Source organism: Diceros bicornis, chromosome 39, assembly GCF_020826845.1.
Source record: "Diceros bicornis minor isolate mBicDic1 chromosome 39, mDicBic1.mat.cur, whole genome shotgun sequence".
NCBI classification, from domain to species: Eukaryota; Metazoa; Chordata; class Mammalia; order Perissodactyla; family Rhinocerotidae; genus Diceros; species Diceros bicornis.
The window spans coordinates 24571420-24715598 of record NC_080778.1 but is presented as its reverse complement, the minus strand read 5'-3'; the positions used below and the strand labels follow the sequence as shown (position 1 = coordinate 24715598).

At 38.2% G+C, this 144179-nt stretch overlaps 1 protein-coding gene across 1 annotated transcript; it reads left to right on the top strand.

Moving 5' to 3' along the window:
- The first annotated feature begins 26399 nt into the window (after positions 1-26399).
- Positions 26400-110086, top strand: EPM2A (EPM2A glucan phosphatase, laforin). Its single transcript, XM_058534227.1, has 4 exons — positions 26400-26691; positions 60583-60757; positions 100034-100275; positions 107703-110086. Exons 1-4 carry the CDS (start codon positions 26400-26402, stop codon positions 107978-107980), a joined length of 987 nt encoding a protein of 328 aa, XP_058390210.1. The 3' UTR covers positions 107981-110086.
- Positions 110087-144179: the final 34093 nt, after the last annotated feature.

The window sequence follows — 144179 nt, the reverse complement described above, 5'->3', positions numbered from 1 at the left end:
AAAGAGAAACATTTATGAGACAGACAAACCTTTTTCTTACTAATAGATTGCTTTTTATAGCATAACCTTGATGGGTCACTGAATACTTTCTCTGCTTTGCCAAAGCCTAAGATTTCCTCTTTGATTATTCTAGTTTGTGATGGACCAGAGCCTGAAGGGATCAGTGGGAAAGGAGTGTGTGTGTGAGTACCATTAAGTGAAAATATTTGAGAAGAAAAGAAGAGAGAAAAAAATTCCATTTTGCCACATATGTAACATAAAAATTTAAGTACCTTTAAAAATATCTTTCTATTTATCTATAGATACAGGTAAATATTGAGCATCAAAAAATTTTAAAACTTATAAAGCACAAATGTGATACATTTATGCTACAATCACATTGATAGCTCCTGACAATTGGCAGTTGCTAAGTAATTTTATTTTCTAAAACATATTCAGCTGCATGTCATTGGCCTATCTGCTTGTCTAAAATTGCCTCAGACATTGATTATAAATAACCATGGGTTTAATAATAATAAATCCAAAGCTTTTACCACTTATATATTTAAGTAAAAAGTCAATTTGTTCACAATTTATAGATTTGTACAATGAATAGTTCACCTATATCACTGGTCCTAGAATATTTTACTGGTACAACATTTTTTTTTTTATTCAATGGCTTTTGCTTTGATACCAAACTATCAAGGTGTTAAAAATTAAAAGATTGGTAACTATACTACCACATTTATTTAATGTCAAGTATGTTTATAATAATGCAAAAAGTGGTTATGTGGGTAGGAAGTCAAGATCAACCAGGAACAAAATTAGCCTTACCACCTTGAGTGGTGGGAATTAATATCTATTCGTTGTGCTATAAGGTAAGCAGGGCAAGTACTGTGCTACTGTCATTATCCCTGCTTTAAAGATGATGCAACTGAGTCCACACCACAGCAGATGAGAATTCTTTAGTACGAGGCCTCATGAGTAGGCAGTAGTCCCCAAAGTACTTCAAAGATGTTCCATCATCCTCTGGCTTTCATTTTTGCTATGAGGAATCAGCTGTCAGTCTAGTTATCTTTCCTTTGTAGACTACCTTCCTATGTTCTCTGCCTGCTTTGAAGATAAACTCTTTGTTTTCATTATGCTAGATCTAGGTATAGATTTCTTATTTGTCTTGTTTGGGATTCATCGTCACTCTTAAATCTGAAGATTCATATCTCTTAAGAAGGTATGCTGTAAATGGTATTAAAGAAATGTGAACAGTAAATAGAGGGAGACGTGATAAAGAGAGAGATTCAATTTGTTTGCTTGTTTTAAGATGAGAGAAATAGTAACATAAATGAATCGCTGCAGGAATGCCCTTGGTGGACGAGAGCAGGTGAGATTGTGCAGAGAAAGAGGAGTTAGCCTTAGACAGGACAGACCCGTACAATGAAAGAGAGAAGACAGAGTGTATGAATCCAGGTATGTCTTCTTGGGTACAGGGAGAGGTGAGAGGTTGGAGAAGTTCTTTTTTGATTATTTCTGTATTTTCAACAAAAATTTCTTCCAGTTGACTTCTTCATATGTTGCTATGTGAACCAATATGCGAGAGTAATATGTGTCAGAAATTTGTAGGGGGTTTAGAAAAGTGGTACTTGTCTAGAGCAGTGGTTCTTAATCAGGGGTGATATTACCCCCAAAGGGACATTTCGTAACATCTGGAGACATTTTGGTTGTCACAACTCCAAAAGTGCTGCCGGCATCTAGTGGGTAGAAGCCACAGATGCTGCTAAACATCTCACAATGCACAGGAAAATAAAGAATTATGTGGCCTAAAAAAACAATGGTGCTGAGGTTGAGAAACCTTGGTGCAGGGCAGTGGTGAGCAACCTTTGTCTGAATGGCTTGGAGGCCATTTGCTTTCTGTTGCATCTACTCAACTCTGCTGTTGTAGTGTGAAAGCAGCCATAGGTAATACACAAATGAGTGGACCTGCCTGCGTTCCAATAAACTTCATTTACAAAAACAAGTGGGTGACCCATCGATCAGTTTGCTCACCCCTGATCTAGAGGAGTCCTTGACTTTTTCTGCCAATACCTAAGAAATAAAAGGGGAGTTTGGACTAATCATAGGTGGTAACCATGATAAAACCTCTGCATTCCAGATGAATATTGGTGCTTTGATATGTAGGCTATGTACCTAGTTGGTGCTTAGCAAGTACTTTTAACCCAGACTTAAATCCTCCTGTCATTTTTTCCTCTGAGGTAATCTCCTTGTAGCCCCTGTTCCTATTCACAGCCTTGTGATTTGGGGCTGCTCATCTCTGCTCTTTCCTACAACTGGAGTGATCTCTCTCCTCCATCCCCAGGTTCATTAGTGCTCTTAAATACACACACACACACACACACACATACACACACACACACACACACAGAGCCAAACTACATTGAAAGGTCCATTATTTATTATCTACCTCATTACTCTTCTAATGGTTTATTTTTCTTCTAATATTATTAATCAGCACACGCACATACTAAACAGAGCAAGTTTTTGCCATTTTATTGAAAAAGACTCACTAATTCTCTTTAGGCGTTGTCAACCCCAAGTCTTATGATATTATAATTTATCCAAATCTTTAAGTCATCCAAAATCAAATCTTCACTGATCAGGCATTGAAATGATATTCCTTTTGCAGAACTATAAAATTAAAGTTACTTCATTACTTTAAAATTTTCAGAAATCAGGAAAAATGCTACTTATCTCTTTTTAAAATCATATAAGTTTCTGAGAACCCTGTTATTCTTGATTTTGAGACACTAAGCAGTATTGTTCAGAGTTTTCTTCTTATGTTATCTTTAGCTTAGCTAGCAATAAAAGAATCATATCTAGACAATGAGTAGGAAAGTTATCTTTTCATTTTTAATACTTTCCACTGAAGATGTGGTTTGTATTACATTTGGGAACTTATATGTAATTTGACTATTGAAAACTTTTTTCTTTATGCCATAGTAATTAATTTTGTATTTATTCTCAGTGAAGCTAAAGCTGATGATAAATACAGATCTTTAAAGTATGACCTTTTTTCTAATAAAGGATCACTTTTAATATATTGTGGAGGAAGATAGCTAATGTGGTTCAGGCATTTCAAAAGAATTTTCTAGGAGTTAAAACTAAGATAAATAAAAGAAGGTAGGCCAGAGGGTAAGAAGATTAGAGAAAAATGATGATTAACTTATGGAAATTAGATGGAAAGGATAAAATGGAAGAGAAAAAAATTCCCATACATGATAGGAAATGAAAAGAAGAACAATTGAAAAGAATAATTTTCAAAAATTCTATTTTCAATGCATCTTGAAAAGGTTAGGTTACACAGGAGCATTATTCCAGGGATTTCATGTTTTCTTCTTCAGAATAATATCAAACTCATGCAAGCTGAGCTAAAAATGTATCCACCAAAGTGAATTTTTGTCATAACAAAAATTAGATGGACTTGAGAAATAACCAGAAAAAATACCTTACCTTGGTTAATTTGAGGGTTAAATTCCTCCTACTCGATTATCTGTTATACTAATTAATACATATGTTTTCCTAGATGGACACATTTCCTAAATTGACACAATCATTTAAATTGACTTCCCAAGAATGTGAAACTCAATATTTATTTTAAAATAGTATTTTTTCTACTTCTTAGATTAAGTCAATTTCTTTAGTGTTTAAATATTAGTCATTAAAATATTTTTTAGTTTAGAATATATATATATATATGTATTTGCTGAGGAAGATTCACCCTGAGCTAACATCTGCGCCAATCTTCCTCTATTTTTTAGTATGTGGGTCACCAGCACAGCACGGCCGCTAACAGAGCAGTATAGGTCCGCGCCCGGGAATGGACCCCGGGCTGCTGACCTTAACCACTAGGCAACCAGGGCTGTGGTGATTAGAATTAGAAATATATTTCTGAGGAAGGTATAGCTTCTGTTTTTTAAAGTGGGCCCCCAAATCTCCACTTATATCATTTTGAATTGTTTTGATAACCTAATATCCTTAAGTCTCAGTACTATATTTGTGTTTCAATTATTTTAGTGTCATTTGAACTGTAGCATCTTTTCTTAAAAATTGAGGTGGCAAATAAAATCAAAGCGTAAGTCCTTTGGAGTCAAAAAGCCTTGTGTTCAAATATCGGCTCAGCCACTGGCTAAGTAGTAACAGAAAGAATTTACGTAACCACTTGAGTTTCAATACCTTAACCATCAAAATGGAATCATAATTTCTAGTTAAGAAAATTAAGGGGATTTTATTAGATAACGTAACCAAAGCTTAAAGCTCAGGGACTGCCCCAAGGTGGCTCCCATTAAATGGTCACTTCCATTATTATTACCAAACTACTTGAGAAAATCCAAGTATTTCTGAGGCAATTAGACTTTTTCCCAAACATTTTGCTTTTTTATTCAGATGTTTCCTTTATCTAAACAATGAGATGAATTATAGACCGTTCTATATAAACAAATACTAACCCTGTGAAATGTCTTTGCGCCTAAAATAGTTTTGTTTTTCATATTTCTGCTTGTAGAAAAAATGTCACACTTTCAATTTTCCAAGTACAAATTGTCAAAAAGGTCCTATGTAAAAAGAAGTGTTTTCTGAAGCCAGTAAATACAAGAGAAGTCAGTAAAATTTTCCCTAGTCCACCTTCTTTCCCATCGTTTCTTAGCAACCAGCTAATACTTTTGAAAAACCTCCTTTGAATACTAAATTACCATTGAGATTTTTGTCTATTGCTAACTCGAAGATCAAATATGCAGTCACAATTTCCCTAAAGGACACAGTTGAAACCTAGTTAACATTACCTCATTGCCACTGAGAGACCAATGTTTTGCCCTTCCTGCTTAGGAATATCGTTATGTGCTGTTACTTATGCATAATAAATTCATAATAAAGACTCTGGGATTGTAAATGGGAATGTGTCATGTAGCCAACCACCCTTCTTTAATACTTAATATGAGCCAGTCCCCAGAAGCATTCCCTGTTTGCTTTGAGAACACACACACAAAGTGTAAAATGAATAAGGTAATGGTACATTCTAGTTTGCTTGGGTTGGATCTAGGTTACATCTGTTGTAAATTAACACCGTTAATTATTTTAACACCTCTTTTCATTCTCAAAATTGACCTGCTTTGGGCAATAAATTACATAGTCACCCTAGATTTGAAAAATTTGGAAGCAGTGCAGAAAAGAGTAATGGAAATAATTAGAGGCATAAGAAACAGCCTCTGTGAAGAAATGACTAAAGGAATTGGGTTTATTTATTCACCAAAGAAGAGAGAAAACAGGGAGATTACATTCTTCAAGGAAAAAATATAAGAGGAGACACTCTAAGAGGAATCAAAAGCCTCTGCCTTCTTTCCCACCCAAGGCAGCATAGAATTAAAATTCTCACAATGGAGACATGCTGTGTAGAACGTAGAGGTTAGGAAGATGTGGTACACAGTGGATTGCACTCCCAGTAAAGATCATTGTTTTCTATTCTGAATATTCTTTAAAGAACAAATCGAATATGAACATACTATGTGGTTTAGCAATTCTACTTCTAGTTATATACCCCAGGGAAACTTGTGCAAATGTACATCAGGATGTACATACCAGGCTGTTAATAGCTTCACTGTTTGTAGTACGACCGTACTGAAAATAACTCATCTATCCATTAACATTTATAAAGTATGCATCCATTAAAGTATGGATACATTTAATGGATAAAGCATCCACTAAAATTTATAAAATATGGGATATTCAAACAGTGAAATGTGCTGTACGTAAACAAAAATAATTGAACAATAGTTTCCTGCCACATGTATGTATTTCAAAAACATAATGTTGAGAAAAAGATTTAAGTTACAAAAGAATACGTGTAGTATGGTTTCATTTATACAAAATTCAAAAAATAGGTGAAACTTTTAATCTTTTAGTATGAATGCCCCTAGAAACAGATCCTAAATCAAGGATTCAAGTTCAAGTTGAAACATAGGAAACTACTGCTACTCAATAATTTTTGACCTACAAAAATGGCAAATATTCAATCAAATAGTTTATTTGGGAAGGAAAGAAAAATAGCAGTAGAAGTGGGGAAACAGACAAGGAATAGAAGCAGGCAATATGGGGTGCATTTTCAAGCCAGTGACCGCTGTGGACGACCAGAGCTTAATCCCATTCGGGAAATTCAAAGGAGCCAGTGAAAAACACACACCAGAATTAACTTACATAGGACAAAGAATTTGAAATATTTATACACCATTTCCTGCTTATTTTTGTTGGAGAGCTGCTTCAGGGTTTGCAGAGACTTCACCCGCACTACTATCTCCTTGAATATCTCTAGCTTAATAAGATCAACTGGGACATGTGTTCCCAAAGGCACTGTCACTTGTACCACAGGCTGAAACTCCTACTGAGCCCTTTTTGTTCTGGGCTCAACTGCAACCGGTGATCTTCTCAGTTACCCAATGAATGGGTTGAGGCAATATTTGCAAATGTGGTACATCTTCTACAAAATCTAAAGATGCTTCCTAGCGTCTGTGCCCCTTTCTTAATTGTAGGAATTGCAAGGTGCAATCCTTTACTCCCAAGGGGATATGCTGGCATACTCCCAACCACTGAATCTTTAAACACTCTGTTGGTGTTGCAGGCCCCTGAATCTTTGAAGGGATTATTTCCAACCCTCTTGTGTGTGTTTGCCTTACTAAAGCATCCAGAGTATTGCAACTTCTTGATCCTCAGTTCCAATTATCATGCTATCAAAAATAGTGGTTTGGTGTGATGTTCTGAGAAATGCCCAGATGATTGTGGTTCCCTTGAACTGTATTGTGCTTGAGATCAAGAGAGTTATCATAGTCTTGGAAGACGGTGATGTAGTCCGCCATCATCCATCATCCATATGGTTTTTGCAAAGGCTAGATTGGTGAATTAAATGAAGATATGATGGAGACATGCCCCTGCATCCTTTAAAGTTTTGAGGGAGACACTAATCTCTGCCATTCTATCCAGGATGTGAGTCTGTCTTGCCTGAAGTGAAGGCATTCAAAGACATCCACCATTTTCTACCAACTTTTATACCATTATGATTTTACTCCATGTATTAATTAGGGTTCTCCAGAGGAACAGAGCCAAAAGGATATATATAGAGAGAAAGAAGAAGAGATGTATTGTAAGGAGTTGGCTCACACAGTTATGGAGGTTGAGAAGTCCCACAATCTACCATCTGCAAGCTGGAGGCCCAGGAAACCCAGTGGTGTGAAGGCCTGAGAACCAGGAGCACTGACAGCAGGATAAGATTTATGTCTCATCTCAAACAATCAGGTGGGAAGGAGAGAATTCCTCTTTCCTCTACTTTTTGTTCTACTCAGGCCCTCAATGGATTGGATGATGCCACCCACACTGGGGAGGGCAATCTACTTTACTGAGTCCACCGACTCAAACGCTAATCTCATTTGGAAACACCCTCACAGACACACCCAGAAATAATATTTAATCTGGGCACCCTGTGCATAGTCAAGTTGATACATAAAATTAACTATCACAAGTCAAGGAGCCAATTTAAGTTTGACCAGTTCTACCAGCTTCTAAGTACATCCATTCTGATTATATATTCAAGGACTAAGGAAATGACCGTGGATGACTTGATAGATCCATTGGACCCATTGTGAAATGGACATGGACCAGGACTCTAATTGTCAACTGACCTCCGAATGCCCCTTTTCTGACTGGCTGTCCATGACATTTCAGGTTTCTGATAGTTTCAAGTCAAATCCTGTATCTAACAGTCCTTAAAAGATATAGGTATTCTCCTTTCTCCAGTGTACCATTCCTCATGTATGTCTCTTTAGTGGAAGAATTTGGAAATCACTATGGAAGTGTTGGCTGTGGCATTGAAAAGTCCTTCCTTGAGGGGACATACTTTCCCTTCAATTAATGATATATTCACTTTCCTTCTGATATCAATGGGCTGCCACCTGGCATCTGCTCTTCCAGAATCTTATTTTTCCCATGACAATGGGAAGATCAGTCCATAGCAGTCTCTTCTACCATCAGCCCTGAGCTCAAAGAAGAGCTGCCGCAGAAATTCTCAGAAACTCCAGTGCCTCCCTCAGTAGTGCATTCCTTATTGCTTTAGTAAAAGGAGTATCCTCTTGGCCCTCCCAAAGAACGTGGTCAGCTGGTGGCTTCTCTGACCCTATATTCTAAATATATTCTAGCTTGCTCACCCCATCCCTTTGATACATTTCTCAGTACTCTGCCAAGGCAATTTCAACATCTCACATCATTCAATATAGGCCACCTTTTCCCCCGAATCTGAAGGAGCCATTCCAACAATGTGTTAGGACTGACTTCAGGTCTCCTTGTTGAGATGTTGAGTCATGGGAAAGTGCCTTCAAATTAATAAGCCAATACCTTATCCAGCTTACATTCCACCCCCTATTTTCAGGCATGTCCTCTCAGTTCCTGCTTCTACATATTAGCCAGCCCTGCAGTACATCTGGTAAATAGTTTGTTTCCTCTCACAGAAGACTAGTTCATCTCCAATCAGACTGCATTGAGGCACAGCCGAATTGCTGTGCAGGCCATGGACAGATTTTAAAGATATGGATATGCTCCTTTCTCCCACGTATTACTTGGGTAAATGGCTATATATCCCTTCGGTGGAAGGATTGGGTAAGGAATCATGATTTTCTGTTGTGGTGATTGAAGACTGTCTTCTGCTGACCTGCTCTTGGTCTTATAAGTGATATAAGTCAAGCAGTATCCTTGTTGGATGCCTATCAGTCTCACCTGTAATCACACCATGGCCTATTAGCCATCACCACAGATCCCTGTGAGAATGGGGCTCTTGGGTACCATTCTGGCTTTGCTATTCATATGTTGATCTTCCTCAAGTGAGGCCTTTGCATGACCTCCTTCTCCAATTTGGCAAGAGATCTTATCGGACCAGGTTAGGTCATGTGCCCATCTCATCGATCACGGGTCAATAAACTGCAGCCCGCACCTATTTTTGTAACAAAACTTTATTGAAACACACCATGCTCATTCTCTTCCATGTTGCCCATGGCTGCATTTGTGCTACAAAGGCTGAGTTGAGTTCTTGTGACAGAAACCATGCAGCCCACAAAGCCTAAAATATTTACTCTCTGGCCCTTTACAGAAAGTTTGCTAACCCCTGCCTTGGATCAACCACTTGGCGAATTGACATAGTCTTTCATATGGTTGCGGCTTCATTTCAACCGTGTGCTTGGTTGTTACTACGTGTGTTAAGTTTGCCCTCCAAAATATCTTCAAAAAGATGACAGCATGATCCAGTCTTGGATCTGAAAACTTCTTGTGTGCAAGAAAGGCAAGGCATCAACAAAGTGTCAGTTTATACTACTGAAGCAAATGTTTATCATTGGTGAAAAGACCACAATTCCATATTTTTTTGCAAAGCGATATCCATGTGCTTTGTGGGACCTGAGAAAGACTGCCGCAAGCAGATGAGGCAGAGTTGTTTTGTTACTAAGATACAGGCAAAAGGCTTGTTTATCACAAGCCGAGTGATGCAAGTAAAGGCAAGAGAAAGTGCCACTGCTCTCAGGATAACTACACAAGGTCTAAAACAGTGGCAGGCTATTGTGAACAATTGTCACTAAGGTATCAGACCTCAGATTTTCAGAAACTATCTACTGCTTTTAAGAAGGGGTGTGGATTCAACTGAGAGGAAAAATTACAACTGTAAGTTTAGTCAGAAATGAAAGTCCAAGCATCAAATCTTGTAGACTGGATGTCAGTGGCTTGTAAAGACATCTCAGAGACAACAGCGAGCACTTAAGAGATGGTGCATTGCCAGTGTTCTTGGTAGCCCAGAAGATGTCATTGTGTGGAAACAGGATTTTGATGACTGAGTCATCAATCCAAAAATTGATTCAGGTAGGTAAAATTCTGAATGTCAAATTGTAAGAATTTCTTTACCAATTTTGTTCTCATATTTTTCCTTTTTATTTCAAGGATACATAATACATAGTAACAAAAAACATGTCTAAAGTCTAAAAGAAGTGGTTCAAAAAGTATAAAATGTCTGAGTGATAAGAAATTATCGTGCCATAGTTTAATTGGTAGGGTTTTTCTTTCTTAGTGATACGTAAAATAATGGCACATTTTGTGACCAACAGCATCTTAGATTTCAGGAAATATGGTAATTTTAGCTAGTTTTTCAACTTACTAAAATCAATATTTATCAAATGGAGAAAATATCTGGCAGGGAAATGTTTCATTTTCAGTTTGTAAGAGGACTTCAGTAACAGAAAAGAATTAAGATACAAATCTTAGGAGACCTATGTCTAGAACAATCTAGTATACATTGAAATATTTATTTATGATCTAAAGTTATATAAATATGAAACAAATAATATGCTAACAAATTAAATCTTTAATAATGCATGCTAATTGGTTTGGGTTGCTAATTTTCGAGAAAAATGAATGTGAAGTAAGAAGAATGGTTAATGATATGTGTCTATAGGGTAGAGGCAAATTGATTGTAAAATAACCATATAAATATGAATATTAATTGTTTGGCATTATTGTTAACGTAGTGGTTGAATGGTGCCCCCTCAAAATTCATGTCTACCCAGGAATTCAGAATGTGAAGTTATTTGGAAATAGGTCTTTGCAGATGTAATTAGTCAAGTTAAAATGAGGTCATAGTGGCCTAAGGTGGGCTCTAAATCCAGTGACTGGTGTCTTTATATGAAGAGGATAAGGGACTCAGAGACACATGAAAAGAAGAAGGTAATGTGAAAAGATGGAGGCAGAGATTGGAGTGATGCAGGAATTATGGCCAAGGAATGCCAACGATTGCCAGGAGCTATCAGAAGCTATGGAGAGGCAAGGAAGAATTCCCCCCTAGAGCCTTCAGAGGGACCATGGCCCTGCTGACAATTGATTTTGGACTTCTAGCCTCCAGAACTATGAGAGAATAAATTTCTATTGTTTTAAGCCATCCAGTTTGGGTACTTAATTATGGAAACTAATACAATTAGTGTCATCAAAAGCATGTCTACTTGTGGCATTCTGCTGGATGCTCCATGGTTAGAATAGGCCATTTGAGACACCTGTGATTTATACTGTACTCTTTGTCATGGGATTCTTTGTGTTTATTCTGTTTGGTATTTGTTGAGCACCTCATATCTGTAAATTTCTGTCTTTCACGAAATTTGGAAAAGTTTTGACAATGTTTGTTTATGTACTATTTCTGCTCTGTTCTCTCTCTTCTCCTTTTGGGGGTCCAGTTACACATAAATTGGACCATAATTTGGTCATGTTCATGATCCCCCTTTTTTGAGCTTCCTTATACATAGCTCACCATGCATTATTTTTTTATTTCTTAAAATTTTGGGGCCGACCCCGTGGCTTAGCGGTTAAGTGAGCGCACTCTGCTACTGGCGGCCCGGGTTTAGATCCCAGGCTCGCACCGAAGCACAACTTCTCCAGCCATGCTGAGGCCACATCCCACATACAGCAACTAGAAAGATGTGCAACTATAACATACAACTATCTACTGGGGCTTGGGGGGAAAAAAAGGAAGAGGATTGGCAATAGATATTAGCTCAGAGCTGGTCTTCCTCAGCAAAAAGAGGAGGATTACCATGAATGTTAGGTCAGGGTTGATCTTCCTCACAAAAAAAAAAAAAAAAATTGAAATAATTTTAAACTTAGGGGAAAGTTGCAAGAATTGCTTAAAGAACTTCTGTATACTCTTTACCAAGTCCATAACCATCAACACTTTGCACGTTGGCTGTACAATTCTCTTCTTTCTCTTAATATCTTTCTGTTTCTGTCATTATGTGTACATAATATATATGCTATATTTATGATATTAAATGCATATATACATGTGTACATAGTATGTCTAATATATACATATATATTAATATATTCTATAAATATATGATTTACATATATTAGTATCACAAATGCATATTTTATGACATATATATCATATACAGATATATTTTATGAGTTGTGAAAAAACTACTTGAGAATAAGTGCAGATATAGTACTTCACTCTGAATATTTCAGTGTGCATTTCCTAAAAAGAAAAAGGGCATTCTCTTACATGACCATTGTGTAATCACCAAAATTTGGAAAATTAACATTGATACAGTACTATTATCTAAGCTGCAGTCCTCTTCCATTTTGCTCGTAGTCCCAATCTAGGATCATGAATTTCACTTAGTTGTCATGTCTTTTGTGTCTTCTTTAAGCTGAAAGAGGTTCTCAGCCTTCCTTTGTCTTTAGTGGTATTGACGTTTTTGAAAAGCATAGATTAGTTAATTATAGAAGGTCTCTCAATTTAGGTTTCTCTGATATTTCCTCATGAAAAAAATTCAGACTATGCATTTTGGTAGAAATACTACATAAAGTTCTCCTTACTTTATATCACATGACCCCGCCCCCCTCCCCAGGCCTTAGATGGTTATCTGTAGAATAGCTAATGTTCCCTGTGAAAGTGTGGAACGAGAACTCTGTTGATCAAGCATCATCTCATTGGATTACGACAGGTGAGCCAATCAGATGGTTATTGTGCAGAAATGTGATTTAGAGACATTCAAGAGAAAGTTAGGCATAGCAAAAACAACACAAGGAGAAAGAGGGAATAGGTGAGTCTTGCTAATGTCAGAACATCAGAGTGGAGATCAAAGGTTGCCAGCTTCTCAGCGGACAATGATTACAGTTGTTATTGAGACACCAGAACCACTTTCAGATCTAATGGAGCAACTATTATATTTTAAACAATGTTTTAGTTCTTTGTGAGGCCTGGCTATGTAGCTGTCTCTGTTTCTTGTGGAGCTCTCATTAGCTGAGATAACCTAATTGTATCTCTGCCTTCTACACTGATAATCAGTGAGTTAAACAGATGCTGGCTGTGACCTGTAGAATCTTATAACATAAAATAGCTATGTCAATTATAGATGGAAATAATAAAAAATACATATTAAAATGTACTCTTTTATTTTTTACTGAGATATAATTAACACAACATAAAATTCATAATTTTAAAGTGTACAATTCAGTAGTTTTTAATATATTCATTATGTTGTGCAACCATCACCAAAATCTAATTCTAGAACATTACCATCTCTCCAAAAAGAAATCCCATACATATTCATGACCAGTCTCAATTTCCTTCTTCCTCTATCTTCTGGCAGCCTCTAGTCAACTTTCTGTCTCTATGGATTTGCCTATTCTGGAAATTTCATATAAATTAATCACACAATATACGGCCTTTGTGTCTGGTTTCTGTCACTTAGCATAATATTTTCAAGGTTCATCCATGTTGTAGCATGTAGCATACTTTATTCCTTTTCATGGCTGAATAACATTTCATTGCATTATAATGCATACACCATGTTTTATTTATCCATTTATCATTGATTGACATTTGGGTTGTTTCACTTTGGGGCTATTATAAATATTTACAAGTTTAGGTGAGAATATTTGTTTTCAATTCTTTTGGGTATATACATAGGAGTGGAATTGCTGGGTCACTTGGTAATTTTACGTTCAATTTTTTGAGATATTTCCAAACTCTTTCCACAGCAGTGGCGTAATTTTATATTCCCACCAGCAACGTATGAGATTTCTAATTTATCTACACCCTCACCAACACTTATTATTGTCCATTTTTGAAAATTATAGCCATTCTAGTGGCTATGAAATGGTATCTAAATGTGGTTTTGATATGCATATTTCTAATGACTAATAATAATCAGCGTCTTTTCATGTGCTAATTGGCCATTTGTATATCTTTTTGGAAAAATGTCTATTCAGATCATGTGCCCATATCTTAATTGGGTTGTCTTTTTATTGTTGAATTTTAAGAGTCCTTTATATATTCTGAATACTAGACCCTTAAGAGATATATGATTGGCAAATATTTTCTCCCATTCTGTGGCTTGCCTTTTCGCTTTCTTGATGGTGTCCTTTTTAATTTTGATGAAGTCCAATTTACCTGTTTTTAGTTTTGTTGCTTGTGTTTTTGATGTCATATCTAAGAAACCATTCCCTAATCCAAGATCACGCAGATTTTCAGCCATTTTCTTTCTAAGAGTTTTATAGTTTTAGCTCTTACATTTAGATCTCTGATATATTTTGAGTTAATTTTTGTATACAATGTGAGGTAGGGGTCCAACTTCATTCTTTTGCATGTGAATATCCAGTTGTCCTGGTATCACTTGTTGAATGCACCAGTTGAAGCACCATTTCTCCATTGAATGATCTGGCACCCTTGTCAAAAATCAAGTGACCATAGATATATGGGTTGAATTCTGGACTCTCAATTCTATTCCATTGGTCTAGATGTCTATCCTTATGCCAGAACCACACTGTCGCAATTATTGTAGCTTTTTATTAAGTTTTGAAATTAAGAGGTGTGTATCCTCCTATTTGTTCTTTTTCAAGATTATTTTGGCTATTCTAGGTTCCTTGAATTTCCATATGAATTTTAGGATCAGCTTGCCCATTTCTGCGAAATAAGCAGTTGGAGATTTGATAGGGATTGCATTAAACCTGTCAATCACTTAGGGGAGTATTTACATCTTAATATTAAATCTTCCAATCCTTGAACATTAGGTGTCTTTCCATTTATATAATATTTCATTTCATTCAACAATGTTTTATAGTTTTGAGTGTATAAGTCTTGCACCTCTTTGGTTAATTTATTGTTAGTGTATAGAAATACAGTTGATTTTGTGTATTGATCTCATATCCTGCAAATTTGCTGAATTCGTTGATTAGCTCTAAACATTTTGTGATTGGAAAGATTTATTACTTTAAAGAAAAATTAGGACTGGTTTCCTAATTATCTTGTTTCACATTTTTGCCTCGTTATGGTTAAACACATTGAAGTAGTTCTGTGCTTTTTCCAAAGGAATGGAAAAAGAGAAGTCATTCCTTTCTCCTACACTCTTTGGACAGGAGCCAAATGGCTTCCTGTCAATCACCTCACCTCTCTTTCTCTCAAGTCACTCACAGGGCACTCAGAAACCACATAGAAGTGGTTTTTATTTATTATTATGATTCCTACCTTTATGTTTGTGCATATTTCACAAACATACTTACAAAAATATCTAATTCTATGTTCTCCCAAAAGTGTGAAACCAGCCAGAGTTTTAAAAGTATCAAATTGGTCAAAAGAGTTGGAGAAATTAATTTATATTTCTGAAAATTTATAGTCTACACCCATGTCAAATCAAGTAACTAAATGAAATCACTCAGGATAAAAGAAAACAAAAAGAAAGATCCAAAGTGGAAAGATGACCACTGGAAAAGAAACAGTGGTATTATAAAAATCTTATTGTGAATTTGCAGCTAAGTAGATTCTAGAGAAATGGAAGAAGATGTTCCAAAATTATAGAAAATTGTCTACATTTATATGTTCAACTCAAGAGGATAATCAAAACAAAACTTTTATACCAAAACTTCTCTTTTAAAAATGCAAACCTAGGAGCGTAATGTCTGTGAATTTTCAGTTGTAAATGAAATGAAAAAGTTGAATCTAAACTAATATGTGGAGTAAGTTTTATACTTTATCCTTAAGTTAATATGTATGCTCTACATATCTATCTATCTATCTAGCCAGTCATCTATCTACCTAACTATTTATTCATCTTTCTTTCTTTTTATCTCCAGTAAGTCTAAGGGTGGTTAGTAAATTTAATGCTTAAAAAAAAAAAAGATATATCTTGCCACTCTACATTTAGCCTTCCTCTGGTTACTTAAACATATGTTCAAGTCCTTTCTCCACTCCCTCCTTGAGAAAAGTAAATACCTTTCATCATGCATCTTGGTGAATCTGAAACTGCCTCCTACTGTTTTTGGTTCCTTGGTGTGGGTGACTGTATTACCATTCACAAACATTTGCTGCCCTTTTCTGAAAGACCCTTGTATTTTCCTGGATCATTGAATGGCAATCTTGGTCATGTAGCTTGCTTTGGCTAATGAAATATGAGTTGAGTTGCCTTCTATCACTTCAAAGCAAAATCTGTAAGAGCCATTTTTCTTTTTTCTTCTACAAAATTCCAGATAGAGGCTTCTACTTATCTAGGTTGCTCAGTGAGCGTGATGTATAGCAGAGAGAGAGTAAACCCAAAATGGACATGTGATGTTAGTGAGACATTAACTCTGGTGGTTATAAGTCATGGATATTTTGGGGACATATGGTACCAAAGCATAACCTAAGCCTGACTGATACAGTGAGTGTTCCAGCTTCCCCAAAAGGCTACTTGAAGGGAGCGTAGAGAAAGAGAATACAATGGGGCATGTTTTATAGGTTAGAAGTTGGAAGGAGGGATTCCTCTCAAGTCAAGGGATGTGTGCTAGCTGTCCCCTGGCTAGAGAGGTAAGGAACAGCATCAAGATCAATCCCCACTTACTAGTAAGTACTTGTGGGGGGAGGGCGTGGTCCACCTGGAAGGTAAAGTAACATATAATGAGGATGATACAGTTCCAACTACTGAGCACATGGAACATCGTTTGTATTTTATTGAAAAGTGACAAAGATGCTCTGCCTCTTTTGGATGGGTTAACTTGGAAAGAAGGTAGTGCAATAAATTCCTCTACTCTAAAATATTTTAAGTTTGCCCTTGAAGCTATCCCAAGACAATACAACTTTTTGGAATATCTTAAGGGGGAGAGTGAGGTTTAAAATGCTGATAATATTTGGAAACACTACCTTTCAAAGAGTAGTAAAAGGTATTCTGAAAAATCTCTAGAATGATATTGTTCACAAAACCAAAATATCGCTGACATTTATTTTCTTGAAGCAAATCACTTTTCTCAATCACGGATTGTGTATGTTCCAGTGGATGTGTCATTGACACTTGAGGTTCCTACACGATCCTTCAAGAAAAGGTGTGAGGATGAAGAGTGTGGAAACAAGGGGAAAACTGTGTTTCAATGTCAATCCTTCATGTTTCAGGAATCTAGATTTGTAGATGAAAACAAATAAATGAGAAACTTAAAAACTGGTTTTATAGGCCAGCCCCAGTGCCCTAGTGGTTAAGTTCAGCGTGCTCTGCTTCTGTGGCCCAGGTTCGGTTCCCAGTCGCGGAACCACCACACTCGTCTGTCAGTGGCCATGCTGTGGCAGCAGCTCACATTAAAAAAAAGGGGGGAAGATTGGCAACAGATGTTAGCTTAGGGCGAATTTTCCTGAGTGGAAAAAAAAAATTGTTTTATAAGAGCCTCAGTTTCCTCAGTTTTCCAGAGGCTGGAACATGGAGTTCCTTCTGGCTCTTGAAAATCTGCAAGTCCAAATACAATAGTTCTTTCTTTGAATTTTCTAACTCTGGGCAATGTGGTAAACTAACTACATTAAACTGACTGAATATTAAAGGCATTAATCTGGTGAAACAAATTATGTTTTCATTTATTCTACGGAGGAATTTCTAAATTGAATTATAGAATCAACTGCTACTCCATCTGGGATATACAAACTTAATTAAACCCCAGAATTTTATTTTTTCAGGTGAATTTAGTAGCCCTGCAGTGACTATGTCAGAGCTGGACATTTATTGAAAATTAAAGATTCTGGAAAATCAATCCTTTCCTCAAAGTGATAATAAATCACACTTTCTAAAAAGAATGTTACTGCATCCCAAAGACATTTACTTAAAAAAGCAATCTCATGTACCTAACCTAATCCTTCAAAAAGTCTGATAACTGAATGAGATTATTAAATGTATATCATCCTTCCCATGATTAATAGTGTTTGCCTGGTAAGCTTATGGGTGGTGCGCTCACATACTCACTGCTGAAGGTAATGAGCAAATAGATTATAACAATTTACAATGTGCTAATTTCTGCTGTTATGAAATAGCACTATTGAACTCATGTCTTCATAGTGAACTAAGGTGTCTGAAATGGTTCACCTCTTGATTTTAACAAATTTGATATTCTCTCTTGGACACTCAAGACATTTTCTTTTCTCTTTTATTTTCCATTTCTTCTTTATAGACCTATCGTAACATGCTTGTCTCTTTCTCCATTATTTTTATGATGAATTGTGATATGTTAAACATATAAGCTAAAGTGCCTAATTAGTGTGAAATGTAATTGAGTAAAGCAAAATGTGTGTTTGTTATATAATTATCTTAGAAAAGCAATTTCTGGGATCCTTATTCTTTGTTACTCTAGAATTACTTTACCTTAAACGTGGTTTGAGGTTTTCTGCCCCTCTGCTTTTGTGGATGCAGTTCCCTGACTTGGAATCCAGCATCCCTCTTTTCCATCTCTTTCCTGTTTACTGTCTATTCCAAGTTGCAAGTCCTTTGTGACCTCATATGATACTCAACACGTCCATGTCCTCAGTGCTTCAATCTTCTGACCTTCATGATGCCTGTCTCTAGCTGTCACTCATTGCTCTGTGACAAGTAATTTAGTATTGTTAAATCTAAAAAATCAATTTTTGTGCTGTAATTCAGCTTTTCATGTGTATTTCTCTCCAGCAACTACACCATAAATTCCATGAAAGCAAGGATCACATCTATTTGTTTGTGAGTTCCAAGTCCCCTAACCCAATGCTGCAGACTTCAAAAGTATTTGTATATTGATTGTCTGATGTGAAATAGTCGTCTTTTTTTGAAGGATTTGAAAAAATGAAAAGGTTATTCTTCCCATCCACCACTGCAAAGTCCAAGTCAGTACCTTAGTGTATGCTAAAGGGAGAAAATTCTCCTCTTCTGGATTCTTAGGAATCAGGTTTATGTGCATTTTCCTTTGAAAAGCAGAGGTTCAAAACTCAAAAGACTTAAAAGGGCCACACTTGTTGGTGTAATAGTTCACTTTCTTTTTTCTTTTTTTAATAATAGCTTTATTGAGATATAATTCATACACCATACAAGTCATCCATCAAAAATGTACAATTCAATGGTGTTTAATATATTCAGAGATTTGTGCAACCATCACCACAATCAATTTTAGAACATTTTTAACACTCCCTCCCCAAACCCCATACCTTTTACTAGTCACTCTCCATTTCCCCCATTCTACCTCTCCTCCAACCTGAGGTAACCCCTAATCTGCTTTCTGTCTTTGTAGATTTGCCTATTCTGGACATTTCAGATAAATGGAATCATACAATATATGGTCTTTTGTGACTGGCTTCTTTCACATAGCATAATGTTTTCAAGGTTCAGCCATGTTATTCCATATATCAGCACCTCATTCATTTTTATGGCCAAATAATATTCCATTGTATGGATATACCACATTTTGTTGATCCAGTTGATAGACATTTGGGTTGTTTCCAATCTGGGGCTATTATGAATAATGTTGCTATGAACATTCATGTACAAGTTTTTGTATGGATGTTTGTTCTCATTTCTCATGAAGGAGTGGAATTGTTGGGTCATATAATAACTCTATGTTTAACCTTTTGAGGAACTGTCAAATTGTTTTCCAAAGTGGCTACACCATTTTACATTCTCATCAGCAATAAATGAGGGTTCCAGGATCTCCACATCCTTGCTACTTTCTTTTTAATGCTACTATGAAAACTAACAAACAAAAACTCTTGGAGTGTAAGGATAAATGGCAACTTGGCCTCAATTTCAGGGAGATAGTTTGGGCACGGTGGAGACTGGAGTGTCAGAAGTTCAAGCCCATCCAAAGGTGGAGGCAGCCTCTACTCAGCTCCCGCCTATTGTGCCTTGAAGCTTGTGGCCCCTTCTTGCCAAATCTTCCTGTTTTTCAGGAGGAGACCAAAATTTGGATATTTTTGCGAAATTTTCCAATTTTTATATTTTGGCAACTAATTGAATAAAAGTTCATGCATGCCTGTCAGGTGTATTCTGCTGTTTTGTGTCCTTTGCTATAGAGAATATCAGTGGTTTCTCAGATCACAGACTAATGGTATGAAAGCCACTGGCATTACTTCCCTCAGAGGGAACAATAATTTCTGTTGTCACAATGACTCCATACAGCGGAACTCTCCCCCCGGCCCCATCCCTCTTTCCCCAGTGGGATGACTTTGTAAATTCTGGAAGCCCTTTTTAGAGTAGTGGCATAAAGAGTATAGCATCTCACTCCATTTGGTCACATTACCACCTGAAATTGAAGTGAAATGTGCTAAGTCAGGTTAAGAAAACTGTTCCCCTCATCATAGCCTTCTCTGGCCTCCTTTTAAGGAAGGAAGTGTTAGAATTTTTGTTTCCTGTTTCCCTCATCTCTCAGAGTTTCCTGAGCTGCAGAAGGGCTGTGGAGTTTCTGGTGAAGTTCCTGCAGAACTAAGTCTTAGCAGAGAGTGCAGAATCCCCCCCCATGGCAGACCCCAAAGGCAGACAATAGTGAATGTATATAAAGTCTAGGCTTCTGTTCTAAATCTAGTTAGATACATCTGTATTTGTCCAGGCTATTATATATAATCTGCTTACAGCTGTGATTTTGCTAAGGATCTGTCTCAATAAGTGAAAATATTAAGACACAGCCAAACTGTGTCTTAAGTGTTGTCATTGATTATTTTTACACTTTTGGAGTCCGTGCTTCAGCTTATATATGTCTTTTTGGGAATTGAGCAAGTTCCCCTCTGGGAGAAGGAAGTAGTGAAATGCCTCACCCCGGAGCGCTCGCAGGCCCTGTGGCTTTATATAGATATGCCCCGTGGCGCTAGGCTTAGCAAGGAGCAGGTATTTTACAGGAAGAAAAAGGCAACCAGAGCACAAGGCTTTGCAAGGGGAGTGTGGGCTGTTTCAGCCCCCACTGATTTTTTCAGCCCAGTGCTTCTGTGCAGTATATGAGTGCAACCAGGTGCTGAGTCCCTGGCTGGAGAAGCTACGGGGTCAGACATTCCTGGGTGCAATTCCTGGCTCTGTGATTTATTTGCTGTATGGCCCAAGGCAGATCAGTTAATGTTTCAAAAACTTGCACCCTTCTTCTGTATCATGGATATCATAACTATGTCGTGGAAATGTGGAGAGGATTAAATAAAATGAGGGATGTTAGACAGCCAGCACAGTGCCTAGCCCATGGTAGACAAGAGCTCAATACATGGGAAGTTTATTATTATTATACATTGTTTAAAAAAGTATCCAAAATGTAGAACTAAGGTGCGAGGTTGACTGCATGCCCTGCATGCTGGAGCAGCATCCACCAGGTCCATTCGAGAATTATTTCATTCTCTACAAGGTTATTCATGCCTTGGCTTATGTTACTATTTACTATTGATTAGGGCCCTACCCCCAAAGTTATATATTAAATCTTGTAGATGTTTATCCATTAAAGATGCAAGTAACTTCTGTGTGGTAGAAAGGATAAACCCAAAGGTTACAGTTTTACTGTCCAGTAGGGAATTAATCAATTTTGTATCTAACCTTGTAATTTTCTAGCAGTTTCTCAGTGTCTATCTACATTGTATCTTGAATTCTTTTTGAGCCATCTTTACCATCCTGCTGGTTCCCTCATTAAGTGACATGAGAGTCACTTTGGAAAATTATACTTTGACAATGTCTGTAGTGCATGCTTGGACAAGTATATGTCTTTGAATAATTGGCTGGTTCCACGAATTAAAAAATGAGTACACCTCCTCCTCCTAAACTTTTTCTGCATTTCTAGGGAACCCGAATTCCTAGTAAGAATTAGGGACTTGGGGCAAGCCCAGGGTCTTTACTCAGTTCCTGCTTTCTCTTTTCTTTCCTGTTGAAGGTCAGTGGGGTTTCACCTCAGGCTTCTTCTTGCCAGTTCCCACCAACCTTTACCTTCCTCTCTGGGATCCTCTTCTTTGTTCAGCTGATGGTGAAGTAAAGGAATGTTTTCAAACCAACCTTCTGCCTGCCCTCCTCTCCCCATTTCAGAAATAAGCACTTTAAACAGTTTCATGATTAAGATACTTTTAGTTTTAATGTAAACACATACAATGGTTAGGAAAAATAAGCAAAGGGTGATTTATAGAGTGTTCAAATTCTTAAACAGTACTTGTCAGGTTTGCCTCCTCTCTACCTCCCTCCTACGTCCTCCCCCACCTCAGTCTCCATTCTCTATTTAAGTATAAATGAGCCAGCTCTGCTTTCAGCTAATCTCTTTTCTTTTTCTCAAACTCTTTGAAAGTTCCCTTGGGAGTTTCAAATCATGCCTTCCAGCCACCACTCTTATTCGTAGGGGTTGACTTATCGAGCCCTCTACCCTCTTTGAGAAAGGTGTTAACTAGCCTGCCATTCAAGTTACCCCAGACCTAGAAGGATCTTTTTACATCTGAAGGAAGCTCTAAGCTGCTGTTTCTAACCCTGAGATCCAGCCACCTAGCTTGGCACTCTACTTCCCTAGGAAAAGTCAGTTGAGGTCATTGCCTAACAGGACCCAGGCTTGACTGACACTTCTCAGTTGAGAAGTGCGGGCAGGAGGTGTGGGTTTTCCAATGCTGACAGTAGGACCAGATACTCGAGGGAAGGGGCAAGTCAATGTCTTTTGAAAAGGCATTGCTTCACTGTCATTTTATACTTCATATTAAAATGTTAAAATTAATAAAAGTTAAATATTAAAATTAATATTTTATGATATAAATTACAGAGAGAAAAGCATGTTGGTGATGGTGATGGCTGTTGGTGATGCCCTGAGAATGTAGTACTTCTCTGTGGCAGGATGGGGTAGGAAGTTGAATTAATGGAATCTCCTGGAGATAGGCGATTTTTATATGTGTCAAAAAGGGACACGCATTTTTAAAATACTTGAGAAACATTGTGGGATTTTTGGACAAAGCCTTGATTTCACTCAAATCCTTCTATTGCTCTGGATTCTCAAAGGGATATCAAGTAAACTAAGCTACAATTTTCCAACCCAGAAAAAAGTCAGCTGCAATATGCAAAACTTTCGAAGCTGTATTTAAATTCTCTCTGGAAGGTTTTGTTTGTTTGCTTTTGTTTCTTAAGCTACAAAATTGGAAATAGTGTATGTGATACATTTAACTTTTAGATATATTCTGACAAGTAATAAATTAATACTTCTAATGGTCCCTGAACTATTTGGATGAAATATGGTTTGCATCAGTGAGCATGTGTGTACATACACAATATTATAAAGAAAGATTTATGATAACTCACTGACTAGTGAAAGATTGCTTCAGAAAACATAAATCACAAGTGGTCCAAGTAATAGCTTTCCCTGAGGGGGCTTTGAAAAAATTTACATTTGAATTGGATCCTGAAATGCTAAATTTGAATTTATCGCCCATTCTTCAAGAAATATTGCAGTTATACATAAGATAGCATTATAGAAATGAAATTCAATGACAACAAATTGGTTTGGCCTTTTAAAAATTACTCTCAGAATTATGTTACTCTACGCAGCTGAATCTTGCTCTAAATTCAGCTTATCCACACAGCATCAAGAATCTGACCTCAAATGGATTTCATAAACATGGCTTTTAATAAATACCATATTTCTTTGAAATGTAAAAAGAAATCTCACATGGAGAACTCAAGCAGGAAAAAAAACTGGGATAACACAGATTAATCGGTAAAATTCTTCACCTTGGCCTCTTAAATCTGTTTCCATTGCCAGCAAGACAGGCATACAAAGGCATAAAAATGACCATTTTCGAGACTTGAGGTCAAATCCACTCTAAACACTCTCTCTGCCTTTGTAGACTCTTTATAGACCATTCCACGTCTTTATAGAATCACTGATAACAGTTTAGACTACCACTTATGATTCATCTGTTCCATCATTCCTAAGAATGAAGTTAGTTACGGGAAATAATTACAGGAAGTTCATTTTTTAAGACCTAATGGAGGATAACTTACTTAAATATGCTGGGATTTAAATGTGTTCTGTAAATGATGTTCCTTATCAGAAATCAAATTATATGTCTATATCTATATCTATATTACATATAATATATCTTTAACTATAAGCTGAATGTGTGACTTTTAGCACTTGCTCTGTCCCTTTCTTGCTGTGTGCTGTTTACTGGACCTTTCTGCACCTGTTTCCTCACATAAAAAACAACCGATGCCTCAAAACCACAATGAGATACCACCTCATACCCATTAGGATGGCCACTATCAAAAATACCAGAAAATAACAGGTGTTGGTGAGGATGCAGAGAAATTGGAACACTTGTGCACTGTTGGTGGGAATGCAAAATGGTGCAGCCTCTGTGGAAAACAATATGATGGTTCTTCAAAAAAAAAAAAACAAAAAAATGGGGATAACAATAGTAGTTACCTCACAGGATGGGTGAGAGAATTAAATGAGATAATGTCAGTGTGAAAACCATATGCTTGGCACATCGTAAGGGCTCAATGGCTGTTATAATTTTCATGGTTAATAAATTCAAATGATTGAAAAAGTATGACTGAGGGTTTGAAATGTCTTTTAATCCACATTTTGGTCTTCTTCTTCTTTCCAATTGCATTTGTGTGTGTGTGTGTGTGTGTGTGTGTGAGAGAGAGAGGAAGTTTAGCCCTGAGCTAACATCCAACGCCAATCCTCCTCTTTTTTCCTGGGATAACATCTGTTGCCAATCCTCCTCTTTTTGCTGAGGAAGACTGGCCCTGGTCTGACATCTGTGCCCATGTTGCTCTATTTTATATGGGATGCCACCACAGCATGGCTTGACAAGTGGTGTGTACGTCCACACCCGGGATCCAAACCTGTGAACCCTGGCCGCCAAAGTGCAGTGCGTGAACTTGACCACTTCACCACCAGGCTGGCCCCTCCAATTGCATTTTATTGCTGCACAACCTAGCCATCATATTTATACTATATTTAAATCCATGCCATAGAATAAACTGTTACATATTTTGTTTAGGGGCTTAAAGGGGTACTTCTGTTAAAGTTACTCAACTTGTTTATGACGAGAGAAGAGGAAAGGAAATAACGTCTGTTGAACAAATATATATTGTTTTCTTTCTTTTTGGTTATTGTTTCATCTACAGAATGGGCAGTACCCACTTTGGAAGAGCTGGTGGGAATAATGCCATTTGGAAAGTACACAACATGGGCAGCATGGCAGAGCACAAAAAAGTTCTGAACTGTCAGCTCCCAGGGTCCTTGCATGGCCAAATGACTCTTAATTTCCTAAAATTAATCTAAAAATATTTTGTAACAGCAATTTGAATAAACTGACTCACATACCACTGTGATTGAATGTCTGCTTTGCTCCTGAATCAGCCTTGTTTGGCCAGCCTTGCTGTCTTCACATTTTTCTTTGTGTTTATCCCTAAGCTTAGCAACCAAGCAAACATTGAGTGGAATATCAATATTTAAAAGTAAAACGTAATATTAGTTTACTAATGGTTCCACAGAGAGACTCATTCTGTATGGTTTACATCTTTGTACTTCTGTTTTATGATATTCTGAACGCACAAAATTTTTGCTTTTTCCCCCTACTTGTGAATAGTGTCTTTAGTTCACATAAAAGTTTGCTATGTAAAGTATTGATGAATATACAAATGTAAGAATACGAGAACAATTTTATTAAAGAACCAGAAAGTCACAAATTTGTAAACACATTTGGTTATCTTACAGCAGGGACAAAAACTAAAATCCCCCCATGTAAATAGTTTTCTTTTGACCAAATAGCTATAAACCTGTGTTTCTTGACACAAAAGAATGTTTTAAATGGAAAAAAATCGTGCTTTTACTAAAAGCAAATTTTAAGCAAAGGTTTTATTTTATGCTATTTAAAAAATTATGTGTCATACCTTTATGATCATAGAATTAGTGTTTGTTTTGTTTTACCTTGGGAAGGACTTGAACCTATTTACTCCAAACCCATTTTACACATTCTAAAAATAAAATTTTTTTTTTTTTGAAAAAAGAAAGTGATCCTGTCTCATTTTAGGCATGGAAGTGGACTAAGCAAGGGAAAAGTGTTAAGTGTTTTTGCATCACCTCTGGGTTCTGAATGGCGCCTCTTCCATCCATCAGAGATGAGAGCTGGCACGGTTATTGGTTATTGGTTATGGTTATTTCAAGATTATTATTTTTACCCTCATTTTACAGATAAGAACCTGAGGCCCAGAGAGAGTAAGGGACCTGTTTAGGGTCCGGAGGCCCCCAGACACCGGTCCAGGATCTTTCCCCAACTTCACTATTCTGGAGGCTGCTTTCTGCCTGCCATACCCCTGTTTCTTTATGACCCTCCTAAAGATGATCTCGGGGCTTCCGGAAAGGCGACTGGGAGATCGCAGGGCTTGTGAGACGGTTTCCTCCCCTTCCCAGCCCCGTCCTCTCCCTCCTCGTCCCTTCGCCGCCCGCGGAGCCGCGGCGCAGGAGGAGCGGCGCGCGGTGGCCCCGCTGACCGCGATCGGCGGCCGCAGGCCGGGCCAGGCGGGGCCGCGTGATGCAGCCCCGACAGCGGCCGCGGCGCACGTGTCCCGCCGCCGCCCAGTCGCCGGGGACACGCGGGCCGGGAGCCCGGCGCCGCCATGCGCTTCCGCTTCGGGGTGGTGGTGCCGCCCGCCGCGGCCGGGCCGGCGCCCGAGCTGCTGCTGGTGGGCTCGCGGCCCGAGCTGGGGCGCTGGGAGCCGCGCGGGGCCGTGCGCCTGCGGCCCGCGGGGACGGCGGCGGGCGCGGGCGCGCGGGAGCCGGGCCTGTGGCTCGGGGAGGTGGAGCTGGCGCCCGCGGAGGCGGCGCGGGACGGCGCGGCGCCGGGCCGCGTGGACCCCTTCTGGTACAAGTTCCTCAAGAGGGCGCCCGGAGGAGAGCTCTGCTGGGAAGGTACGGCCGCGGCCTCGCCCGGGCCTGGGCCGCCCCTCCGCGCCCCCCGGCCTCCCTTCCCCGCCGGCGCGCCCCAGCCCCCGGCCGGTGCCCTAGCTCCCGGCTCGGTTCCCGGCCTTGGACCGCCGCCCTCCTTCCCACACCCCCGTCCCCGGTTAATTTCCGGCCCTGCCAGCGTCGCGGCCGGTTCCCTTCGTCCCCCGTCCCGCACGCCCGGCCCCGCTGTCCCCTCCGTGTCCCCTGCGCCCGCTCCCGCTCGGGGCGCGCGCCTCAGCTCTGCCCGAATGGTCTGTGCGCTCACTTCCTTGCTCTGGTTCACTAATAAATGACCCCACCGGGGAAGCGAGGCTTGTCGCTAATCCTGGACTGCAACGTGTTCTGTGTGTGTGTGTTTCCTTCTTAGGTTTGAGAGTGAACCAATCAAAAGAGTGTTTCTCTTTTTGGATTTCCCCCCCCCCCCAAATATATGACTGTTGAGATATGCCCTGATTTCTTAAAATGTAGAAACAGTACGTGCTGGTTGTGAAAAAAAAAAAAATCAAAGGAATGGCCGAGGTAAAAACTTAGTTTCCTCCAGACACCTTAAACCCACTGCCCACTGCCCAATATATTTGTCTGTCTGTCTATCTACCTATCTGCCTGTCTGTCTACCTGTCTGTCTATCTTTCCATCCCTCTATCATGCATCTGCTGTCTACCTATGTCACGCACAAATTGTACAGTATATTATTCTATATCTTGCTTTTTCTTGCTTAACAGTACCTTGCAGATACCTTTTAGTGTCACTCCCTATAGATATATTTCATTTTTTAAATGGCAACAAAATAATCTGCATCTACCAATGTGCATTTAGGTTGTTTTTCATTTTCTTGTGTTACAAAGAGTAAGAGCTTAATTGAAAGTCCATGTATAGAGTTATCTTTGAGCATTTGGGAGTGTTGCTGTAGGGTCGATTCTGAGAAGTGAAATTGTTAGGTCAAAGTGTAGCCGTATTCATTTCCATAAGGGCTGCCAGTTTATACCTTGGAAAGGTTATACCAGTGTACCCTCTCACCAGCGATGTGTGAATGTAGACAGCCCTTTCCTTAAATGAAATGTGCCAAGCAGAGGATTGGACTGTGTGCAACTCAATAGTTGTCTAAAGCTGATGAAATGAACATCTCTTTAGAAGTTTATTTGAAAAAAACGGGCCATTTAGTCCATCATGATGTGGAAACAAAGAATCTACAAAGAGCACAAGTATTCTGTAATATGTTTATATATTATCCTTGTTCCTCTTTTCTGTACCTCATTGGGTTTTATGGTCTGGTAGCATTTTTCCTCCTTTTGTGTTACCATGCCAGAATTGAAAGGTACCCTCAATCTGTTTATGCCCTTCTTTACAGGACACCACTACTATTAATAGTATTATAGAATATTTTTCATGATAAAATAATATCTGGTAATTTTAACAAAAATTAAAATGGTTAAAAACAAGAGTCTTCCCTTTCCCCAGTCCATCTCCTTTTCTATTCTTAGCTTTTCTGATATGCTTCCCAAAGTTCTGAATAATTTGCTTATATTTCTGTTTCTTAATGTACCAACTTTAACTTTTCTGTTGTCAGATTTTCTGAGTTAATGTATAAATTATATATAACATTTTTTGTTAAAATTAGACATTATCTACTGACAGCTGCTGTATACCCATAAAATTAACCATCATTACTTGCTATGAAATATGAGCAGTTTAACTGAAGTTCATTATCTCTCTCCTCCCCGCTGATTTTTTTGTGTGCGTGTGTGAAGAAGATCAGCCCTGAGCTAACATCCATGCTAATCCTCCTCTTTTTGCTGAGGAAGACCGGCTCTGAGCTAACATCTATTGCCAATCCTCCTTTTTTTTCCCCAAAGCCCCAGTAGATAGCTGTATGTCATAGCTGCACATCCTTCTAGTTGCTGTATGTGGGACGCTGCCTCAGCATGGCTGGAGAAGCGGTGCATCAGTGCGCTCTCCCGGGCCGCCAGTAGCGGAGCATGCGCACTTAAACACTAAGCCACGGGGCCAGCCCCTTCGCTGACTTTTATATTATTATTTTAAGTTATATATATTATATATATGTAATTGTTGACTTTTATTATATAGAAAGTTCTGTATTATAGTTCTATTATATGTGGAGTTACTCCTATATATAAGGGTAAGATGGGCCAGCCCAGTAGTGTAGTGGTTAAGTTTGTGCTCTCTGCTTTGGCAGCCCAGGGTTCGCAGGTTCAAATCCAGGTGCAGACCTACACACTGCTTTTTCTTTTTAATTGAACTCTTGTATTAGTTGCATGGTTTTGGAATCCATGTGTTCCTCTTTCTTGAATATCTTAATCATTTTGTTGGATTATATCCTCAAATAATTTTGAAGAAACAGTAAACGGGAGATAAAATATCTGAATTCTTAAATGCCTGAAAATGTCTTTTTGTCCTCGCACTCGATTGCTCATTTGGTAGAGTATTCTAGTCTCAGAATAATCTTCCCTTTGAAGGCTTCACCGCAGAACCTTCTAGCACCCATTGTAGTTCATAATTCTGGTGTCAAACTAAGCCCATTTCTTTGTAGACAGTCAGTTTTTTTTTTTTTTCCCCTCTGTTGAAGCTTTTCCTTACGTTATTTTACTGGGATGTAGCTGAGTCTTTTTTGTTCATATCACTTGACAATTTGTTGGCTCTTCAATTCCAGGAATTTTTTCTTTCAACCCAAGGAAATTTTCAATTATTTCTTTATTTTCTTCTCTCTGTTTTCTCTGTTCTTTCCTCTGAAATGTCTGTTAGCCATATATTGTACCTTATGCTTAGATGTGAGCATCTCTTAACTTTTCTTTGATATTTTCCCTCTTTTGTGTTTGGATAAATTTCCCTGACTCTGTTTCAGAGATCACTGTTTGTATTTTAATACTAGCATTCCATCATTTAGTCCTTACTCTGGAATTTTCTTTTTTGGCAATCATATTTTTAATCTCCCACATTTTTATGTTATTCTCTCATCTCTTTTTTTTTTCAGAGCTGCTTGTCCTTCTCTTATGGATACAATTTATACCTGAATCTTTCTGAGGACATTAAATAGAATTGATTAAAAGTTGTTTTTGTCTTGCATTAACTTTTTTCTCTGTAGTCTTTTTTTTTATGCTACAGGTTTTCCTCCAATATCTGGTAATCCCTGGATGACCATTCATTTTTATGAATAAAGGATACGTTGATTAGTATAGGCAGCTGTGCTGGTTTCCTGCTGAAGTTGCTCATGTTTATCCAAAATCTCCTCTAAATGGGTGGACACTCATGGGATGATACTGTGTAATTTGGCAGATTTTGTGGCAGGGAAAGTTTCCCCCCTTAGGGTATCTGGCTTGGGACCCAGCAGGCTCAGGTCCTGATCATTAGCAAGGTAAAAAACAAAAGTTACTATGGGGAGAGATATTTTAGTATATTTTATTCCTGAATGGTGTTGCCTTTTTCTTTTGCCTCCATGTCTGTTGGGTGGGTCCATAGACATCTCAAGATCTGTTTGCCTAGATCTCTAGCCCCTACATCCATACTAGGGCCCTTTCCATGTAAACCGTTCCTTGCTATGTTCACGTTGCGGACAGCGTGGAGTGGAAGGAGGCAGGTGGGAAACCTTGTCTTCAACTCTTCTCGAGGTTGGCATGTGTTTATCTGTAGGTCTCTTCTTCCATGTTGCTTTTTTAGAAGTCTTCCCTTAACTATGTAACTTCTTATTCTTTCTCATAGCAACTGTTTCTTCCTTCGTACCTCTAATTACAGTTTAACATCCCATTAGTTGTATTGGCTTGGACTCTTTGGTTGCAAGTAATAGAAACTGAGTGTAAACCAGCCTAAAATAAGAAATTATTATTAACTCATATAACCAAACTGAAAGAGGCCTGGGGTCCAGCCTCTCTCTCCTCCCTTGCTCTCTAGCTCTCTCTCTTCCCCTTGGGTTGGCGTTACTCAGGTATGGGCTTCATTCTCTCCAGCCAACGGATTCCACCAAGCTAGGCTTCCCCCCAGGGAGCTCCGGGCTTACATACTTAAAGCCAGAGAAGAAAAAAATATTCTTCCCTGTCAGCTCTAGTTAGAAAAATCTGGGGGAAGGACTGGAATTCACCTTGCTTCAACAGTCACTCTTGCCAAGGAGGTGGGAGTGCAACGATGAGCATTTCCAACAGCAAACCCTTCTCGGAGTAGGGGAGGGACACTTCCCGCAAAAAGTGTGTACTGTTTCCGGAGCAGTTTGGAATGCGATGGGCTGCAAGTTAGAAAACACAACAAGCAGTTGCTTCAACAAATAAGGGTTAATTTTTTCTGCTATGAAAAGTTCATAGGTAGGTGGTAGTGGTAAAGGTCCATAGTTCGTGGATGTCGGGTGACGGGTCATTGCATTTTCTTGGCTTTTCCCTCAAAGCAACAGCTGCCGCTCTAATCGTCACATCTGCATTCAGTAGAACAAGGGGGGAGGGAGGAGGGTGGAAGTGTCAGCCGTGGGTACCCCTTGTATCTAGAAAGCAATAACTTTGCTAGAATACTACCCTCGCCCCCCGACCCCACCACCACACACGTCTCTTCATATTTAAAATTGGACAGAACTGTTGTGCTGAACTACCTCTACTGCAGAAGAGGCTGGGAAAGCGCTTTGTTTAGCCCAGCACATTGCTGCCCAGAAGAAAATTAGGATTCTGATTACCAAGAATAGGAAGAATAGATTTTAGGTAGGCAATTAGCAATGTCTGCTACCTTTTAAACAAAAGCTATCAACCACAATATTTGTTCATTTGTTTAATATATGCCTTGCCGCCAGCCTGTGGGCTCTATGAGGGTAGGGACCATGTCTGTTTTGTTCAGTCTTTTATATCCTGCAATTGTAGTTGGCACATAGTAGCTGCTCAATAAATATTGGTTGACTGACTGGAGCACAGAACAGAAAGAGATGAATGTTTTCTTAAGTGTCCATCATATACTCATCACTTCTCAGGTGCTTTCAACTAAATTACCCTTTGTCCCCACCAACAGCACTGTGAGGGGGAAGATATTCATTTCCCTGTTATACAAATAACGAGATTGAAGATTTCTGAAGGGTCGAATTTGTTATTAATCCCATCTGTGAAATTTTCAGATATTGTATTTTTCTTCTCTGGAAGTTCCATTTAGTACTCTTTTGCATATTTTCGTTTTGTTCCTATTTAGTTTAGTGTTTTTTTTTTTTTTAATTCTTGACCACATTGAACATATAGCTAGAGTCCTTATCATTTAGTTCCCTTATATCTGTTATATTTGGGTCTGGTTTCTGTTGATTAATTTTTCTATTGGTTATGAATAATATTTCTCTGCTTTCATGCGTTTTTTTCCCCTAACATAACTGAGTTTGTGGATTTTATTTTTACATATATTGGATCATATTGCCTGTATTTAAAAAATAAACTATTTGGAATAATTTTAGATTTACAGAAAAGTTGCAAAGATAGTGTGGAGCGTTCCCATATACTCCACACCCAGTTTCTTCGATTGTTAACATTTCATATTAGTATAGTGTACTTGTCAAAATTAATTAACCAATGTTGATAAATTGTTATTAACTAGGGTCCATACTTCATTTAGAATTTACTTTCTTTTCTTTTTTGCTTAATATATCTCTGCTCTTCTAGGATCCTATCTACAAAATCAAATTACATTTAGTCATCGGGGCTGCGATGGTTTCTTGGACTTGCTTGTTTCTGAGATGACTTGGATAGTTTTGAGGAGTACTCATCAAGTATTTTGTAGAACTTTCCTCAACTGGGATTTTTTATGGTGTTTTTCTCACGATTAGACCTTTTGGGAAGAAGACCACACAGATACGGTGCCTTTCTTATCACATCATATCGAGGATACATATTATCAGCATGACTTACCACTTGTTGATATTGACCTGGGTCACCTGGCTGAGGTCATGTTTGTTAGTTGTCTCCCCTGTAAAGTTACTCAGTTTTCCCTCCCTTTCTATACTGTCAACTGAGAAAAAATTGCTACAGTTAAAACAGCAGATATTTATTTGGCAATTAGAACTGCAATTTGAGAGACACAGATTCAGGCAGAAACCCAAAAATGTGCTCTGAGGAAGACAAAGGAGGCAAGGGTTTGTGAAAGCAAGAAGAGATACATTATACAGGTTGTTTTGCAGAATGTGTGATTGGCTCTGGCAACAAGTTACTTCTTAGCCATGCATGCTTGGTTGCTAAGGCCATCTCTAAGACACAAAGTTCTTATCTATGGGAGTAAGGCATAGTTCTTCAAAGAAGGTCAAGATAACAACAGTGAAGCACAGTTCAAAGTTTATATTCCATCTGGGTAGACATGTGGTGTGTGTGCATAAGACCCATTTCCTTGATGGCCTCCCAGCTCCATTTTAGAAGCCTTGACTTCTGTTACTCTGTTTTGTTATCACTGTCTACCAGACTGTATCCTTTGGAAAGAATTCATTATATACAACCTACATTTTAGGAGGGGGGAGTTATGCTCCACCTTTTGGAAGGTGGGGTATCTACGTAAATTACTCGGAATTCATCTGCATGGGGGATTTGTCTCTTCTCCATTTATTTATTTATTCGATCACTTTTCTAATTTCAGTATGGCCAGCCATGGTGGTCTAGTGGTTAAGATTCCCAGGTTCATTTCCCAGTCAGGAAATCACACCACCTGTCTGTTGGTTGTCATACTGTGGCAGCTGTGTGTTCCTGTGATACTGAAAGCTATGCCACTGGGATTTCAAATACCAGCAGGGTCACCAATGGTGGACAGGTTTCAGCGGAGCTTCCAGACTAGGACAGACTAGGAAGAAGGACCTGGCCACCCACTTCTGAAAAAATTGGCCTTGAACACCCTATGAGTAGCAGTGGAGCATTGTCTGATAGAGCACCGGGAGGGGAGAGGATGTGCACAAAGACCGGGCAGGGTTCAGCTCTGCTGTGACAGGGTTGCTAGGAGTCGGGATCAACTGGATGGCACTAACAAAAACAAATGGATTCGTGGATATTTATTTTATACTGTGGGTTATAATCTCTTAGTATTTTATTTTTTTATTGAGGTACAATTGACATATAACGTTATATTAGTTTCACGTGTACAACGTAATGATTCAATATTTGTATATATTGCAAAGTGATCACTACAGTAACTCTAGTTAACATCCGTCACCATATATAGTTACTAATTTTTTTTTCTTGTGATGAGAACTTTTAAGATCTATTCTCTTAGCAACTTTCAAATATATAATACAGTATTAATAACTATGGTCACCATGCTGTACATTACATCCCCAGGACTTATTTATTTTGTAACTGGAAGTTTGTACATTTTAACCCCCTTCACCCATTTTGCCCACCCCCCTCCCCCCACCCCCCGCCTCTAGTGTTTTATTTATTTTCTTGCTCAGTTTGAGCCTTGGCCATTGAGAGCTGTTTCAGTGGCTCCAGGGTCTCTTTGAGATGTCCCCATCATAGTGTATGTGTCGTTTGTTTGTTTTGAGTGCTTCCTTACTTTCTGGCACTGCAAGGTGCTCCAGGCTCGTCTTTTGTATTTCCTGCCCTCACACTAAAATCAGCCATTTCTCCAAAGAGCTCTGGTTTGTTTTATTGTAGAATGTAATTAGAAACCAAGATCTGGGCACTGAGTATGCTCCTTGCATCTGAGATATTGTTGCTTGTAGGCCTTCTTAGCTGACAGAGCAAAGAAATATATGTGTATTTTAATTAATCTGTGTATATACACAGGGAACAGATACACCCTTTGTAATATAAAGTTCTATGGGTTTTGACAAATGCACAGTGTCATACATCCACCATTATAATATCATACAGAATAGTTTCACGTCCCTAAAAATACCCTTGTCTTTTGTCTAGCCAACCCTCCCCCATCCTCATACCTCTGGTAGCCGCTGATCTGTTTACCATCTCTATAGTTTTACTTTCTCCAGAATGTCATGTAATTAGACTCATACAGTGTGTAACCTCTTCCGACTGGCTTCTTTCGCTTAGTAATATGCATTCAAGATCTACCCATGCCTTTTTGTAGCTTGACAGATCATTTGTTTTTATTGCTGAATAATATTCCATTATATGCGTGCACCACATTTTGTTTATCCATTCTCCTGTCGAAGGACATTTTGGTTGCTTTCAGCTTTTGGTGATTATGAATAAAGCTGCTATAAACATTGAGGTGTAAGTTTTTATATAAACCTAAAGTTTTCAAATCAGTGAGTTAAGTACCTTGGAGTGAGTTTGCTGGATCATATGATAAGGCTATATTTAGCTTTGTAAGAAACTGCCAAACTGTCTTCCAGAGTGGCCATAGCGTTTTTCATTCCCCTAGCAATGAATGAAAGTTTCTGTTGCTCCACATTCTCATCAGCAATTATTTTTGTTTGTTTTTTGGCTTTTAACCATTCTAACAGATGTATAGTGATATCTCATTGTTTTAGTTTGCAATTCCCTAATAATAAATGATGTTGAGCATCTTTTCATATGCTTATTTGCCATCTGTCTGTATGTCTTCTTTAATTGGGTATCTGCTCAGATCTTTTCTCCATTTTTTGATTGTGTCGTTTGTTTTCTTATTGCTAACTTTTAAGAGTTCTTTGTATATTTTGGATCCAAGTTTTTAGGAAGTCTGTGATTTGCAGACATTTCCTCCCAGTCTGTGACTTGTCTTTTCATTCTCTTAACGATGTCTTTCATGATGTAAAATTTTTAATTTTAATACAGTGCAACTTACCATTTTTTTCTTTCGTGGATTGTGTTTTTGGGTTTGAAATAAAAAACTCATCCCCAAATCAAGGTCATCTAGATGTTCTCCTATGTTATCTTCTAGAAGTTTTATAGTTTTGCATTTTACGTGTAGATCTATAATCCATTTTTGTGTTAATTTTTATGTATGTTGTAAAGTTTGTGTCTGGGTTTTTTGTGTGTGTGTGTATTGGCTTCTAATTGTTCTAGAGCCATTTGTTGAAAACACTATCCTCTTTTTTTGTGTGTGAGGAAGATCAGCCCTGAGCTAACATCCGATGCCAATCTTCCTCTTTTTGCTGAGGAAGATTTGCCCTGGGATAACATCCGTGCCCATCTTCCTCTACTTTATATTGGCCACCACCACAGCACAGCTTGACAAGTGGTGCGTCTGTCTGCACCCGGGATCCGAACCTGCAGACCTTGGGCCACTGAAGCAGAGTGTGTGAACTTAACCATTATGCCACCAGGCTGGCCCCAATCCTTTCTTTTTTGAATTCCCATTATCAAAAATCAGTCGACTATATTGCGTGGGTCTATTTCTGGGCTCTCTCTTGGGTTCCATTGATCTATGTGTCTATTCTTTCACCAGCATCACACTGTGATGATTACAGTAGCTTTATACTAATCTTGAAACAGTGTAGTGTGAGTCCTCCAACTTTGTTCTTCTTCAGTATTGTGTTGGCTCTTCTTGGTCTTTTGCCTTTTCGTATACATTTTAGAGTCAATTTGTTAATATCTACAAAATAGTTTGCTTTGATTTTGATTGGGATTACATGGAATCTATAGATCAAGTTCAGAAGAATTAACATCTTAATAATATTGAGTCTTTAAATCTATGAACATGGAATATATCTCCATTTATTTGGTCTTCTTTGATTAGTGTTTTGTAATTCTCAACATACAGACCCTGTACATGTTTTGTTAGATTTATACATAAGTGTTTTTTTTTTTTGGATGCTATTTTAAATGGTATATTTCAAAACTTTTCACTTTTAAATTTCAGTTGTTTATTGCTGGCATATAGGAAAGAAATTTACTTTTACATCTGTTGGTTTTTGTTTGGCTGCTGGACATCGTAGTTTTACGTTGTTTCAAAGAGCTTGGGATTTTTTCTGGCAGGTAAATTATTTGTGGATTAGCTTATTCCTTTTGAGGTTTATCTCTATAAGGGCAGGTCTGTAGTAGCTTTTACTGTAGGGCTAGTGTAGCCGCACTACTAAACAATGACCCTTCTAGGTTCTCTACCGAATGCCCCATGTATTAAACAAGATCTCCTCACTCTGTCTGGTGGAAACTCAAATGTTTCCCAGTTCTGTGTGCACTCTGCCAATTCTTTGGCTTACAGTTTTCAGAAATTGTTCTTTTCCTGCCACTTGCTTTTTGTATGGCTCTGTCAATTCCACCTTATGCATCCACAGATTGACATGGAGCCAAAGAATCTAAAAGACCTTTATGCGGTTTTATGAGCCTCTTTCTCTGCATGGCTTGCTCATCTCTGGAATTCGGCCCCCAAATTCTAGTTACTTTGTTCTTCCCAAATTTAGATTTCTGTTGCTTCAATCAGTGAGGCCATTGGGTTCTATTTGGGATCCCATCCCTCTGTCATGGTTCAGAAATCCTCTACGGGCAGAAATCCGTGGCATTCATATTGTTTTCCTTGTTTGTTCTCCTTCTCTCAGAGATTATAGTCCTGTGCTGCCCTTATACGTATACACATATACAAAGAAGACCTAATTAAATGGAGATATACATATGTACATATGTATACAAATCAACATGCAACTTTATGTTTTTAAGATAATGTATTAGTTTGCTAGGGCTGCCTTAACAGAGTACCGCAGACTGGATGGTTTAAACAGCAGCAATTTATTGTGTCACAGTTCTGGAGGCTAGGAGTCCAAAATCAAAATGTCAGCAGGATTGGATCCTTCTGACGGCTGTGAGGGAAGGATCTGTTCCAGGCCTCTCTCCTTGGCTTGTAGATGGCCATCTTCTCCCTGTGCCTTCACATTGTCTTTTCTATATGTGTTTCTCTGTCCAAATTTCTACTTTTTATTAGAACATCAGTCATATTGGATTAGAACCCACCCCAATGACCTCATTTTAACTTTATTACCACAGTAAAGACACTCTTTCCAGATAAGGTCACATTCTGAAGAACTAGGGGTTAGGACTTCAACATATGAATTTTGGGGGACACAATTCAACCCATAACAGATGGTAAATCTTTTCCAATATTTATTTCATTCATCAAATTGTTCTTAACATCCTAAATTATTAAAGAAGGCCATCAGTTGTCTTTGGGTGGAAAAACTTGCCTTATAGCTACTTCACTGTTATTCCGTATGCTAGATAAAATGCATCTATATGGAAGGCAATGTGAAGGGACACCATAGTACAGTGGACAGAACAAGTGTTTGGAAAAGGATAAACCCAGATTAGACTCCAGATTCTGCCACAGACTTGTTCTATAACCTTACGTAAGTTACTTAACCCGTGAGTTTGTTTCTTCCTTTCTAAAAAGGGATGATTAACAACCACACTAGAGTTGTTGTGAGGACTAGTTTACAAAGTGTCTATAACAAAGTAGTAGCTATAACTTTAACATAGCCCATAGTTTATGGCAGCCTAATTACCCCGCCTTTCCGTTTTTACTAAGATGAAATTTGTTGATCTTAAAGACAGTATATGTTCATAGAGGCAGCAGTTTTGTGTAATATTGGACTGCTCCATGCACTGACCCCAAACTATACCAGTATTGCCGGTATGTTCTAGTCCATGCTGCAACCTCCCGATAATTACTTGCATTACCCATTTCTGCCTGTGCTTCTACTCTGATGCTGCTATGCCTTGGTGAAGACTGGGTGTGAGTGGAGGAAAGATGGACACATAGCGAAGAAGGGATATCATCCACATGCCAGCCAAATTTTATGAATGCAAGTGCACTCAATTTTAATTGGATAAACTTTGAGTAGAAGAAAGTTCTCCTAAATATGAGGTGAAAGTCTTTCAAGAACATAGCTATGCTTCCCACACTCAAAGGAACTCCAAAGAGATCATTACAAAGGGAATGTAAACAGAGGGACCTGGTAGAGAGTTCCATGAGAATAGCTTAAATGAGATGGTTATGAATGACAAGTATAAGGAAGACTTTGGGGAGTGACATATGACATGGTCAAGAAAGAAAGAAATATTTATTCAACGATAGTTTATTACTGTTGAATGAAAAATTCTACTAACTAAAAATTATGATAAATGAAATTTTACTGTTTCTTGCTTAGCTGAAATCATCCTAGAAAACCTGCATCCATGTTGAACCATAACATCATCAAATTAACCCTCCCTATTTTATGATGGAGAAAGTGTGGTCCAGAGAGATTAGTGGAAAACCTACATGCACACACTGCTAGCCCCTGGGAAACACTGGGACAGAAGGCAGGTGTCATGATTTAGCACTCTTACTTCCATACCACCTCACCTCTACAAGGCAGGGCTGAAAATTTGGTGAGTAAGCTTTAACGTTCTGTACACAAACTCTGAGCTCTGGGACTTCATGGATGAGAAGGAGTTCGTGGTGGCTGTGTAAGATCTGGGATATCTCTGCATTATCAGTGAGAAGGGAATTGATAGGGAAAAGAAGAAAAAATACAGAGTTGAGTTGAGATTATTTATTCTAAATGATCCTTTCTGTTAACATTCTCTTCATCCTTCTCCTCACTTCTTTTTCTTCCGAGCATTCATTTAGTATGTTGCTTCAGCCAAAAAGACCTGAAGTTTTGAGAACATCATCAAGAAGGATATTCAAATCAAAATAAAAAGCATTTTTTTCCCCTGCTCTTGGATCAAACCACAGTCTGCCACGTATCCAAAATGAGTTGTGCCAGACTAAAATAATACAGGAGTAGATGTTATTGCAGTTTCTCATTCTGTACCCTCCCCAGTACCTGATCCTCCATCATTTGCCAGAGAGTTAATGGGAGCTGAAATGAAAATGCTTGCTGCTTTTAGATGACTTGTTCATGTCCCCTTGAAGCAGAATGAGGTTCTAATTTTAGGGGACATTAAAGAAAATATTGTTGAATGTTCACAGAGTAGGGAGGGGGAAAAGCTATGGAACTTTTTTTTCCAAAAGGTGGTTGAGTAACTACAATCTTGAAAATGTTCCTTGGTGCTCCTATGAGACGAAATAATAAGCGGCATAAAGCATTCGTTTATTTAAGCCAGTATAACGCATTTTATGGTGTTTAATTTAGGGAAATAAAATGTACATGGTGGAGATTTTGTACTTCGTTAAATATGTTTCTTTGTGTGAAGATAATGCTCTTGAGTATTTGGGATGTGAGAGTGAGTGAGAAAAAGATTTATAAATTGGATGTGTTGAAAGCCAGAGAATGGATAGCTTAATGAGATGAGAGAAGTCTGAGGAGATTTCAACTTTCTGTGAAAGAGATGGGCTCAGCTGGCAGGTCAGGTCTGACCAGCTGGGTCTCCACGAGGTGTGAGAGATGGCTCTCTGTCTTGGTACCAGTGTGGTGCCAATGCTTCCATACCAGTAAGCTCATTAAAGTGTTTTATTATTCCAAGACCATCATCAATTTGAATTTCATTATCTGGAAAATTTTCTCAGTGTTCTGCTCTGATGGTGGGGTCCTGGGCTGTGTCCAGCTAACTCAGGTCTTTAGTACAACCCATATACACTGGAGTGAGAAGCTTAACATTTTCAGTTTTATGACCTTCATGTTGTTAAATGTTAACTCATAATGTCACATTAACATAGAGCTTTATCCTGAATTTTAGCTAATTAAACCATAGAGAATCAGAAGAATGGTGACTATGGAATCATTTTCTTTTTCAGTTTATTTGTAAAAGGCTCTATACTATTTCCATGAGCAAAGAGAATTTTTATCATCATTTGATCTGTTATTGCCAAAATTTCTGGACGTTATATTTGCCGATTTTATAAACCATTTGTACCTTTGGAAAAGTTAATATAACATTTACATTCATATCTTTTGCCATAAATTACCAGTTTGTTTCATTCTTCGTTGACTGAAATAGCTAAAAATCCATCTGTTTGATGAGCTTGACAATAGTTATCCAGAACAATTCCAGAACTAGAGTAATTTGGACTCCTATACACGGAAAACTGTATTTGGGGTTTACACTGTTATTTCCATGATCTTAGATTCAGAACTATTCTCAATATTATGTATTGAATTATGAGGTCATGCAAATTCTGAATGTTGTGGAAAAAGACATTGATTTAGAGTGTTGCTTTACCACTTCCCAGTTCACAATAATTATGGGGAAGAATTAAGTTAATACATATGAACATTCTTTGTAAACAGAAGTAATAAATATTTTGTATTAAAAATATTGACAATATTTTGTCATTGGCTTATTTATGTTTGTTATTTTTGGTGATATTTCACATTTTATTTACAATGAAGGAGTATCACATAAAAAAATTTATTAAAAACATACTTTACCCCTGAACTGAGTACACTTTTTTGCACAGACTTCAGTCTTTGCTTACTTAATCTATTTAGAAATTTGAATATGAAATTTTCACTTGATAATGTTGTCTTTTGATTGCAGTTGAAGAGGTTTTGCTATTTCTCAGAGAGATGTACTTAGAATTCATTAGTGAATCAATCTAATTAGGGGTGAATAATGTAGAGAGATATAATCCAAATCAAACTTAAAATAAAGGAACTCTTCTAGGTAGTCTGCTATTACAGAGGGGAAAAATGCCATGAAAATAAAAATATATTAATTTCATTAAACCTCAAATTTTAGTATTATTTAAAACCTTATTTTGGTATTAGCCATGGAGAGAGGATCTCTTTTACTTTTCCTCCCTCAATTAGGAAAAAAAAAAAATCCCTAACAAGTCAGGAATAGTATTTGATTTACTTATTCAGCTCATTTAACAAACAATTTTTTTTTTTTTTTTTTTGGTGAGGAGGATTGGCCCTGAGCTAACATCTGCTGCCAATCTTCATCTATTTTGTATGTGGGATGCCTCTATAGCATGGCTTGATGAGCAGTGCGTAGGTCTGTTCCTGGGATCTGAACCCATGAACCCCAGGCTGCCGAAGCAGAGCGTGTAAGTTTAATCACTATGCCACCAGGCTGGCCCCTTAACAAACAATTTTTTAAAATTATTTATGTATTTATTTATTTAATTTTTTTAAGTTGAGGTCTCATTGGTTTATAACATTGTATAAATTTCAGGTGTACCTCATTATATTTCAACTTCTGTATAGATAGCCTCATGTTCACCACCTAACGCAGTTTTGAGGCTCATTTATCCACCTGGAATTGTGATAGGTGCTCGGAAACAAAGATGAGAAATTCACAGCCCTGGAGTTTAAGAGACTTATATTCTAGCTGAGAAAAAAAAAAGGGCTTATGATTAAGTAAAGACTCGAACAGAAATCTGAAAATCGATAAGCAGTGTAGTGGAGCAAATTCACCCTGGTGGGAATTCAGGAAGGGGGGAAGTTGGGGAAGGCTTTATAGAGGGGATAGTATTAGAACTTGGTATTTAAAGAATAAGATCTGCCCTCATTTATTTTCTTTTGGTAATTATGGAAATAAAAACAACAAAATTATTTTTAAAAATCTGTCCGATGTGAATCCAAGAGGAATTGATGCTCTGATTTTATCCCCCCTGAGTGAGAATCATGGTTTTATTAAAGTGACAAGGAAAAAGCCAAAATCTGAGAGTTTAAAGGCACTTAAGCGTTTAAGCCTTTTGTGGTAGGGCTCCCTGGGAGTCCTGTGATGGGGTGGGGCCAGCTGTATGAAGGTCAGTTTTCAGTAGAGGAATCCTGAGGGAGATTGCAGTAGGGGCAGCTGGTGAGCAGGGTGGGCATGGGCACTGCAGGAGGCTGGGGGACATCCACTGTGGGGTAGTGAGTATGGGTGAGAGTAGAGAGCAGCACAACCTTACCTTGCTGCATTGCTCATTTTGGGCCATCTCAGTTGGCATCTTTTTTTTCAAATGTCGCTCAAGTAAGTCTCGTGAATTTTCTAGGTACACCAGTGACTCCCCAACCTGATTGAGCATTAGCATTACCTGGGGAGCTTTATAAACATACAGATTCTTGGGTCAATCACAGACTTAGAGTCTCCAAGGAAGTCCACGTTTTTTATGAGTTTTATTGAGATGTAATTCACACATTGTAAAATTCACCCCTTTAAAGCATACAATTCAGTGGTTTTTAGTATATTCACAAAGCTGTGTAACCATCGACACTAATTCTCCAACATTTTCACCACTCCCGAAAGAAACCCTGTACTTGTTACTAATCAGTCCCCATCCTCCCTCATCCACACTCTGGCAAACACCAACATTCTTTCTGTCCCTATGGATTTGCCCATTCTGGATATTTCATGTAAATGGAACTATACAATATGTGGCTCTTTGTAACTGACTTCTTTCACTTTAGCATCATGTTTTCAAGGCTTACACATGTTGTAGCATGTCTCAGTGCTTCATTCACTTTTATTGCTGAGTAATATTTCATTGTAGGATGTACCACATTTCATTTATTCGTTCATCAGTTGGTAGGCTTATGGGTTATTTTCGTTTTTTGACTAAGGCTGCTGTGAACATTTGTGCACAAGTTTTTGTGCAGACATATGTTTTCACTTCTTTTGGGTATATATCAGAAGTGGAATTGCTGAGTCGTATGGTAACTCCGTGGTCTAACTTTTGAGGAACTGCCAAACTCTTTTCCAAAGTGACTGCACCATTTTACATTGTCACCAACAGTGTATGAGAGTTTCAATTTCTTTACATCCTTGACGACACTTGTTATTGTCTGTATTTTTTATTTTAGCCATCCCAGGGGGTGGGAAGTGGTATCTCATTGTGGTTTTGATTGTGTTTCCCTAATGAATGATAATATTGAGCGTCTTTTCATGTGCTTATTGGCCATATGTCAATCACAAGGTACACATTGTGCATATCTTCTTGGAGAAATGTCTGTTCACCTCTTTTGCACATTTTTAATTGGGTTATTTGCCTTTCAGTTGTTGAGTGTAAGAGTCCATTTTTTAAAAACTCCACCTCAGGGGGCCGGCCCGGTGGTGTAGTGGTTAAGTTCATGAGCTCCGCTTCAGCGGCCCGGGGTTCACAGTTTCGGATCCGGGGTGCGCACCAATGCACCGCTTGTCAAGCCATGCTGTGGCAGCGTCCCATGTAAAGTAGAGGAAGATGGGCACGGATTTTAGCCTAGGGCCAATCTTCCTCAGCAAAAAGAGGATTGGCGTTGGATGTTAACTCAGGGCTAATCTTCCTAACAACAACAAAAAAGAGATCCTGCAGTTGAAATATTTCAGTTCTCCCCGCTCCCACAACCCCTTTTGATTTTCATCCTACTGCCTCTGCTATCGCTTTGTTCTTTGGCATTTCAATGGCCTTCTACATGATCTAACTCCTTTGTGTCCCTTTTCTATTCAGTCCTTCCTCCACACTGCTGCCAGAATTATCTTCCTCAAATACAGATTGGATAATGTCACACGTGTGGTTAAACACTTTGATGATTTCTTATTTCTTATAAAATAAGTCTAAACTTCTTAGTGTGACCTTTCAGGTTCCTCACAATCTGGCAATTATTGACTTTTGCCTGCACATCCCTGCCGCTTCCTGAAACCAATCTAAGTTTTAGCCACCTAGACTCTTATTTTCCCCCCGGCATTTCATGCACCTGTTTGTTAGCGCTGTCCCATTTTCTTGGATTTCTAAGACTATGGCAGACTTAGATCTGCAATGAATCATGCTACATTGTTCCCTTAGCTCTGGTGGAATAATAAAAACCAATCAGATGTAGCCTCTTCAAATAACTTATATTTGTTATACAATTCTTACATACAACGAATGATCATATAATGTAAAAAAATTATTGAATCTATCTAAACAGAGCCTTCTGACTAATGCACAGCGCTCACACATGCATATACACATTTCTTTGGATTAGGGATACTGGGATTAGTATCTTAATCTCTATGGCGTGTCTACCATGGTCCATTAATGGCACTGTAGATGAGATTGCGTTCTTTTTCTCTGGCAGCTGCCTAGGCCATCAGTGTTGATTGGATTCAGTATGAAGGCTTTCATTAGAGCTGCTAGTCAGAGACTTAACCTTCCAGCAGTAGGAGAGGGAAGGAGCAGTATGCGCCCCTCCAGCTGGAGCAAGTGTTACTGAGCTATGAAAATAGCATGCAGTTTAGTGAACTCACATTTTTTGGTCATTTATGTGATGAGTGCACATGGTGTCTCTGTTGTCCCCAGTGAACTGGTTGTGGATTTTATGTATATGTGATTTAGGCAACCCTAATGTGTTTATCTGAGATATAATTGGTATATATCTGGCTCTGATCCCCCCACCCACCTGGCTATAGTTGGTATATATGTCCATTAAGCAACCCTGCCATGTTGCTTCTGAGAAGATGTGGTATCCTTCACTGGACACAGGCAGCTTCCATGAGTTTGGACTGATGAACTGCTGTGTCCAGAACTGGGACTTAGAGTCATAATTTGTACTTCCAAACATTCTAAATACCTTTTCTCTGTCTACTTGGTTAATAGGTACTCATTTGTGTCTCACATATCTGAAGGCTAAATATTCCAAGTCCTCTAGCCTTCTCTGATAACCCTTTCTTTTAATATTTAAGTAAAATTGCTTGCATTACCACCCCACATACTGAGAGATCTGACGTCTTTCCTCTATGTTAGCCAGACCACCTTTCCTCGGCGTATTTGGAAATGTTGGGTTGTAGCAGACTATTGCTGTTTGTCAATATCCACATCTTCTCCCTGTGGGAGGATGATTCTTTTTTGCCCTGTTGAGGAAGTCTATCTTTGTGACGTGGCTCGCTTTTGAGGGAATGATGTGTGTCACTGCCTGTTGCTTTGCCTCACTCTTTTCTCTCTGCCAAGAGATTACTATTGATGTTCCAAGTCGTGATTGCTCTGTCTGATGGTCCCAGCATGAGGATGATGACAATGCGAAGAACAGCCTTTACTTAGCCAATCTACAGTGAACTCGAGCGTGGGAGAGAAGGCAACCTTTGTTCTTCTATGCTGCTGATAACTTGTGGTTGTCTGTGAACACAGCATGTCCTAGGATCTAAAACAGTGCCTGGCATTTGGCAGGTGTTCATTACATACTCGATGAATGAAGGAACTTGAGCAAGGCACTTTCCAGGTGTTTCGAACTGGAATATTCATACTCACTATCTTCCTGTCTTCAATGTGGTCCTGGGCTAGTGAGTTTGTAGCAGGATAGAGATACATCATTGTCTTAAAGCAGCGATTTTTCTAAAAAACATTTGAAGAAGAGAAAACCACATTATTTTATAATTAGAATAGACATGTGTATGATATGCAATAGAACACAAATCTTACAGGTATTTTTAATGGAAAAATACAAGCCTTCCAAGAATTTTCATAACAGTAGGGTAAAGCTTCAAGCTATGCCTTTAAGATCCCTTGGAAGTATTTGAGAAGCCTTGATAATCTCTGTGTCTCAGTTTTCCCCTCTATGAAATACAATGTGTTTAGACAGGAGTAGAGATGTCAAAGGCTCCTTAGGAGGGCTACATGATGTGAGCAGCCGTGGACCGGGAGCCAGCAGCCTTGGGCTCCAGTGTTTGCTTTGCTACCAAACAAGCATAGGATTCTGTCAAGTCATTTAATCTACTAGAACCTCAGGTTCAGGAAAAGATGTACTCACACGTCTGCTATCTGTCTCACTGGATTTTTTTAAAGGAAAAACATATTTGAAAGTAAAAATTATTAAGCTCTATTATTCCCACTGAAAAGTGATATCAAATTCTTGTGATCTTTTCAAATTTGAAGATTTTTGTTTATGTTATAATTCCACTAGGTGGCAGCATGTCACTTGTAGACTACCATGATTTTATAGTTGGTATATAATCTCATAGGAAAGAATTTAATCACCCTCTCATTCTCTCCCAACCTTATCTTTCCCCTTTCCTATCCTGTGCACTTCCTATTTCCCAAAAACAATTCTGAGAAATATCACTATTCATTTAAAAAAGACTAAATGACATAAGCATGAGGACAGTCTCCCTAAGACATCAATTTATCCAGAACTTCTGTCTCATTTGGGAAGAAGAGTTAGGTAGCTTGATTTTGCTCTGATGTGAGCAAATTACTTTGATGTAGGTAATTAAAATCAGTTAGAAATCACCTACAAAAGACTTGCCATTGGCTTTTTTGTGGCTGCTTTAACAATTATTTTTTTTCCATAAACTCTTGTGGACATTTTTGACTGATAATAATGCTGATGCTTGTTTAATTCTGTAAATCATGAGATTATAAAGTTGCTATGCTGAATCCTTTGATGGCTGTCAGATATCTGAGAAACACTTTGTCATGCCTCCATATCAGTTCACTTCATGTCAGAATTTCTTAGACAATTACTCCTACAAGATGAGTTAAATAAGAAAAGTGCATTTGTAAAGCTTGACTGACTTCTGTTGATGTTAAAGCTTCAATATAAGTGAAGACTTGGGTCTGTTAGAGTAGTCTTGTCCTGTAGCATGGAAAAAAATAAAAATTCTGTAGCAAATAGTGGATCGCTAATTTTCACTTGCAAGGAGACCATCAAGGCAATTTTTAAACTTCCATAATCACTACATTCTGTATGAGAAATTAGCTGCTTTGGAAAATTAGTCTGTTGAAAAGTTGTCTATAAAACTCGATGTTGATAGAGGAATCTTTTTTTTTGGCTGAGGAAGATTCGCCCTGAGCTAACATCTGTGCCGGTCTTCCTCGATTTTGTATGTGGGTCACCGCCACAGCACGGCTGCTGTCGAGCGCCGTAGGTCCCTGCCCGGGAACCGAACCCAGGCTGCCAAAGTGGAGCACGCCGAACTTAACCACTACGCCACAGGGCCGGCCCCAAGAAATCTTTATTTTTAAATGGCTGACATTTGATTGAAAATTTTAATTGCTTTGTGCCACATAATTCTTTGCTGTTTTCAGGGAGGAAAAAAAGAATACGTTAAAAAAAGATGGATGTTCTAAAGTTGAATGGATGTGTTAATGAAAATTTCATCCTTTTCTCTTATGGTCATAATTATGAACCACATTTCCTCTCTTCTAATATACAGAATAATGATAAGCTGTATGCACTGTGTGCATGAGCATTGAAAAAATTTTTTTGAGGAAGATCATCTATAGCTTTTCATTGATTCTCAAAGAGACTTATGACTCACATAAAGTAAAAAAAAAACCCTGATATTTCATCATCATTACGTATTTTTGAAGTACGTTTAAAAATTGCTTTAGAAGTTTTACCTTGTCAAATATCAATCCTCATTTGTACCAGGGGAAAAATAGAGGAACAGTGTTATCTTCGTTTCAGTAAAGGATTTTAGAAAAATCTCACAATTTCTTTGTTCACAAATTAGAAAGTGATGGTCTGGCTAATAGATTAGTTAGATGGATTCGTTGCAAGTTGAACAACTGAACCTAAAGTGTTCTAATTAATAAAACAGTAAGAACATGAGGGTGAGTGCAAATGGCATTGTACAAGTCACTTTATTCTAGGTCCCTTCCTGCTAAATCTTTTTATCAGTAATTTAGGAAGCATGCTTATCAAATTTGCTGATAAGAGAAAACTGGGAGAGAGAGTTGCTATTTTGTTCGAGAGAAGCAGTGTTCAAAATATTAAGTCCCAAAGATAGGAATAAACCAACAAGAGGAAATTAATAAAAGTCAAGGCTTGTATTCGCATTAATAAGTTATTTTATAAGAATAGAGAACTAGAGAAATTTGCCTTTAGAACAATTCAAAGTGAAAAGATTTGGGCATTTTAATTAGTTTTGGATTTAGGGAGAACTTAGCCATGGTTTGGGCAGAGATTGGTCAGAATTTGTAGAGGACGTGAGTTGCTGGAAAAATCAGTGGTCTTGTCTTTGGAACACATGTGCCCTTGTGGAGTTACTGTTATTATGGTGCTGTCTTGAAACATATAGGTCTGAACAAAGTTGTTGTTAAAACAATTTGAGTTCATTTTAGGGGTATTCCTGTTTTTCAAGTCAGTGTACAGTTTTGCAGACTAGAAAGACTGGGAGAGATGTAAGAGAAGAATAGTAGTTAAGAGTTGTTATTGAGTTGTTATGGAACACCAACTGTAGTAGATCCTGTGTAAATCCTTTAAATGGATTATCCAATTGAATTCCCTCACAACAACCCTGTGAGGTAGATAGTACTATGATCCTTTTTTCACAAATGAAAAAACGGAGGCACTGATTGCTTAAATGAGTTTCTCATTACTGTTTACAAGCGATAAATATAATAACTTGGAATGGAGTCCAAGTCTGGCTCTTGAGCCCGTGCCCTTAACTGCTATAATATACTGCCTCCCAGGAGAAGGGTAGTATGGAGCCAACAGAGGAGAGTTTCAGCAGAGAGTGGTCACTATCATTAAATGCTGCAGGCAGCTAAAGAAAGATGAAAAATGAGTGTGACAGGAGATGACTTCACTTAAAGTTTTTTCAGTGGGGTGTTGAGGGCAGATGCCAAATTGTAGTGCCCTGAAGAATGAATAGGGAAGTGAGGGTGTTTGGTGAGGATGGGGCTAGTTAGAGGAAAGAGAAGGTTATAGAGGTGATAGTGGAGCAGACCACACGGGAACTGGAAGAGGAGGGATTTGGGGAGGTGTAAGGCTAGGAATAGAAGGAGGAGATTTTGTGTTAGAGCAAAGAGGTTGGACAAGCCAAACACAATCAAGAACTAGACAAATAACCTGTACTCTCTCTCTCTTCTTTTGTGCGTGTGGCAATTTTCAAGTTTTTAAAGTACATTAAAATGCTTTTAGTTTCACTGGATTTATTTCAAAATAATTTATAGTTAAAAATTTAATGCATTGTGTACTTCTGAATTAAGTCAGGTAGAGACATGTGATACTTAAAGAAATGTAGTTTTTCTTCCAAAATGATTTGCTGGAGAAAGATGATGTGTTCAAACCCTTCACAGTCACCATCAGTGGCCTAGTCAGCATTTGTTTCTCCCCATTTCCCGGCTAACAGAGTCCTGATTTGTTTAGGTAGCGGTGAGATGAATCATTATGGCTGTAATCAGTCATGGTATCCTTACTCCCCTTGGCTAGCAGTTGGGTCTAAGGATGTCTCTGTCACCTAGTTCTGGCTAATGAGATGTAAGAAGTCTCAGGTGAGGCTCCCAGGAAAGCTTTCAGTTTTCTCAAGAAAAGGAACAAAAGCTAGGTAGTGGAGTGTCCAGACATGATGCCCAGAGGTCACCCTTTGAACATGAGGCGCCCAGCATGACAACAAAGTCAATGTGTGAAGGATGGCAAAGCAGACATTTAGAAAACCCTTGATATTGCACCAGTTCTGGGCTGCCTGGCTTGCACCTCTTGTTATGTGAGAGAGAGATTTGTATTTGTTGAAGTCACTGTTGCTTCAGATTTTCTGTTGCTTGCCATCAGACATCGTCCTAAGAGAAGCAAAATCCTTCTTCTGCTGTTTCTTATACATGTGTAGTTCATGACTATGGTAAATTTTAAGATAATCTCCCTAATTGACCCTCTTTTATTTTTATAGCTTATACTGTCTCATTAAAAGGGTTTAAAACAGTCTGGCTTATCAAACTCAGAAAGAATTTTGTCTTTAAAAGTTATATTTGACCACTCTATCCTCTATTTCAATTAGCTGTGCATTTCTAGTTTCCTTTCAGTAACGAGAGCAGTGCCCGTATGATGTTCACATCAGCTGTATCTCTATAAGATCAAAAAATACTTTTGCCCTGAAAGAAACTAAAGCATGAAGCTAGAGATGGTTTTCATATCAGAACTAGATCAGCTCAAGGGAATGTTTCATTAAACCATGTCGTCCACATTCTAGAAAATCTTAATTGAAGAGAGATTTCATGGCCAAACATTTACTTATTATGCAACTGCTAAAATGCGTGTCAGCTGGGCTAGTTGGGTTAGGATGGGATTAAATATAAAATAATCCTCAATGTTCTTCAGAGTTTCTGGGATGAATATGATTATTCTGTGTTCTTTGCATGTAAATGTTGGCCACTCTTGAGATATGGCCACTAGGGAAGGTATCGCCTTCTGCCTCAGCATTGTTTACTTAAAGTATGCAAAGATCGTGACATGGGAGCTTTTGTAGTGGGCTTCAAGGTATGACAAATGAAGTAGTGAAATCTGGTTGGAAGCTTTTGCTTGATATAGTGAGTTTAACACTAATATAGATGCTTTATCTGTTTTTATAGTGTGACTTAGATTTGTTTTCAGATGATGAAACACAATGAAATTTCTAGTCAATTCTGGGAGTGCTATGGAGAGAAAAATTGACCTGCCAATTTAACAACAACAAGTCTAGACACTACTATAAAAATTGTTTAATGACAGTCAGAAAATCAACGTTAAAAATTATTAGAGCAATTAAATAAAAATTTATTAAACACATGAATAAACATCTCTGCGTGTGACATAGAAAGTAAATGCAATAACCAGCAAATATATCCAATTATGCAGAGATGGAGCATTTTAATATGCTGATCTTCTTGTTTAATCTCTTGAGTCATGGCATAATTAGCTACCAAAAGATTTGATCGCTTCAAATCAGGTGGTCAAATCTTTTCGCTTCCCTCTAGATTATCATCGCGTTGAATGAATTATTAATAACTCAGTCTTGGTGCTTTGAGTCAAGCCTATTAAGAACAATCTAAGTTTCAGATTCTCTCTAAAAATTATGTAAAAAGAAGGGCCTTGTTATTGTGTTTAATTTTAAATGGAAGCATAATTGCCTGGTAATGCCATTGTTTGGGATGTATATCAAGAGAATCTTCAATCTTTGAGATGCTTCTCATTTTGAGAGTGTTTCTCATCATGAATCACTAATTAATACAAATCTTCTGATTAAAAAAAAATCTGACTTCTTAAATAATGGCTAGAGAAGTGGTAATTCTGTTCTCTGCTTTTTCAAGTCATGAAATCCAGTGGTTGTACAGTGCTTGCTTTAGAATTTGGTAAGTAATATGGACCCTCGATGCGTCCATATTATGTTATCACTCTACCCACTGAAATAAACAGATTTGTTCTTTGTATCTATTTCCTGCTTTGAATCATACTCATTCATACATTGTTGTGCCCTTGGTTAGGTATCTAAAACATACCCTGTTGTCACAGCTGAGACCCATCCCTCTTTCACAAACCCTTTCTCAGTAATTCTAGCTCACAGTGATACAACCATCACTGTTTTTCAGTCTTCTACATCCACGGACACATCACAAATCTATTAATTTTGTTTCCTAGTGAGCCAACTACTCCTTAAAATACATCTCAACATAGCATTCCAGTCGTCATATATTGAAAACAGCATCAGAGATGAAGCCTATTTGCAATCCTTGAATATTCTGTTTATGTATCTTATCATATAGTTCTAAAATTATTTTCATAATTTAGTTTAGTTTTGCTTCATTCACTAACTGCTTTGTGTAACCTTTGTCTAACCCACAATGGTCCATTCATTGTGGGAATCATGTTTTAAATTTCACTTGTTTACCTCTGTTTACTACAGCACTGGATACATAACAGGCTTTCAATAATATTTGGATATTAACTGGATTAAACTCTAGAATATTTCACATGAATGAGTGCATTAGTCTGCTCAGGCTGCTATAACAAAATACCATAGACTGGGTGGCTTAAATGACAGAAATTTATTTCCTCACTGTTATGGAGGCCAGAAGTCCCAGATCAGGGGGCCAACAGATTGGGTTTCTGGTGAGGACTGTTTTCCTGGCTTACAGATGGCTGCCTGCTCGCTATGTGCTCACACGGCCTTTTCTTTATGCCTGCATGGAGAGAGTGGTCTCTGGTATCCCTTGCCCTTCTTATAAGGGCATCAGTCCTATTGGATTAGGGCTCCACCTTTATGATCTCATTTAACCTTACTTATCTCTTTAAAGGTCCTTTCCCCAGAAACAGTCACATTGAGGGTTAGAACCTCAACACATACATTTGTGGGGAACATAATTTAGTACATAACAATGAGATATTAAATTATTAGTAAATCTTTTAAGAAAAGAACTATTGGATTTTGCTTTTCCCATGTTTTTTTCCTATTATAGTTCTTCAACCCAGTTTAATCTAAGCCTCCATTACACCCATATCTTTCTCTAATCCTGGAAGTTTTCTCTCCTAATATTTTCTGCTCTGTATGATTTGGCAGGTGTTAATGAAGTTTTTGCTTAAAATTCTTAGCTGGAACTGATCAAGGCTCTTCTGGGAATTTTACATAAAAGATCCCCTCTGGAGGCTTGGCAGAGAGTAAATCCAAGGCCAAGCTTATTAATCACTCCTGCTGTGCCCCTTGTCTGCACACCTCAAGCTCACCTTTGAGAGCACCAACACATCACACCTGCCTACTAAACAACTGTCTCAAGGACTTTTGTTGATTGTCTCATAGAATTTGAAGCATATGTGAATGGTCTTAAGTCTGATTCTTAATGAGAGCCAATGAGGCTAAAGGTTATGTACAAAGGTGTGAGCCCAATGACTTATAGTTCTGTCCTGTAATTGTCTTAGGCTGAGTGGTTCATTTTTTACTAAAAGGGGTGGACGAGTTTACATGTACAGATGTACAGAAAGGATGATGCTTATGTATCCCACAATTCAACTTACTATTTGCCATAAAAATAGCCATCATCAATAATAATCAGTTTCCTACCTTGAAAGACAATCGCACACACACACACCCCTACCTATGCATGCATGCATGCACATACACACGCACCCCCACCCACCCACACACCCCTGAGCCAAATGTTTGATTCATCACCATAATCACCCTGTCACATTTGATATTTTTTTTGCTGGTTCTCCAAACTCTAGCCTCCTTAACAAATAATATTTTCATATCTATTGTAGAAAAACCTTATCATCTCTAAATCTAATTCCTATTTACATCATGGCTAAGTGGGCCACTTATTTGTCTTTGTAGTCATCATTATTATGTTTAATCAAAACCTGCATAGCTCTTTCCTGAATTTGTTGGATTATTTCGTATTGGATTTTTTCCTAGGAGTTGTTTCAGCTTCAGCTCCAGGCATAGTACTCTTAACTATATAAAACACCTATTATTTTAATGTAATATTCTTATACAGGAACTGGGCTTTTGTCTACCTACCTACCAGAGTTAGTGTAGAACTTTCTTCATACCCCTAGGTAGTCATTGGTTTCCTAATTTTTATTAGCCAGATTTCATTATTTTTGCCGTTAACATAAAGTGTTATCTACTTACCTTTTGCATTTAAGATCTATGCAATCCTTTAATCAAATGAGATAAAAATCTTGTAAATAAAAATATTCTGTCACATTATTTATTATTTTCTTATTAGATCTCATTGTTTTCTTCCTTAACACTTTATTCTGCTGTGTGTGTGCAGATCCTGAAGCTTGTAAAGACTCTATCATTGCATAAGTTAGATTTTAACTGTGGTCTTCCTCCTTATGATACGTATATATAAAGATGGACTCAGTCCCTGTTCCTGTAGATTGGGGAGGATGGAGCCTGCTCTAAGATGCCTGTGTAGCGGGGAAGGTTTATATCCTCATGGCCATCATTGACTTTGCTTTCCTGCTTCTGCTCCGCTGAGTAGATGCAGCTTCGTGTGTCCCTGCTTATGGTGCCCTGTTCTATATCAGGTCAACGTAGGCAAGGAATTCCACTTTATAAATTTTCATTAGTGGACTAGCTTCTCTCTCTCCACACAAGAAATTTGTGTGTGAGTGTAGTAGGTTACATTGAAGTTTGGGGAGGAGGAGAAGAGAGGAATATTACAGAAGGACAGACAACCTCAAATTAAGTCTTAAAATGCTTGCCCTGACCTGCTCTTTGGTGGTCTCACGACCAGCGTGTTTTGATTATCCACTTCACCGTATGTAGTTTGCCAGCTGGATCTTGTCTTCTCTCATCTCCTTCTCCATCTCACTTTTCCTTCTCCTCCTTCATCTTCACATTCTATTTCCCCATCCTCTCCTTCCTTGATCACACCCAAGTCCTCTAGTCTGTGCTGCAGTTCAGCTATCTCCCATCACTACCTGCAAACTCAGCTATTTTCTACCACTGCATGTTGTAATTTATCAAAGTGCTCAATAGATCCACTCTCTCTAAGAGGCAGTTGGTTGAACAAAAAGATTTTCTGTGTTTTATTTTGTTTTGCTTTTGCCATTAAAACCTAATATCAAAATGCCAGAGAGTTGGTAATGATTACACCGTGTTTGTACAGCTTTATGCACCGATAGTGTCTGAGGTAGTAACAGACGGGGCATGAGACAGATCCAATTTGGGTGAATTACTAGCTAAACTTAAAGATTAATGTGTTAGGGTCAGAATTTATGTTCATGTGCTAGAAGTAAAAACTGCAAAGTAATTAAACTCCAAAGAGAGGAGATTCAAATAAAATAACATATGAATAATAATTAGAATTTTAATTTTAAGTAGACCACACTATCCAATAGATTTTGCTTGTCCAGTATAATTTCAAAACTTTTAAATTTATTTAAAAAAATTCATTTTAACCTGAACTTTCAAACTTATAGAACTATGTAAAATAATGCATTAGTTCTGATTTTTTTAAGTTCTGAGTTTTCTTACTTCTGTGGCTTTAATTGGAGTGCCAGAAAGCAGGCCTCTTACTCCTTCACATTTGTTCACTTCATTTTAACTTACCTCTCTTGCCTTGATGAACAAATAACGTGATGGCCAAATCTGCTCTAAGGAAATAGTGTTTACTGTTAATTAAACCAATCATTTTCCACTTTTCTGCCAATAGCCCAGATTAGTTTATTTCACCTTAGTGAGCTATTTGTATGTTTATTTATTTTATTTTATTTTATTTTTTTACTCTTTTTTTATTTTTATTTTTATTTTTTTTTAATTTTTTGTTTATTGCAGTAACATTGGTTTATAACATTGTAAAAGTTTCAGGTGTACATCATTGTACTTCTATTTCTGCATAGATTACATGATGTTCACCACCAAAATACTAATTACAACCCATCACCACAATGGAATACTACTCAGCCATAAGAAACGATGTTTATTTCTTTTAAATTAATGCTAATGAATAACTGGCAATGGCCAGCTCCAAGCTGGACAGATAATTCACTCCTACTTGCCTGCCCCGCCCCCTCCCAACGCCTGCTGCAAAGTTACACCTTTAACCTTGTTAACAACATATGCAACTGACTCTTTTATAAGGTAGATGAGATCTGGAAACGTTAACTAAACTTCTAAGCATAAATGATCACTGTGCTAGTAAACAATGTGTTATATACTATACTCTTAGGCCAGTCCTAAGTGAATTGGAGACCTAAAACTTTTCCAGTCTATTTGGGAAAAAAAACACACCAAGATTTAGTTTTTAATTAAACTTTTTATTTTGGGGTAATTGTATATTCACATGCAGTTGTAGGAAATAATACAGAAAGATCCTGTGTAACTTTTATGGTTTCCCTCGATGGTAACATTTTCATCACCACAACGATCTCCATGTTGCTTTTTTATAGCCATACCTGCTTTCCTCTCCCCCATAGTCCCCCAACCTCTGATCTGTTCTCTATCTCTATAAATTTTTTCATTTCAAGAATGTTATATAAATGGAATCATACAGTAAGTAACTTTTTGGGATTGGCATTTTTTCACTCAGCATAATTCTCTGGAGATTTACCTAGGTTGTTGCATGTATAAATAGGTCTTCCTTTTTATGGCTAAATCATGGTATGGCTGTACCACAGTTCATTAAACCGTTCACCCACTGAAGGACATCTGGGTTGCTTCTAGGTTTTGACTATAATGAACAAAGCTGCTATAACAATTCTTCTACAGGTATTTGTGCAAATAGAAGTTTAGTTTCTCTGGGATAAATGCCAGGAGTCAGTTGGGTTGTATGTATGTTGTATGGTACTTGCAAGTTTAATTTTTTTTTTAAGAAACTGCCAAACATTTTCCCAGAGTGATTGTACCGTTTCACATTCCCTTCAGCAGTGTAGGAGTGATCCTGTTTCTCTACATGACGTTCACCGATTTCCTTTCTGTTTAGGTATCTTCTGTTGGCCATTCTTTCGAGAAACCTACTGACATTAGAATTGCTGTTCTCCTAAATTGTTTTTCTCTGGCTACTTTTTTTTTGTCTTTAGTTTTCAGAGATTTAATTATGATGGTTGTGGCTTGGATTTCTTCATGTTTATCCTGTTTGTTTTCTTGAATCTGTAGGTTTAGGCTTATTGGCAAATTTGGAAAGTTTTCAGGCATTATTTCCTCAAGTATTTTTCAGCCACACTTTCTTCTCTCCTTCTAGGACTCCAATTATAAGAATATTAGATCTTTTGTTATAGTCCCACAGGTCCCTAAGGCTCTGTTCTTTTTTTCAGTTTCTTTTTTCTCTGTTGTTTAGACTGGGTCATTTCTATTGTTCCATCTTGCAGCTTGCTGATTCTTTCCTCTGTGCCCTCCATTCCACTCTTGAATCTATCCACTGAGGTTATTATTTCAACTGTTACATTTTTCAGTTCTAAAATTTCCATTTGGTTCTTCTTTACGTCTTCTATTCCTTTGCTGAGACTTTCTGATTTTTTCATTGGTTTCAAATAGATTCTGATGGGTTGTTGAAGCCTAAAATCTTTGTCAGATCATTCTAACATCTCTGTCATCTTGATGTTGGCATCTTTCAAGCATTTTTTTTTCACTCAGTTTGAGAATTGTGATTTTTGATATAATGAGTGACTTTCTATTGAAACCTGGACATTTTGGGAATATAATAAGACTCTGGATCTCATTCAAACCTTCTGGTTTAACTGGGTTCCTCTGACACTGCTCCAGCAGGAGGGTGGGAATGACACCTCATTATCCAGGTTTCCCACCCAGTCTCCACTGACAACTGAAGGGATTGGACTCCTGCTTACTACTGAGTGGGTGGGAGTTCCAGCTCTTTACTCCGCCTCCACTTCTAAAACTTGTGTGTTTAAAAATGAGTAATTAAAAAAACCAATTCTAGGAATGAAGAATTCTTAGAAAATTGATGTTCCAGAAATAATTTTTCTTGAACATTGTAATTTATGTATATTTGAGCTCCTCAGTAATTATATTCAATTAAGTTATAACATTTGAATTGTTGTAAGTCTATTGTACTGAACAGTGGGAGCCACAGATATTATTTTATTAAACTAAGAGGTAATACCTGCTCTTTGTAACAAATCCTATGAATTCAGAATAGTTTAGAGTAAAATAGTCCCCCCATCCCAAATCCGTTCTCCAGATGTAACTACTCTTAACAGTCAGACATGCATCCATACAGGTTTTAGTTTCTGTTCACACTTTCAGTCATGCTCCCCTACCTCAGTTACTCACTCCTACTTTTCCTCTCCAGCCTCTCTTTCTGCGCATCCTTTGTAATCTCATCCTTCTCTATCCAGCTATTAAATGTTGGGATGCTTTTAGACTTGGTTCTAGAAACTTTTCTTCTCAATCAATATTGTTTTTCTTTGTGACTCATCTGTATCCTTGTCTCAATTACTATTTACACTTAGATGACTCATACATTTATTTTTCTAGTTCAGATCCCTGGTCTGAGTGTCAAACCAATAATTCCAGCTCTCTCCTTGATGTCTCCTTTTGTATCTAAACAGCACTCCAAGCCCAGCATACCAAAACCAGACTGATGGTCTTCCCTTCCAACCTCTTCCAGAGTTCACATCTCGGTGAATGATGCCACTCTAGATTGAGTTATATTTGCCAGAAGCCTAGGCAAATAGAAAGAGAATTATTGATTCCCTTTCTCCTTCCCCTCCTGTATCCAGTTAATGACCAAGTCCTGTGGCTTTCCCCTCCTGAATCTGATCACTCCTTTCCATTTCTACTCCCAAGTTTTCATCAACTGCTACCTGGGCTAATGCAGTATTTTCTGAAATGGACTTTCTGCTTCTAATCTCGTTATGCTTGATTTAATTTTTTGTTCTGTAACCAGAGAGATATTTTCAACATAAAAATTTGGTCATGTCATGTGCCTGCTTAAACTATTTCAATTTTTTTTTCTTGTGAGGAAGATCAGCCCTGAGCTAACATCTATGCCAATCTTCCTCTTTTTGCTGAGGAAGACTGGCCCTGGGCTAACATCTGTGCCCATCTTCCTCCGCTTTCTACGGGATGCCGCCACAGCATGGCCTGACAAGCAGTGCCTCGGTGCACGCTCAGGATCCGAACCCAGGACGCCAGCAGTGGAGCACGCGCCCTTAACTGCTACACCACAGGGCTGTCCCCCAAAATATTTCAATTTTTTTATTGCTTTTATGGTAAATACCTAAATCCCTAACATACTTAGCACAGAGCCTGTTGTGTAGTGGGCGTATTCATGGAAGAATATTCATGGAAAAAATATTCATGGAAGAATGAATAGATAAATTTATATAGTTTACAGTATTTGCTATTAAAATAGTATTGCTACACATATGTATCTCTATGTATCTTTCTTTACTATTGTTATAGTTCTGTTGGATATATTTCTAGAAGAGGGATTGCTAGTGTGGTTTGATGTTCATCTGTTAAATATCAGGGTTAATGGAGCAGTTGGTGTCGTGCTTTATAGCCATCAAGAGAAAAAAGGAGTCTGACCTAGCAAGATCAGTCATGTTTTATTAAGGGAGCCATCCTGTACCTTCTATTTGATGGAAGGGATTTATATCCTAAAGAATCGCCCAATGACTTAAGGATGTTTTTTGAGATTTTATGCCAAATAACTTTAGGTAAAATATTTTATAAGACAGAGCAAAGAACAAATGAGTCAAGATTTCATATTCATGGCAAATGTGACTTATTCCTATTTTTATTTTGCTTATGTGTTTTTCTTATTAATGACCGTTAAATGGAAATTAACCAGGGGCCTGCCCAGTGGCGCAAGCGGTTAAGTGCACGCGCTCCGCTGCGGCGGCCCGGGGTTCGCCGGTTTGGATCCCGGGTGCTCACCGAGGCACCGCTTGGCAAGCCATGCTGTGGCGGCGTCCCATATAAAGTGGAGGAAGATGGGCACGGATGTTAGCCCAGGGCCAGTCTTCCTCAGCAAAAAAAGATGAGGATTGGCAGATGTTAGCACAGGGCTGATCTTCCTCACAAAAAAAAAAAAAAATAGAAATTAACCATTAAATTAGTTAAAGGATGATTTGAAATGGGGTGGTCACATAAGAAGGGCTAGTGAAAATAATATATGAGTTATAATTTTCATAGAAATAAAGGATCTGTTTACTAGTGTAGTTGATACTGGGCCGAATTGTGATGTAGGGAAATAGTGTTTTCAGAGACGTGTTCCTCTGTCTCTGCCTCTTTTGTTCCACTCTCTGGAAGGAGAATGGTGTGTCTTGGTGCTTGTGAAGTAGGCAGAAAACAGCATGAAGGTATCAGGTGCCTGAAAGGTGGGGACTAGGGGTCTCGGGGTTACTACTGCTCTGCACTTACTAATTCTGTCACCTTGGGCAAGCTGGTTAATCTCTGTGATAGTTTCCCCATCTGAAGATAATACTAACCACTGATTTACGTACAAACTAGATTGGATATGATCATTTGTTTTGTTCTTTATTAATGTATTTATTTTTTTAGATTTATTTATTGTGTGAGCTGATCATAAAAATACTTTATGACTGATTTTTCATGAATTCGCCTACCAGAAAGATAAAAGTATGTAATACAGGGATATTAATGGCTTTAAAATTCCTTTTCAGCAGCTAATCAGGCTGCAGAATGACTCGCAGTGGGTTCTTTGGACAGAGAAGTACTATGAAATTCTGAGAGTTAATACACTTTTGGAAATATCCATGTATTCAAAGGGAGCACAGAACTCTATGAAATTCATAAGTAGCTCTTTACAAATTTCTACTGTTTTCGCTCGCACTCTAGTCTATTTTTGTTCATACTGAAATGTGTAGATTAAGCAGCTTTACATTTATTTTCATCTTACTATTAATTTTGTATCAGCCACTTTGTGGCTGTTCAAGCAAAACATTGATTTAATTGCTCTGTTTGTCATTTCTCCTGCTTCCAGGCAATGGGCCTCACCACGACCGGTGCTGCACTTACAATGAAAACAACTTGGTGGATGGCGTTTATTGTCTTCCGATAGGACACTGGATCGAGGCCACTGGGCACACCGATGAGATGAAGCACACAACAGACTTCTATTTTAATATTGCAGGCCACCAAGCCATGCATTATTCAAGGTAAAAATAGTGCCATGTTTATAAGCCTAGAAGTAGGACGAGAGGCAGCATTAGGACAACGGAAGTATTTACTGTGTTCAAAACGGCAGTGTCTCCCTTTGGAGGGGTACACAAGCCTGCAGTACTCTGAGGAGATAAATTACAGTGATTCACTGTATGAGCTTTACTGGTTCTCAGTATCAAGGATTCCTCTTATAGAATTCTTTTATTAAATACCTACTCTGGCATCAACCCATTTTGACCTGATAGACTTTAACCAATCTTTGTGCTTACATAGTGGGTTAAGAATAAAGATTGGAATAAAATATCTTAGATTAGCATTTGTCTCTTTTATGCTTCTGACCAACAGTGAAACAAAAATTAGTGTCTCTTTATAAAATCTTATTCAGATAAACATATGTGAAAATCTAGACATAAAACTACGTTGGATGTGATCATTTACTCTATTATTTATTAATATATTTATGTATTTGTTTAATTATTATGCCAGCCTATGTGCCATAATAAAAATTCAAACACAGAAGAGGATGCTAAATGAAAAGTAAGATTCAGTACACTTTCCTTCATTCCTGCTCATCAGAAGTAATTGTTTTTAACCATTTTATAGTTAGTTTTTCTGGAGGTTAAATCCACGCCTTAAATAATCTGCATATACTTTATTTGTTAATATGCCAATTTAAAAATAGCTATTGATTCTCCTCTATGACGTTAGAGAAATTTTGCTCACTTATGCTTGTCTTTTCTCCCCACCCAATCCCTACCAGGCTCATTTAAAAAAAATTATTTTTCTGTTTAACTTCATAAAAATTCTATTTCTTGATCCATGAATTTTTGACAATGCCTCGATTTCCTACTATGTAAGACCAGAGATTTATTGCCCCTGTGTTTTCCTCCACACCTACTTCCACCTATTAACTCCTGTTTTTCATTACTTTTACATTTTCAAGGTTTATAGAATTTACATTTAATTTAGCAAATATAACTGTCTTTCATACTTTGGTGATTTAAAATTTAAAACCAATATCCAACATTTAAAATATTATATAAATATTATTTATTATAGAACCTGCAGTGTTTGTACCATAGATAAAGGAATGCATTCTCATATTCTTAAAAATTGTGTTGCTTTGAATGAGAGATGTAATTAATACAAACAGCGTTGTGAGGGGTAGGAGAGAGAGAGAATGCAACTTCATCATAGTCTTAGGGAATTAATATTCTCCTTGGACACACCTTTCTTTTAAACTTGTGCTGTGTTGGCCTTGCAGGTGGCTTGGATGCAGGGCATGAGGAATAGAGGAGTTAAGCATGATCCTTGATTTTTTGAGCAACTGGATTAATGGTGTTGCTGGTTACTGAGATGGGGAAGACTAGGAGATGAATGATTTGGAGTTGGGATGGAGATAAAAATTCTGTTTTAGACATATTACATTTGAAATGTATGTTAGATTGCAGAAAGGAAATCAATTTGATGTATGGAGTTTTGAGAAGAGGTTGGAAAGGGAGAGATAAAATTGGGGTTATCAAGATATACATGACATCCAAAGTGATGAACCATTACCGGCTTCTATACCTATGAGAGTGTTGGTGCAGGCTGTGTGCATGGGGGCAGATCATTTTTTCTGAGTAGAACAGAGGCAGACAGTCAGCCTGGGCACTTCTGCCACCTGACCTCGAATGAAAAGACTAGGAGGACCTGTGTGGGGCTCACCTCTCACTCTGAAAGCCTTTGCTCCCCAAGTAGATGTTTTAATTTTTAAAGGAGGCTTTTCTTAAGCTCCGTATATAGTGTCATAGCTGAATGTGGGATGAGTATGAATCATAGTTCATGTAGGCATAGTTCATGTGTACTCATAGTTCATTCATAGTGTGTGCAAGAAAGGTTACATTTTTAGATTTTCTTAAGCAACTTAGTTTTACATCTAAGCATCTATCCTACTGAATTCTCAGATAATTCAACCTGCTATTATCCTCCCCAGGTGTAAAAATATATACATATATAATATAAAATACAGAATATATAAGTAGTATATAGTATGTGATAAATATATATATTTACATCTGAGGTATAATGTATAATACACACAGACACACATACCTATATACATATATAAATGGGATGAAGTCTCAGACTCATCACAGTTTTGGACTTAATAGTATTCTTTGTTCCTCTATGTATGTATCTCTATAACAGAGATAACTGGGAACTTGGTAATAAATAAAAATTGTTTATGGTGGACCTGGTGCCATATCTTTGCTTTTAATGAGTGCCATCAAACTCCAGTATTTCTCACATTTCACAGTCTCACAGTCACCTACTTGAAAATCCATTGAGTGGTGTGATTTTTAAAAATAAAAATCCATTGGGTGTTATGATTTTTTTAAAATACCGATTCATAGACTCCACCAAGTCCTGGGAATCCTTTTTTTTTTTTTTTTCCAGCCTCTCTATATGATTCTCATGAACATAAAAGTTTGAGAACTTCTATGATTATTCCAATAAAGACAGTAGTTTAGAATTAAAAAAAGGAAGATTTTTATGTACCTTCAATCATGTCAAACTCCCTTTATAAATTCCAACCACAATTCACCCTCACTTGAAACCAGACAAGATAAAAATGTGAATTCAGTTTATAAGAAAAGAATTGAAAAGACATTCATATATTTCATTATTGAATTGAAAACATCTAATTGCTCTCTGCTTGCTCTATTCATCTGATTATGTATAATGCTAAATTACGTTGTGAATTTATCTTAGCTGCTGAAATAGATACACACAATAGGATATATGTTTGAGCATATGTAATGATAGAGATACTCAAACTCTCCCAATAATTCGTAATCACAAACTATGGGAATGGAATTATGCCTGGACTTTTTTCTATGGTTGCGATAAATCTTATCAGAATTGATTGTCAGTATCCTTCATAATGATAAGACTTTCAAGAATGCAAATATCTAACAATTAAATTTTATATAATGTGGCAAGTTCATTCATTCAGTATGATTTGGGTGGATTACTCTGCAGAGGCCCTGTGTTCAGTGCTGGACAATCAAAGATGGAGAGACAATGATCCTGCTCTCAGGAACTCGTGTTCTTGTGGAAGCACATAAATGGCTGCGATGTAGTGAGATAATTGCTATAATGAAGTTGTAAATGCAGTGTAATGAGGGACAGGAGGAGACATCTTTAGTTCAAGGAAATCTTTATGAGGACAACTTGAACAGAAATGTGAAGGATTTTTTTTTTTCCAGGAAGACATTTGGGAGAGGGAATTCAAGGTATGGAGAATACAAGTACAAATGTATGGAGATGTGATAGCAATATTAAGCTGACCAAATAATTTGGTCCAATCAGGATAATTTTGAGAGTAAATGGAGGTCCTTTTAATAATTAGCCTGCACAACAGGTATAAAATAGGACTGTTCAGGGCACACTAGAACATAGGGCAACATAGAGAACATGTCAGGTAGAAGAGAACATTCTGGTACCTCTCAATATTCAGACCAAGAGAGATAAGCTGATAAATACTCTGCCCCAATAGAGGGACTAAGGATATCCTTTTATAGAAATTCACACCCATTACGTGGTGTGACCATGTTTAGGGGGTTTATGTGGTACATTTTAGTTTTAAATTTTAGCCAAGATATACATACATATGTTTAATGAGTCTAGTAGATCTACAAGTTTTATTATGAAAAGAAGTATGCCTGCTCCCTCTACCCCGACATTTCCCCCAATTTGGTCTTTCCACAGGCAACCACTTTCACACCTTTAAGCTGATTATTTGCTAATTCCCTTCAGGTAAATGATAAATAATATGATTATATTGCTACTTCTTGGTTTTAGTTTTAGGTATTATCTATTGATTTCACACCAAGAAATATGAAGACTTAGCTCTTTTTTCTTCCTCTCCCCCGACAAATCTCAGTGACATCTCTTCTATTGTTCAATCCTCCCAGTATAGTTATACTATAATTTTGATAAGGTCAGTATTCCACATGTTTCTTCATATGCCTGTGTAAATGCTATTTCACATCCCTAACTGTTCACAAATGTCTAAATCTCCTTTGAAGAATGTGTGGCTTTCAGGGTTGCTCTTAAGAAGCCAAAGCCAATATGGCTCCTGTTCCTCGACGTTTGAGTCGGTTTTTCCCCCACTCTGAAGAAGCCTGTAGAATCTTTTTGTTTCCAATATTATGAAGTTTCATAATGGTATGTCTTGACATGGGTCTATTTTTATCCATTTTGCTAAGCTCTCAGTAAGCAGACTTTTTAATTGTGCAAACTTGGGTACTTCTTTGCAAGTAAATTTCTTGAATTATTCCTCTGATGATTTCTTCTTTTTCTTTCTGGAACTCCTATTATTCAGATATTGGAACCCTGGCCTGAGTCTTTTATATTTTGCATATCTTTGTCTGTCTTTTTTTTTTGCTCTCAAGTCTAACAGATTTTCTCAACTTACTTCATCATCCATCACTGCTGTTTACTTTTTATTTCTGCTGTCATTATTTTCTAGGAGCTCTTCATTTAATTCTCTGAGTGTCTCCCAGTCCAGAGACTTGTTTAATCTTCCCCAGAGAATAAACCTCCAATCTTATTCAGGACTGGGGAGAGGAAGTTTCCCAGCTAAGCCGAGTGGGAAAATGAATCTGAGGGTCTGGCTGCTTCTTAAACAGACTTGCAACCACTTCTCCGTATTCCTTTCAGCCACGTCCAGAAGTTCATGGTGATACCAGTTTCTGAGCCTGGTGGAGATCCTGTAGTGTAATTCCAGTCTGTTCTCAGCTTTCTCCAATGCTGGCCTTAGGACTTAGTTTTTTTCAAGTCTGCTAAATTATTCAATAATTAACCAATTGCTTTTCGGCTTCCACAATTTTGTTGTTATCTTTCCTCCTGTTCTTTCTTGTGGTTTTATGTGTTTATTTCTTCACAACATCTCGTTTATTCTTGTTTTAAAGGGATTTAGCAAAAGAGTCAAACTAGATGTGTGGAATCAATCTGTCTGCAATAAAATTAAAGTGAAATAAAGTGTTCAAAGTGTCTAACATAAAACTTGGTAAATAGTAACTCAATAAATATTGAGCCCATTCTTTATTTCCATATTTAGCTTGTATTCTGTTCCTCTGACCCAGGTAAGATTCTACCATGCTGGAATAAGATTTTAAAAATCAACCATATTCAGGCTATAATTGGTACCAAACTACATCTCCCTCTTCAATAGATTTTTTTTTAATGCAAAAGAATGAATGTTTGCATTAAGGACACAGATAAGTAATTTAATGAGACTTTAGTGGAAAGGGACTGTAATTTCTCTCTCTTGAAAAGGCTTATTGCCAATTAAACACATTTCAAGAGACATAAATTAGACTTTATGAACATCGCACTTTGCACTCTTAAAAATGTTACATTTTGGAAAATATATTGTAGAAGCATCTTATACTTTGTAGCCCTTTTGGCTTATAAAGAAAAGATATACAATAATTTTCAAAACTCAAAATTATTTTAAACACTGTAGAACAATAATTTTGCACATTTTAAAATACTGTTGTATCTAGCACATTTTCTTAAATGAATGAAATTAACTACTTTGGAGACAGAATGAGGAACTTGGGTGCCAGCCCAGCTCTCTCATTACTGTTGGGGAACCTTGGGACAATCCTGTAACGGTTCTGGATTTCGGTTTCCTGATTGGCAATGTGAGCTGGTTGAACTAGATGACTACTCAAGGCAGTTCTGGAAATAATCAAGGCTTAAAGTTAATTTAAAAAACTAAGGCTTGTGCCACATTTTGCCAATATGTTATATTGGCCTAAGAGTGCCTACCCTCCGTATCAGCTTCTCTGGGTTCAGATCCAGGGACCAAATGCCTGCAGTCTAGTGCTGCCTCTGGATGGTACTTTCCCTTATTTGTGCAGCCCAGGACATACAGTCAGTCCAACTTGACAGAAACTATATTTGGAAATGCACATATATATAATTTTTAATTAAGGATATTTTTTCCTAAGTATAAGATCGTAATAAAGTTAACAATTCCTTATTATCATCCAATACCCGGATCATATTCACATGACTCCAATTACTCATTCACCCAATGGCTTTTGCTGCTAGTTTGTTTAATTCAGGGTCCAGTCAAGGTCCACACCTTGTATTTGGTTGTTATGTCTTTTAAGAGTCTTTCGTGACGTTGACTTATTGAAGAGAGTGGGTCATTTGTGTGGTAGAATGTCCTACCGTCTGGATTTGTCCATTAGCTTCCAAGTGGCGTGTCATTTAACTTGTTCCTGTAATTCCTATGTTTTCTATAAACTGGGAATTAGATGTAAAGATTTAGGTTAAGCATTTTAAAAAAAATTATTTTATTGAGGTCATATTATCTTATATCATTATGTAAATTCAGGTGTACATTATCATATTTCAGTTTCTGTATAGACTGCATCATGTTCACCACCAATAGTCTAGTTTTTATCCGTCACCATACATATGTACCCCTTTACCCCTTTCACTCTCCCCCTCACCCTCTTCCCTTCTAGTAACCACAAATCTGTTCTCAGTATCTATGTGTTTGTTTGTTTATCTTCCACATACGAGTGAAATCATATGGTATTTGTCTTTCTCTGTCTGACTTAGGAAATATACATATTTTTATAGCTGGTATGTAAATAATACTTAAATGTATGTATATGCTTCTTATATAATGATATTTTTACATGACTCATATTTATAATCAAATTTTGACAAGAAATCTCTTTTGGAATAAATAGAGCATAGGCACAAAATTCTGTGTGCGACGGAACCTAATTACATTGTCCTACTTCTGTAGTTCACAATTAAGACATTATTGGCCAAAGGAAGAATATAATTTCAGTTGGTATTTACATCTGATTGAACGATTTGAGATTTTTCTAAACATTAAAACCAAGAATATAGTTGTTCATACTTGCGTAGGAAAAGAAACAGCACAGTTCTCCTTCTTGTTGAGTTCCTCTGACTGCACAATGATTTTTATTGAGGATTAACTGAGTGTGTGAGATTCTCGAAGAGTTCCTTTTCCCTATATAAATAACACTGTTCATATTTTATAAGGTCAAATTAATTGATGGGTGTCCTCTTTTTCTTATTAAAATACATATTTTTCATATGAAACATTTAAATATATTGAATAAAATGATTATATATTTTATGTAATACATATAATTATATGGGGATGATTTACTTTCAACATCATATCAAAAAATATTAGTGATAGATATTAGCATCCTAATGGTAATATGGGCTAATGCAAACATACCCTTTAATTCTTCTTTCTTAGAAGTTGTTTAAAACATATCTGCTAAAGTTCGTGGGGAAATCAGTTTTTGCTGATAGTGCTGTTGTGGAGTCAGTACAATTCTAAAGGCTGCAGCTGGATTCTGTGCTGCCTTGTATATTATCAATAGCATTGTTATTTAAATGGTGATTGAAATGCCTTGGTCACTGGTGAAGGAGAGAGAAGCTTGGTTGAAGGAGGGAGCTTGATTGTCGCATCTCAGGTTGTGTTTATAGGAATGGTAGTAAGAAAAAGGGGATATTCTATCATATAAATTAAGCAAATTGGATTCCTAGTTCATTTTGTGGGTAAAATATGGCAATTTTATTATTAAAATATGGATTTTTACTATAAAAGAGAGCAGAGAAATGAGGAAATGTAAGGTAGGGGAAGGTAATTGATAATATGGCCACCATTACAGAATGTTTTGATGTTAATGAAAATGATCCCATAGAATTGAGAAAAATTAATGATTAAGAGGAGCAAAATCTTTGTGTAAGAAGAGTGACCTTAATTCAGAACAAACAGTTCATCCATGGTCATGAGAGGCAAGCAGAGTACTTGGGCATGGATGCGGGTAGGCCAGTGTAGTAGTGAGAGCATGTGGAAATTCAATTTTTTGTTGCTTCTATTTTCTCAGTGAAACAGGAAGCAAGGTCATTAGATGAGAGTGAGAAGAGAGAGGAGTTTTAGGTTTGAGGGAGATATATAGACTGGGTAACTAATGGAATGTAAATGTACTGACTCATGAATTTTAATTTTTACAGTTCTCTCCCAATTCCAATATTACAGTGGCCATGACAACCAAAGAAGAATTATTCTCTCATATTAAATGAATACAGAAGACAGAATATTTTTGAAAAGCTGAGATAGCCTTTTTCTACAGTTTTCTGTGTGACTCTAGCCAGATCAGAAAGAAGTCTACGTAACATGCTAAAATGGAGTCGTGGTAGGTTGGGAGTTATACACTATGTTTTTTAGAACTAGAATTAATTTATTGTGCTAGCCACAATGAAAGGTCCGCTTCAGGAAGACCAGTGGATCTATTTATATTAGACTCAGTGAATACATTGGGAATGTTTCCATCTTGTTTTCAGAGGGTGAGTATGTTTAGATCACTTTGCCAATCATTGATTATGACCATTTAAACTGGCTTAAAATGACTAGTTTCTTAGACCACAGTCTCATTTTTTGCTGAAAAGAATGGAAGGATTATCAAACTCATGGAGGAGGGATCAATTAAGAAACAGTAGTCAAAACGTATGTGTTTCTTACTGTATGTGAGAATCAATTTTGCTGTTGGGTATTTCTATATCATAAAGGCTCTATTATGACTTTTTTGTTCACAGACTTGTTTTTGAAAACTGAGATCTTTATTTTCACACTTTGATAAATTGTAAAATGCCTTTCCCATCCTTCTTTTCCTAAGCCCTTTTAATTTTTCTCTTTGAGTGTCATGTAGACTTCTCATTTCTGAAAAATGAATCAATAGCGATGAAAATATTAATTGATTAGCATGTGAAGCATTTCTCTGAAAAAATACGGGGTGTATACACACACACACACACCCCGATAACATTTAGTTGTACAGACTCTCCATTTTATAGTGAAAGAATTGTTCCCTACCCACAGGCCACATGTGTTTGACAGAGTGCAGGACTCTAGGATCTGGGCTAATGAAAGCAGGGAGTAGATTTTAGAGGTTATACAAGGATTAATACTGGACAAGTAAAACCATAATAGCTACTTCGGATTGTGAGAGAAAAGGAATCTTACACAGCATCCCCTTATGCTAGAGAGGAGCAAATTGGGAACCAAAGCTGCAAAAGTAGTGCTCTGAGGTCACAACAGCCCTTACCAGCAGAGCCGCCATTTTCCAACTCTCCTCTAGGTACCTTCATTGCCTCCTCATAAGACGGGTGGCCATTTTCTCAAACCAGAGCTTTCTACCATCAACCTCTGATCAAAACACACATTTGGACACAAACAAGTGATTAAAAAAATCCTGCTTATTTTCACGAATCAAAGTTTAAAGTTTATATAATCTATATAACTCTAGATACATTGAATTAATTATAAGAAGGACCTGAAACCTTTGTCTCCTCCCAACACTTTCATGCCGCTTTTTGAAAAGTAATATTTATTCAGCATTTGCCTTGCAGTTTAACTCACCTCATTATCCTTCCCCACCTTGTAATCTTGCATTATTGTATGAATTGCTTGTCTCATTTCCCCTTTTTCTAGACTGCAAATCCTGTTCCAACACCCCTTTCTTCCTAAGATTCCTTTCTTTGACCTGTTTTGTTTTTCTGAGACACTTATTAATCTTCTTAATTTAGTCACTGGCATTTCCATTGCTGCACCCTCTCCTCAGACATATTTATTGCACTCCCCATTATGCATGGGCATATTGATGTTAGAGGAAGGTATTTTATGAGAGAATCTTTCAGTGTAAACTATGTTGCATTGCTTTTCTATTGCTACTCCAGTTTAATTATATTAGGTGTGACTGCTCACGTGGAGGTCACAATACATAAAGTCCCAAAGTGCAAAGAGACATATTTGCATTAAATAGGAAGTCACCGGAGAATTTATTTAAATGGTGACCTCCCCAAGGATTTAAGAGTTTATTTCCAGACATTTTTGCTCTAGTTTTGGGAGGGAAGAGAGACTTAAAGCTGAAATTAATAACTAATCATAAATGAAAATTAAGCATCTCAAAAATGATAAATTGATAAGAAGCATGATCAATTTGTTACAAAAATAATAGGTTTATGCAAATTATCGGGAACCATTTTATTGTGCAAAGTGAATTATATCTATTCTATAAAGCTACTTGTATGTTACAGTTGGTTCTTCATTATATCCTAGAAAAATTAGAAAGGAAGGAAAAAGGAGGAAGGACAGAGAAGGTGGGAAGGAGGGACATAGACTTCTTTTCTGGACTTGGCCACTTGTCATTCAGCTATTCTGTGATAGCAGGTGGTAACATGGATTATTTTTTTAATCTCATTTCTTTCTGAAGCATGCTCAGTCCTTTGGAAGTTCACTAGGAATAATCTGTTGTTTCTGACGTTACCAGAGGTTTGGAAATAGGGCCTCTTGTGTGCTCACTGCTTATAGCCATGACGATGAGTTTTTATTACTTCAGATCTTTTCAAAGAAAACAAACCCAAGGGATGCAGTGAAAATGACAGAACCATTCTGAGAGAGATTGGCAGTGCAATGATCCTCAGCCAGAATAATAGCTATTTATGGTTGGTGGGGTTTCCAGAGCTGCCCTTTAATTCAAGATGTTCATATCAGATATTGTCAATTAAGTCAAGGCAGAGTAAAAAGGACAATAAAAATGGTATCATGGAAGTTGGAAATACATCTAGTTAATTGTATATAATCTATAGAAATAGATTTGAACATCAGAATGCCAGGTTTCCAAATACCCTTCTCATGAGATTAACGTTATTCCCTACTTAAAAAAAAACAGACCTAAAAAACTGAATTTAGAAGGATCATTTTGATTATATACCATCTGCCCAGTACTGTGTTAGGTAGTATTAAAATTTTTCAACTTAAGTAATAATAAAATTATATGGTGTTTATTTATGCCACAAAGGGCTTCTTCCCTATGTGAAAGGATTCTCTTACACTTAGATGAGTAGACATTGTCAGAATAGAGCTGAGGGGCAGGATCTCTGCCTGGCCTGAATTAATAATATCTGAGGAATGTTCTTGTCCTGGCCACTGCCACTATGACTAGGAAAAACTAAGAATAGGAAAACAAAAATGCCCAAAACTGTGAACAGTAATTGAGCAGCTAATTCACATTTCAGAGATGACTAATGAGAAGTTTAAACACTGATGTTCGCAGCTCTGGTGCACTGCAGATTGTGCAATGACATTTATAAAGTTTTACCTATGAATGCACCTGTATCTGCTGATTTTGCCCTTATTCTTTGCCACCTTTTCTATTTCTTTACTGTGTCCTGTATTTCCAGCCTACTTCTCACCTGCCTCCAACTCCCTTTCTTTTCACTGTCTCTTCCGCTGTGCCTCTGTTTCCCCGTCTGTCTCTTAGCTCCCTCTGGCTTTTCCTCTCCCTTTTTTCCTGTCTTAATGTCCTTCCCCCCTTTCTACATTTTCTTCTTGATACTTTATTAACTGGCCACAATATGAGATTGACGTCCGTATCTAAACACGTGTTTAAAACAGTTTGTACTTTCTGTCCTTAATCTGTAATCAGGTGACCTTGGTCTATTTTCATTCCATTCATTCAACTATTTTTTGAGCACCCACTTTTTGCCAGAAGCTAGATACTAGGGGTACAAAGTTAAACATGACCTAGTGTCTCTCCTTCAGAAGCTAATAGTCCCATGGTAGAGACAAATAAAATATGTATTACTATGGAAATCTTAATTCAATTAAATTACTTTCTACTTCTCTGTGATTTTTTTAACTTATTTTCTTTACATGGACTTCAGTGAATTAAGGTCTTGAATTCTTGTTGAAATCTCTCTACATTTAAAATGTGACTTTGCTTACCAAAATTTAGTTAATATTTAATTTTCAGGAGCAATTTTTTTTTAATAAAGGAAGAGACTATGGTACTTAAAATTTTATGAAGTAAGGAAATTAATAAAAGTTTTATTTGCCCCATATTCTTATTTTCTCATCCTAATAAAATCTTTTTAATAATTGTACTGTTGAAATACAGAAAAAGCCTTGTGGGTAAAGTATAACACTGTCTTAAAATTGTGCTTTGGATTTTTATCATTATTAAAAAATAAAATTTATAGAGGGGTGAGTACAGGACTGTTCATTGCCTTCCATAGCTCCAGAGAATATGATTTATAGAGTGGTTTACATGACACCCTCGCCTGCCCCACCTGCTCTGTGTGGTGCAAAGCTTGCTTTGCTCTATGTGGTGGGCCTGGTTGGGTAATAATTTTAGACACCATACAGAAATCTAGTTGGTGGGCATTATAATCTTTTGGATTGACATATACTTAAAATTTTTATGGTAGATTTTTGACCCAAGATGTAATAACTTCTAAGAAATTACCTATATTAATCTTTTTTAGTTCACAAGTCAAGTGATGTGATGTGTTCTATCACATCTTCTTTGGGACTCTGAGTGAGTTAAGGCCTCTCATGTCATTTAATCTTCAAACGTATGCAGCTTCAAAGTGATGGGGTTTAGAACATTCTACCCCATAATATGGCACGTTGGCGTACTGAATATGTTAAGCTGAAGGAACTTCTGGACTTTCTGGCCCTCCCCTAAAACAAGTGATAAGACCCTCATGTGAGAGGTGCCCTCCCTCCACCCAGAGAACAAGAGCATCCTTGTCTCTGAAGACTGAGAGACATTCTAATGCACAGGCCATGCTAAATTTCTCCTGGTTGACTATCGTTAGCTCATATCCTTTTGTCCTATCACATTTTTCCGCGACTTTCCACTCTTCATCAAACCTAGTGTAAAAACACTGAGATTTAACTGCTTCTCCAGCTTCTCATTTCCTCATGAAGGCTCCTGTGCTGTGTAAAACTTATATTAAATAAATGTATATTAATATAAATAAATTTGTGTGCTTTCCTCTTGTTATTCTGTCTTTTGTCAGTCTAATTTGCAGAGCCCCAGCTGGAGAGTGTAGAGGGGTAGTAGGAAAAAGAATTTTTTCGTGCTCCATAACAGTCTGAAAAGTCTTTCTGGAATTTGTATAGGGAAAAGCATCTGAGCCTAGAAGCAAATATTTCTAAACACAACAGGAAAATAGAGATTAAAAAAATTATATTAAGGCTTTTAATCCATTGGCAGGATTAAGAGTTGACATTAATTTCATTAAAAATCAAAGTCATTTTTAGATTTTGATTTTAGGAAACTATCATGGCTTTTCACTACTTTAACTTATAAAAGGCAAAATAGAATTATCTGCATATTTAGATTTCTGAAATAGCCTTATAAGGCATGTGTCATCTCAGAGTAGATTTTTTATTGTTTAATTGAATTGAATTTTAATGAAAACAACATAACTTTCATCTGAAATACAGTGAACTATGCCATTACAGAATAAAACCGAGAAAAGACCTTTTAGTTGTATTTTGAATGAAAAGAATAGGAAAGGCATCTGCTAGGATTTCTGCTTTTAGGAATAAAAGTGAGAAACAGCTAACTCTCTCCTGAAACTATCTCAGAGTTCTAGTAATTGTAATAAGGAGAAATAATGAGTTTAGGAGCAAAAGTCATGTATTTTAAATGGTGAATCCAAACTACAAATCTTCATTAAAAATAAGAAGGCTGTAAATTTTTTAAATGCTATAGAGTGCAGAACAGGTAAGTCATTTAATGGAACATATCTATAGATAAAATGCCAAATAACAAGAGAATCAAGTATGACTCCATGCTTGGACAGAAGCAGACAGTATTTACCATCCAACATTGGCTTAAAGCCTTGTGTCTAGGTAACTAATTTCTTCAACTTATTTAAAGATATTTGTCTTGGGCTGCTTTCTTGCTAATGCAAATAGCTTTTTTTGGAAAAATCGAAATAGTAAATATGGAGTGCACAGAGAGGTAGTCTAGTATACTGAGAAAATTAAGGAAATGAAGTTTTATTCCAGACAGTTGAGGAAACAAACACAGTCTTATGATACATTGAGCCGATGGGCATTTGGGATTATCAGTTTAGGACAGGGTTGAAAAGCAACGAGATGTATCACCTGAGTGCCTGTAGGTCTGAGTTCAGCAGACTCTGGGGACAGAGATTGTAAATCTTTTGCTGTTTCAAGAGTGAAATGACAGTCTTTTGATTAGAACATGAAATTGGTCCTTAAAATGATCTTGAAAATTTTAACAAAAAGGCTGCTCTGTGTTCCTAAATTTCTAATAAAACCTTGCCCGTAGCAGCCTCAGACCCCAACTGACCAAACAAATTGTTATAAAAATGCCACTTGTCTTGAAAATCAGACCCCTGATTATGGATCAAGTGATTAAGAGAAGCTAGCATAGAGGGAGATGGAACAAATGGAAGAAAGGAAATAGAGAATAATGTAAATGTGAAAAAGCAAAGGTCAGAAAGAAAAACTAAGGACGTCCTAATGATGAGAATAAGTCCTGTCAGATAGGATGCATAGCTTCCATAAAAATATTACAACTCGTGCCTGGAGAAAAAGCATCAGAGGATTAAATTTCTCAGATTAAAAAAAAATGATGGAGCACATTCTTTTCTTTGTTGTAATTTATCACTCTTCAAATTTTATTGTTGATTCTAAACCTATTATAGACGTTCTCTAAAATGAACCCTGCCTTATTTTATTATTGGACACAAAAAAATTTCTAGCATTTTCTAAAAAATAAGCTAATGAACATAAGACCCAAGAGAATATTTTACCCTTAGCATTACAATATTGAATTGTGTCCCTTTTTGTCTACCAGGTTGGGCAAATTTCATGCTGCCAGGCTATCAAAGGAACATTAAAAAGCCTTGTAGAGCTGGGATTTTTTTTGAAACTTAAATACTGTGCATGGCATTCTGTGAATAAGAACTTAAATGTCACACTGGATCAGGAAATTATCCCATCCGGCTCCATACGGCTCCTTTGGCAATGGCACTGTGACCGGGCCACCTGCTTCCCATGATGTTGACCTCATGTCATCATCTTGAAATATCCTGATATTGATCAGGTCCCTTCTCCGATGTCACCTCCCATGGATCCTTCTCTGGTAATGAGGGTAGAGACCTTGTCTGTTTCATTCACTGTTGTATTCCCAGCCTCAGTGTATACGGTTTGCTTATGTAATTGATTACTTCTTATTTTATGTGAAAGTTATTGAATGATGCATCTTGACTTTCCTATTTTATGTGAAAGTTATTGAATGATGTGTCTTAATAAGAAGACTATATACTTCTTCAGTGCAGGATATATGTCCAACTTCATATCCATTCAATGCTTTTAACACAATGTCTTCCACATAACTGATGGTTATATGTGTAGACTGAATGAGGAACTTCATGAACTTTAATAGATCATTGTTATTTGCCATCTAGGAACTTATCCAAAACGTTTGGAACTCATGGGTAGGTCTTGTGTGATGCCACAGGATGGGGTGGAGGAGATGACAACTGAATGGCTACAAAGTCATAGCTTGGCCATCATCAGGCACAATGCCTTTTCCCCTCTTTGATTCTCTAGAGTGCCAGAGAGTATGACATGTATTGTTGGCAACTCACCAGGGATGTTTTTCAGAAGTAACTAATTATGATGAGTACAGATTTCGGTGGATAGAGTGAGTGGGCAGGTAGGAATAGAGAAAGGTGAAGAAATATAAATTATAAGCAAATTATAAATATAGAATTGTAGAATGGTGTAGGGCCAATTGATCTCAAATCATACAAGGAAACTCAGAGGGAAGCTCAAAGTAGTTGAGTACTTCATGTTCACTCTGCAGAAAAAAGTAAAGCAGACCTAAGATCGCCCATTCTTAGAAAAGTCTGCTAGCAAGATTGGTCCTTTTGCTGTTGTCTGGGAATTTGGGTAGTAAGTGGTCCCTCGCACTGATATAAAACTTTCCCTAAATAGTAATGGTGGCTCACTGTGACTAAAATGTGCAAAGAATGTGTTTATGCTTAACACCTGCCTTCCTTCTGGGAGTCTGGAATTTTGCTACATGCTAGGCAGAGGGTGCCTACATACTGGTCCCCAATAAAAACCCTTGGCAGTGTCTCTAATGAGCTACTCTGTTAGATAACACTTCCCATTTATTGTCACAACTTGTTGCTGGAGGAATTAAGCATGACCTGTGCACTTTCGCTGGGAGGGGACCCTTGGAAGCTTGCACCTGGTTTTATCTGGACTTCTCCCACACGCCTTTTCCATTTGCTGATTTTGCTTTGCATCCTTTCACTGTAATAAATCTCAGCTCTGGGTACAACTATATGCTGAGTCCTATGAGATCTTCTAACAAATCATCGAACCTGGGGTGGTCTTGAGGAACCCTGACACATCCACTTTATAGGACCTAGTCCAGGCAATGTCTTGAGCCAATCTTGGCCAGACTACAGGCTATCAAAAGGCGCACCATCACCAATCAGTAGGGGTACAGGTAGCCTTTTTGCCTTAGACCAGTATCTGGTCAGCCTGGTGTGAATCCAGGGTATGTGTGTGCCTATTTTGTGTTTTATTTTTTTTTGCTATAGTTTCTAATTAACTTCTGCTTATATAATGTAGTCATTGAAAGCATGTGCTTTGAGTTGGGCTGCCAAAGTTTGAATTGGATACGTTATTAACTGCTGTGCATCTTCTGTAAGATAATGATAATAATAAAACTTAACTTAATAGGCTGTTTCCAGGACTACTTGAGATAAGGTAATGTGCTGATTCTTTTGATTTGGCTCAAATGGTTTTACATTTTGACCATTTCTTGAGGTTAGTAGTATAAGGTTGGGCTCTTCTGTTAGTTGCAGACCTGGAGATGTATTCTTCACTATTTTGACTTGGTATTACTTTGTTTGGTCTTGGGAGGCAGGTTTTAAAAGCCTGTGTCTATGCTGCCGTTTTTCCTGGAAATGAATTTACTTTTAGATGTTCAAAATTGTTACCAGAAATGGAACTATAAGATGCTGATATTTAATTAGTTTTCTATTGCTTATATATTTTTCTTAGTTCATATGTAGCAGGAAAATGCTTGAAAACAGTAGAAAACACCAACATCATGAGTAAGAAAGTAAATAAAATTTTATTGAGCATCTACTAGCTACTGGGTACTATGCTAGGTAAGTACTTGCACTAATTCGTTTTATTCTTCCAACGCTCTATAATACAGGTGTTAATATCTCCATTTTAATGATGAGGAAACTAAACCACAGAGAAGTTAAATCCATTACCCACACTAATGTAACCAGTAAGTTGCAGAACTGGGATTCAGATGCAGGATTGTTTGATTTTAAAGACTGTTGTCCAAGTATTATGCTATCATTATAACATAATGAAAATAAATGCTAATTACCAGCAATGACAATTAGGGGATGAGAAGAAGACTCCTATATTTACTACATATACTTTTTGAAAGTGTATTTGGCCACATGAACATGGCCAAATTAGTCATACTTTCTGACATTTCTGTAGCAGAATTTATTGTTTTCTGTGGCTTCATTTTTATCATCATTATAGACTTTCGAAATCTAATGTTTTAACTGATAACTTGCCTACCCTTTTGCTTGTTAGTAGATTTCTAGATTCTCTCTGAGCATTTCCTTTTCAAATATTGCAGGAAAAATAGGTCTTAGCTGAACCTCAGACTGCATTTTTGGGTTAAAAACCTGAAGATATCCAGTATTAGTAACTCTTAAAAATACCTTCCAAACACTAAGGACTAAGCTTGTTTCCTGCTTTATGATATAGTTAATTTTAATGTCATAAATTTATGTATTTGAACAACTTAAAAAACAATTTTCGAATTAGTGAATGTCGGTATTCTTTTCTTTTTCTTTTTTTCATCAGAACCATTTCCATAGAAATACCAACCAATAGATTTTTACCTATGCCAATCCCCAAAGAAACTCTCTTTTAAAGCTTAACAAGGGAGATCTGAAGCCTAGCAAGCAACATCCTCATCAACTACACATTTCTTGCAAACTTAGGTCCTTTAAATCTTAATATTTTGTGTGTGTGTGTGAAGAAGATTAGCCCTGAGCTAACATCTGCTGTCAATCCTCCTCTTTTTTGCTGAGGAAGATTGACCCTGGGCTGACATCCATGGCCATCTTCCTCTACTTTATATGGGACGCTGCCACAGCATGGCTTGACAAGCGGCATGTCGGTCCGCACCCGGGATCTGAACCCATGAAGCCCGGGCTGCCAAAGCAGAGTGCACACACTTAACTGCTAGGCTGCTGGGCTGGCCCCAAATTATTATTATTTTTAAGTCATTTTGTTTCATAAATTTGAAAATAAATTATGACTTCTACCTCTTAAATATTATTTTAGAGAACTAGTGTCACTATTTTGTGAGTTTTTTGATGTTAGGAACCATATCTTATTCACATTTATATCCTTGCAACCTATTTCAATGCCTGGGTGCTGCATACATACTCCAGAATTACTAAACAATTCCGTGGTTTGTTTTTTCCCTTGATCATAGAAGCTATACATGATTAACTTTTATATACTCAGTAGCTGTTTTTCCTTAGTAGCTACTTCAGATAGTTTCTAAGATGTACAATAATAAATGTTTAGGCACTTAAATACATATCATGATAGAATATAGTGCTAATAAACCACTAGGAAGGCCAATCCTGCTTTCATTTCACAGTAAAATATTGCTGTTTGGAATACCAGGTTCCTGGAGCTTCCAAAAGTCCAGATTTTCTCCAGTATCAACACAGTATGCATGCGCACACACACGCATACACACAGACACACACAACCAAACCAAACAATCTATACAATCTTGGGCAGTGACAAAGCAACTCACAAAGGTGAGTAAGAATGTTCCCCTCAGGGAGCTGACAGTCACAAGCAGGAAATAGACTTTTAACAGATCCAATAATTGGTGTCAAAAGTCCGACATTATACAAATAAAATAAGCGATTCTGGAAATAGGAAAATTTCCCCCAAACTTCAGGAGCCTTAAAAAACAATTCTGTTGACATACAGGACTCAAACCAAGCAGAATAGTCTTAATATTAGCAACTCAGTAGCCAGTTATCAAACTAGAAGCCAAATCTTCTGCCTTACTATATTCTTAAACTTTATGCAACCAGGATGTGATATCAAATAACCAGGAAGTGAACAGATTACTCATATGTTCTGTTGCTGGGAGCATAAAGAAGTGAGTTAGCATCTAGGTCGGGTGGTAATAAACTTGACGGACTTTGTAAAGCTCCAAAGGCAACTGGGAATTTCTGTTAGACTCTGTGTGGCAGATCAAAACCTTTTCTGTATTTCCTACAATAAAGAATACTTACAGGAACATAGAAAGTTAAATTATTATTTCTTGGTTTCTGCTTCCTGATCCTGAAATAATTTTCTGCTTGTCTGTGCTTCTATGCAGTATTAGAATTGCATACCCTGTGCAGAAAATGGCAAAATTGACACCTTAAAAATACATTGCTCAATCTACAGATATATGGTGAGTTCTGAGAACAGGACAGTGGAGGACCAAAGAAGTTGAGGAAAAGCTCCCTGACTTCCTGGAGCTTAATGTCCATTTGGAATAATAAGGCATTAACGCCTGAACATTTTAGTAGCAATACAGACATGTGTCGCTTAACAACGGGGCTACGTTCTGAGAAATGCATCGTTAGGTGATTTAATCATTGTGTGAACATCATAGAGTGCACCTACATAACCCTAGATGGCACAGCCTACTACACACCTAGGCTACGTGGTACCAATCTTATGGGACCACTGTCATGTCTGTGGTCTGTCATTGACTGAAATGTTATGTGGCGCATGACTGTACATAAATTAAATAAGATAATAGTAGAAGTGCCCTGAGAGGCAGCATGTGATTGTTAATCTTCCTTGTCAGCTTGACTGGTCAAACATTATTTTAGATGTTCCCGTGAAGGTATTTTTTAGATGAGATTAACGTTTAAATCAGTAGACTTTGAATAAAGCATATTACCCTCCATAATGTGAGTGGGCCTTATCCAATCAGTTGAAGGCCTTAATAGATAAAGACTAAAGAAGCAGGAATTCTGCCAGCAGATGACCTTTGAACTTGAACTGTAGTATTGGCTTTTCCCTAGGTCTCCAGTCTGCTGGTCTGCCCTGCAGATTTTGGACTTGTCAGCCTTTGTAATTGCATGAGCCAATTCCTTAAAATGAATCTGTTTCTCTCTTTATCCACATCCTATTTGTTCTGTTTCTCTGGAGAATGCTGATTAATACAATACCAATGGCAGTTGAGTGCTATGACTTGAATGGAAAAAAAATCAGCTGAAAGATTGAGTGTCCTGTATCTCTTGTCTTACTTCCTTTTCCTGTATTTAATCTTCCTTCTCAGATGATGAGCTTCTAGAGATTAGTGGAAACAATATCAAAGGTCTAGTTTGGATAAAGACTTTGAAGGGAAGTATCCTTTAATTCTTATGTTTAAAACTGTCAGAAATTAATGTGCAAAAATGGTAGGCTTGTCACATGGATTTCTCTCGCCACTGGTTATTGGGACAACAGGCAGTCCTGTGGAAAGCATATTAGATGAAAAGTCTAGACTTTGCTCTTCAAGAGGTGCATGGCGTTATACAGATAGCCCCACGTCTCCATGCTTCTGTTTCTGCTTGTAGGTCAATTAGATAATAGAAGTTCACAAATGCACCAAAATAGGCAAAACTAATCTATGTGTTCTGTATCATCCTTGTTGTGACTAGATAGGAGTAGGAGGAGAGTCTTCTGGAGCCTGGTGGAAGTTCTGTTTCTGGACTTGAGTGCTGTCTCTATGGATATATTCAGTTTACAAAAAAAAAATTTAGGGGCCGGCCCGGTGGCGCAAGCGGTTAGGTGCGCGCGCTCCGCTGCGGCGGCCCGGGGTTCGCTGGTTCGGATCCCGGGCGCGCACCGACGCACTGCTTGGCAAGCCGTGCTGTGGCGGCGTCCCATATAAAGTGGAGGAAGATGGGCGCAGATGTTAGCCCAGGGCCGTCTTCCTCAGCAAAAAAAAAAAGAGGAGGATTGGCGGATGTTAGCACAGGGCTGATCTCCTCACAAAAAAAAAAAAAAAAAAAAAAAAAAAAAAAAAAAAAAATTTATTGAGCAGTACACTTACGTGCATTTTTAATGTATATTATGGTTCGATAGAAAGTTTTTAAAAGTTCATGTACTCACTCTTGCAAATAATTTTAAAGAATTGATAGGGTGCAAAAATCCTAATGTGTTACAGAGATAAACAACTAAAATCACTTGTTGCAGCATTTCCCTTCAACAGTTTCCATCAGAAAATTAGATTCCCATTAACGGCAAATACAAAGAGGTGGTAAAGTGTAGGGAAAGAAAGACAAATTTCTTTGAAGTCCATTAACCGATTTTCAGGAGATCCACCTAAATTGTGTTTTAGATGTTTGGTACTTATTTTACTTGTTGATGCTCATCTCAAGAATGCAGTGAAACCAAATGGTTGTATTTGTGAAAGTGCTTTTTGAACCTTAAAACACGATGGAAAAGCCGAAGCAATAGCAGTGCAGCCTTTTTATAGATCATAAAAGGAACAAATAAGCCTCTTAAAAGTATATTTGAAGCTTCACGGGTACTAGTAAGAAAATGGAATTATTTAGTGTTTCCATAAAGCAATGGGACCATCCTCCTTTATGAACCATCAGCATCATGTCACCCGCCTACTTTTAATATCAATGAGAAGAGGATGGATAGAATTTTCACATGCACATGTGTGTTGGAAACAATAAAACATACACTGACATTTTATGTATATCCCTTTGACCTATTTAATAAAATAACAAAATCCCAAATTGTGAGATTTTTTTTTAAAAGCACCTGAGTAGCTGAGGGACATCTTAATGCAGATGTGTTGGCTACTAGGGTGGGCATCAGTGTAGCTTGGTGCTTTCAATCGCTGTCACTCTCCCTCTTGTCTTTGCTGATTTTATATTCATGACCATTATTCTTTCTTTACTTATGTAAATATTAAAAAAAAATACACCATTTAATTCCTGATTTTGTTTGCTGGACAGAGAAGGCAATTCATTAATACATTGCTCAATATTTCTGGTTGCAGAAATGCTATGCATTGCTAAACAGAGAAAAAGGCTCTCAGGGAAGCTTCTTTTACGTTGATGGAAACAGGTGTTCTCTTTTAGCTGTCAAGTCAGCTCCCTTCTGAGAATCTCAGATAAGTGGTCCAAATTACATCTAAGAGGAAAATTCACCAAAGCATAATTACTGTTCATCAGGGTGCCACAAATAATGAAAAGAACAGAACACTGGAAGTATATTGTAGTCTACTTAATCACCATCATTTGAAAAAGCTGATGTAGAATTCCTTACTTCAAGACAAATTGTATAGCTTTGGTGGTAAATTAGGCATATTTTCTAAACACTAAATTATATTTCTTCTAATTCACATTTGGCTAAGAAAAGCTGACTAGTGTTTGTAGCAATGGAATATAAAAGATAAGGTTTGCAGCTGCCGTTTCGCAGTGCATTTTTGTCTATTCTTCAATAGCTTCCTGTGTTTATATTCATATTGAATGAATCCCCTTCTTTATCTTTCTTGGTAAGATAAATTTCATCAGGGTTGCTATCCATGCAGGTTGCAGGAAGATTCTTTACATTACCTTGCCTGTCCATCTCCCTTCCCCCTCCCCCTGCCGGCCCCCACCAAGAGCTCAACTTGTGGAGAGTGTTAGATGATTAGTATGGGTGGAAATAGTAAAGCTTTGCCCAGTTATAAACAATTGTCTAGCACAGTGCATACAAAATCCTGGTCATCAGAATTTTATGTAGCATTTCTCTGCATTTAAGAAAGTTCTAGAACTGACAAACTTCAATTGAAGCATAGTGGAAAATCTGAGACCAATAAAACTTGGGTTGACTACAAGCTCAACTATTGATTAGGTATGGGGAAGTTGTTCAAACCCTGCATGCTTTGGTGTATTCATCTATAAAATTAGGATAATAATACTTCTCCTATAAGAATCAAATCACCTAACACAACAATTTTTCTACGATTGTACTTGATTAATAGTAGTAATTATAAAGGAAATCTAAGATTTTGGGGAGGGTGTGTAGACTTTTGGCAGTTGATGGGAGAAAGTGCCCCTCCTACATCAGCACCTTTAACCAGGGTCAAGGCCTTCAGGTCACCTTCTGTTTTCCCATCTGCTTTCTGTTTCTTTCCCATCAGCAGCTCTTCCTCTGTGATCCTCACTGTTTGTCCTTTCCAGCCCGTATCATCAAGAACCTCCCACCCCCATAGCCACTCTCTCTTTGCATGCCACATTGATGTCTGTTTCCTTTCTCTTTCCAGCCAACTGTGTCCATGGAATAGAAATGCCCATTCATAACATAAAATTGGTCTTGATGATTAAGTTTCTCTGGGGAAGAACTGTAGGCTCCCCAGTACATTACAGATGTAAGACAAGGATTGGAAAACTTTTTCTGTAAAGGGTCAGACAGCATATATTTTAGGTTTTGTGGGCCAAATGGTTTCTGTTGCAACTATTTGACTCTTGCATTGTATGTGAAAGTATATTGGACAATACGTAAACAAATGAACTTGGCCGTATTCCATGAAAACTTCATTTACAAAAACAGGTGGTGGGCTGGATTTGGTCCATGGCCATAGTTTTCTGGGTCTCTAAGACATAGAGATGAATCACACCAGACTAGAGTTTAAGGGGACATGGCAATCACGTAGTCCAGCTTTCCTCAAAGTGAGCTCCATAGAGAGCTGTCCCCCTGCAACCAAAGGTTACTGGTCAAATATATTTTGAAATGCTACATGATGTGTCCCCTTTTTTGAGGCTCACTAACACATTAGCACACTCAAGTCCCTGACTTTTATTGAGGGTGTAATATTAGTAATAAGAATCATAACTAATGCTTTAATAGTGCTTACTATGTGCCCAGAACTGTTCTAAATGCTTTTACATATATTATTTCATTTAATCTCACAACCTTATGAGGTATGTACTATAGTTAATGCAATTTTATAGTTGTTGAAACTGAGGCACTGACAGGTGAATTAATCTGCTCAAGGTAACATCATTAGTGGATTCGGGATTCAAATTTAGGCAGCCAGCCTCCAGGGTCTGTGCCCTCAGTACCCTTCTACCTCCAAGTAACATCCAGATACTTCTGTGAAATAGTGAGAGCTGAGAAAGTGCTTCTTGAATTCAGTTTTCTCAGTTTACACAATAGAAAAGTGAGGTCTGGAGAGATTCGGATGACAAGCGTAATTAACAACTGAGATAAGTCTACAAATCAATTAAATCGTTACCTGGTACTTGAAGAAATGCTCAAATTAATCCTTTATAAAGACAGAAAATCCTTTTAAAGATGAGTAATTATCTCTAATTTCTCCTTTTTAATTCAGATTTTTATAACCAGTTTTATTTCAATGGGGTAAATATATGGTTTGATTTTTAAAAGGTAGAATTATTTTCACCTTTAAAAATCTGATAGGCAATCCCCTATCAAGGAAAAGATGACAAATATTTATCTCCTGTTCTGACCTCTCTCTCAGGCTCTAACTCAGTGATTCCCAAGCTCAATGTACATTAGAATCACTTGAGATGCTTGCGAAAATCGATGCTGGGCCCCACCCCACTGCCTCAAAATTCTATTTTAATTTAGGATCTAGAGTAAGTATTTCTAAAGCTACCTCCAAGCGATTCCAGGATGTAGCCAGGGTTGCAAATCACTGCTCTAGAATCGCATTTGTTGTTAGTCCACTTGCTTTAACAGCTAACATTTAAAATACTACATGTCATGAAATGAAGCTTATGGCTACGGTCCATGGGTTATAATTAATAAAAATGTGACCACATTCCAAGCATGAGCAGAACTTTATTATTGAAGATAAATTGTACCAGTGGCTATAACATTCAATCAGTTTTATGTGAGTGGGACCTTTGGATTGACGTGCATAGATGCAGAATCAGATTAACCAAAAAACTCAGTGATTCTGATAGATTGCTACAAGTCTGTATGGCTCAAATAGAGAGTAGTCTCTACCTTTTATTTGGCTGTTTAATGCCTGAGACGTAGGGTGGAATAAAACAAATATTTTGGAGGGTTAGGTTTTGCCACCATCCTTCCTCTACTTACAAATATTATAATTATTGATAATAGAAGACTTTAGAAAGGAAATCATGTATAGTAGAAGAATTTAGAATACAAATAAACCATCTATGAGATAAAATGGGAAAGAAATTACCAGAGACTTGAGATGGTCTAATTACTACTATTGAACACTAAATTTGTCTTTAAGTTTTCTGGCAGTTAAGGCAAAAAAGGAAACACGTTGAGTAACATAGTTTTATATTCTGACTAAAAACAATTTTCACATTTATTTGCAGAGAAAATGTTTATTTTCAAACTAATTTCAACCAGTAATTTAACACATATACCCTTGGGATAAAACAGTTGAAAATATCTTCACCACAGTTTTGCAAAAGTCCTAGAAATGCTGTGCAATGGATGATAGTTGAATGAACCATCAAATAGTTGAATGAACCGAATATCCTGAGTAAGTAAAGACATTTCTACAGTTGTTCATTCACTCATTCATTTGTTCCTTCAATCACCTATTTGCTTTTAAGTGCTAACGATATTCTGGATACGATGCTAAGTTCTGGGAATACAGTGATCAATGAGATGTCATTCTTGTTCTCAAGGAGCTCACAGTACAGAGGAGAAATGCTGAGGAAAACCAACATTTCTGAGTGAGAGAGGCCAGAGCCTGAAATACAAGTGTGTGATTCTTTGTATACATCATGGGGACACAAAGAAGGAGGAACTAAGTGAGACTAGGGGGCATCAGGGAAAACTGAACAGGCCTAATCAGATAGATGAGCAGTGAAAGCGCATCCCAAGAGGAAGTCGAGCAGGATAAGCAGCCAGGAAGGGAGAGTGCATTCAGCTTCGGGAGGATGACAAGTATCTCCCCTAAACTGGAGGGTGGGGTTCATATGGGGAGGTGGGATTAGAAACCTATGTAGGGGTCAGATCCCAAAGGGTCAGGCCAAAGGCTTATAGACTTCGTGTGACAGTGGTGGGCGGTCCCCTCAGTACTTTAGGCAGGGGAGTCACAAGATCAGATTTGTGCTTTAGAAAGATTGCCCTAGCTACACGGTGGAAGGGAGACAGACTGGGAGGTCCCTTAGGAGGCTATTGGTGTAATTCACTTAAGTGTTGAGGATCTGAAGGAAAGCAATAGTAATGGAGAACAGGGGACAGATTCTACAGCTATTTAGGGGATTTTTATATGACTGGGTTAATGGCTGTAGGGAGGAGAAGAGGGAAGAACTAAGGAAAGTTTCTTGGCTTAGGTGACTGGGCAGCTTGAGGCACAATTTATGGAGACTGTGAATGATAAAGGAGAATTAGGTTTGTGCGTAGGGAGCAAAGAGTGGAAGATGATTAAGGTGAATTCAGTGGACACTTATGGGACATTGAGTGGAGAATTCCAGTAGAGCCTTGAAGCCTGGGCTGGAGGCAATAGGTTTGGAATTTACCAGCATGTAGATGGCAGTTATAGATGGCGATGTGTATTAGGGAGATAGCTTAAAGTATATAAATTGTAGAGAGACTGGACTTTGGAACTCTGAGAAACACTTACACTTAAAGGGCTTATAGAGGACACAGAGTTTATGACGGAGACAGAAACATAATAGGAATAAACTAGGAGTATGTGCAGTAACGGAAGTGACCAATACGGTGCATGCGAGGGATGTAATTTGGGACAGAGATGGAAAGTGGACATTAAACTGTCTCTGTGAAATATCAGTTGTGCCAGATGACAGGTGTTGGGTCTCTGGCTGTGGACTGAATTCTCTTAACAGGAGTCTATGGATGGTTTATATTATTTAAGGGACAGATGATTTAGACATCAAATATGCTTCAAAAGTTTGAGATCCAAACATTTTTCCGCACCCTTAAGCCCAGTTATGAATGCAGAATAAGTTTTCTGAAAAATCTTGAAAATATCTAAGTACTTGCATAGCACAAGGTGGAGATGACGATGTCCTGAGCTATGAAACATGGAAGAGGCAATTTTAGCTTAAAAAATTTAAGACCAATTTTTACCAATTAAGCACTTCAATGAGTAGAAGCTAAGTGTGCTCAGTGGAATGGATGACCTTGAATAAAACTGGATTGTGAAAGTCTTGCCAGAATGAATTAACTGCCTACAAGAGCACCATATAACTGAATGCACTGTCATGTTGATTAGGGTTATTTGAGGTTTACCAATTTAAATATGAAAGTTTTAGTTTGGGTATGAATGGGACTTAGTTCTTCTTGTGAGAGTTGTATTGGAATACATATCTGACTGTTTATTTAAGATCTTTCCCAGTTAGGAATAACATAATTGGGCTCTTTTCCCATATCTATAGATCCACAGGATCTGTGGATAACTTAAGAAAACAGAGACCTTTTTGATTTGCGCATCCTTAGGAGGGCTTATTGACTATCATGACGTCTCTCTGGACATCGTGAAATACATTCTGTGCGCCCTGACTCCAGGCTAAAAACTTCCCAGGGATTTTGTTGGTCCCAATATTACAGTATTTCTAGTTATGCATCTCTCTTCTGTCCATACCCTCTTAATTACTCACATCTCATAGGGGAGAGGAGGTGTTGATTCTTTGTCTCTCTGGAACCTTATCTAATTTCTGATACCTGTGACTACAACACTGCTAATTGCATCAGAGTTCTCAACCGTTTAAATTCTTTGGTGTCCCATAAATTTCAAGTCTTCTGTGTATTTTCCCTAATTTTCAGCATCCACGTGTTAAAAATCTCAAACTGCATTTTTTTTTTAATTTGAATTCTTTTTTTTTTTTATTGAGGTTTTAATGGTTTCTAACATTGTGAAATTTTGGGTTGTACATTTTTGTTTGTCCATCACCATATATATGACTCCCTTCACCCCTTGTGCCCACCCCTCACCCCCCACCCCTACTGCCCCTGGTAACCACAGTCCAGTTTTCTCTGTCCATGTGTTAGTTTATATTCCACATATGAGTGAGATCATACAGTGTTTGTCTTTCTCTTTCTGGCTTATTTCACTTAACATAATACGCTCCAGGCCCATCCATGTTGTTGCAAATGGGACGATTTTGTCTTTTTTTATGGCTGAGTAGTATTCCATTGTATATATATACCACATTTTCTTAATCCAATCATCTGTCGAGGGACACTTAGGTTGCTTCCACTTCTTGGCTATGGTGAATAATGCTGCAATGAACATAGGGGTGCATAAGCCTCTTTGGATTGTTGCTTTCAGGTGTGTTGGATAGATTCCCAGTAGTGGGATGGCTGGATCATAGGGCATCTCTATTTTTAATTCTTTGAGGAATCTCCATACCGTTTTCCATAGAGGCTGCACCAGTTTGCATTTCCACCAGCTGTGTATGAGGGTTCCTGTTCCTCCACATCCTCTCCAACATTTGTTGTTTTTTGTCTTGGTGATTATAGCCATTCTAACGGGCGTGAGGTGGTATCTTAGTGTTGTTTTGATTTGCATTTCTCTGATGATTAGTGATGTTGAGCATCTTTTCATGTGCCTATTGGCCATCTGTATATCTTCCTTGGAGAAGTGTCTGTTCATTTCCTCTGCCCATTTTTTGATCGGGTTGTTTGTTTTTTTGTTGTTCAATTGTGTGAGTTCTTTATATATTATGGAGATCAACCCCTTGTCAGATGTGTGTTTTGCAAATATTCTCTCCCAGCTGGTGGGTTGTCTGTTCATCTTGATTCTGGTTTCATTTGTCTTATAAAACCTCTTTAATCTGATAAAGTCCCACTTGTTTATTTTTTCTTTAGTCAAACTGCATTTTTTTAATATGACACAAAAGGGAATTTTAGATTCCTATCAAGAGTCCAATGAGCACTGTACATAAGGAGAAAAGAGGAATGTTTTAGAACCAAGGAAGGCCATTATATAAACACAGCCATTTGGCTTCCTGCAGATTCTTCACTGGGAAATTGAGAAAGACGGCTAAAGAGATTGTAAAATTCTCTCTAATTAATAGACTTTAAAAAATAGCGAGCCTCTCTGTGTGGTTAACATTAGGCCTCTCATATTAGCATCAACGATAGAGATAAAATGTTTGTCTTTTTGTCCGCTCTGGCAGGAGGATCTTCTTTCATTTACTTCTCCATGTGCCTGAGCATTAGGAATTGTATTGAACTATTTTGATGTATAATAATAGTATTTAGGTCAAATATTATTATTAGAGTACTCCTTGCTACTCAAAGTGTGTTCCAAGGACTAGCCGCATTGGTATTGCAGGGAAGCTTGTGAAAAAGCAGAATCTCAGCCCCCAGTCAGGATTTGCTGCATCACTATCTGCATCTTAACACCATCCCCAGACAATTTGTCTGCACATTAATATTGAGAAGCACTGGTCTAAGTGAATAATAACCATACAACTATCCCAAATGATTTTTTTGTCAAGAAAATAAGGAAAATACCTATTGTGGCTCAAAGTGCTTAATAGTATCCCTTTTCATACCAGAAAATTGTATTTCCATAAATCAAATGATTAATTGGCAATGACAAAGAGTTAACATAAAAGAAAAAGAAAAGTCATGATTTTTTTTCATTTACCAACTGTCTTATTTTCTAAATTTATTTTGTTCTAGAGCTGAAATAAAGACTTACGGTTACAAAGAATAAAATTTTAAAATATCTCTTTGGTGAATTGTTTAAATGAATAAATCAGTTCCATTGTGTACCACTTTGTCGACAATGGACGATTCCTCGATATGAATTAAATCTAATTGACGGGCAACATATCCTGTGTACAAAGTTCTCACATCAATAAAAACCCTACCTTATTAACATTTCCATAATAGAAATAAAGATTTAAGTGGAAACTGAAAGGAAGTTTGACTAGTTTGATATCATCAAGACTTTACGCATATGACTGCCATTAGCATGATGCCTAGCAAATAAAATGTCGGTTAATCTGAAGTTTGTGAAAATAAGCTAAGTAAAGTAACTTAGAGTAAAGAAACTTAGAGGGATAAGCTTCATTGAGGGCAGACCTAGTTAAGAAATTGTAATAATACCACAGTGGTAACCTTGGGGTCCTTTTTGAATCTTCTCTTTCCCTCAACCCTTTGATCCAGTTAATGTGCAAGTTCTGTTGATTCCACTGCTAAAGTACATCTTGGTTAATCCACTTCTCTCTCTCTGCACCACTAACTGTATTCCAAGCCATCACTGTCTAAAAAGTCTTCCCTCTTCCTCCTGACAGCCAGAGTCACCTTTTAAAAACTATAAAATAAGTCCATATCATTCCTCTACTTAAAAATCCTTCATTGTTTTTTCATTGCTTTTATATTATCATACAAATTCCCTAGCACATCGATAAGGCCTGGCATGGTCTTCCCAATCTATTTCACGCACCTACTCCACGTCTCTAGGTTTCTCTCAGTTCCTAGAGTCTACCTACCTCACTCTTTCTCACCATAAGAATGTTGGATGTCTCCCTCCTTTTCCTACATCAGATCTCAGTTTTAATGTCACCTTTTCAGAGATGATCTTTCTGATTGTCTTATCTGAAGTCTAGCTCCTCTGTGGTTCTCTATTCTTAACTCGTTGTTTATGTCTTCAATAGCACATTACAAATTAATTTTTTAAATTTTTCACATTTTGTATTGCCTGCTTTCCTCAAAAAAGGTAGGCTCATATGAGAGCATACCTTGACTGTCTTGCTCACTGTTCACTGTTGAGTGCCTGACAAAAAGCCAGCATCATTACATATTTGATGAATAGACAGAATGACTTTAAAACAAATACAAAAAACTTTCACATGTTTAATTTTTTATTACTTCCTTGATCTTCTGTGGTTCCTAATTCATTATGCAAGTGATTAATTTTAAACGAATCCTTTCAAGTTCATTATGTGAAAAAATATTAAACATGACATTTTACTCTTTCAAGGAATGCTCAGCATTGGAAACAAAAGTAACAGGCCAAGAAGATATTTTAATGGAACGTTTTGTTGAAATTTGTATTAAGGTAACCAATTGAGGCTGCTAGCCTAGTTGTTTGTCTCAGTCTTTGTGTTAACTTGTGATTGACTTTAAGAACATAAAGTTTGCACTCCCACCAGCAGTGTATGAGAGTTCCCTTCTCTCCACATCCTCTCCAACACATGTTGTTTCCTGTCTTGTTAATTATAGCCATTCTGATGGGTTGTAATTAGTATTTTGGTGGTGAACATGATGTAATCTATGCAGAAATAGAAGTACAATGATGTACACCTGAAATTTTTACAATGTTATAAACCAATGTTACTGCAATAAACAAAAAATTAAAAAAAAAATGCATGCTTGCAAAACAATGGCAGTGAAAAAAAAAAAAAGAACATAAAGCGTGCTAGTTGCCTTATTTACCACTATAATCTATCAATAGGGCATATAAACCAAATTTCAGTGCAACAAATTTGCATAAAGGAGGCTAAACTCTTTGGGACTAAGAGTCTTAAGAAGTTATGAGTCTGAGACGCTGTGCCCTTATACCTTTCAGGTGATTCTCCATTGAGGTCCGTTCTCTGAAAGCTAAGCAAACAGGCCTAAGACTCCACTGTGTTTATCAAAACTAGACACCTCAGAACTTTAGAATTGAGTTATTAAATCAAGAAAGAAGCCAGTAGTCCAGCCAGGGCCCTATTGATTTCTTCCGCCATGTTGGACGCGCTCAGGTGATGAAGGAAATGAGTGAAGGAGGGAGGGTGGGTAGTATTGTGTACAAGAGAACAATTTGGGCACCAAAATCAGAAGTAAGTTGTATTTGTAGAATTCCAACATCAGGATGAAAGGTGAAAAATATTAAAATGCTTTAAGTGCACTTGATGTATGAATATTTAAAGAGTCTGGGTGATTGAATGCATATATTTTACCTCTGAATGTTTAGATCTTGTATTTATTTCCTGGGGCTGCCATAACAACATACCACAAACCAGGTGGTTTAAACAATAGAAATTTCTTGTCTCACGGTGCTAGAGGCTAACAGTCTGAGATCAATGTGTCTGCAGGGTTGACTCCTTCTGAGGGCTGTGAGGGAAGGATCTGTTCCAGGCCTCTTTCTTTGCCATTAGATAGCCATCTTCTTTATCTTCACATCGTCTTCTCTTTGTATATGTCTGTGTCCAAATTTCCCCTTCATATAAGGATACACGTCGTACTGGTTTAGAGCCCACCATAATGGCTTCATTTTAACTTGCTTACCTCCATAGAGAGCCTATCTTTGAATAAGATTGCATTCTGAGGTGCTGGGAATTAGGATTTCAACACAGGAATTTTGGGGAAACACAATTCAACCCATAACAGACCTTCATAATTAATTTAATTATATGGCATTTTATAATATGGAAAACAAAAGGCCCTATGTTAAAAATATTTGTTCACGTGGCTATAAATTACATAGCACATCCAAAAAGATGTAGGAAGCTAACTGTACTTAATTTAGAAATTAACATGTGCTCTATATACACTATGGTCTTTGACTCATAGGCAAACTATAATAAAACTATTTTTTAATAAAGAAGTTAATTAGTATCACTCTCTAAATTGGAATGTGTCTTTGAGCAGTTATTCAACCTTAACTGGAGTCTGTCACAAGTACCCTTTTGGGTAGAAGTTTGGCATTAATAACTTAACGCTTGACACCAGAGGACAAATTTTCAGCAGAAGGAGCTATATGTGCTAATGAAGCTTGGAACTTACTGGGGGTTGATTTTAATGTTTCTCATGCTTTCCCACTAATGAGATATAAATTACAGGACCGAGAGACTTTTTTTCCCTACTCATTATTTAAAAGCCAGATCACATTTTAATTTCACATCGAATTGCCCATAAAATATTAAATAGGGTAAATGCAGCACAATTATCCAACTTAGGAAATGTGCTAATCTTTTTTTGCTCCTAAATTCTTAGCTGGATTTTGCAAAGAACCTCAGTGAAATCCGTTTTCTCTGTCTTTGAAATGGGCCTGTGTTTGTATGGCTAGGAGAGGGCACTCCAATTCAATAGTTGTGATCTTTGGGTGTGATAAGAAGTAAACAAAAGCCTAGTACATATGTCGATCCCATCATGCCTGTGGTTTTCCTAACGTTTTTTGTTCTATGGATAAAAAGTAATGCTAATTTTCACCTTCAGGAAAAGGTCATTCTGCCATTTCTCGTGGCATTAGTGATCGAACCTGTAATGGGGAGTCCATATAACTGTCTCATTTGCTGATGTCTCCTGTCTTTTCCACATTTTCCCCTCCTGTCAATACCCCGTGGTGGTTTTTGCAAAGCGCGTGGATGCTCATCCTGTCTGGTGTACTTGTTATTGCCAGTGAGGCTTCCTTTGACTAACATCCGAGATGGACCAAGTGGACTCTGATTCATATTTTCCAGTAGGCACTGTCCCACAGGCCCCGGCCTCACGGGTAGAGCAAACATGTAGTGTTGTGATGTGATTACCGGGAACCACAAATCCAGATTCCCTCAGATGAATGACATTGATTTTGATTCGCAGTCCAAGAAAGTAAGGTTCCAGAATGTCAGCCGTCCATTTATTTCCTCTGCTCTTTAGCTAATGTGTAATATTAGTAGGATGAATTTTATTTACATCCAATCTTGTTGAATCATAGTGGCAATAGTCAAAACCTAAGTTAATAAAATCATTTTCTACAAAAGTACATTTTTCTTTTGGTGAGGAAGATCAGCCCTGAGCTAACATCCATTGCCAATCCTCCTCTTTTCGCTGAGGGATATCGGCCCTGGGCTAACATCCGTGCCTATCTTCCTCTACTTTTTATGGGACGCCAGCACAGCATGGCTTGATAAGTAGTGTGTAGGTCCACGCCCGGGATCCGAACCCGTGAACCCTGGGACACCGAAGCGGAGCGTGCAAACTTAACCACTATGCCACCGGGTGGGCCCCTACAAAAGTATATTTTTAATGAATATAACTATATTAAATATTTGTCATGACTCAGAAGTAGATTTACTTTTGACTTTTTAGAAGATGCTATGCATTAAACGCATGGACACACATTCTCCTAACAGATAGTTTCCCATTCCTCACTTTCTGTCCAGGAATCATTTGCAGTCTTGAAACTATTTTTTGGAGAAAGGTAAGGACTTAACTTTATAGGTACATGTGTAGAGCTGAGCAAGTTTCTATGTCTTCTCATCTCCATATATTTTTACTACTATTAAAAGGTGTTGAGATCTATATGCTAAGCTGCTGCCGCATGTTTATTGGGATCGTCCAAGCTAGTGGTTCTGGAATCTAGCTGCATAATATATATAATCTTGTTAATTTCAAAAAGCAAAAAACAATCCACAGAATCATAGGTTTCACTCCAGAGCCACTTTATGAGTGTCTCTGGAATAGATCCTGGTAATAAAAGTTTTTATAAAAGCACCTCATGTGACCTGAATGCAAAGCCAGGCTTGGAAACTTCTGTTCTGGGTTGACTGAGTGTCAGTACCCACTTGGTACAGTGATTTCTCTTTGACCTTTCAAATATTCTTTAATGGAGCTGCTAGAAATCTGATATAACTCATGATCGATAGTGAACTATTCATAAAATAATTCTCTGCAAGTTTTACAGTGTCATTTACAATACGTTGTAAGCTATATTTTTTATTTCATTATTATATCTTTGAAGTTTGGTATATCTTGCATTAAAACTACCTTTACAGAGGATTTTTATTCTCTAAATCCCATATTTCAACAAGCTTCTTTTCACCTTAAAAAAAATCTTGATTTTTACAATTGTTTAAAGTATCATTGACACCAAAAGGTTAAAACTAAGATGAGATGAGTAAAAATTGATTTTTAATGGTGTCCAATCATTTTTGTTTTGAATGGATAAGTAGAAGTTTAATTACTGTATAGAGAGTACACGATGCATCTTGTTACTTTCAGTGTATCACGGAACTAGAGATATATTACCCACCATTAGAGACAGCAAACTGAAATAGGATGCCTATAAAGGGCACTTTAGCTGTCTGATTAAGCAGAATCCATTGATTTGTGTGTTTCCGACAAGCTCAGTGTTGGTGTCCACATCCCATGTAATGGTTCAGTACAATTTACTTTAAAACTTTAATTCTCTCTCCAATACAGTGCTTATTTTCAGAATTTATCTTTATTTATCTGTCTCCTAGGTTCAGAACATCTTGCTTAAGAAATCAGGAATTATTTTTTACTCATTTCTTAAATATGGACTCGAACTTCTAGCATTTCTAGAAGAATTAATTATATTATCAAAAAGTTGGAAATTACTGATTCAGAAACTGATGTTTATATGTGTGTGAGAATGTATGGGTGTGTGTTTCAAGGGCTTATTCCCATTAGAAACTTGTTTTGGAAATATGTATGTTTAGGTGCCAACTTTGGACTTTATCTTTGGCTTGTTTTGAGTTTCCTGAAGCTCCCAGTTAGTTTAAACACATTTGAAGGGCAGCGCTGAAGGAGATGATGGACTAACACCTTTCTTGGCAACACAGTGTGATTCTATATACTGACTCTGGTTTGGGATTCTGATTTCTTATTTTGTAGGCTCAGAGGTCCTGATTTACCCTTTGTATATCTCTGTGAACTATTCTTTGTCTTTATGCCAGTCTTGTGTGCCAACCACTTTATTTTGGCATTTATTTACTAGCCAAATACTAAGTGCTACCCACTCAAAGAGTACAATATTCAAGAGAACTCTGCGTAACATTTGGAATTTAGCTTGCCTGTCATGAATATGTGTTTTAATATTTTACCAGTCCACTTCAAGATTTTGCCAATAAAAGTCTCTTGTTGTCCAAAAGGTTATATTTCTTGGTTATATAACAGGTGTCCACTTCCCTCGTTTTTTAGCTTAAGATACTTTTAGTTTGCTGAGTTAAACCCCGAAGTATAGGTATGAGAGCCCAACACGACGTTCACTAGGCATCCATCAGGTTACCGGAGGAGGAATCTTTAAGGGATAATGGAAGGAGGGATGGAATATTCAGATAGACGTAGGTTCCTGCTCTCACTCAACAGCCAGAGGGAACAGGCGATGATCAGGTGTTGTGAAGTTTCCATTCCTGTGAAGACAGGACACACAGATAATGTTCTGGTCAAGCACGTCTCTTGGGCACTCTAAAAGTGTCCCTGCTGATGGTCTTTCTCTCAGTCCACTGGGCCCAATGGGCTATCTGAGAATTCTTTGGGATCAGGAATAAGGTGAAAAGGCCTTGGTTCCGGAGTCTCTCTTCACAACACCGTTATGTCTTTCCTGGATTTCTAACTTTTCTCTTTATTTTAAATTTTATTGCCTTCATTTTTTCCATAATAATCCTCAATAATTCACAAGGAAATTCTTGATAACCCATTAGACTTAGAACCCAAGCAGCAATAGAAAATTGGTTAATCCTCTCCTGGAGAGTAAGTAGGATTCAAGCTTTAGAAAGACGATGCTAGATCCAGTGAGCTGTTTTCATTGAGGATGAGTAATACCTACATTTGGGGATTAGTCAATTGGCTTCTTCTGTCAACATCAGCAATGACAACAACAACAGCCAAAAGGAAAAAAACAAAACACAAAACCAAGGTAGATTTCATATAAAAACATAGGGCAAGTATTCTATACTCTGCAGCATTCACATGAAGGATACACAGAACAATGAAAATATATCTGAATAGTCATTACAATACAAAATAAATTACTAAAACAAGTAAAATAAAGTCAGTCATATTCAAATACTTTATTTAATTGTATGTATTCTGTACAAAATGCCTGTGAATTAGTTACTTTTAGACCCATTTTAAGGATGAGCACACCAAAGGCTTAGAGATGATCAATAACTTGGCGTCATGTCAGATAATTATTACCAAGTGCTTTTTAAAATATCGTGCTAGAATTGGCACTTGAGCCTAGTTTTTCTGGCTTGTGTTTAATGCCTTTTTCCTTATACCATACTGAAAGTGTTACAGTGCTGTTCAACTGTCTGGTATTACGCTTTTGCTTCATCTCTAGGTCTCTCTTTATGTACATACATATTTTAAAATATGACATGGAATATCATATTATCATCAGAACCACACAACCAACGAGCCACAAACTCTGTGTCAGATATGCTGGTCTTACTCCTGCTCACATTCCTTTCTTCCTACAAATAAGAAGGAGTTCTACTCCACTTTCATTCCCCTAAAGCAAGACCTCTTAACCTTGGCATGATTGACATTTTGGACTTGATAATTCTTTGTTGTGGGGAGCTGTCCTGTGCATTGTAGGATGCTGAGCAACATCCCTGGTCTCAATCAACCAGATGCCAATAGCACCACCCAGTGTGACAATCAAAAATGTCTCCATAATCATTGCCAGATATCCCCTCAGAAGCAAATCTGTTCCCAGCTGAGAATGACTGCTCTAAGCTCAATATGAAAGTAACTAAGTAAAAGTGTAGATCCTCTGCTCCATTTCTTTCCTGCACATTACAGACTTCAAGCAATTAATTATTTAAGCATTGTATCAGTGGGAATAAGTCAGGATATGCTGTGTGATAACAAATAATGCCAGAATTGGTTGAAGACACAAGCCAGCAGCTCTCCAGCGTGGCTGTCCTGGCTGAGATAGCCACACATTCCAGGTTCCTTCAATCTTCTAGCAGCTCACCGTCCATGTATGCTTTCATGATCATTGCAGCAGGGGAAGAGAGCGTGTAGGGAATCACGCATAAGGTCTTGAATGTGTCCCTCTGGAAGTGACACATGCCACTCCAGCTCCCATTTGATTGACAAAAGCAAGTCATATGGCCATGGCTAACTTTGAGGCAGAGAGGAATTTGGTCCTCCATGCTTGCAAGGGGATACTGGGAATCCTGATGAGCATCAGTGATGCCCGCCATCATTATCTGATGACTGTTGTCTGAATACCCACTAATGAACCTAGTAAAGGGCTAGGTGACATAATTCAAGTGAAGTTTGAAATAAACTATCTACACATTAGTTCTGGAGAGAATGTACATGTGTGAAGTAATTAGTGAACAAGACAATATATACCATATATAATAGGTTATAATAATTTGCATTAAACTTATATATTAATTTGGAAAATATATACATTTTTATGATGTTTACAGTTTATGATTTTAAGTCTTCCAATTAAAGAGCATTGTATGTCTCTCTATCTGTTGGGTTTTTTTTTAATGTCTTCTAATAAAATTTCGTAGTTCTTTCTGGTTAAATGTATTTCTAGATGTTTTATAATTTTGTTATTACTTTTGAAAGAGATTTCCCCTTCAATAGAGATAAAAAGGTAAATAGGAAAGTAGGTAGGTAGATAGACAGATAGATAGGCAGGCAGACAGGCAGACAGAAAAGAGAGAGAAAAGCTGTTTGAAGGCCGGTAGAGAGAAAAGCTGTTTGATTTTTGTGTATTTTCCCTGATCCAGATATCTTAATCTTAATACTTTAAATACTTTGCATAGTGTTTGTAGTTGAATCTCTTAGGGATGTGGTTCTCAGTATTTGGCCCCTGAACTAGCAGCCTCGGTGTTACCCGGGAACTTGTTAGAAATCCGATCTTTGGACACTCAATCCACACCTGCTGACTCAGAAACTCTGAGGGTGGGGCCCAGCCTTAGGGAAATTTCGATATTGAGTCATACTTAAAAAAATAGTGATATTGTTTTCTCATTTTTACTGATAGTTATACGTATTCTTTTCATCTAATAGTATTAGATGAAACATATAGAACAATGTTGGGTGCTAATGGAAATAATCTTTACTTTGATTTTATTTAAAAGAAGGTTGTTGTTTGTTAGTTTCCGGTATTCAGCATGTTTAAAGGTCTCATACTATTTGAAATTTTTATCTAGATTTTTAAACAGGAATGATCATTGAATTTTAGCAAATGTTTTCCAGAATTTATTGATATAATCATAGGAATTTTGCCTGTAATTTGTTAGTGTTTGAAATATGTTGATTGGTTTCGTAATGTTGAACCACGTGTACATTCATGGAATAAGTATAACTTGGTGGACTTATTTTAATATATTGCTAGATTTGGTTTGCTAATGCCTATTTCCTGGTATTCTAGGTAATTGAATTATTTGTTTCCCCCAAAACAAAGCCAATATTTTTTTCTTTCGATAATAATATTGATTCACATATTTTAATAGTTTTTTCCCGTGCCAGATTTAAAGGTTAATTGCATTTTAATGCTACCTCTTTTCTGCAGCTCCTCAGACGTCAAATCATAAGAACAAGAGTAATAGTTGACTCTGTATGTTCTCATTAGAATTCTACCGAATATCTGGCTGGGTAGCTGCCCTCGCCAAGTGGAGCACGTAACCATCAAACTGAAGCATGAATTGGGGATTACAGCCGTAATGAATTTCCAGACAGAATGGGATATTGTACAGAACTCTGCAGGCTGTAACCGCTACCCAGAACCCATGACCCCAGACACAATGATTAAATTATACAAGGAAGAAGGCTTGGCCTACATCTGGATGCCGACCCCAGACATGAGCACCGAGGGTAAGCGTCACGAGAGTCTTGCTGGCTGCTTGTTGAATGTGGCTCAGAGAAGCCCTGTTGTCTGTCTGCCTGCCTATCTATCTATCTATGTACGTTATCTATCTATCCATCTACCTACCTTTCTATCTATATTGAATGACCTAAATATGAATGATAGAAATGGAATAAACATAAGGTTTTAGGATTAACATACTTATATATTGACACCTTGGCTAAGATTCCGTTTAGCATGGGTCCTTTGATTTGTGTACTCATTAAACATATATTTATTGTGTATCTACCCTGCGTGTGGCATTAGGCTGCTGATGGGAATACAACGGTGAAGAAAAGCAGGCACAACTCTGTCCTCGTGGAACTTATGGTCCTATAGGGAAGACAAGCGTGAATCTAATGACTACAAATGGAAACGTAAAACTACGATGAGTTTTTTTGTTAGAAAGATTCGGAGATATTGCTCTGAGAGCATACACAGGCGAATCAGACCTACAAAGGGGGATCAGGGAAGTTTTCTTGGGAAGTAGTGTTTGAGCTGAGATCTGAAGAGTGGACTGGGGAGGGGTGAGGTAGGAAGGAGGCTCCCTGGCAGACGGAGCAGCTGGAGAAGAATCCCTGTGCTGGAGAGCCTAGTGTTGCAGGAACTGGAAGAAGGCAGTGTGGCTGCAGGTCAGAGAACAAGGGAAGAGGTCTTGCCAGATTTGTGCCACAATGAGGACTTTAGACTCTATCCTAAAGTGGTGAGAAGCAGTTGAAAGGGCAGGAGGCTGACAGATGCTAGAATAACCATTTTTTCTCTCTGAAAGCACGCTTTGATTGCAGTGTAGAGAATGGGTTGGAGGTGGATCCAGAGTGGATCTGGGTGCCCCAGTTAGGAGGTTACTGCAGCAGATAAAATGAGGTAGTGAGAGAGAGAACGCAGCCGGGCAGCATGGCCACAGCGAGGCTCCGTTTATGGTGTAAGTACTGGCTGAGCATGTCTTTGTGAAGAGGGAATCACGGTGTGACATGGGCGCTGCGGGGAAACGGAGACAAACAAGGCATAGTTTTGATCTAATGGTAAGAGGCAGTAAGGCGAGTTGAAAACTAATTACAGCACAGAGAAGACTGTGACGAGAGGAATGACTCATGCGCTCTAGGAGGGTTATGTGAGGGGGAGAACTCTCTATGGAGGAGCACAGGGAGGCTACGGGAGTGTCATGGCATGTGAGGTGGGCATGACAGGTTGATGTGGAGGGAGGAAGGGCGTTCCCAGTGGAAGAAGCAGCATAGGCCAAGGCACAGACGCCTGAGATTTTAGAGGAGTGATCTGTGTTTCAGCCTGGTTGTAGAATACGGGTCTTGTAGAAAAATGGAGGTATCTGAAGCCAAGAGAACCGAGTTACACTACTAGTATCAACCAGAGGTCAGCAGGGGGCAGCAGAGAGATATGGAAATGGCCCAGACTAAGGGAGTTTGGTGAACTATTCTGGGGGAAAGAAGGAAGGCAGTGATGCCTAAAGAGGAATCGTTTCTATCATCAGCCCTCTTCCTCCCAAAGTGCAATATGTGTCCCTCTTCCAAGCAGTTTCATGCATTAACTCATTTAATTCTCACAACAAGTCTCCGGGCAGATGTAGTTATCTCCATTTTGCAGAGGAAGAGACTGAAGTACCAAAAAGTTAAGGAGCCTGGCCAAGGTCATATCATAGAAAGAGACACAGCCCGGATTTCAACGTAGGCAGTCTGACTCATAACATTGCTCCAGACACCAACTGCGAAGCTCTGCATGCACCCATGGACTCTTCATGCACATTCTACAGGTCCCCACACCTTCAGTCCCTCATATTCATGATCAGCTGGAGTCCGGCAAAGTCAGGAGTTGCCGGGAGGCAGCTTGTCTCCCCAGAGTCGATGGTCCACGCTCTGGGTGGGGACGGAAGACCTGGAGAATCTCAGGGAGCCTGGAGCTCGGTCACCTTGGCTCTTTAAGAATCTCCAGTGGTCCTCCTGGCCGGGCTGGACCCTTTGTGGGTCTGTGCCTGAACTGAGCTATACCTGGGGAGGAGGTATAATTTTTGTTCCCCTAGACCAGGGTAGTTTGGTTATTCCTCTTGGTAACGCTGATCCACATAAGCTTGATTTAGCCCTAAGAGCTCTGTCTTTTTTCAAGGAAGAAAAAAACTCTTTATTTGCACAGAAGAGCATTGTTGGAACGTAGGTCCTATTTGTCCCATCCAGCCTCTTTCCCTGGTTTCAAAACAGACAAGGTTGTGAGGACAGTGTGCCTGCAGCTTCCAGAGAACATTCTGATTTTCGCTTCTTTGATTCTGATTTTATAGCATTGTGATCCCACTGGAGTGTTAAAAGCTCAGAGAAGTTGAACTAACCATGGCACGCATCCCATTCCACCCCATGCACTGATTACCTGAATGCCCTGCTGACTAATAGGTAATTTTCTTGATAGTTTGGGGGTGTGCAGCAGCTGAGGGAAAATTCTATCCCCAAAGGCCCGCTGTAGTTGTATTAAAACCTCCTTTGGGGTCAGAGTCACCGGGTCCCAGTCATAACGGTGGAGCATGTTCCACACTGAGTCAGTTCAGCAAAATGAATGACAGCAAAAAGAAAGCTCTCACTTGGAAAAGGCCAAACCCTAGGAGTAAATAAAGGGCTTCTTGGGCGCAGCATAACCTGAGGGAGTGATCAACGGGTTAACCACCGTTCCTGAGCCACCGGGGAATCTCTGACCAAGAGATCAATCTATGTGGCTCACAATATGAGCACAATGAACATCTAGATTAATTCAGCGGAATATTTTTAGAACTCTGGAGAAAAATCCATCTGGAAGTGTTTTGAGCTGCAGCATAATGCTGTCAGATAAAGTCTGAGAAAGAAGACGGTTTGTTAGGCCCGACTGTCACCACTGGTTGTCACAGACCAGTTACAATCAATTGTGCTATCAATTGTGTTTATTCTATACATTTTGTCATATGCAGAGGAGTTGTTTAGGTTTCTTTTTTTCTTTCTTTTTTTAATTTTGGCTTGTGCCTTTCACCTGAAAAACGAAAAGCTCCCAAATCTAGTGCTTACCTGAAAAAAAACCAACTCTGCTCATTAAAATTCAGTTTTCCTTCACATAGGAAGGACTCAGATTGTGTTTTGACCTCGTGGGTGCAGTGCTGTCGATAACAAATGGTCTGCCCTTGCAGATGAGTCAATGTGCTGCCCGAGTCCTCAGCTACCCCTGCATTGTCACAGTCCCAGTTCTTTCTCTGAGTCACTTCAGCTCTGCTGTGACGCAAAGACTCTGACCTTGGAGCCACCACACCTGGGCGTGAGCCTTGGAGCCACCACGTAGCTGTGTGACGTGGGGCAGGCTGGTTCCTGCATTTGGAAAACAGAGAAAATAATTTCTGCCTTACAGGATTATAACAATAGAATAAGACGATTGATATGAAAGTGCGCGGAAAACCACAACATTGGGACTATGTTGTTAGTCCCAAGTCCTTACATTTCTACCAAAGGATGTGATAGAGAACGTGGACCTTATCTATATTACATTGCAAAGGTGGAGAAGAAGATGTGCTCAAATAAAATAATAATATATTCAGCCATAAATCTGCCCCTGGAGTAAGGAAGGAAAGGGGTGTGTGTGTGATGGAAAGGCTGAAAGTTGCACCAGGAATGATTTCTTCCAGCATCAGCCTTAGGTAAAGTGTTACCTTCAGGGCCCATTTCAGGCCCTAACGTCTCAAGCTGCCCCACCCGACGTTTCTCCTTCGTCCCCCCTTTGCTTGCTCACTGCATGCTTTCAGGGAGCTTTTAATCATTCCAGAGTTGGATTAGCCTGGAGGAAGTGTGGACCAGAAACTGGATTCAAGGGGTCTAGTAGTGTCTCAGACCAAATCGGTATTATGGGGTTTTGTTTTATTTTGTTTTTATTCATGCACTTAACAAATGTGTATTGAGCATCTACTGAGAGCCAAGGCCTATTTTCAACTCCAAAGGAAGAATCACAGATGGAGGAGTGTTTTGTTGGACCTGCACAGGGTTTAACATTTTCAACTTCATTGCCAAATTTAAATTTGGAATATTTTACATCAAAATTCTGGATTTCTGTCTTGCCTTGAGGTATTATCGTTTTTAAGAATGGAAACTTTTTATCATATTAAATTCTATATGGTGCCTAAATATGAGAAACATAGAAATGAAGGGGCTCTGGTCGACACTGGCTTTATTGTGTGAGCCCTGATCCTGGCGACCCTCTTTTTATTCCTTGGTGGTTTACGTATTGGTTCAGGCTCCCTGGAGTGGGTTTTCAAGCAGAGGGACACGGGCCCATTGGGCACAGAGAGCCTGTCTAGGGTCGGGGCAGAGGTGCTAAGCCCAGGCAGGATGTTACTTGAGACAGGGTGAGAGCCACAGCGTGACCAGTAAGTGGGGTGCAGAGACCGAGTGAGAGTTCAGACTGACAGCATGAGGGCCAGCAAGTGCCCCTGACCAGGCCGGGGCTAGGGAGGGACAGTACTACAGTGTTAGGATCAGAGGCGTTGGAATCTGGCTGGCTGGGTTTGAGCGGCCACTGGGGAATAACCCGGGCCAGCCTCTGAGCCTCAGCTCCCTCAGGTATAAACTGAGGATAAGAACAGTCCCACCTCGTAGTTGTTAAGGTGTGGTTGTAAACGAGCTGTTGCATGCACAGTGCTAGAACAGCGCTTGGCAGGTGGAAAGGGCTCAGCACGTGCTTGCAGCCCTCCGAGCGGGGTGATTGGCCGTCCCTGGAGGTCAAAGTGAACGACGCTGCAGCTGAGGCCAGGCTGAGACGAGTGGGCATCCTGGCCCGGCTACTGCTCTGGTGCCCCCTTTTATTATTTATTTCCTCTTTATGTTATTTCAGTATTTGTGGGACAGTTCTTAAGTGGGGCGGCTGAGTGATTCCAGGTGAAGATCACTGGTGAGTGAACCTGTGTTCAAGCTGGGAGCCTTCCATAACTTCCCCGGAGAGCTGACATCCACCTTCCGAGATTAAGGGTCTGAGATCATAGAACTCAAACTAACACATATGCCTTTTCAACTTCTGAACTGTGTGCGTGCCTCTTGAAGAGTCTTTTGCAGATCAAGAGGAAAGGAGGAGATGTTGCATCACTTGGGCCATTTGAGGCAGACACCTCCTCAGGCACCTCTGGCCAGAGACCAGGTGGGGGAAGGAATCCTGCTGGTCCACGGAAGCCCTGGCTCAGGCGGGCCGGCTGCACTGATTTGTGCAAAAGCTGAGCGCCAGGGGCTGGGCTCTGACTGAGCTGCACGAGGCCACCGTGGGCTAGTCTTGCGGGCATTTGATGAAAACCCATGTTAAAAATATTTCTGCTTATTTCCTGGCGAGGTATGTGGTCGCTGGAGAGGCAGCTGTTAACAGGGAACTTGTCAAGTGACGCCAGCTGTGGCAGGAGCAGGATGAACCTGAGCTTCCCGGATCCATCCATGGGAGTTCCCTTCCCAGCCAGTAATAAGCCTCTAACACCCCCTCAGAGGAACAGAATCCCGCACTGCCCTGCACTGGGTAGGCCTCAGCCTTACCAGCAGGGCCGCTCAGACGTAGCTTGGAGGTTTTGCCTCCTCTGATCTCCAGCTCAAATGGTGGATCAGCTGCACAGTACTCTCCCTGAGGCGTGCAGTGAGGCGTCTCTCTGCTGCACCTTGCTACATCTCCCATGATATTTTACTGGCTCTAGGAGGGTGCCATGAGCAACAGATTGTATGGCAGGCCCACCTAGCTCCAACTTCAGAGCACCCCAAAACCGAGCATGGAGATGTAAATCAATTAAAAGTCTATGGCTCAGTTTGGACTCTGAGAAATCAAGCAACATGTAGGAGCTGATGCGTCTCAAATTAAGATGCCCTCAGAGATCAGGCAGGGCACAGGAGTGCGTGGCAATGGGCACTAGGGAGAGATGGAGCCTAAGGAACTGCAGGGTGTGCCCTGCCCAAGGGTTGCCAGTTAAAAACGTCCCTAAACTGCTGCGTGGGACCTGTAGCTTCAGATTCCTTAGGCAGACAGATTAACAGGGCACCAGCAGCAAAATTAGAATATTATCCTGGCTTCCATGTTGATTTTCTGCTCCTGTCTCAGAGTGGAGTGAACCTGGAGCTAAGGTAGCCCCCCTGGAAAGAGTGGTAATGGAGAAGTCCTTCAAGCCATTAGGGGGTCTTTGGTAACATCTATGCTTTTGCGGTGCTGAGACCTGATGGCGATGGTTGTGTTGCATTTTTAAAACAGGACCACCAAAGAGGGAAGTCTAAACTTACCCGAGTGGCTCTCCTGGGAGAATTCTAGTCCTCAGTGAAGATCTGCAGTGGAATCATTTGAGGGAGGGGCATCTCCCGCCTCTCCAGTCATCCCATGGGATGGCAACAGGAAGGCTGGACAGGGCTCTTCTGTGTGGCCCTTGGAGGGTCCTTCCAGGGCCATGGTGTCCCTGTGTGGTTGAAGACAGAGAGTAGCTAGGCATATCAAGTGAGAGGCACATAGTTTTAATCCAGGACCCTGTATACTTTCCCTCCTTCATCCCCTTTTGAGGTAATTTACACTGATCATCCTCCACTTCCCCCCCAAAATCGCTAAATATCTTTGCTCTGAGAACCCGTGGGCAGCAGAAACTACAGGCATCCAGGAGTTTGATGATTTTAGGGGGATCTCTGCCCGTAAGATGGGAGAGAGGGGCTAAGTCCAACAGGCCTCGGCAGAGCATTGCATATCCTCTGAGTGGGAGGAGGAGGAGACATTCGAATCATCTAATAGTCAAAGCAGTAGTCACAAAGCAGGAATAACTACAGTCACAATTGCCAGTAAAGAAAAAACTGAATCACTTTTAATGCTCACTGTATCATAAGGGAAGAAATGAATGATCGGGTATCCACATGTATCATTTAATGTTAGCCTTTCCATTGGACAGATGACCATGAGCATCTGCTGGGTGAGTAAGATTGACTCCTTTCACCAATATGGACTAATTCTGTATTTTACTTTACCTGAAAGATTTTTCTGGATTAAAGGAAATTCAGGTGACAGGACCTGTCATGTTCTCTTTGAAATCCTCTAAACCTCTGTCCAGTGTGTACAAACCATTCTGACAGATGTAAAAATGCATTCTTCTGATGATAGGCTGTAGTGAACTTTTCTTTGAAGGGAAGTTTGCACTGATGCAGAAGTCCCTCATACGAGCAGCAAAATCAGGTGAAAAGTTCAGAGCTGAGCCACTGCCTCTGGAGGGCACTTTCCATGTTATTATTAGCAGGTTTTTTATAGTGTCTCACCTTTTCCTCCTTTCCAACGACATGACGCAAGCTCTAATGTGCCCGCCTCTGCAGGGGTGACATGTGATTTTATGGGGTGCTGGAGGAGTTTGTATGGGGGTTTCTTTATTCATGTGTGTGCTGTGCTGTCTCCATCCCAGGCCGAGTACAGATGCTGCCCCAGGCGGTGTGCCTCCTCCACGCGCTGCTCGAGAACGGCCACACCGTGTACGTGCACTGCAACGCGGGCGTGGGCCGGTCCACGGCGGCCGTCTGCGGCTGGCTCCAGTACGTGCTGGGCTGGAGCCTGAGGAAGGTGCAGTATTTCCTCATGGCCAAAAGGCCCGTGGTGTACATCGATGAAGACGCCTTGGCCCGGGCAGAAGAAGATTTTTTTCAAAAATTTGGGAAGGTGCGTTCTTCCCTCTGCAGTGTGTAGCTGGCCGATCTGTCTCCCCTCCCTCGCCATTTCCTTAAAAAGCCTAGGGTGATGTTAGCCAAGTGGCCTAGAAACACAGCATCTCCTGGAACTGAAAAGACTGCCGACTTCTCCCCCAACCTGCCACATTTAGTCTGCGGCTGACTTGCTGTTCCCCTTTGATTGGGCTGTATCTTCTTTGAAATCTTTTACATAGGAAGCTGTGACTGACACAGGAGAAAAGGCCACAAGCGGCTGGCTGTGCAGTGTTGGTCTAGCATCAGACGGAAAGGTGACGTGTGGGGTTCCTGCTGCCTGCAGGCAGACCAGCCCTCTGCTTTACAGATGCTGCGTTAGCGGTGTTATGAATTCACGGCCGCGCTTTCTTGTTGCACTGTAGCGTGGCATGCGGAAGAAAAGATGGGGAGTTATGTAGACTTCATCACTTGTGTGTGTGCACATACACACACACACACACACACACACACACAGCTTTTCTAATGGACTGAAATGAAATTATAAAATGAGAGCTGGTCAGTTGCCAAAGAAGGGGAGAAGAGCGGAAGCCTGGATTATGACTAAATAAGAGCTCAACATGACCAAAAAGCAGTGGCTTTTTGCATCCTTCTCCACAGTTGTTCAAGTGTGTCCCAAGGCATCACCTTCCTTATCTACCCAACAACGCTGTGTGACAAGCAAAGTAGAGTTATTGTCTCTGTTTTAATTGATGCTCAATGAGCAGAGAGAGCTTGCCCAAGGTCTCATGGTTAGTCAGAGACGAGCTGGAATTTGTAACCCATGTTTATTTGACTCAGTGCTTTTTCAACACACCTTGTTGTTTTTCCAGCTTATTATAGTAAATTCAGTTCCTCTCTCTCAGAGTCAAGTCGATATTTCTGCAGCAGTTTCCACAGTGAGAAATGAACAGTGTTCTGATCAGTTGCTAAAGAATTTAGGAAAGTATTATATTTTGTACAGCCTAATGTAAAACATGGTGGGCTGTATCGAGGCCAAAGTGGCTTGAATCGTAGCTCATGGGAGGAGCTGTGTTATCAAAAGAGCTCAAAGAGCCCAAACCATAGATCATTGTCCCACGGCTTAGGAGCCATCCTGGTTCAGCCCTCAACTTAACACAATACACAGTCACTGTGCCTCCAGAATATGTAATTCACTACCCTAGATTCTACAGGAAATACCAAGATGAATGAGACTGTGCCTTCCAAAAGCTTATAGCCCAGACACAGCCCTGTGTTCAGTCCACTATAGTGCAGGCTTGAACTGTGGATGATACTAGAATGAGAGAAGGGGAAGCGACTTGTATCGTATGCCTCTTACGTGCTGAGTGCTTACAATCTGATCCAATTTAATCCTCACCGTACCCTACGGGGAAGGGTTCACGATCTCCAGGTATAGATGAAGAAACTAAGGCTCAGAGAAGTTAAGTCAACTGTCCAGGATCTCATGGTGAATAAATAGATGAAATGAGATACAAAGCAAGGTCTGTCTGACTCAAAGCCCATACTTTTTCTATTAAACTACAATGCTTGTATCTTTTTCTGCTGCTTCTTTCCTTCCATAAATATTTTTCAATAGATATGAGAGACTCTGATTTAGGAAGTAGGAGGGATAAAAAGGATGCAGGGTAAGTTCCAGTGGAGTTCAGAGGAGGGAGAGATGTTATAAGACTATAACTGTGGGACTCAGGGGAGACAGCATTGAGAAGGCTGGACAGGACACGTTTCTCCTATAATTTTACAAAATTAAATTCATAAGCCAGGATTGAATAATATGAGGTCCTGCTCCCTCACTAAAAATCACTGTTGTATTAAAGTAACCCATTTATAGTCATAATGTGTTGTGTAAAATTTAATTTTAAAAACAGAATATTTCTAATTACGTACATTTTTGTCTGTGTGAGTGTGTGAATTTCCTTAATGTCTAAAAAGTCCAGCTATGTAATTTCCACTACAGAAAGACCATTGTAGGTGGATTTGTCCCTTTTTGCTCTGATGGGCAAAATCAGTTTAGGGCCATTAAAGAATGTTCTGGAATAACCTCTCTTGCCCTCAATGAATGGGATGTCCAATGTATTTCAAAATCACCTGGAACTTTTGCTAAATAAAAGCTTTAAAAATAACCTCGGTGTGCAGGATTTCTTAAAATGTTATTAATTTAATCTCAAATCCAGAAGAACAAACTGTGTTTCTTCATTTGTAAAAGAGGCAGTCAATTGAGCTAAGTTTTTTTTTTTCTTGTCACTCTTACTTTCTCATTAGCTGATCAAAAGTGGCAGTTACAGGACAAAAATGAGGGCACCACAAAGAAATGAGGATGACAACCTCAAGTGTATGTCAGAAAAAATCAGAGCAGATATTGTGTCGTTAGCTCCTTGTCACTGGCATTAATAAAATTTCCCGGGCCGGCCCCGTGGCTTAGCGATTGGGTGTGCGCGCTCCGCTGCTGGTGGCCCGGGTTCGGATCCCGGGCGCTCACCGACGCACCGCTTCTCCGGCCATGCTGAGGCCGCGTCCCACATACAGTGGCTGGAAGGATGTGCAGCTATGACATACAACTATCTACTGGGGCTTTGGGGAAAAAAAAAAAAAAAAAAAATTTCCCAGCCATAGATTTCTCGAAGAATATCATAAGATCTCACACATGGTAAAGAAATGTCCAAACAAGGTTGCTTTCTTTTAGACTTGAAATATTGTCCCTTAATTATTTTGTGTGCCAACGTTAGGAAAAACATCTTAAAAAAGAACAACACAGACATGCTCTTCTCACCAACATTAAGGTGTGGGTGAAAACCACTTGGCTTGGCCAAAGAAATCCTGGTGAAAAAATGTGGTTAGGACTTTGGAAACTGTAAGGAAGTAATGAAAGGGAAGATTTGAAGACGAGTTAGATACGGAATGAGAACTTGCCACACGTGAAAGAAGACTGAATAGCTAAACAGAAACTCAGTTTGATCGCAAGTTAAAACTGAAAGTATCTTTAGAGATAATCTAGTTTAACGCCTTATTTTACAGAGGAGCAAACTAAGACCCAGAGACATCGGATGACTCTTCCCGTGGCAAAGAGTGTTAATTGAGGACCAGAGGAAAGGGATAAGCTAGGAAGACAGGACAGGAGATTCGTTACATTGTTGAGGAGTCCTAGAAAAATCCACGGGCATGAGAGAAGACAGTACTGTTAGTGGGAAGAATTGGTGGGAGGATTGATGGAAATTTGGAGCAAGTGGAAGAAACACAGCTGAAATGAGAAAAAGCAAAGAATAGCGATATTCCCAGAAGAGGAAAAAACAGTGCTTCCTTTTATAGACATACTGTTGGGAGACTTGAGAAGGAAGGTGTGCCTGTAGAAACAGAAGGTAAAGTTAAGGTTATGTTCCCAGGACAGATGCTCATGGTAAGTATCCCCTTACTTCTCGTTGGGCCTAGACTTCAGTAGGAAAAAGGACCAGCTAGATGTAACGTGCTGACCAAGTAGGGGGGTGGGATGTGCAGTGGCTGATTACCTGCTGGGAAAAAAAGAAAATCTGATAGAAGACGGGAGTAAGAATAAAGAGGAAAGGATTGATGAAGCTACCTCTTATTATGACAATAATAGTGGCAATAATAATAAAGGGACGAGGAAGAAGGGCAACAACTTCTTTCTTTCCTTCCCTAAACCGTTACTCCAAAAGCCTTTCCCAATTTGGTTAATGGAAACGTACTTCCGGCTGCTCAGGTTCTAAACCTCAGAGTCATTCTTAACCTCTCTTTCTTTCAAACATCACATTCAATCCATCAGGAAAATCTGTCACCTCTCCTGTGATAGATTCAGTTCTCCTGAAAATGTCTATAGACTAACTGGGTTTTACCTCCTCCACTGAACAACACTGGTCAGAGCCGACGTGATCTTTAGACTGGATTTCAGAAACAGCCTCCTAACTGGTCTCCCTGATTCTCTCCTTCCCTCTCCCCCAGCCCCTACCACTGTTAAATCTACTGTCACACAGCGGCCAGGGTGATCCTATAAAACTGCGTTTCACATCATGTCACTCCTGTGCTCAGAGCTTCCAATGACTTGCCATGTCCCTCAGGGTAAGAGCCACAGCCCTTCAAGGACCTGCACAAACTGGTCCCCTGTTAGGTCTCTGACCTGGTCTCCTGCAGCCTGCCACCTCTGCTCCAGCTGTGCTGCCCTCCCTCCTCTTTGAGTCTTCCAGGCAGGCTCCTCCTTCAGGGCACTTGGCACTTGCTGTTCCCTCTGCCTGGGATGCTCCTTTTCCAGGTAAGCACATGACTCACACCTCCTTCAACGATGCCTTTCTGGACCACCCTATTAAGAATTGCCGTACCCAACCCCAGCCCTCCCTAACCTCATTCTCTGCTTCATTTCTCTTCACGGAACTTATTAGTGGCCAATATATTCTTAATTAGCTTATTTGTTTTATTGTCTGCAGTTTTCACTATAATATAAACTTCATGAAGTCAAAATTTTATATCTGTTTTGTTTGGTGATGTACCTAGTGTGCCTATAACAGGGCCTGGAATGTAGTTCCATGAGTGAAGGACAAAAATACCAATAACTATTGAGAGCACACATTTCATGTACTGTTCTTTAAGTACTTTACGTATGTCAGCTTATTTAGTCTTCCCAACAATGCTATGAGGTAGATACTATTATCTCTATTTTACAGATAAGAAAACTAGAGGCTTAGAGAAAACATGAACTTATTCTCAGGCCAGAGTGACAGTTTCACTCCTGGTTTGGTGGAGTACGCTGCTAATGAAACATCCTACATAAACTCTGGGTACACGACAGGAATTAGTTTGCTGGAGCAGCCGTAAAAAGGTACCACAGACTGGGTGGCTTAAACAACAGAAAGTTCTGGAGGCTAGAAGTCTAAGATCAAGGTATCGGCAGAGTTGGTTCCTTCTGAGGGTTGTGAGGGAGAATCAGTTCCAGGCCTCTCCCCTGGTTTCTGGTGGTTTACTGACAGTCTTTGGCCTTCCTCGGCTTGTAGAAGCATCACCCCAATCTCTGCCTTCATCTTCATGTGGCGTTCTCCCTGTGTGTGTCTGTGTCCAAATTTCCCCTTTTTATAAGGACACCAGTAACGTTGGATTGGTCCACCCTACTCCAGTATGACCTCATCTTAACTAATTACATCTGCAAAGACCTTATTTCCAAATAAGGTCACATTCGGAGGTACTGGAGGTTAGGACTTCAACGTATAATTTTGGGGGGGACACGATTAAAACCATAACATTACAGAAAACTACTACCTGAAGACTGTGGAGAGTGAACAAACCAGGCAGCTTGGAGGACAGTAGAGATTTGGAAGAAGGGACCAGAATGGGCTGAGTTTCCCATTTGTACAGGTTTAGCCTGCTCTCAGGCCACAGTGTTGCTGAGATGGCTAAAACCCTGACAGAAAACCCTCTCATTCTGCGTTTGCAGTGCCTGGTTCAGGAACCCAGAGTTAAGCAAAATTGAGCGTTTCCCTTGCCATAGAGATTATTTCAGGAATAAACATGAGACATCTCATGGGCCCCTGAGATGCATAAAGAATTTCTGGGGGCTTCTGGGTGAAGTTTTCTCACTCTTAAAAGAGAGCTACAGGGGGCCAGCCCCGTGGCTTGGCGGTTAAGGGTGCGCGCTCCGCTACTGGCGGCTCGGGTTTGGATCCTGGGTGCGCACGGACGCTCGGCTTCTCTGGCCATGCTGGGGCCGCGTCCCACGTACAGCAACAAGAGGGATGTGCAACTACGACATACAACTATCTACTGGGGCTTTGGGGAAAAAAAGGAGGAGGATGGGCAATAGATGTTAGCTCAGAGCCGGTCTTCCTCAGCAAAAAGAGGAGGATTAGCGCGGATGTTAGCTCAGGGCTGATCTTCCTCACAAAAAAAAAAAAAAAAGAGAGCTACAGGAAGGCATGCTCTTTCTTCCTTTGGGGGTGGTTGTGTGTGGACATGTGCTCCAGACTAGTGGAACCATCTTCCTAGCAGCCTAAGAATAAACGCTAAAGAAAAAAGATAGAGAAAAGAGAACTAATGAAGCTGATTAGAAGCAGCTAGATACGTTAACCCCGAAGGCTGCCCAACTTCTCGACTTCCAGTTGAGTATGATGACATATTTCTCTGTGTTTAAGTCAAGTAGAGTCGGGTTTTCTACCACTTGCAACTGAAGTCATTGTAATTAATACACTACCAATAGATACCAATAAATAAGTTCTAGTATTAAAAATAGTGTTTTTTTGTCATGACTTGGGGCATTAAAATACGTGCTGGTTTCTGATATCACTTAAACAGCTATGTTTTATACTTTGCTTCTACTGGGACAGAGCCCAGTAGTGGTTTTTCTACCACTGGGTTGAGGATAGTTCTTGAAAGGAAGAGAAAAGCTGTTGAATGATGATCTGCAAATTAAAATTTTTTGACAGAGGAAAGTAGTCTGTAGTGGATCTATTAGACTGCAGAATATTTATATATTTGTGATTTCCAATTATTGTCCTTTGAGCATTCGTTCTTACCTAGCTAATTGAAAGCTGATCCAAAATGGAAGATTTTGAAAACTTTCCGTTTTTCTTGGCAGTAAACAAGTATACTCAACAGAATTACACCTTCAGTTAATCTCCACACCTTATATGAGGCAGATAATCTTTTTATTTTTTTTATAATTTTTTGTTTATTGCAGTAACATTGGTTTATAACATTGTATAAATTTCAGATGTACATCATTATACTTACTATTTCTGCATAGATTACATCATGTTCACCACCACCCATCACCACACACATGTGCCGAATTATCCCTTTCGCTCTCCTCTCTCCCTCCTTCCCCTCTGGTAACCACCAATCCAATCTCTGTCTCTATGTGTTTGTTTATTGTTGTTATTATCTACTACTTAATGAAGGAAATCATACGGTATTTGACCTTCTCCCTCTGACTTATTTCACTTAGCATAATACCCTCAATGTCCATCCATGTTGTCACAAATGGCTGGATTTCATCGTTTCTTAGGGCTGAGTAGTATTCCATCATGTATATATACCACATCTTCTTTATCCATTCGTCCCTTGATGGGCACTTAGGTTGCTTCCAAGTCTTGGCTATTGTGAATAACGCTGCAATGAACACAAGGGTGCATGTATCTTTATGCATTGGTGTTTTCAAGTTCTTTGAATAAATACCCAGCAGTGGAATAGCTGGATCATATGGTAGTTCTATCCTTGATTTTTTGAGAATTCTCCATACTGTTTTCCATAGTGGCTGCACCAGTTTGCACTCCCACCAACAGTGTAGGAGAGTTCCCTTCTCTCCACATCTTCTCCAACATATGTTGTTTCCTGTCTTGTTAATTATAGCCATTCTGACGGGCGTGAGGTGATATCTCATTGTAGTTTTGATTTGCATTTCCCTGATAGTTAATGACGTTGAACATCTTTTCATGTGTCTGTTGTCCATCTGTATATCTTCTTTGGAGAAAGGTCTGTTCAGGTCTTTTGCCCATTTTTTAATTGGTTTGGTAGTTTTTCTGTTGTTGAGATGCATGAGTTCTTTATATATTTTGGAGATTAAGCCCTTATCAGATGTATGCTTTGCAAATATCTTCTCCCAATTGTTAGGTTGTCTTTTCGTTTTGTTGATGGTTTCCTTTGCTGTGCAGAAGCTTTTTAGTTTGATGTAGTCCCATTTGTTTATTTTTTCTATTGTTTCTCTTGCCCGGTCAGACATGGTGCTTGAAAATATGTTGCTAAGACCGATGTCGAAGAGTGTACTGCCTATGTTTTCTTCTAGAAGTTTCATAATTTCAGGTCTTACATTCAAGTCTTTAATCCATTTGGAGTTAATTTTTATGTATGGTGTAAGGTAAGGGTCTACTTTCATTTTTTTGCATATGGCTATCCAGTTTTCCCAACACCATTTGTTGAAGAGACTTTCTTTTCTCCATTGTATGTTCTTGGCTCCTTTGTCAAAGATTAGCTGTCCATAGATGTGTGGGTTTATTTCTGGGCTTTTGATTCTATTCCATTGATCTGTGTGTCTGTTTTTGTGCCAGTACCATGCTGTTTTGGTTACTATAGCTTTGTAGTATATTTTGAAATCAGGGAGTGTGATACCTCCAGCTTTGTTCTTTTTTCTCAGGATTCCTTTAGCTATTCGGGGTCTTTTGTTGTTCCATATAAATTTTAGGATTCTTTGTTCTATTTCTGTGAAAAATGTTGTTGGAACTTTGATAGGGATTGCATTGAATCTATAGATTGCTTTAGGAAGTATGGACATCTTAACTATGTTAATTCTTCCAATCCAAGAGCCCGGAATATCTTTCCATTTCTTTGTGTCTTCTTCAATTTCTTTTAGCAATGTTTTATAGTTTTCAGTGTACAGATCTTTCACCTCTTTGGTTAAGTTTACTCCTAGGTATTTTATTCTTTTTGTTGCAATTGTAAATGGGATGGTATTCTTAATTTCTCTTTCTGCTACTTCGTTGTTAGTGTATAGAAATGCAACTGATTTTTGTATGTTGATTTTGTATCCTGCAACTTTACCATATTCGTTTATTACTTCTAAAAGTTTTCTGGTGGATTCTTTAGGGTTTTATATATATAAAATCATGTCATCTGCAAATGGTGACAGTTTCACTTCTTCCTTTCCAATTTGGATCCCTTTTATTTCTTTCTCTTGCCTGATTGCTCTGGCTAGGACTTCTAGTACTATGTTAAATAGGAGTGGTGACAGTGGGCATCCTTGTCTGGTTCCTGTTCTTAGAGGGATAGCTTTCAGTTTTTCACCATTGAGGATGATATTAGCTGTGGGTTTGTCATATATGGTCTTTATTATGTTGAGGTACTTTCCTTCTATACCCATTTTATTCAGAGTTTTTATCATAAATGGATGCTGGATCTTGTCAAATGCTTTCTCTGCATCTATTGAGATGATCATGTAATTTTTATTCTTCATTTTATTAATGTGGTGTATTACGTTAATTGATTTGCGAATGTTAAACCATCCCTGCATCCCTGGAATAAATCCCACTTGATCATGGTGTATAATCTTTTTAACATACTGTTGTATGCAATTTGCTAGTATTTTGTTGAGGCATATATATGGGTCTAGTTTTTTTATCCAATTCTCTGTTCCTTTCTTCTCTATACAGAATTGATGGTCTCTTTAGTTTGACCTCTGTCTGAAAGCTCTACTATTTAATTCCCCTCCCTCCTTTTATGTTTTTGATATCATATCTAACCTCTTTTTTGTGCATTTGTATCCACTACCCTCTTATCATGGAAATAGATACTTTTTCCTATTTGTGATCTTCTCTTTTCACCTTAAATCAGTTCCTTAAACATTTCTTGTAGCACTGGTTTCTTGGTGACAAACTCCTTTAATTTTTGCTTGTCTAGGAAATTTTTGATCTCTCCTTCCATTTTGAATGATAACCTTGCTGGGTAGAGTATTCTTGGTTGTAAGTTTTTTCCTTTTAGCACTTTAAATTTATCGTGCCACTCTCTTATAGCCTGTAATGTTTCTGCTGAGAAGGCAGCTGATAGCCTTATGGGGTTTCCTTTGTAAGTAACTTGACTTTCTCTTGCAGCTTTTAAGATTCTCTCTTTATCTTTAATTCTGGACATTTTGATTATGATGTGTCTTGGTGTGGGCCTCTTTGGGTTTATCTTGTTTGGGGCTCTCTGTGCTTCCTGGTGTGTCTGTTTCCTTCCTCAGGTTAGGGAAGTTTTCATCTATTATTTCTTGAAATAGATTCTCTGCCCCTTTGTCTTCCTCTTCTCCTTCCGGGACACCTATAACACGGATGTTAGTGTGCTTGATGTTGTCCCAGAGGTCCCTTAGACTGTCCTCCCTCTTTTTAATTCTTTTCTCTTTTACCTGTTCAGCTTGGGTAATTTCTTTTAGTCTTTTTTCCAGCTCGCAGATCCGTTCTTCTGTATCCTTTACTCTGCTTTTGAGTCCCTCTAGTGAATTTTTCATTTCCAGTATTGTATTCTTCATTTCTGATTGGTTCTTTTCTATATCTTCCATTTCTTTGTTGACATTCTCACTCAGTTCATTTATTCTTCTCCCCAGATCAGTGAGCATCCTTAACACTCTTTGTTTGAACTCTCTATCGGGTAGGTTGCTCATTTCTGTTTCACTTAGTTCCTTTTCTGGGGTTTTGTCCTATTCCCTTACTTGGAAGGTATTCCTTTGCCTCCTCATTTTGCCTCTTTCCCTGTGCTTGTGTCTACGTATTAGGTAGGTCAGCTACATCTCCTGCTCTTGGATAGGTGACCTTATGTAAGTGATGCCTTAGGAGGCCGGCAGTGTGCTTCCTTCAGTTCTCAATGTTCCAGGGGTGACCCCTATGTGGGCTACGTGTGTTCTTCTGTTGTGGCCTGTTTGCTCTCCCTATTGGCACCCAGGGAGGCCGAGTTATGCCCCTCACCAGCTGTTGTAATACTCAGCTGCTTGTAGTTGTTGTGGGCCCTTCAGTCTCTTTATCAGGTGTGGGGAGCCCCAGCACAGTTGGCTGCAAGTTCTAATACCACATTTGTGTTGCAGTATTTGTTTTAAGTTAGTAGGCCCCCAGCGTGGCAGGTTGTTAGGCTCAGGGGCTTACAATTGCTATAAGCCTCCAGCCTTTAGGTCTCTTGTCAGCTCTCTGAGGATTGCAGCTGGGTGGGGCTGGTCTCAGACATGGGAACAGCCAATTGTTTCAGGCTTTGGAATGTGGGGCAAACCCCCTATGTGGGTCTTTGAGAAGCACAAGTCTTCTGCAGCTGACAAGCCCTGCCACCCACAGGTCCACACACACAGTCAACACAGTCCTGCCCCGTGTGCGTGCCCCGACCTCCCCAAGCAGACCCAGTCTCTCCATGGCGGGAGCCCCACACACTCCACCACTGCCCCACACTCTCCACCCGCTCCTTGTGCATGCCCTGCCCCACTGAAGTGGGCTCAGTTGCCAGGCAGCAGAGAATCCAGTTACCAATCTATGCAGGCCCACAAGTTGCCTGAGGGCTTGTTGTTGGGTGGGGCCAGTCTCTAGGGTGGGCTACCTGCCCTGGCTGAGCTGGATTAAATCGATGCTCTAGTGGATGGGGCAGACCCTAGGCTAACATGCCTCAGGGAGAACTCCAATGGCATCTGTGTCAGCATGCCCACACCAGGCCACAACAATGGCCACTGCCAATGTCCCAGTCCCAGGAGAGGTCTCACCTCTCACCGAGATGCACTCAGGGCCTATCAGGTGAGTCTCTTTTCACCAAAGCACTGTGCACCTTTCTTTCTGGTGATTTTAGGTTGCTTTCTGAAATTGGTGAGTTTGCACATGGGCCCTTTAAGAGCCGGTTTTGATTTCTTTGTGAACCAGCTTTTCTGAGGTTACTCCCCAGTGTTTCAGTAGCAGGCAAAGTCAGATATTGTGCCACTCGTCTCGATTGTGCTGGGTCCACAAAATGCCCCAGCGGGGGTGCTCCCTGGCTCAGGGCCCTGCTCCTCCAGGGAGGGCTGCGTACCTGTGGGCTGCTCCCAGGTGGCCGTGAGGCGCTGCGGCTGGTGAAGGCAGCGTTTTTCCTCTTCAGAAGGGAGTTTCTGCCTCTTCTACCTCAATTAGGATTGTCCTTTGTTGCAGGAGTTCCTCTTATCAGTTTTCAGTTCTGTCTCAGGGGTAATTTTTCCACCAGTAGTTGTAAATTGGCTGTGTCTGCGGGAGGAGGTAAGTTCAGAGTCTGCCTACACCGCCATCTTGACTTCGTCCTCCGAGCCGGATAATCTTAATATCTAGCAAAGTACCTAGTGAAAAATGAAATGGATGGGCTGGCTTGATGTTTATGTCTTCTTTCCCCTACCTTTAGACAGAAATTATACTGAGTATAAAGATTTTTTTTTAAAAAAAGAAGAAAATAAACAAAAAAGTAGCATGCGAAGGAAGAAGCAGTAAAAATAATGGACTTTTCACAAATGGAATCATTAGCCCCTGAACACATGATTTGGGTTTTCACATTTTAAAAGTAGGATTCTCAAGTAAAATTTAAATGAGAGAACTTTAAAAGATGATTCATGTGACAATGTTCAGTGTTTCCAGCTGTATACTTACATTGTAAAGTTGGAACAAGTTTTTATCTGATAAAACTTATATTCAGGGGGCTGGCCCCATGGCTGAGTGGTTCAAGTTCTGCGTGCTCCACTTCAGCAGCCTGGGTTCATGGATTTGGATCCCAAGTGTGGACCTATTCTACCTATTGGCCATGCTGTGGAGGCATCCCACATACAAAATAGAGGCAGATTGGCACAGATGTTAGCTCAGGGCTAATCTTCCTTAAGCAAAAAAAGAGGAGGATTGGCAACAGATGTTAGCTCAGCTCAAATCTTCCTAACGCACAAAAAAACCCAAAAAACTTATATTCAAAACTCTAATTTAATACACATTCAAGGCATTTATTGGTTGAATAATTATTTTTTCTCATGTAAGATCATTCAGAGTTTGGTAAAAATGTATTTGTGTGTTTCCATATCATTAGTCTTCCACTGAGGAACTCTCTTATCATCTTCTAAAGATGTCCCTTTAATCTTTTTTGTTTGTTTATCTTTATTTCCTTAGCATTAATTTAGTGTCAACATAAAATATGTAGTTACTATACATCATAGTAGGCATACAGTATACAGAGCTCTGGGCTTCTATAGCTAGAGGGTATATTAGAGTATCCAAGAATCTGTCCAATGGGGGAAAAACTTAAATACAATCTGGAAGTTATCATTTGGCCCAAAGGACCGAAACCTAAGAACAAAGTCCAGACAGCTGAAAGAGTAGTGGGAAACAGACAGAAAATTTGGGGCCATTCAAGTAAAAGACAGGATGAATTCTGGTACTGTAGTTGTATCAGGCATTATACCAATACAACTAAAGGAAATAATACCTAGTATTTGGTGAATAAGATTGCTGTCATTTAAAACCAAAACTATAGACAATTTGTATTAAAGGATCCAGAATAGCATCAGAATAGTATGGATTACAAAGGAGAAATTCAGAAGAAACTGGACAGTGAAACAATAGACAGGTGAACCTAGAACAGAACAGAACAGGTAGTTGTCATTGCCACACCTATCAAGGCTTTCATCAATTTCTAGTGAGAGAACACTCAGAATCACTGAATATGATTTAGTTTGCTCCATATGGTTATTTAAGAAAATGGAATATAGTTTTCATTAGATAGTGATTCTTATTGCTGCCTTCTTAAATGACAAATCCAAAGACGGATTTATGGTCCAGACAATTTTGGTGAAGATTTTGTACCCATTGTGGACAAGCAAGGTAAGCATCCCCTTTTCTTATAGAGTGGTGTTCAAACAAAGCATACGCCTGTCCAGCACCTCACGTGTTTCAGGGGCCTAAGCCATTTCTGTTTATTGTGTTTACTGATATATTTGGACTTGTTTCTATTGGTTTAGTTTTTATTTCAACATTTTTCTGCTTTTTCTATGTTTTATTTTCTCCTTTCTTGCTTTTATTTTTGACTTTATTTCTTTCCCCTTATAAGAACAGAACTTTAACATTGACTTATATCCACTGGTCTTTTTTTTTAAAATTCAAACCATGTTTATTAGATGAATAATACCATAATTAATCATTAAAGAAAGTCAGGGACATTTGTGGTCTAGCCTTTGGCTAACTTTGAAGCGTCCATGCTTTTCTCCAAAAATTCCTTGATGTTCCTTTCATAGAGTGTCAGACTGGTGGGCCACTAATCCAACCCAGTGTGAAATTTCTCATACAAGATTATGAATTGAAGGTCTAAAGGTTTTAAACACTATGTTTAATTTTTAGTAACAAAATGATTTAATCATTTGATCAGAATCTTATAAGCCTAAAAAAATGAGTAAGAAACAAACACGCATACACATATTATTCTTTTTCACAATTCAGACCTTCTTAGTTTTGACAATTTTATTGACTGAGATCATGGTAAAAATAATTTCACTAAGATATTGAATTGAATGTTAAACTATCTTGGTTTAAATTTGTCATTTTTATGGTTATAATTGGCAAAAATTTACTTTTAAAAAATAATGCAACAATCACCAAGAGCAGGTTCTCATTGACAAAAAGTGGTATAGTTGCTACAGCATCAGTCTCATAACTGGGAGGTCCACTGGTCTTTATCTTTCATTCATGTGGACATTATTACAATTATAATTGTGAGTTGTAGATATACTTTCTATTATCGTTTTTGTGTTCCTAACTTTATTTTTAAGTTGTTAGAGAGGGCAAAGAAAATGTTGGTGAGGACCTATTCTCCATTGCCAGACTTACGATTGCCACCTCATCCCATTTTGCTTTCTTATCTCTCCCAACTTCCATTATAGTTGAGAACTTTAAGCCCAGTGACTCTCACGGTTCCAATGGCCATCTTATTGTCCACCTCCCCTGCAGGACTGCATCCTCCTTTAGGTGTTCTGAGCCACAGCTTTTTCTGTTCTTCTGTTCATGAGTCAACACACTTCCAAAAGCATTCTTTCAAGCTGAAATATCTTATCTGCTGGGAATCCTTCTTACATTCCTCTTCATTGTTGCAGGTGGATTTCCTTCTTCAAATTTTATATTGTAATTTCCATTCAGATGTCAGGAGGAGTAGTGTGTTTGCCATTTTAAATTAGAGTTTCTCAATCATCTATACCAATGACACCCAAATCTCAATCTGAATTCTAAAGCTCTTTTCTGAGTGCCAGGCACAGACATCAATTTTTTTTCTGAACATTTTTATTTGAATATCCCCCAGGATATTTTCCAAGCTCATTATGCCACAAACTGAAGTTTTCTGTCTTTGACCAAATCTCCCATATTTTCTCTGTTGGGCAGACAGTGGCAACATGTTCACCCCAGTTGCTCATGTCAGAAACCCAAGTACCAAGCAAGCCCTGATGGCCTAGTGGTTAAAATTTGGTGCACTCTGATTCGGCAGCCGGGGTTCAGTTCCCAGTCATGGAAGCACATCACTCGTCTGTCAGTAGCCATGCTATGGCGGAAGCTTACATAGAAGAACTAGAAGGAATTACAACTAGAATAACTATGTACTGGGGCTTTGGAGAGGAAAAAAATAAAAGAGAGGAAGATTAACAACAAATGTTAGCTCAGGGAAAATCTTTTCCAGCAAAAAAAATAAAAAAGAGAGACCCAAGAGTCATTTTTTTTCATCTCCCTCCCATTTACCACCCTCCTAATCACTCAACAAGTTCTTCCAATTATACTTCTTAAATATCTCTTAAATATGTCCTCTCCCCTCTATCAGCTCTGACCTAGATTATTAAAGCACCCTGACTTCTCTTCCGATTGCTATTCTTACCCCTTTCAAGACCATTCTTTATAATTCCACCAAAGAAACCTTTCTAAAATTCAAATATGATACTATCTCTTCCTTGCGTAACGTTTCTCAATGGTTCCTCATTGTTCTCAGGAAAAAATTTAAAAATCGTGTTGTGACATCTGAGGCTCTTCATAATCTGGACTGTGCCTTTCTCTCCAGTCTCTCTTGTCATCCCTATAACCATCCCCCAAGAGTACACTCAGGTCACAGTGAATTACTTAAATGTTCTATGATCTTTTTTGCTCTCTAGTTTTTGCACATGCTCTTTCCTTTGCCTGGAGTCCTCTCTCCTCCTATCTATGTCTGACCAGCATCAACTCATCTTTTGGGTCTCCAAGCTCACCCTCTCTGAGGCATCTTCATGAGTCCTTAAGGATGCTCCTCCCGGGCATTTTCATAGGACCCCACATTTGCTACTCTTGCAGCATTTCACACATTGCCCTGTAACATCATTAGGTAGGAATTGTAAACAGTGCTTAGCAACACAGGCTTTTGCGCATTCTCAGATATTATTTAAGGCGAATACTTTGGATCCTGTGCTCAGATCTAATGTATATTTTCACTTAAGAGAAATGTGAAGGAAACATTTCATGAGAACTTTTTTTCATGTTAAGTTAATGAGCTAATTTATTTACTGAAAGTACTATTGAAGATTTCCTTTTGTTGTGTTTTTTTGTTTTAAGCATTTTAATAACTATTTCTATATATACTACTAGTATTTAATGATATTAAATCATAACAAGTATCATATAGCAATATCAGAAAGCCATGATCCTATAAAATGCAATAGTGCATTTTCAACCCAATCTCTTGCTGAAAACTGAATTTATTCCTTCCTTCTTTGGTTTGCCATCACAGGTAATACTGATGGCCTTCAAAAAAGAATAGCCTTATGAAATACATTGCTATGTGTACTAATAATATTGTTGACTGTGTTACATTGCAGAGTGTTCTCCCAGTGAATGATCTCATGGAAGAAATTTCCTTCTGGACAAGAGATTAAGCGCAGTTGTTATTTTCCTGAGCAATAAAAGAATACTTTATGCAACTGTGAAGCTTACAAATAATTGTGTTTTCCTCTTCTCAGTAACAATTAGAATTATGTAGTAGAAGTTTCTTGAACTAACTTTATTCCTTGGTCTGCCTTGTATTTCTACCTATTTTTACCCATTGCCTCATCTTTCTTATTTTAAATTTTATTTTCATTTTGCTATATAAGTTTGATCCATTATAAAATGTCATATTAAATTCCTTTTGGTATAAAGAGAAGTATAAATAAATACACAAATAAAATAGTTCCTGTGTTGAAGCACTTGCACAATATAGAGGCTGACATTATGAATGCTATTGGTACAAATATCAAAAGGAGATGAAATGTCATGAAATGTCATATATGTTTCAGGGTAAAAGTCTATCTTTAGGAAATGAAGATACCTCTCAAAATAGTATTGTCCTTTATCTTCCACTTTATGCACACAAATATTAGAGGATTGTCTCAAACCTACAGAATGTCTCCGTGCCTGTGTGTTGATTTGATTGATAGATGCGTTCTCATGATTAAGCAAGAGTAAAGTAAAATTCAGGTAATCATCATAAGTTTTCTGTACATCTAAAACTTTTCAGATGGAAGAATATGTTTTCTTCTTCTGACTAATCCAACAATTTGGCTGGTGTCCTTAATTTCTCTTGAAATCAATGAAGTAAATAATCAGATGTGACCACCTGTTCTTCCTCCATATATTCTGTTGAGCGTATAAACAGCTGCAGGCCTCAGAAAGTCATGCATAAAACTCAGAACTAAAAGATTGGGCAAACCTAGTGACCTGTTACATTTCAGATGTCTGAACAGTGGAATTCCATCTTCCAGAGAAAACTGCAGACTTGAGAGTATTGTTATTACATTGGCAGTTTCCCCTTTAAAACTAACACCAACTTTTAATTTTTTTTTATTAATTATAGTATATTGCTTCCTCCAAGGTTAGTCAAAATTTATTAGCACATTACTTTAAAGATTCATATTTCTGTACACAAAAATTTTTTGAGTATTTTTAATATATTAAGCTAATGATTAGAAAGTGGAAGTGACACAACTTGGAAGATATTGGATCGTTATATATGGAAACCAATTAGATAAAAATCATTGGCAAGTAGTAAATGGAGTTGTGTAAAGAAAATTTGTTTTATTATTTAGGTATTTAAATAGTTCTGGATAGGCATGAGGAATAACAACTGAAAGGAGATGAGTGTCTTTTGCAAGGTGATTTTAAAGTGTCTATAAGCAAATATCCTAGTTTAATTTGAAGCATTTGCCAATATTCTTTCTCCAGGAATTAATTCCACAAAAATATTTGTTGTTAGTACAGAATGTATTTTATCTCTTGGTGGTCTATCTTCTTTCAGATCAAAGAGAAGAACTTTTTGACCTATGATATATAATTTTCAATGGTTGTTTTTAATGACAGAAATAGAGGATACATAAACTAAATCTACATTTTAGTCGGGATCCAAACTTCCCACAGCTCATAATAGAAATGTTATCAAACAAGATATTTTACAAAAATAAAAAAGGGATAAACCTGGTTCAGTAATAGTTTAAGTGAAAACAATCTAGGGTATTTCAGTGAACGAGCAATTTGCTGTTGCTGCTAAAAAAGGGTAATGAACTGATGGGCTGATTTATTACATACAAAATATACAACAAACAAGGAGTGCTTAGGTCCTGACCACAAAAAGGATAGTGCAAAACTTTTGCTTTGATCACCAGTCAATTGAAGGATTACATTCAGTTCTGCTCAACAAACTTGATGTGGGATATTGACATTTACAGATTAGACAGTGTTCCAAAAATGATATCTGATTTTGTCAGAAGTGTAGACAAAGAAAACAAGACCCAGAGATCTTTTTGTACCAGTAATTTCATCTTTTGAATAATCGTGCAAATATCACTATCTTCCAAATATTGGTGGGGACTTTCACTCACTTAGTATTTACAATGGCTTTGTTAAGTGGATGTAATTACTCAAATATATAGAAAGGAGCTTAGGAAGATTAGCTTGCAGAAAAGACTGTAGAAAGAAATAATATTCTTTAAGTAGCTGAAGGATTGATACATAAATAAGGCGATTACCTTGCACTTGCTGCTTCAGGGTGCAGGAGATGCATGGTTAGGAGTTATAGGGTGGTATCTTTTGGATTCCTTTAAGAAAGAACTTTCTAAATAGAGTTGGAAAATGGTAAAACACATTGCTTTCTGAGATAATGAGCTTCCTGCCACTAAATTACTTTAAACCAGAAGTTAAAAAACTCCCCTTTAAAAATGTTTTAAAGAGGCTTGATTCCTCGATGGAAGGTTTTGTCATATGACTTCTGAATCCCCTTTCAAAGTTAACAATCTATGCTTCTAACTATTGATTTATGTCAACTTTCAATTTCCTCTTTTCCTTTGAACATCAAAAGCTATAAATTAGCACTTACCAAGGAAACCAAAGAACAGGGTAGGAAAGTACAAAGTCCTATGGTGCACAAAGAGAAAACTGGATGCTCCATTGACTTTTGCCACTTCCTAGTGATGTTGGAGAAGATAGAGTAAAAAAACGTGCAACCTAAAACTAATGAGTGTAAACCTTCTCTAGCTCTGCAGAGGTTCACATTATGTGTGTAGGGAATACTGGAGTAAGTTATCTGGGGCCAATGGAATGAGCTGTGGATAGCTTCTCCAACAAGAGGAACTTGAGAGGAGAAAGAGGGCCATAGCCTGCAGGAGAGAAGATGCCATCTTTATCATAGGAATCAGCCCTGAAATCATTTACAGTTCATGTAACTGTCTTGACTGGGTGTAAATCATTATCTTCTCCATGTGCTATCCATGTAAGATTTTTATTCAGAATTCTTCACGAAGATTTCACTTTAAAACATCTCTGACAAAAATCCAATCTGGTGACAGTAAAACAAATTTAAATTTGATCATTGTTGGACCCAGTTTTAGTTCATTGGCTGACAATTCTATGGGCTGTGTTACATTAGATATATTGACTGGTCAAGTCCTGCTCACCTATTCATTTATTATTTTAACTTTGATCCAAGCACAGAGTCAGATCAAATTAATTGATTCAGAGCAGTACTCAAGGCAAGTGTATTAGACAAACCAAGAGTTTACTAATTACCTGGTGTTCTGGCTAACTACCATCCCCTCCCTTCCATTGGAAGAACTTGATTCCTTTTACTGTCTCATAGGGCAGGGGCTATTTGCTGAGACAATGTCTTAGCCCAGTACATTAAAGAGAAGGATTCTTGTGAATATGATCACATATCTCAAATAAATAATCCCTCTGTAGTTTTCACCCTATTTTCCCTGCTGTTTAATTTCTTCACTTTGACATAATTTGCTGCCTGTTCTGTTAAAGCAATTAGACATTTGTGTTAATCAGATATTTGTTGTCTATCCTGAGTTGGAGGTACTTACTTAGCTCACAATGGGAGCTGGCTCTTAGATGCTCACTCTGAGAGTAACTCTTTTCATTTTTCTGTTTTCTCCACAGAGCACTTGTACCTATTTCTTCAGTGTTGTGTATGGCTCTCAGAAAATATATCAAACTTAAATGGGCCCTCAAAGCAGCACTTCTTTTTGTACTGTCTGTTGTTAAAAATGTGTTGAGTATGCCGTTTTCTTCTTTAGTACCACCGGGGAAGAGAGATGACCAACTAAAGAGGTAATATGAACATTTCCTCTCATTTACCAAGATCTTGAACCTTTTATGAGGTGATACCCATGAAACAAATGTAAGGGGTAACAAAGAGATTTTTCATATGAGTAAGTGCAGAGAGCAAAAGTCATTTCACAAAGAAAATAACAGAAAAGAGCGTTAAACAAATAGTTTCTTAAGTTTAATTCTAATAGTGTTTTCTAGCTTTGGAAGGTGTGTGTGCGAATGCATGATTCAGTACGTGTGTACATAAAGCTATTTTTGAATCCTGTGTACTGGCCACCCCTGCACTCAGAAACAACAGGTCAAATGCCCAAACACTGGGCAATGGTGGCGACTGAGCGTTAAGGAGAGGAGAGGAGCAGCAAAGGGCTAAGAGAGTAAGTGTTGACCTCACGTGATAGCAAGAGCTTTGAAATACAAATGCAATTTTCCTTTTATCTGCTCACTCTCTTGATTTATATCACCCAGAACTTAGGACAATTTGGGATGGAGATCTCATGTCAGCTGAAGACGCAGGAACAGTGATATGTCTCCCTCCATATCCTCTGTTCTGCCCCACTGTCGATCAGAGCAGCTGTGTCATCATCTCTCTCCCATTTCAAGCCACAAACTAGCGTCATTTTCACCTCCTCTGCATTCTTCGTTCTGTTCACGCACTTTCTTGCTGAACTAAAGCTCATTTTGTTTCATGCTTTCCCCTCATATAAATCTCACTTTTTTCCCTCCTGGTGGCTACCACCTGTCCCAGAAACTTGTTATTTTGTATCTTGATCAATTTCAGTCTCTTTCTGGACTCCCTCCCTATACCTGTTCCACACCTACCGTTGTCATCCTTGTTGTCAGCATTGTTTTCTTTATCTTAGCTCCTTAAAGTTCTTCCTCAAATGCTCTTGCCTATCTCCTCTCAAAGCCTTGTAGTGTCTTGCGCTGATTATGTTCTCCAGAACTCTAAGATCCATGTACTGTACATCAGAGCCTGTCACGGGCAATCCTTGAACTTTATTTCTTCAGTTTCTATTCTTTAGTTCATGGGTCTTCCATCATGTCAGACAACCTGTGCCAAACTACCCTGATGCAGTCATTCCAGTCCAAACGCCAGCCTTTGAGAAAACAGCCTCCTAAGCCTAGATCAGATTCTTCTTCCAGGTCCACCCAACTGTGTCTCTCTCTCAAACTCTTGCTGTTCTTCCACGGAGCCTTTCTAGATTAACCAGAGGGGATGCGCACTTCCCTCGGGGAATCCAGGATGCCCAGTGACTTCCACAGATCTCTCAGCAATTACCTTGTGATAATTACCTTTACGTATGACCTGTTTGTGATGTCAGCACAGCATGTCCATAGATGATAATTTTTTTATTGACATCTTAATAGTTTATAACATTGTGAAATTTTGGTTGTACATTTTTTTGTTTGTCAATCACCATATACATCTCCTTATACCCCTTGTGCTCACTCCCCACCCCCATTGCTCCTGGTAACCACAATACAGTTTTCTCTGTCCATGTGTTGGTTTATAGTCCACATATGAGTGAGATCATACAGTGTTTGTTTTTCTCTTTCTGGCTTATTTCACTTAACATAATACCCTCCAGGTCCATCCATGTTGTTGCAAATGGGATGATTTTGTCTTTTTTTATGGCTGAGTAGTATTCCATTGTATATATACACCACATCTTCTTGATCCAATCATCATTCGAGGGACACTTGGGTTGCTTCCACTTCTTGGCTATAGTGAATAATGCTGCAGTGAACATGGGTGCATAAGCCTCTTTGGATTGTTGATTTCAGGTTTGTTGGATAGATTCCCAGTAGTGGGATAGGTGGATCATATGGTATCTCTATTTTTAATTTTTTGAGGAATCTCCATACCGTTTTCCATAGATGCTGCACCAGTTTGCATTCCCACCAGCTGTGTATGAGTGTTCCCATTTCTCCACACCCTCTCCAACATTTGTTGTTTTTTGTTTTGGTGATTATAGCCATTCTAACGGGCATGAGGTGATACTTTAGTGTTGTTTTGATTTGCATTTCCCTAATGATTAGTGATGTTGAACATCCTTTCATGTGCCCATTGGCCATCTGTATATCTTCTTTGGAGAAGTGTCTGTTCATTTCCTCTGCCCATTTTTTGATCGAGTTGGTTGCTTTTTTGTTGTTAAGTTGTGTGAGTTCTTTATATACTATGGAGATTAACCCCTTGTTGCATATATGTTTTGCAAATATTTTCTCCCAGCTGGTGGGTTGTCTATTCATCTTGATTCTGGTTTCATTTGTTTTGTAGAAGCTCTTTAATCTGATAAAGTTCCACTTGCTTATTTTTTCTTTAGTTTCCCTAGTCCGAGTAGGCATGTCATCTGAAAAGATTCCTTTATGACCAATGTCAAATAGTGTGTTGCCTATACTTTCTTTTTTTTTTTTTTCATGTGAGGAAGATCAGCCCTGAGCTAACATCTATTGCCAATCCTCCTCCTTTTTTTTTTATTCCCCAAAGCCCCAGTAGATAGTTGCATGTCATAGTTGCACATCCTTCTAGTTCCTGTATGTGGGACGCAGCCTCAGCATGGCTGGAGAAGCGGTGCATTGGTGCGTGCCCAGGATCTGAACCCAGGCTACCAGTAGCAGAGCGTGCGCACTTAACTGCTAAGCCACAGGGCTGGCCCTATACTTTCTTTTATGAGTTTTATAGTTTCAGGTCTCACCTTCAGGTCTTTGATCCATTTTGAGCTAATTTTTGTGAATGGCAATAGCAGATGAACCACTATCATTGTTTGCAGGTGGCTGTCCAGTTCTCCCAACACCATTTATTGAAGAGACTTTTCTTTCTCCATTGTATGTTCTTAGTTCCTTTGTCAAAAATTAGCTGTCCGTATATGTGTGGTTTTATTTCTGGGCTTTCAATTCTGTTCCATTTATCTGTGTGTCTGTTTTTGTACCAGTACCATGCTGTTTTAATTACTATTGCTTTGTAGTATATTTTGAAGTCAGGTATTGTGATGTCTTCAGTCATGTTCTTTTTTCTTAGGATTGCTTTAGCTATTCAGGGTCTTTTGTTGCCCCATATGAATTTTAGTATTCTTTCTTCCATTTCCATGAAGAATGTCATTGGGATTCTGATTGGGATTGCATTGAATCTGTAGATTGCTTTAGGTAATATAGACATTTAACTATGTTTATTCTTCCAATCCATGTGCATGGAATATCTTTCTATTTCTATATGTCATCATCAATTTCTTTCAAAAATGTCTTGTAGTTTTCATTGTATAGGTCTTTCACCTCCTTGGTAATGTGTATTCCTAGGTATTTTATTTTTTTTGCTGCAATTGTAAATGGTATTATCTTTTTGAGCTGTCTTTCTGTTAGTTCATTATTAGCATACAGAAATGCAACTGATTTTTGTAGGTTGATTTTGTACCCTGAGACTTGCTGTAGTTTATTATTTCTAATAGTTTTCCAATGGATTCTTTAGAGTTTTCTATATATAAAATCATGTTGTCTGCAAATAATGAGAGTTTCACTTCTTCATTGCCTACTTGGATTCCTTTTATTCCTTTTTCTTGCCTAATTGCTCCGGCCAAAACCTCCAGTACTATGTTGAATAAGAGTGGAGAGAGTGGGCAGCCTTGTCTCATTCCTGTTCTCAGAGGAATGGTTTTCAGACTTTCCCCGTTGAGTATGATGTTGGCTGTGGGTTTGTCATAGTTAGCCTTTATTATGTTGAGGTACTTTCCTTCTATACCCATTTTGTTGAGAGTTTTTTTAATCATAAATGAATGCTGGATCTTATCAAATGCCTTCTCTGCATCTATTGAGATGACCATGTGGTTTTTATTCCTCATTTTGTTGATGTGGTGTATCACGATTGATTTGCAGATGTTGAACCATCCCTGTGTCCCTGGTATAAATCCCACTTGATCATGGTGTATGATCTTTTTAATGTATTGCTGTATTCGGTTTGCCAATATTTTGTTGAGGATTTTTGCACATAGATGTTATTTTTAATTGGATATCACAGAGTTCCCTATAGGCCACTCTGTTGCAGGATGTGTGTATATGCACATGTGAGTTTGCAAATTTTGAGAGGCTCAATCAATGGATTCATGTACATATTGTCTAGCAAAGCATCATGTGTCTATAAGTACATACTTGATTCTTTGGGATGGTGATGAGCACAATACCAGGATATCACCTTGGCTGGCACTAGACACAATAGTAACAGTAATATTTTAAAATGAATTGTGTTCCATAACAATTCTTTGAGGTAGTTCCCATGATTGTTCTCATTTGCTGATGATGAAACTGAGGTGCAGAGAGGTAAATACCTTTTGTAAGGTCATACAGCTTATAAGTGCTAGAGACAGAATTAAAATCAGCCTGTCTGATACCTTAAACCCCACTCTTAACCACTATGCCATGTTGCCATTATAGCTGATTTATTTTTTAAATCTATATTGAAGACAACCTAGCTATATTCATGGTTTTGTTTTTGCTTTTTTTTTTTTTTTTTTGGTGAGGAAGGTTAGTCCTGAGCTAACATCTGTTGCCAGTCCTCCTCTTTTTGCTGAGGAAGATTGGCCCTGGGATAACATCCATGCCCATCTTCCTCTATGTTATATGTGGGATGTCTGCCACAGCATGGCTTGATAAGCAGTGCGTAGGTCCACACCTGGGATCCGAACCTGCAAACCCTGGTCCGCCGAAGCGGATCGTGTGAACTTAACCGCTATGCCACCGGGCCAACCCCTATTCATAGTTTTTTAAATAGAAAAATAACATTTAAAATATTTAATAAAAAACCGTGGAGCAAATATTTATGTCTTGGCATAGCTCAAATGGATTCTGGTTAGCAATTTAGAAATGTTTTCCACATAAAAGTTTAATGCAATATATAAATATTTAAATATGAAAAATTAATATAAAATGTAAATACATTCTTTAAAAAGCATAATTTTTTTATTTATACCAGGGTGTCAAATATTATTTTTTCAATATGTAAGAAATACAAGTGGGGAAAAAGAATGATGATGTGTCAAAAAATAAAATAAATTACACAGTTAAGCAATGCCAAATTAAATTGTGCATGTGTGCTGCCTACAGAAGCTTATGCTGAACACTGAAGTAGCTGAAGAGGGACCCAAGAACCATAAACAATTGGTTACTTTTCATGTGGAGTCATATTTTTCTGGATTTGTCTCTGGATTTGGTTTTCATCTTCTTTTTCTCTTTGGTGGATGTGAGATTGCATAAGAATCTAAACTGTTGGTTAAGGAATTATCGGTTGGTGGAAGAAAATTTCCATAGCTGGTCACTTGGTTTGAGAAGTGAGCTGTCGGATGAAAAGCTGTCAAATGAGTAGGTAGGATTATATATGGCTTCTTTATCAACGAATCCAAGGTGTGATCAAAGTTTCCTGTAGTTTTCTTTTTTGCTCAATTTCTTCCTCACCATGTGAAATGTGCCGTTGTTCGATGTATCACTTTTTGAGTTATTTCTTGAGTCTGAAAGCAGATATTTTGTTTCTTCTTGACTATAGAGTTTTTTTATTTTAGTTTTTAATCTTTTTAATTTTAATAGACATAAATGTTAAAAGATGATATAAAAGTTTGATGCCAAGGAAAACCACTCCCTTTTTGTATCTGGAAAGCTGCATATGTGCAATGTGTCTTTCCTGCCTGAGAACATTCTCTTTTGAGTGTCAGTTTCCCTTAATTACAGTGATGTTGGTCTACCTCTGAGCCATTTATATTTCTCTTTGAGATTGGCAGTCATCATAATTATATTCCTATCTTTCTCTGTGGTTGAACTTCAGAATAAAGAATTCTTGTATACCACCCATTTCAGAGAAGAGAGAGGCTAAAGGAACAGGCTGAGCTTATGAAGTACATACATCATGGTGCAGGACCAGGTACCAGGGTTAGTGATATCAAAAGTTAGGGCAGTGTCCAAACTGTTCAGTATTTTTTTATGTTTCTATAAACAATAAGGAACAGAAAAAAAAATCCTATAAGTACTCAAATAAGAACATGCTAAACCAAAGGGTATTTGACTTACCAAGTATGACATGTTGTTGTAATTGTAATTGTTGAATAATTGTTGTTGTTGAAAATTCTGAACAGTCTCTCAAAGGAAAATAAAGTACAGGTTGGCAGTTAAAGCCACTTTCTGACTTTCAAGACCAACTTTTCTGTAATAAGTAAACTATAAAATATATAATCTGTCCCTGGTAAAATTGTAAATTTAATTTTTACTGTCATCTTGCTGTCCCTTGAGGCATCAATTACTCTTGTCCATTCCTTCCTTCCCTCTCCCCAGCCCCCAGGGGTGTCAGTAAGCTATAATGTGAACACTGAGGAGCCTCACTCTGGTTCCCCAGGCCCACCCTACTCAGTTGTAGGTCCTCTCTCCTCGTCTCCCCAATCTATCTGATGTTCCTTCCTGCTTGTGGCTTCCTTTCATCGTTGGTTAGAATGACTGTTTTCTATGTTATGGATGCAACATGATTGAATAATAAAAGTTTGGTATATTTAGTGCTCCCCCAAAAGTTAGACACCAAAAAGAGATCTGCTTACCCACTGCAAAAATCCCCCAAGAATGAATCCCAAGTAGTGAATTGTCTGATACTATGATGATCTAGGTGATATTTAGAGGCCAGTGGTCCTCATTAGTGTTTTTCAAACTTAGATCTTTTAACAAAGCATCTACATACTTATATTTAAGGCTCTTCTGATCATTTGAAAGGAGAGTTTGGAAGGAGTTGGAGGTAATATACTTTATTCTGTTTTTCCAAAAGGAAGTAATATTGTTGACTCAGGGACATATTTTGCATGAGGATACGAGAAATAAAGCAGCTATTCTCATTTACCTATGTTTCTCAAATTGCCTTTTTTTCTCTTCTGTTTCTTTGAAACATCTTGATGAAGTATTTGATTTCTGAAAATTATTCTCAGGTTCTGGAGCAAATGACACTAACTGCTGTACATTTTGCAGTAAATTAATGTTCATTAATTACATATTTTGAAGATTGTAATAAAACTAAATGGGGAAAGTTTTCTTCTGGGAAAATATTATTTCATGTTGAATAGAATATTTCAAGATATTCTTCTGTGTCTAGGTTAGATTTTTCAATAGTAGCATTTTGTAGATTCAACATAAAATTTACATTTTTAAGAGCAGAGTGAAAGCTAAAACTGAATCATTCAAGTATACGTATATTTTATTCTTTATCAGAAACCAAACTTGTTAGAAGAGAGTTATCCTAAATGGTCTGATATGCTCAAATGTCTAATGTATTTTTCTTAAGTATGATAGTAAACTCCTAAAGAAAACTTTCAAATCTTTGTATGTGGTAATATTATCTCACAGGCATAACATTTCTCAAATTCCCATAAGTACAAACTACTTTATTTCCTAAAACGGTAAATGAAAAAAAATGCACAAACATTTTAGAGATTTTTCTGCATGGCCCCAAAAGAGAGTAAACTCTTTATGGTTATCCAATTTGGCTTCTGTGAATAAACAATTTGTTATTTATAATTCTGTTGTGTAAAAGTCAAACAATCGGCACGTTTCCATCCTATATATTTTAATGAAATTTCTCCCCATATCTTCAAATTTACCCTGAAGGCCTTTTTTTTTTCATTTAAATTGTCTAAGTTATTGTTAGTGGTTGGAGATATGAGAATGTATTGCGTATTTAGAATCACATAACTTTTTGCTTTTTTTGAAAGCAAACTTTTTGCTGTTTTAGAAGAGATCATTTCTAGAATAACTTCTTCACTCTATAGATGAAAGAAATTGAATCTCAAAGAAGTTACATAAGCCATCTGAGCTACGTGGCAGAAATACTAATTCCAAGTTCAGGCACAGATCAGTTCAACAAATATTTATTGAGTACTTAGCAGAGATTTTTAAATCATTGAGAAATAATGTTGACCTTCTAGAAGCTTATAATCTAATAGGGTGTGCAGACATGTAAAAAGGTGATATCAGTAGAATGTGTTAAATATAGCAATAAAGGCAAGTACAGGATAAAAATATAAAAGAGGAAGAATTGATTCATTTGATAAGTGCTTTTATTTTTCTTCAACTAACACTTATTGGGCACTTACTGAATGCTGGGTGATAAGTCCTGGTGAACTAAAATAGACATAAGTCCCTGATCTCAAGATTCTTAGTCTTTTGGGGGACAGATGTCAATGAATTAATCACATAAAAATGTATAATAAAACTAAAATAAGTGCTTTGACTAGAAGGCACGTAACAAAAGAACCTGACTCGGGAAAGGCTTCTCTCTCATCCAGTCACTGGGACAACCCATATGTTGAGGGAGTCAGGCTCACTGATTTTAATACTCAAGTTTAAAATTTTTTTTTTTAATTTTGAAATAACAGATTCTCTTCTAGATAGTTTAGTTTGTGCAGAAAAGGAATTCACTAAGCGGTATTTGGCAGCTTCACAGGATTGGCGAAATCATAGCCAGAAATGACACCCCACTTGCACCACTGGGCAGCTTCAGCAGAGATGCTCGTCTCCATGGCCAAGTGCAGACACGGCAGAGCCCTGCCAACATGGGGCATGGATGCCAGCACAAAGACTCCTATTCCTCTGTCTCTGGACCGGGTTGTCTCTGGTTCCTCTACTGAACTGAATCCCAGGATGAGCCTCCTTCTTCATGCTCTGCCTTCCAAAAATGAAGTCTCATGAGCAGAGGCAGAGTTGCCATGATGCTACTGAAGCTTAAGTTCAGGCCCTCACTTGCAATGGGTGTCTTCCAAAATCCTGGGTATGGCCCTAGTAATTTATTCATTTGGTTCACATATTTTTATAAAATTTGGGAAAATAAGGCTATTTCAATTTCAATAAGTTAAGACTGTTGTTTTCTTTGACTCCAACTTCCTCTCCATTACACTTCTTCCTGTGTCAGATGGTTTTGAAGTGGTCCCAGGGACTCATCTAAGAGGAAATGGAGTTGCGGTATTAAACTTGCATTTAATGGGCTATGTTTATGTAGTTTTCAGGAACTTTTGGGCAAAGTTAAACTATTGATAACCAGCTAGATGTAGGAATGGCTTCCTGAAATACTCCTATGGCTCACTGTGCTGACATACCCAGCATTGTAACATGAAGGTACAAGGCCAGAGGTCATATCACAATAGGAATGCGGCCTACAGTGGCCAATACTACAAGTGTGTGAGAGATAGAGGAGAAACAAGGTTTGAAAGGTACAGAGTCAGCAGCTAGTCTGAGAAATATCCTTTCAATCATCAGATCTGTAATATTGAAGGCAGATCAACTGGTTGTCGTTGATGCCAAGTCAAAAGGAAAGTTCTCTCTTATTAGGTATATACTTGATGAACTTGCAAATATAATCATCAATGCACCAAAGAAAAAAAATGGAGAAAAACAAGTGAAGTGGATACTGAGAGGTGTAGTCAGGGTAGGTAAAGTGATATAAAAGCAGGTTATATCACGCTCCTTATACTAGTCAGAGTCCAGTCAGGAAACAGAAATGCCACACAGGAATGTAAACAGGGAAAGTTTAATATAAAGAAGTATTAATTATAACATGGGATTACCTATTACGAGCAAAGAAAACTCTAAGGAATATAAGAGTAACAGACATGGGGAGCAGCCCCTACTGCTAGGGCTGAGGTAGAGCATACACAGAAGAAATAAATTTGGAAGATCTCCCCTTCGTCTCCAAGGTGAGATTCAGACCTCATTGAGGGTGCAGCCGTGACCCACTGGATGGTGGACACCTTGCTGAAGTGCTGTCAGACCACTGCCCTCTGGGGCGCAGGGGAAGCCTTCCATGGAAAGAACTCATTGAGAAGCCACCTGCTGGGATATTGTCAGACAGCTGCCCATTGGGTGTCCTGTGCTGCAGACTGCTGTAGGAGCAAACTGAGAAGAGCCTAACAGACACCCTGAAGAAAAGCCCTTTTCTCCTCCAGTGTCCTTCCATCACCTTCTACTTACCAAGCTTAACACCAAGCCAACTGGCAAGGGAAAACTCTTCTAGTGTCACAAACAAGCAATGAAGAGTGGATTTGGAACTGAAAGGCAATAAGTTGGTAACTGGCACACACTCCTAATCAACTATCATTATCAATAACCTACAAATCAGGCAGATATTGCAAAAGCAAGGAAAAAGAAAACTGAAAAGAAAGGAAAACAATGGTTTAGCATTGTAAAGGAAAACCACTCAACCTGTATGTCTCCTCTCCTCTCCATACTCTACACACAACACTACTTCACTTCTGACGGTTCGGGTCACCAAATGTGCGTTATTTCCACTCACACAAAGCAATTCTGTGACACCAGTTGGGTGTCCTACAATTTGCAACTCAATTCTGACACCACCTACCTGGAGATAGTGTAAGATCCCACAGGTTAAGGGGTCAGTCCCACAAGACTGCCCCTCTACCCTTCAGACTCCAATTATAAGTCCAGATGGGTACCTGTGTTTCTGACCAACTGGTTATAAATCAGAAGTTCCCACTACTTCTTCCTTGTGTCTGATTAATTTGCTAGAGTGGCTCACAGAACTCAGGAAAACATTTTACTTACTAGATCACCAGTTTATAATAAAGTGATACAACTCAAGAACAGCCAGATGAAGAGATGCATAGGGCAAGGTATGTGGAAAGAAGCACAGAACTTCCATGCTCACTGGGCACACCATTCTCCCCCAATCTCCTCGTCTTCACCATCTCGGAGGCTTTCCAAATCCTGTCCTTTTGAGTTTTTATGGAGGCTTCATTATGTAGGCATGGTGATTAAATCATTGGCCATTGGTGATTGATTCAATCTCCAGACCCTCTCCCCTCCCCAGAGGTCAGGGTTTGGCTGAATGTTCCAACCTTTTAATCACAAGGTTGGTTCCCCTGGCAACCAGCCTCCAACCTGTGAGCTTTCTAAAATCACCTCATTAACATAAACTCAGGTGTAGCTGAAAGGGTCTTGTTATGAATAACAAAAGACACTCATTTCCCTTTATCACTCTGGAGCTATTTCAGGAACTGGGATTAAACCAAATATTATAACAAAAGATGGCCCTATGGCTCTTAAATAGGAAATTACAAGAGTTTTAGGAGCTACGTGCCAGGAATCATGGATGAAGACCAAATGTATATTTCTTATTATAAATCACAATATCATAACTTGGGAGGAAAGCACTGTCAAGGTAAGGGTGGAATTGGGAGGTTGAGGAATGGACTGGGTGATGACCAGTGACGAACCCTGTTATCACTGCACGGAAGAAAAATCAGTTTTCTGTTGATAGAAGTGACAGAGAACTAGGCAGAGGTGATAGAGGGAGCTCTGTTAAAAACTTTACAGTGGAGTGAGATCTGGCCACACCAACCTGCCTTCCACCTATAGATCTGTTCACTGTAGATAGTGTGCAGAGACAGAATTGAGAGAATCCATTGATTCTGTTATGTGAAGAACAGCTAGTAGGACAGAGCTTGCTTTGTTTATGGATAAGTAAAGAGAATAAAACAACATGCATCCTACAGAACAAAGGAAAGTTGCCTATAAAGGAATAAAGATTGGGATATCCTCACAACTGTTTCCTGAAACAATAAATATAAACAGACAATGGTATCAGAGCCAATGTAATAAGATAAAAATGGAAATAATAGGTCTAAGGATTGAAAATAAGATGATGTGATGGCCCATACTAAAAATAAAATAGACTATACAGAAACTTAGAACAATTAAGAGTTCAGCAAGGTTGCCAATTATAAGATCAACAGATAAAATTCAGTAGCATTTCTACATTCCAGAAATGATAAGTTAGGAAATATAATTTAAAAGGATAAAAGATAACTTTTTAACATAAAGAAAAAACTATTATTTGCCTAGAAATTAATCTACCAAAAGGATATGCATATAACTTATGAAGAAAATCATAACACTTAGTTGAAGGAAATTTATACAAATGGAGAGATAAATGATATTTACAGATGACACAGTTTACTCTTGATATTTAAATGATTCATTAAAAAGAAAGTTAGCCTAGAATGTCCTAGAATGAAGTCCAGACTCAACTCCACTCATACACAGAAGGCAGAATCGAAAGAGATTTTTAATGTCTCCCTCTTAAATACATAAGAAAAGCTAAGAATTAGCACAAAGAAAAGCTTTCAATATACAAGAAAGAGATAAAAGCATAAAGAAACAGATAATACAGAAAACAGATGAAAATTTCAAAGAAATTATAACTAATGTTTTTAAAATATAAGAGAAATTATGGCACTCATGAAAAAAGAAGAGAATGCTACAAAAAAGAACTAATCATAAAAGTAGAAAGCATTCTTGAAAATTAAAGATATGACAGATGAAATTAAAAATTCAATAATAGATTTGAAATATAACAGTTAAAGAAGAGATAAAATAGACAATAAGAGAGGAAAAATAAGAAAATTATAGAATTTACACAGAAGTACAGCATCTACCTAGTAGAAATTTCAGAAAGAGAGCAAAGATAAAACACTGGGAGGAAATTATCAAAGACATAGTAAAAGAAAATTATCCCAAACTGAGGGACATAAATTTCCAGGTTGAAAAAGCCCACTGAATATTCAGAGCAAGAAATTAGAAAAGAGCCACATCAAGACTTTCAATCATGATATTTTAGAATACCAGGAGACCCTAAAAGCTACCAAAAAGAAAAAATAAATGGCTATATACAAAGCATCTGAAATAGTAACAGCATCTCAAAATCGATATTAGAAGCTAGAAAACAATGAAGCAGTCTTTTATTAGGAAAATAATTTTATGCCTAACCAAACTATCAATCAATATAAGTGTGGAATAATACATTTTCAGATGCCTAAAGTCCCTAAAAATTTACCTCCTGTGCAGCATTTCTCCAGAACCTAATGAAGAATGTGCTCCCATCAAAACAAGTAACTAAAACAAGAATGATGTGGGGGTCAGAATTGGCCACCTCAAACTGTGTCTCTTTGGCTTGATTATTTTTAAGAACAAAAGACTCTGAAAGAAACTTTGACCTTCCCCCTAATTGCCTACAAGAATTTAAGATAGAAGGCCTGTTCCAGGAAGGAGCTAATACCATAAGATAATACTGTCTATAGCCGGCCCAGCAAACATTTGTTTAACAAACATTTGCATTTTCATCTCCATGTAAATTGCCTTCCTCCCCTTTGAAGCCCTAAACCACTACCCCCAACATCCCGCTTTGTCTTTAGCTGAAAATGGTATTTAAGGTGGCAGCTTTGGCCACTCTGGTGAGTTACTCAGTTGGGTTTCTCCCCTGTATACATATTATAAAGCTTTGTTTGATTTTCTCGTTTTATTCTGTCTCATGTCAATTTAATTCTTAGATCAACCAGAGAGACCTAGAGGGTAGAGGAATTGTCTTCCTTTCCTACAATGAGAAAGACAGGAGATCCAGGAAACAAAGGCTACAATGTAGAAGAAAGAGAAACTTGAGGATGACAACTATGTTGATGGCTTAGAGAGAATCCAGCCCAAATGACAGCAGGAGGTCCATGAGTTCCATGAGGGTGGTGGGTGTCTCCAGTTCAAAAATGGAACTAACAAATTACCAGTATGACAATATGAAAGGATTTCAATCTAAAATGGAACCAGAGACTATGAAGTGGGGAATCTCATGCATGTGCCCTCAGGAAAAGGAAACTGAAGAATGGAGAGACTGATCCCGTAAATGCCTGACTTACAGAAAATTGGAATTTATCTCCTGACCAATGAACATCTGGCAAGAATCTCTCCCCATCTTCAAGCTGATGAACTTACCGCTTGAACTCTGGCCGGACTTACCCCACTCTTTATACCTCTTGCCCTTGAACACAGCCTACCCCAAAGCACGTGCCTATAGCTTGCTACAGTTTGCTTTTCCCAAATTGCCGTCACTCTGATTTATTCTGGTAATTCGAGCTTGCCTCAGTTTACCTGTTTTTATAGGTTGACAACAGGGTAGAAAATTATATTGGTAGGTGTTTTTACAAGATTGTGGAGAGCGTAGGAAGCCATCCATAGATTTAAGGAAACAAAAGCAATGAAATAAAAGAGAGACATTATATAATTCCAGGAAGAACCAAAAGATTCACTAAAAGGGGAATTAAATAGTTATATGCTCAAGAATAAAAAAATCTACATAGTTATAATAACAAAAATATTCAATATATATATTATAAAACTTACGATATAATAATATTAGGAAAATGGGAAGAGGAAACCTAAGATTTTCATCTAACGGAATAACCAATAGAAAGTCATTTGTTGACAATATGCATTAGATGTGTATTATTTAAAGAGGTGTAGGGAAATTCCAAAACAAATAGTAAAAGCAGTAGAAAGTGATTGCTTCTGGGTAATGAGGTGGGGATGTGGATGGGGGAGAATATTTGCTGTGTGTACTATATACTGCATGTTATGCAGTGTTTCCAAATAGGATCATTATTGGCATTTTGGGTGGCAATGCTTCTTTCTGTGGGACATCCTGAGCATTATAGGACATTCGGCATACCTAATCTTTGGGTATCTAATGCCAATAGCACCTCCTTGTCATTGTGACAAATCTAAATACTCCTACACTTTTTCTAAAGCTGTCTGAAGGAAAATGGCACTACTTGCAGCTGACAGCTATTATTATATTCCTTTGATAAAAATTAAAACTAACTATAAAAATAAATAGAACATGTAGATGCAGAGAAAACTGTACTCAGAAGAAAATCCACAGTGCTAAAGTCATTTTATTATCAGAAGTAAGTAATAAATGTAAGTAAATTATACATTCAACTCAAGAAACTAGAAAAAACAAAAAAAGATGAAGATAAAAAATAATGAAGATTTAAACCAATTAATGAATTAGAAGAAAAAGGGCAGAAGTTATACATATGAGAACAGGCTCTTTGAAAAGATCAAAAGACTAAAGAAACCTCTGGCAATATAAATCAAGGAAAAAATCAGGAAAGCACAAATATATAATATGGAAACTAATATAATTACAGATTATAGGATAATTCTTTAAAATGAAAATATTATATACATACTATTCAAGCACATTTGAAAATTTTAATATGTGATTTTTCTAGCAAAATTAAAATTATGAAAAATAATAAATGAAGAAAAAGTAACCTGGAAAAGAAAAGGAGAAATATATTATTTAAAACTTATCTTCAAACAAACAAGCACATATTTTAAAAAATACACTCTAGGCTAGTTTACACAGGCGTTTTAGGAATCTTCTAGGAATAGATAATTCTACATCATTGGAACTATTTTAAAAAAGGAGTTGCTAAGAAGTTTTCCATGTAATAATAATAATAAAATGGAAAGTGTGAGCACACACACATACAAAAATCTTGCAGACAAATTTTATTTTACTTGTGAATATAGATTCAAATTCCAAACAAAATATTAGCACATTTCCTTCAGCAATATATAAAGCACCAATAGTTTGCAAATTGCATAGTGACCAACCACACATAAGGCTTCATTAATCTACTTTATCAAAGAATAAAAATTATTTGTCAATCTCAATAAACATTAATAAACATGTTTGATGAATCACAGCCTACATGACTGATATATTGTCTTAGAATGGAAGGATACTTCCTTAACTTTTAAAGAATGTTATTAGTTGTTTATGACTTTTAAGTTTCTAATGCTGTTATTGTTTTGGGTTAACATTTTTTTATTAATGTCCTGTTTCATTGTTCTGTGTTCCGAGAGACCAGATCTCAACAGCCAACATCGTTAGTCATCAGTGGGTTTTCCCATTAAAACCAAGATGGAGACAGGGATGCAGACAGACGATTGTTATTATTATTGCACATTGTTCTGGAAATGCTACACATGGTGTTAAAGATAAGAAAATGAGAAGACAAAAAAATGTATAAAAAATACTATAAAGGAAGACAAAAATCATTGCTATTTGCAATAATATAACTGTTTGCTTTAAAAACAATTCTCTGGAAATCAATAAGTTGAAATGTGACTTGTTACAAAATCAATATGTAAAAAAGAATAGATTTGTTCTCTACCTAGAATAACAAGTGGCCACAAAACAAAAATTTAAATATGTTTGTTATTTAGAAGAGCAACAAAAATGTGAAATAAAAAGTAAATCTAGGATGCACATGTTACATTTTTGTATGTTTGAATAAAGGA

What these genes read in the sequence shown, in the direction of transcription:
- EPM2A (XM_058534227.1), top strand. Translation starts at nt 26,400, where the DNA reads ATGCGCTTCCGCTTCGGGGTGGTGGTGCCGCCCGCCGCGGCCGGGCCG. An exon ending in AGGAGAGCTCTGCTGGGAAG is followed by an intron (nt 26,692 to 60,582) that starts GTACGGCCGCGG and finishes TCCTGCTTCCAG; the next exon opens with GCAATGGGCCTCACCACGAC. An exon ending in CAAGCCATGCATTATTCAAG is followed by an intron (nt 60,758 to 100,033) that starts GTAAAAATAGTG and finishes TGTTCTCATTAG; the next exon opens with AATTCTACCGAATATCTGGC.